Source organism: Besnoitia besnoiti, chromosome XI (assembly GCF_002563875.1).
Source record: "Besnoitia besnoiti strain Bb-Ger1 chromosome XI, whole genome shotgun sequence".
NCBI lineage: Eukaryota > Apicomplexa > Conoidasida > Eucoccidiorida > Sarcocystidae > Besnoitia > Besnoitia besnoiti.
In genome coordinates, this window is record NC_042366.1 from 789,216 (window position 1) to 901,854 (window position 112,639).

A 112,639-nucleotide genomic window follows, 5' to 3' on the forward strand; every position below is an offset into this window, starting at 1 on the left:
GCAACTGCTTCGCCGTCCACGGCACTGAGTTTTTCCGCTTTGAATCAGACTTTGTCAACCAAGACGAACAGAGAGGCTCTCCTGCACTGCATCACGCGTATTCCCTTTGGGTTCTTACGCTTCGTGAAGATCCTGTTTTGTGTGGCAGAGAGTAGATACGTGACCACGTAGACCGCCACCCGCCTCACTTCTGTTCCGTATATAAGCCGTTATTGGAGGAACGCTGCACAGCCGTCCTGTCTATCTGTTGTCTCGGCCATCGCAGTCAGTGGGGAGACCACAAGAAAAGAATGGAGAGGGAAGGCCAACACACTCGTGCTCAAATGCAGAGACAGAGGGAATAGTGAGTTTGCGGAAGTGGTGCGCGGCGAATCTTGGCAGGCATCCCCAGGGTCACTTCTCCGGTGACACCGCAAGGCGAACGCGTTGATGTTTGAGTATTACCTTGCAAAGCTCGACAGAAGCAATCGAGGAATGCGCTTTCTCCTTCAATAATTCGTGCCGACATCCCTCACACAGCTCGTGAAACCCGTAACATGGAGCGTGCGAGCGTCAGTCAGCAAGCACAGCTGAGGGCGCACATAACGGCTTCTGCAACTCAAGACGAGTGTTCACGTAGCCCGAATAGCCACAAGGGCTCCATGCGTGAGACAGCACGCAAGAGTCAGTTTCCCTGCTGAACAGGGAGGTTCTGTGCGAAGGGAAAGGTGAGAGAGCATGTGGGGGTCCGGTGTACCGCCGCCCTAGAGGATATTCTACAGACACGAGGAGGCAAGGGGCGAAAAATCAAGCGAAAACTGGGTTTTTTGACGCATGATGTCGCATGGCGGGTACTTTTCTTTTCCACCGAACGGACGCGCGTATGTGCAGTTCGAATAAGCGCTCGCACACACATATATAAATGCACAGTCCTAGAGCGTAGGCGACATGAGGCGCGCCGCAGGAGACTCGGATCTGGGGAAACGCGACTCTGCAGAGGAACTCGAAAAAGTATTGATGACAGTAGAGGCTATAACTGCCGCACGAGGAAGGCCCTGCGTCGGGGCAGAGCCCCAACAGCAGCCCCGGCAGATATTCTCAGGCACAGAAACGGGACCAGGAACGAAGGCAGATCGCCACACCTACGAAAAACCAGAGGAGCTGTAGCATTTCCGAAGCGCAGATAGAGCCGAATCGGCGCATGCGCAACCCAACTCTTTTTTAAAGCTGTGAACGCACAGAAGCTTTCGAAATCATTCTGGAAGCAGTAGAAGCCTCCATCCTTGCTGGCATTGACAGCTTCACTTCCAGCCGAAACTAACGTGCGAGGCGTACCACATTTTCCTCTGTGTGCATATGAAATCGGACGAGAAGAGCGACGAACGGGGCTTGACGCGGCAAGACGATGCATACAGCTGCCGGTCCAGCGCCACTGGCAGACTTCTGAGAGCAGTGCCGCGACTAGAACTCAATACGTTGCAGCGAGACAAAACACCTGAAGAGGGGAGGGACGAAGGAGGCTGGAAGTCGAAAGTAGACATCTACGTGCTGGACTCTAGCCGCTCAATAACGACATGTGTGTGATGGGTATTGGCTGATAACCTCGGAGCCCCAATGCTCGCCCTTGCGATACAATCACAGGAGTAGGGATTTCCGCTCGCTCTTTTCGACATAAAGCGCCTGCTCCTTTCGCGGCTATCTCATTCTCTGTGCTTTTTACCGACACCCTTGCTTTTCGAAAACAATTAGATGAGCAAGTCGGCGCTAGGCGTCGTGTCTCAACCTTAGTCGTGTGAGCAGACGAATGTGAGATGCTTGCTCCTCTGCTACTGAAATCCGCGTTGCCTCATTTTGCATCTATTCCAGAGGAGAAACAGAACTCAAACACCGACTATCTACAGCATCGGCCTTCTCTTTGCTGGCTGTGGAAAACCTGACGACTGGCGGTCTGTACTCACACGCATGCGTCTGCTCTTGGCTTCTTCGCACGTGAGGGTTTCGTTTAAAACGCCGGAAGCGTTCTCTCCGTGTGTCTCAAACTCTCCGGCTGCAGATGTGTGAATGTGTCCGGCAGGAAACACAGCAGCCACGTAGTTCTTAGCATGCATGTTCGACCACAGCATGCATGTATCAGGCGTGTGACTGATCGATTGGATGCAGAGCTCACGAATACACCGTGGGTTTCGCTTGCACATCTGCGTAGCGGTCGCGCCCGTCGATGCGCTCGGAGATAGAGAGGCTGTGCATCAAAAAACCTCATTTCCGACCTCTTGCGAGTGCTTTCTGTCTTCCTCCGCGTGCCGAAACTTGTCGTTCGCGCTCCAGCCGCACTGCTGTCTCATTGGCGGGTCCGTCCGATGGCCTCGGTTCGTTAAGACCCCCTACGGCCTTCGCTCGATTCCGCCCCGCCTCAAGTAGCGATTCTTGCTTCCCTTTCTTCACCTCGTTTTTCACTTTACGCGCTTTTTACCGAGCAATTTCACTCTCCTCTGGTCTCCTTGGGAGCGCTCCGTTTTCTCTCTCCTGCCGGTCCCAGTTCCCCCGCCTCTCTGCGTAGTCTCTCTCCGCTGTCCTCCGGACTCTTTTTTCATTCGCCTTCGTTTCCGCTGCCCTTCCCCTTCCTTTCAAGCATGCATCGTCCTCTTCCTCGTCGCTCTTTACAGGCTCTCGGCTGCAATTTTCCCGCTTTTTCTTGCCCATTTGTCGCCGACATCCTCCACGATGCAGCGCCCGCCCAGCCAAGGCACGCCCGCGCCTCCTCCCGACAAGAAGCCCGCTGCAGGCCATGAAAACGCTGCAGCCGCACCTTCCTCCGCGCCCGCGACGGCTTCTGCGCCCTCAACGTCTGCGGCGCCCTCCTCAGCAGCTGCGGCGGCAGCCTCATCGTCAGCTGGTGCTGCGGCGTCTCCCGCACCGGCCGCGGAGGCATCGAGCTCTAGACTGTTTCCGGTTCGCCTCGACGCGGCGGACGGACACTTGGATTTGCAGGTGGACGCTGAGAGCGGGCTCTCAGCCTCGTGTCTGCACACGAACGGCTTTCAGTACACTTGGAAGGGGATTCGGACGACCATCGGCGTGCGAGGGGCGGGCAAGTTCTACTTCGAGACGAAAGTCACCGGGACGCCAGAGGTCGTGATGCCCGAGACGCCCCCCAACACGCGAAACGTCTGCCGCATCGGAGTCAGCCTGCCGCTTAGCAGCCTCTACCTAGGTGAGAAAGACGATGAGCTGTCGCTCGCAGAAAACGCGGCAGCGGGACTGTTCCACTCCTTTTTTAATGTAGATTTTCATACTTCAAAGTTTTCTCAAAACGAGAGCGCCGAACGGAGACCTCAAGGGATGGATGCCGCAGAGAGCAGAAGCCCCGGGCGGTTGGTAGCACACAGGAATACGGCGTAGAGAGAGAGAGGAGATTAGTGGCATGAAGCGAGTCAGGAGGTGGACGATGAGAGGAAAAATGCCCACGAAGGGTGACGCGCAGAGAGAAGCTGGCCGCGTGACATACGTCAAATAGCTAGAGAGAGACCTTTAACGTGGTTTGAGACGAGCAGGAATATGATGTGTAGAAAAGAAGACAAAAGAGGGGGAGAGAGAAAAACTGTGAACAACTGAGTCGAGGCGGCTGGCGTTTTTGGCTCGAGAGTGGCGCGTCCCTGGTCTCTCCCTCGTCCTCGCCTGCCCCCCGCCCGCCCCGCCCTCTTAAGCTTCCCTGGACACTAATCCCTCCGGTGTGCGCGAGCGTCTCTTGCGGCGGTCGAGCTTCGGCAGGACTACAGCCAGGCCTTCTTGCGCCTCTCCCTGCGGGCCCCGGGCGAGACTCTCAGTTTCTGTTCAAGCGCTTCCTGTGTCATTCTGCTTTGCTCCCGTGTGCGTGCTGCAGGCGAGACGGCGGACTCTTGGGGCTACGGCGGTACTGCGAAGAAGTCCTTTTCTCGCAGGTTCGAGACCTACGGAGAGGCATACGGCCTCGGCGACGTCGTCGGCACGCTCATCGACCTCGACAACCTGCGCCTGGCCTTGACGAAGAACGGCAAAGCGCTGGGCACCGCTTACGAGTTGCCGGCGCGCGTGCGCGACACCGGGCTCTTTCCGCACTTATACCTCAAGAACGTCGACGTCCAACTCAACGTCACGGCCGCGACGCAGTGGTTCGCCCCGCCAGACGCGCAGGCGCGCTTCATCGGCGACGTCCCTGAGGAGGTAAGGCGCGGCGAAACGGCGCAGAGGCGCAGCCTCTCAGAACGGAATTGACACGCTCGGCGCGAAGGCGGCGAGTCTTTAGAGGCGCGCGGGAAAAGAGCCAACGGAACGGCAAGGAGAGACACGGGGGGGAACGATTTCGCGGAAATGGCGGGTGCTGAAGGCAGACGCCCGTCTCGTCCCCCTGCTCTCAGCCGCCCCGCTTCACGTGTAGCGTTCTCACCGTCGGCGCGCACGAACGGTCGACGGCGGGTCGGGGCGCTGCGGCTAGTTAAAAAATCTAATTCGAATAACTGGCGTCGTAGCTAACGCCTTTCTGAATTTCGGATCACTCGACTTGGTTTAAGTAGCTCGTGTATGTGGAAGAGAATCTCTGGAGATGCGAGTGCAGACATGCAACTCCTACGTCTCATGCAGACTAGAATCACGTTTTGCATCCCGGTACTCTGTGTCGTGAGTACTTTGGCCTAGACGCGTTTGCGACGCTTCCTTGGCGGTTGCGGGCGGGGTCGCGCGCCGCGGCCGTCTCGGTCTGTGCGTGAGCGGCTGTTGGGCTGGCGTCGCGTTGTGTCACGCAGGAGTTGCTGCCCAATCCGGTGGAGCATCCCGAAAGCGCGAAGGAGTGCGAGTTTTTGATGATGACCGGACTGCCTGCCTGCGGGAAGACGGTCTGGGTGGAGCGCCACTGCGCCGCGCATCCGCGCAAGAGCTACGTGGTGCTGGGCACAAATGCGATCATAGACCAGATGCGCGTCATGGGCGTCAAGCGCCAACAAAACTACGCTAGCAGGTGGGACGAACTCATGAGCACTGCGACCTCCGTCTTCAACGCCCTCGTCGGCATCGCCAGCTCCGGCCGAGTCCCGCGAAACGTCATCATCGACCAGACCAACGTCTTCCGAAACGCTAGGCGCAGAAAAGTGCAGCCCTTTTACGGTGAGCCAGATAGATCAATGTAGGGGACGATGCATAGCTTGTCTGTGCGTTGTGGCCAACTGGATGCTTGCCCTGTAGTCAGACATCGCGTGTGAAGCTCGTGCTGCAGGATGTTGTCCGCTCTGCTACGCCTCCGCCGTGAACGTGTGCATGTGCGAATATGCGTACGCTCGCGCTGAGTTTCACATGGGCACCGCGCATGCGTAGTTGCGTGCGTCTAGTGGAGGACAACGTTATGTTTGTCGAGTCATGGCAAAGGGCCGCTGAGCGTCCGGCGCGGGTCTTGAACTTCAATTGGGTCCTCTGTGGGCTTCCGCTTGAGTGCAGCGTGGGGTATTCGCCGAGCCGTCACCATCGTCACTGATGAGGCGACACTGCAGCAGCGGACGGCGAAGCGCGAGCAGGAAGAAGGGAAAATGGTTCCGGTCGCCGCGGTGATGGATATGAAGGTGAGAAAGCTCGAAGCAAGAGATCTGGGTGACAGTCAACTCCAGACGCATCGCTGTTTACTCTACCTTCGCAAGAGCTCACTACGGACCTTCCTACCGACCCCGGGCATCGCGGTGGCGTGCGGACGTATACGTTCGGTTTTTCCCATGTCATATCGCACAGGTGTGCACAGACACGCCATGTGCGTATTTGTGCATATGCGCGGCGGCGTTTTCTGCGTCACCGTCTTTTTCAGGCAGCGTTCGTTCTGCCCTCGTATGAGGATGGCTTCACCGTGATTGAATACCCCGAATTGCCCGAACAAGAGAGTCGCATCGAACTCCGCCGAATCAATGATGAGGGCAGGCGCTTCAAAAGAGAAAACCAGAACGCCGTGAGACCAGCCAGCCAGCATCCGGCGGTGACCAGCCACCTATGCATTCACATCTCTTTGCATCTTTCCATAGATATACGTGAATGTATATTAGATTCAGGGTATGAAGACGGGTGCATAGATGCGGTTCCAGGTCACTGCGCATGTGACGCTGTTTTCTGTGCCTAGGGAACCACGCTTTTGTTCTCCATTTGGCTCAATCGTGGCTCGGCATTCGCCGGTGCTACATCGCGCTGGCACTCCTTGGGCTCTCTAGACTTTGCTAGCTGCGTTCTGTGGCAGGCCACACCGCAGACCCCGTATCTGATTGCATGTGCTTGGGCGCATCCCCCATGCATGAGGACATCTGCTGACACGGCTGTGCTCGCCTTTGTCTTTTCAACTGCCTGCGTTTCTCTCACTCAGTGTAGCAACCAGCCTAAGCCGCATATTGAGACACGCCAGGCGGACGAGATCGGAACGAACTCCACGGACTCTCGCAAGCGCGCGCGTGGCGACATGCCAGACGAAGGGCGTTGGGGTGGAGGCTACTATTATCCTCCGTTCTTCAATCAAGGTCCTGGAGCCCCGCGCGAATCCGGACCACCCGGAGTCTGGGCTGGCAATCGAGAAGGATGTTATCCGCCTCCTCAGCCCCCAGCCCAAGGAGGGGATCGAGCTGGGCACGGCTCGGACGCGCGTGCGCCGGGCTTCTACGGCGAAGGAGACAAGAGACAGAGACTAGGCAGCGAGGCGTGGTCGTACCCTCCGCCAGGACGGTACAGAGCAGGGGACAAAGCGGCGGGGGCGCACGTGCGTCCTGGCTGGGCCTCTGCGAATTCGCAAAACTACCGGCCGCCCCATCCGAACCCGTCGTACGCGGCTTCGTGTCCGTACGGAGGCTCCCGAGGCGCGCCTGATGCACGAGGCAGCCTTGCTTCTAGCCCCGGGCAGGGTCCAGAGTCTGGGGACCGCGCCGGAGGGCCAGGGGCCAACGGGTACGGCTACGGGCCTCCCGGCAGTGCAGGGTACAGGGACGGGTACGGCCGCGAGCCTGCGGACCACACCGGAGGGACTGGGGCCAACGGGTACGGCTACGGGCCTCCAGGGAGTGGAGGGCCAGGGGCCAACGGGTACGGCTACGGGCCTCCAGGGAGTGCAGGGTACGGGAACGGGTACGGCCGCGAGCCTGCGGACCACACCGGAGGGCCTGGGGCCAACGGGTACGGCTACGGGCCTCCCGGCAGTGCAGGGTACAGGGACGGGTACGGCCGCGAGCCTCCAGGGAGTGCAGGGTACGGGAACGGGTACGGCCGCGAGCCTGCGGACCACACCGGAGGGCCTGGGGCCAACGGGTACGGCTACGGGCCTCCCGGCAGTGCAGGGTACGGGGACGGGTACGGCCGCGAGCCTGCGGACCACACCGGAGGGACTGGGGCCAACGGGTACGGCTACGGGCCTCCAGGGAGTGGAGGGCCAGGGGCCAACGGGTACGGCTACGGGCCTCCAGGGAGTGGAGGGCCAGGGGCCAACGGGTACGGCTACGGGCCTCCAGGGAGTGCAGGGTACGGGGACGGGTACGGCCGCGAGCCTGCGGACCACACCGGAGGGCCTGGGGCCAACGGGTACGGCTACGGGCCTCCCGGCAGTGCAGGGTACGGGGACGGGTACGGCCGCGAGCCTGCGGACCACACCGGAGGGACTGGGGCCAACGGGTACGGCTACGGGCCTCCAGGGAGTGGAGGGCCAGGGGCCAACGGGTACGGCTACGGGCCTCCAGGGAGTGCAGGGTACGGGGACGGGTACGGCCGCGAGCCTGCGGACCACACCGGAGGGCCTGGGGCCAACGGGTACGGCTACGGGCCTCCAGGGAGTGGAGGGCCAGGGGCCAACGGGTACGGCTACGGGCCTCCAGGGAGTGCGCCTACGTGCAAGGGCAACCAGCCCGGACCGGGTTCCGGCTTCTGCGGATATCAGCAACCCAGGACCCAGGGCGGCGCAGCGCCGGGGTACGGAGGATGGGGCGGGCAAGGTGGAGGGTGTACACCCCCGGGATACTAACTGCAGACAGCAGGGTGAAGGAGGCCGTGTGACTTTTGTCAAGGGAAAGTTAGCATTACTGGAGAAACGCTGTCGGGTTATGTGTTCGCTGAATCGCCTCTGAGTGGGCTACCAGAGGACTTGAGTGAGAGAGAAAGCGCGGCTTTCGTGGACCAAGAGTCCTTGTTTTTACGCTCCTGAATTTGAAGTTCTTAAATGAGTATTAGACAAGCGTAGCCGTTCGTGGCTGAGTGCACGCTCCGGTGGCGGTGATCTTTCTGAGCTCCGTGCGCGCGTCTCCTCAGCGGTTTTCTCCGCCGTGGATTGACGAAGCCCGCAGCAGGGGAAAGGCACGAAAGAGACACTGGACATCTTTCCAAACAGTTGCTTGTCCATGTCTTCTCCCAACCTTCATGTTACTGTGTCGGCCACACACGCACTTCGCATAATAAGAAAGAAGCCGTACGGCAAGAATGCCGAAAAGGAACGCGAAGCCCACGTGATGTTTACCGGCAGTTAGGCGTCTTTCTCTCATGTGTCTAGAAAAATCAGTCCTCGCGAGGTGTAACGCCAATGCGACCACATTCTGTGTAGAAGGCATCTAGAGACTTACGTCTAGTTAAGTGCATGCCGGCTCACGCATGTGCACATGCACATGTCGTGCTCACGTTCACACTCCGGCAGCGCCATTGACTACACACACGCATATACTAGCCGGTTGGTGGATAAGCATGTGCACGCTAGTTACGCTTTTATGCATGCGCTGTTGCGTGGCAGCACCTGTGAATAAACAAATCTCTAATAATGTGTATATGATCGTTGTTCAATGATCCAACATGCCCGCATGGCGGACGTTCGGGCCCCTGGCAACGGAAACATGGAGGGAGGAAACTGTAATGTTCCTGTCCGAAGACGTGCCTGCTGAACTATGTGTCGCGGTGGTGTGTGTACGCTTGCGTTACTCATTGTAAAGCGAGGTATGTGAGAGAAGATCCAGAGGGTGACGCGAATTGAGAGGCATGCGTTCTGGTGGTTTCGATCGATAACGGACGCCTAGCATGGAAATCGGAGAGGACTACGCAAATCCGACAAGTAGACACAAGGATAACCACTGTAGCCCCTCCTACAGAAGGATAACCTCTGAGGTGAGTGGATTGATAGTTGCACATATACAGGATGCCCAGGCGTATGAGTGGGCGCCGTCGGTCTGGACACCCGCAAAGCCCGCGCAGAAACACAAACTTACAAACAGGCTACCTTCAACTATAGACATGTAATAGTGCCCGGGAGGATAGAACGAACTATGGACAGACAAGCAGGCAGGCGCACACGTTGAAGCGTTTCCAGGAGGCAACCGAGAACTCTACAGACCGACACAAATACAGTACAACGTACACCCAGCTCACAATACACGAGTCGGTGACGTATCAAGTTTGGTATACATATATTTATGCACATATATACAAGTACGTACAAACTGATGATTTCGCACGGTTCTGGAGTCGTGAAAGCGTGGATGAGATGTCACGCGCTCCACTCATAGGAACGGTATCGCGGGTAACCCAACCGAAACTTGGCATTGACGCTGAGAGGGCCGCCAGTTTCACAACCATATGGGGAGTTCGCTTTCTACTTTTGCCCAACTGCTGGATCCGTCAAGCGCTCGAGCCCAGTCTGTTCTCTCAGACAGAATGCAGGCACGCTGTATCCTCAACCCATTTCAGTGTCGCACATACGCGGGGAGAGTGAAACTAAGCGCCTTTCCCTTGGGCCGATCAGCGCAGCGCTTCGCTTTGGCACCGATGCAAAGTTCCAAGGGACCGCAGATACGGGCTACAGGTGTCTGTACTCAGTTGCCTTCCTCCATCGCGGTTGTCTGGTGTCCTTGTTCTGTACCGACCTCGTGGTCTGCGGGATTTGCGCGCGCCTCGTACACCTGCAAACACGGAAGATGCGAAACGCCCCTGAAGCGGCGTATTTCAATACACTCTCACATGTCTGCACATGGGCGTAAGAGAAAAAGGACAAATACTGCCACCTAGCAAGGCACGGGAACGACGGATGCCTCGGCGTCGCGTCTCGACTGGCCCTGATGCACCAGTCCCCCCGCATGCCCATACACGCGCATATATATATATATATATATATATATATATATATATATATATATATATATATATATATATATATTTGTCGAAACGTGTATAGGCGACACATTCAGCAACGGACACCGAATGAGAGCACGAAAAACATGGAGGACGGCAGTATCTGCATTCGCGGAACTCGCCTCCGTCACCCGGCTTACCGTGACTACCGCTCTCCGTTGGTAGTTGGAGCCTTCACCTCGGAGGCCTGCATGCAGCGACTACCCACCACAGTGACGACTCGGATAACCAGAGACAAAACTCGGAACGTGGAAGAATGAAAATATTGAAATTATTCTATTTGTTTTAGTTTTATTATCCCAAATCCAAAAATAGGAAATGGAATTTTTAAATGAAATTTAAAATTTTAAATTTTTCCTATTATAAGTATTATTGATATAAGTAACGAAAATATGTTAAAACATATTTCAATTGAAATATTTTTTCGGAGAGGCATGCATGTCGGTGAAGATCTCCAAACACACTGGCAATCGGTAGAGCGGCACAACAGAGGAACCACGCGTCAATCTTGAAGTCTTTCTGCGCATGAGCGCAACACGAAAGCGAAGCGAAACAAGGCTGTCCGGCACAGAGAAGAAGCACCCTAACCCCGAGAGCGAATAATGAGGAGCGCACAGTCTCAGGTGTTGCACCGGGATGGTGCACACAGCAACAGCCAATATATGTATATGTCTATAGTTACATACACATGCCTTACCGATATAGAAGAGCTCGAGGCAATCGCCTCCCATGTTTTGGGGGAAGTAAAGGGTGAGACACGACACGTTCTGCAGTTTCGTCACCTGCAAGTTGATGCCAGGACAGGAATAACAGCAGCACTTCGATGAGTTCAATTTCGCACAGAGGACAAGTCCGCGGAGCAAGAGTTGCGCATCTCTGTTCACGGACCCCGATGAAGAGACATGAGAGGTTTCCCCGCGGCTCGTGCCCCTTGCCTGCCACTGGCTGTATTCATGAAACGCAACCAGTTCACCAAGTCAGCGCAGTCCGTTTATTTGCGAATAACCTCTCTATATATAAGGTTCGCTTTGCATAAACATCGTCATCAGGGTATGCCTATCGGTGTCCATGACCCGGCCATATATATGTATCTAAATATATTCGAGAGCTTGGATGGAATTTCGGGCTAATCTTAAACAGAATGCGCTGAAAGACCTCCGTGGGGTGATTGTCTCTCATACCACCCCTCTCTTACGTGCCTAGTACAGCAAACAGCAAACCGAGGGGACGGCACCCGATGACGCTAGCTACGAAAGACGACTACTTACCTTTAGAGGGTATTCAACGGAGCCGTGGAAGTCGGGGACCAGCTCCACTTCTTGAACACACGGGCAGTCATGGATGCTGAACAGAAATAGAGACGGCATACAGAAGCAAGGCTACACGAGCCTAAGATGACGAAAGGAGGATGCGGAGTGATAGGAAACAGAAGACATTATGTGCATCCGATGCTGATACATATTTCCGGGTGCCTGGTGTATAAAAGGAAGTGGAGTACGGAAAAGGCAGACATAGCACAGGCGAGAATAACTTCCCAACGGTGAGGAACATCACCTTCTCCTTATGAAAAGACTGCCTGCATTGTTCGCAAAATGCCTACGTGCTGAAATCGAGGTCTTCTTTATCCGCATAGATTTTAGCAGAGGCTGGAGAACGGCCGTTGTCACCACCAATGAGGTGGAGACTGGCAATCTGCGGTACAAGACACAGACACATTGAGAAAATGACGGGACATGGTCACAATATCTGAGGCTCTGAGATCCCTTAACGAAGCAGCGCTGCCCCCTCACCATTCGGCGATAACAGGTGCCAGACTCGAATAAGGGCCTTTGCATACACCTGAGCAAATGATCCTATAACCAGGGGGTATCACCCATACGCATGCGTTGCTACAATCTTCCGCTCACCTTGCACGGCGATTTGAATGGAATATGGATGATCTGAATATCACAGAGGCAGAAGCAACCAGTGGCTGGGGTACCCCATGAGTCAACGATTGTTGTCAGGTCGCAGAACTCTACGGCCTGACAATAGGTGGCACACTAAACAACGTACGCAAACGTCAGCCTGCGTTTTTATCCTACAGGATCTTTTCGGTCTTACCAGTTCTGGGTCGTCCTCTTCGCTGCGGCAAAACTTCGTTTCATCTAGCCTGTTGCCGTACGACTTGAGAATAGTTCTTGCCGAACCTGAAATCTGACAAACGAGCGCATCAGACGAACAGTCAGTCCGGTTAGGTCGTGGTGCGGTTACAGCATGGCAGGAAGCACGCAGCGTGGGCTGCACCCCGAGCACTAGTCTGTCGAACCCCCTGGTCATTGCTGGTTCAGTTGCCGACGGTTACAGCTGCTGCAGACAGGGGGATCAGAGGCCGCCGCTTCCTTTCAAGGGGATACTCAGCTGACGCTTAAAGACGGAAGCATATTTCCGTGATACGAAAAGGATGGCCTGCGACCTTCCACTCTCACTGTGGCTCGTTTTATCACACTTGACGTACCTGTTCGTTCAGTCCCCGGACACCGTCCAGATTTATGTAAGGCAGAAGAAACTCCCCTCCTTTCAACTCTGTCTCATGCTTGCAGCCGCACTGCGGCCCATGAGCTCCCGGCATTTTTGCGTTGGTTATGTGATACAGTGATTGGCTTTCACGGCAAGCCCTCCGGTGTCACCGCACACAAACGCGACCACGACACATCCGGCAGCGACTCCACAGAGTAGGGAGCTTGCAGGACATGAAGTAGGAGTTCCTGCGGTACTACAAGTAATGGAAGAACAAAAGACACTGGCGTTGGTTTCGAAAACGGGCTGGGCTCCTTCGGATCATATCATAGAGCGTCGAAGAGTAAGTTCGCGTTTGCTCGACCTGCCAGCCTCATGCATGCCGCCGTATCTGCGCATTCAGGGACGTCTCGTTCGGCGGGAAAAGTCGAACCTCCCTTGCGCAGAAACCTTCGAACGAGAAAAAGCCATCAAGGCTTCCACACAATGATGCACACCGGTTTTTTGATTGCCTCATTAGGTGTATTTGTCCTGGCATCAGCCACAGACGCTTTGCAGGCCAAGCTCGACTTTGACACTAGGCGTCACTCACTCGAGAATGCAGCGCTCAAGAAAGCTAGTACGCAGAGTGCATCATGCTCACACAGTACCGTGCGTTCGGAACAACAAACCGAGTGCGTTGACTTGAGTTATTCAGCAAGTTGGCAGCCTGATGCTGACGAACTCGCGAAATCGGCGGTATGGTGCTGCAGCACAGTGCTGCGGCCTCTGGAGACAACGTCGAACGCGTGGCGGCTCCGATCCAGTGTACATACGGCTGACCAAGCCATCTTCACACCAGACTGAGGTGGCCCGTCTGATGTCCCTCTCTTACAACGAAACGGCTATAATGAGTCGTCGCGCTATGGCCTCTCTTTACTGACACGGAAAAACTTTTACAGTTTCCGTTCCGGAACCACAATGAAAATTATTGGTCTCGCGTTGGTGGCTGCTCTGTCCGGGGGATTTGCCACAGTAGCCACTGCACTGATGTGTACGCCCGAGGTTCGCCTATGGTATGATGGCTACCTTACACGGCGGGCTTTCACTTCGTGTTTAGGTGTGTCAAAGGTGCTGTGCGCCTGTAGCAACAGGTACATCCTTCTAACAACCTCCACGTATGATACTCTCCCACTCCCCATTCGTTACCCTGTGGCAAGTACAGGCTGTGCTCCTGGTAAGAAACCATGTCATTCTCCACGAGAAATACACGGTAGTCACATGTCGTCTCAGCCTTCCTCCAGACTGACCAGGGTTTCCTCGTCACCGGTAAGTACTGATGGCGCACAAAGGTAGCTGTAACTTAACGGCTAATCGCCAATACTTTGTGTCAGACTATACGTTTTGTCAGGAATGTCAGTGCGATGACCCAAGCGGTGGTATGCTAGGAACGACGTGCTATTGAAAGGGCTTCGCAACACATGAGAGTTCTCCAGGTTGCGGTTGGTAGGCTACCGTCCAAAAACACTGAAGATCTCAGTCGTGGTCTACCCCTCGCCAGGCTAGCGTACGGCGTAGGACGTATCCAGTGCAGCTCCTGTGAATTTCTCCGGCCTGTCGCGCGTGAGTTCATGACTGTTAGAAGCTGATGCACCATATGATGACAAAGGAAATTGCAGAGAGGTAGCGGACGCTATCAAAGAGCTTTAGACCACAACCCGAAATCCTCGCTCATTGTTGTAGGCTTCCTGGAGCAGAGGTATCAGGCTGTGGCACAATCGCTCTTAACGGGCAAGTCGTGTACAACGACATGCCGGGTAAGCAATGCTTTTGATCAACGTAGTCTTTATTGCACATTGAAAAGTAACGTCTCACAGACACAACTCAAGCACGTAAGTGGAACACGTGCGGCTAAGGAAAAATCTAAGTGTCACTACTGAACACCCAGGACAAGGATTTACCGTCTAGTGAACGTATCGGAACTACTCATTTTATGATGCTGTACTGCGGTCGAGAATGTCGTACGACAACTGACTTCACTTTTTAAAAAGACACCTGCTTCCCGAACGCCACTAGGTTCGTTCCCCATGCGACGAAGCCGCCAGGCTAACGACCCGTCAGATGCGGTTGCTCCCCGCCATGGGAATTCTCTTGACTCCGTGGCACAGAAAGGACTCGAGAACTCCCTTTTACCAAGATGCGGCCCACGAAGCAGCTGAGACTTCGCATTACCTCCCATGTCGCAGTAGTCAGATCACAGAGAACGGAGAAAACTGACCTTGCCACATCGACCACATGCCGAGGCTCGGCTCTAAGACCTGTAGTTACACCACAAATTACAAGGGAATCTTCGCACGTTGAAGGCGCCTGTCCCTGTGGAACGTTTCGCTGTCACTGGGCCACAGCCGCATTCTCGCATTTCTCTGTTCTAGAGCGCACATCGTTTCTTCTGCATTTGCCGTGGTATGTACGCGCAACTCGGTTCTTGAAATGTGAATTAGCTTGTACCGCGGAAGATGCCACAAGCAGCGCCGACCCAATTGGTCTTACCGGTACGGTCGAGCTCCGTCCAGGGCAGCAACGTCTCAAAAAACACTATAATTGGACTGGAATTCATAGAGACATATTGTACGCGTCTGTTGCGATTCCGCGCAGCACCGTCCCTCGCAACTTCATACGCATCCAGCAAGAATCCCGGAAGTGTTGGGACTCTATCAAACTCCGAGACTTTGACGTCGTTGTAGCGATTCGCATCGAAAAGGAAAGAGGACTGCGACCAGCGTTGGGCAAATTCCTTGATTTCTGAGGGCAAACCGGCAGGAAAGCGGCAGTGTGAAATGGGCTATAGAGCGGGACCCGTCCCTGTGATCGGATGAGCACCGTCGTAACTGGGCTTACCTGGACACGAGCTGTACAGATGTCGTAGGTGAGCTGTGCACCCATGCAGCCAACGGATCACAACGTCCGCCCGCCACAAGTCGTGAGTCTTTTGAACGTAGCACGAGACGAGGACTGTCAGGACATCGGAATACCTAAGCAACGATGAGCGCATACAGGCACAGTTTCACAAGGTATCAGCTGTGCACACTCTGACACCCGTGGCTTGCAATGTTCTTCTGAGCCTTGTGTTCAAGAGACAGCTTGCCATCCGCACTGACGAACTCCTCGCGAAACAGGTGGGTGGCGCATGCATGTCAGGAGGACTTCCGCTTTCGCAGCTCCAGTCCGCCTGATGTTTTGAAGGAAGTGTGCGTTCGCTAGCTGTGGAATCCGCGCGCTGATCTCTGCCGACGAACCTGTGATGCGCGAACTTGGCACTATCCCAGAGCGGGGAAGTAAAGAGGAGATCCTCCCAGCTTAAGGACGCGTATGGAGAACCTGAGCAACACGCACGCAGTGGAGCGTTGTTGATATTCCTTCGGTCCAGGCGTTGCTTGATAGCGTAGGCTGCGTGACTGACGATCAACCGTTGCTCACCTGCAACCTTCTGAGCACCGTTCACAGAAAGCTTTTGTAGAAGCTTCCGGACGAACGAGGGAAAGAGCAAAATAGCGCGCATCAGCAGCAGGTGGTGAATGTGGCCTTCGTTAATAACATGTCCCCGTTTGCGCGACGACACGCAGATCGCAAGGAGGTCGTCGGCGGTAGTGCTCTTGATGCTTCCCGAGCTTGTTCCTGCAGTTTGCATCCCCACACCCAGAAAAATTCAAATTTCCACCGGCGCTTCGCTGACGCCGTGCTCGGGGGGGAGGGGGGGGGGGCGTTTGCCTTTCTGTAGCTGACGCAGCTTACCGCTTTCGCCATGCAGAAAAATGGCGAGGGCAGTGGAAAAGGCAAAGTTGGGCAGCATGAGAGCAAGGTCTGTGAGCTGTAGGCCTTCCACCTGTCCCAAGACCTTGGCTTCACCCTTCGCCTGGGAGCTACTCTCTCCCGGCGCTTCAAGGGGGATCACGTAGGTCAAATGTTGCTCCACAAAGCTCCGCGAGAAGTGCAGGAGAAACTGCCACTGCCGGGAGCGAAGTGCGAGGTAGTCGAGGTGGAGCATGATATGGAAGGCGTCCCTAGGCAGGTCCATGGCGAGAAGAAGCTTGGCGACTTCAAGCGCAGTTCTGTAGCATCCCTGGTCGGCCAGTGCCTCCGCATACAAGCCGATGCTCTTGACGAGGTTCTTGTTGAAAGGATTTAGCGAATCCACAGCCACCTGCGAGCAAGCATCGCAGTTCAGAGACGAGGCATAGTGTGAAGAAAGGGAGGCGCTCAATCGCTTCTTTTCTTCGAGGCCGGCGAGACTGTGAAAAAGAAACGAGAGCGACAGCTGCCCCCGGCGTTGCCGCGCCTCTGGACTTGCCTGCGGCAGCCCTTCGGCGGTGCATGTGAATGGCGAAAACGCGGGATGGAACGCCTTTTGAATCACGCCGAGCGCCTTCTTCAAAAGCTCCGTCGCAGTCTCGTTGTTACCGCGCAGGCGGAAGACCTCGGACATTTGCAGCAGGGCGTCGACATGCCGCGGGTGTCGAAGCAGAAACTCTTGGAGATTCTGCGGGTCGTATGAGTGAACGATGGCGTTGAATGTTTGCTGAAGCTGCTCGTAGTAAGGCGTGTACTGTAAAGCAAACTCAGGCGTGCCGGAGGCCTCGTCGTCCTCCCGCACCATCCTCAGATACTCCTGAGTTCCGGCGGCGTCCGCTGCATCGGGCAAGAGCCAACACCTCCGTCGGCTCACTGGGTCCGGCCGCCGACTGCCTGAAGTTGCCCACGGCGCCGCACGAACAGCCACACACACACGCAATGACACTCTCCCTCAAGGGTCAGCGGGTGTCCCTTCGCAGCAACGACTGAAGGCTGGACAAGCTCAAAAGGCAGGTCGCGACGTATAGAGAGATATGGTCACCTGACGGAGGCGCACACACAGGGCATTCACACTCTAGACTGCGCTCACGCGCGGATGCACGCATGTGGAGGTCTTTGCGGCTAAGAAAGGATACCATTCTTTCTGAACGCGCCGCAGAAACCGAGGGGCGGGCACACGCAGCGTCTGCAGACGCCGCCAGAGCAAGAGACGCACCCGATCTAGTGGTGTTGTTGATGTTTCGGGTAACTTCTCTCCCAAAGATACGCCGCAATTCGTTCTCGGTGTCGAACATTGTCCGCTCCATAGCCAAGCAATAGCGGGTTCCAGCGACGGACTCGTGCGGGCGCGCGCCGTCTTCTTCGAGGTAATTTCGGCCCGAAGAAGCAAACATCGCGTCGTCTTCATATTCGTGGACGCTCCGTTGCTCGGTCGCTGAGAGTTTCCCGCTGGCCGCCGGCGCGGCACTGGGTGAAGAGCCCTGAGTCTTTTTCTTCCGCTTCTTCTTCTTCCCTGAGGCGCTCGTCGTCAGCTGTCCCTCGGGTCGCGACACGCTCGCCTCGCGCACATCCTCTCCACTCTGTACAAGTGCCGCACCCTCAGCCGCCTCGGCTGAATCTGCTTCTTCTCTTTCGCCTTCTTCTGGAGCTTTTGGCTCTCCCAGCCGTTCCTCCTCCCCCGCTACGCTGCTGCTGTCGGACTCTTCTGCTGGACTGTCATCTTCGCTGCTGCTTCCTCGGGCGAGCAAAAACGCGGACTTCTTTGCAGGGCGCGCGAAGGAGACCACGCCGCTCAGCGATTCATCGCTGGAAGCGAACTCCGAGGCAGACCATGGAGAACTGTCCTTCCCTTCTGACAAAGGGTCGAGGCGGGTGCCGCGCAGCTTGCGGACTTGCCGCAGAGACATTGTCTTGCACCAGAGTGCAGCGTGCGAGGAGGAGGATAAGGGAAGAAGAAAAACGGAAAGCGAGGTGAAGGAAGAGGCCAAGAAGCTTCTTCTGTCCGAGCGTCTCTCTGCGACGACGTTGGCGCGGCCGCTGTTTTTGATGGCTTGTTTTCGAAGGGAGGAAAGAGAAGACACAGAGCAAAGGACTACGGAGACAACCTCGCGGAGGGACAGAAAACCGTTTTCAAACAGGTGACAAAGGAGGGGAAACATGGAGATTCAGTGTTGCATACGTGGTGATCAGTTGTAACTTTTTTTTATCGGATTTCGCGCTGCTTTCCTGTCGACCCATGAGCGTTTTCGCATGCACGCGCAACTGTCAGCGAACTCTTGCGCTGCATTATCGTTCTTTAACGCGGGAGACTGGTTTGCTTTTCTCGAGCCCAACGGAGGGAAAACCGAAGCATTGCCCATGTGGCATCCATTTTTTGTTGTTCACGTTTTTCTGCATCGTCCACCTGTTCCGAAGCAAATGTGTCTGGCTGTAGGAGGCGAGCAATACCGGGATTCGCAGAATTCTGTCGCAGCGCAAAGTTGTCTTTGCAACCTTTGCACATTGTTTGCCCCTATTCTGGGGGGCCCAATTCGGCTCTCCATCTCGATGCTGTTGTCTCTATCTTTTCTCGTGTTCTCCTTCTTCCTCTCTCTGCGCAGTGCGAGTGATGTCGCTCTTCCTGTATCCTTTTCCTCTCTCTCTCCGTCGCTGGGCTGTCCGTCGGTCGATTGAACCCCCTCCGCGTTCCCAGTTGCTTTCCTGGCTCACCCGTCTCCTTTCGTCTCTTTGCATTTCCGCCTTCTCCTCGCTTCGTCTCTCTTCTTCTGCTTCCTTGTTCCGCCTCCAGTCGCCGCTCTTCCTGTCGCTGCGCCTAGCGCGCCTCCGCTGGACAACATCGAAACGCGCGCGTTTCTCCGTCGGCCGCCGCGGCTCGATTTTGACGCTGCAACCCTCCGTCTGCGGCTCCTCTTGCTTCCTCGTTCAGCCTTTCCTCGATCTGCCTCCCTGCAGAAGTGTCACACTCTGCTTCGAGGAGTAATAGAGTGACACCGAGAAGGGCGGGACGACAGCGAGCACAGCGGAGCCTGACAGCAGGCGGTCGTCGCGGGTGAACGCTCTGAAGTAGTCTTCTTGGATGCAGCGTCGCAGAAGCATGCGAGAGTCTCGAGGCTCGTGCCTTGCAACTTCCGGTCATTTGCTGCCACAGCGTCATGGGAAACAAACCCGTCTCTCCTTCGATATACGGTGAGGTGGAACGGCCCTACACAACTCGCCCGCGCAGTGTGTCTGGCGAATGATCTCCACTCTGGCGTCCCACCTGCTTGTCTGCCGTTGTTCTTCAATCAACGATACGCTCGCAGGTTATCTGGCAGCATTCGTTTTGTGTTCCTCTCGCTGCCTTGCCTGTCTTCCGTTCCCTCTTGACAGTCTTTCTCGTGAACGGCGCCTTCCCCGCGTCGCGACTCTCCCCGCTGGAGGCATCCCTTTTTTTCGGCGGACCTCTCTGTTTCGTCGCAGTTGCGGTTTTCGCGCGCGCCGCGCCGCTCCTGTCGCTCTTTCAGCTGCGCCTAGCTGATCTTCTCTTTCTCTTTTTCGAATCTCCTTGCCGCCATTGAGACTCGTCTCTTGTGTTGTCGTGGGTGATTGCCGCAGACCTGGACGTGCCTGTGGGATATGCACTGCTGGAGAGCGGAGATTTTTACAAGGGGTAAGTTCTCGGCGCCTCTACACCCGCATTTGGGAGACCAAGACCAGGCGGAACGAAACACAGAACAGCGGATACCTGGCATACGCGCCCTCCTCCGTGTCTCGGCGTCGTCATCTCGCTCGGCTGTGCTAACGCGCGGGATCGCACGTCCTCTTCGGAGTCTGTCCAGTTCTTCTTGTGTTGCGGGGCCTGCTGACTCGCCTTCTCTGAGCGGTCTCTCTCACCCACGTCGCACTCCAGTGTTTTCGCTTGACATTTGGTTTTTTCTCGTATTTTTCGATTTTTCACGTGGCCCCCCTGGTGCGGACTCAGTTCCTCTGCGCTCTCGCCTGCGCCTCGCGCGTCGAGGCAGTTTCCGTCGAAGCCCGCGGACTCGTTCGCGAATGAACCTGGAGAGCCAAACCTGATTTTCGACTGCTTGAGCTAGAGGGCGCGACCATCACCTCCGCCGTCCCCCTGTGTCGCGTGCTGCTGTCCGACGGCCTTTTTTCCTCGAGTCGATCACATGAATGAGCGGGTCCGTTTAGTGTCGAGGACACGCAAGACCCCAGGAACATCTGTTCGGGCACCGGCGAGTTTCTTGTGTTTTCTCGACGCGCCCTATCCTGTGGCTGGCAGTGTTTTTTCGCATTTTTTGTCGATCTTCTCCTTAGGAAGCTCAATGAGGCACGCAGACCGTGCGGCCGCGGCATTCTTCTCCTCCGGTGAGTTGTCGTCGGCATCGCTCCAGGGTAACAACGCAGGCGGTGGCGCGCCTCTGCGTTGAGGACTTTTTTTGCTTCGCTTCTCTGTCTAGGTTGTGTGGAAAATCATACTGCGGCTTCACTTCTCTGTACACTGCCATCCGAGGAAATGCCTCAGCTTTGCTAAGGGTAAACCAACTTTTGCTCCGGTTTCGTTTTTCGTCTTTGCGCGTTGCTTTGCGCCCTCGCTGGGTGTCTTCCGCCCTTCTCTATGCCGCCTTTCAGAGTGCGCATTTAGGTTCCTGCTTCGCCCCTCTTTTGTTTCTTCGTCTTGCGTATGACATTCCTCCTTCTTGCTTGACTCCGACGCGTCCCTCACCCCCCCTGGGGCCTCCGTGTGCGCCGTGTGCTTTGTGAGATTGGATCAGGAGCCTCGTCGCGTTCTTCAGCGTTCCATCTCGTTTCTCTCCCCAAGCGCCCTCTGTGTGAAGTTTGCGACTCTGTCGGCTTTCTGCTTTCCCATTGGGAGGCCCCTTTTCCCAAGTGTCTCTTCATTCTCTCTGGCCGTTGTTTCTCTTTTTCCAGGGAGGGGCACTGCCACGTGGGAGCATTTCGAGACGGACGCCGCCACGGCAGCGGCGCCTTCGTAGAGATGCGTGAGGGCGGATGCGTCGCAGTTCACTCAGGTGCGTCTCTCTCGAGAGCTGCTTCTGCCCTTGTCGCCTCACGGTTTCTTCTTCTGTTTCAGTAGCGCGCCTCTCTCCCTGGCTCACCCCACCGGCGATATTCGCTGTCGACCTTCCGCGGCGCTGCTTTCTCGTATTAGCCTCGTGCGGCGGTCGCTCCTCTCTGCTCTGCTTCGGCTGTCCTGCGGGGTGTCGTTCCTCTCTCTGCTTTCTAATTTGACCTTTTCGGCCCCCGCGATCGATGTATACCGCCTCTTGGTGAGGCTCCGAGTCTCTCTTTCCTCCTCGGGAAGCCCGCCTCTGGGCCGCTTCTTCTAGTCTGTTTGCGGAGTGCGGGATAGGCTGAGACAGCTCACTCTGCCGTCGCTGAGCGTTTTTTCCACCGTGTGCACCTCGTTGGCGAATGTCTGCGGCGCACTTTGCAGGTACCTGGGCGGAGGATGCCGCCTGCGGCTGCTTCCGCTCCTTCTTCTTTCCGCAACAAGTCTCCGTTGTCTCGGAGTGGGACGATGGGCGCGTGTGTCGGGTCTCGCCTCCGCGCGCGAGCGCCGGAGTCTACGATCCTCGTGCGCCGCTTTTTCTTCGCGACGAAACGCTCAGAAGAGAAGAAGGTGCGCGCCGCCGCGGCCCCCCGGTGCCCCCTCTCGCAGCGGGACTCCCGCCACGAAATACATACATACATGGATAGATTCGTACACACATACATGCATTCGCACATGTATACACATATTCATATATACATACATATATATACATTCGTATATACATATATATATATTCATACATACTTATATACATGCATACATACATACATACATGCACTCGTACATATATATACATATATATTCATATATATACATATCTATATATACAAACATTCGTACATACATACATACATACATACATACATACATATCTACATACATACATGCATACATATGTACATTCGTACATACATACATATATACATATTCACGTATACATATATGCATACATAGATGAATGCCTACATACGTACATGCATAAATGCCTATATATGCACATGCATACATACTTCCATATACACATACATCCATAGGTGCTTACATACATACGTACATACATACATAGATCCTTATATATAAATCTACGTGCGTACAGACATACTTCCATATATGCATGCATACGTATATATTTACATGTACCTGGCCTGTCAGAACGTCCGTGTTTTTGCATTCTTGCCTGTGTGTGCGTGCGGCGAGAAGCGGGGGAAAGCCGCGGAGATGTGACGCCTCTCTAAGCTGCGGCATGGTTCACGGATACTTGCACAAACTATAAGAAGCCAGACCGCAAATCCTGCGTCGCGGTTCGAGCAGTTGGTCGTGGAATCGGCTGGGCGCTGCACGCAGTTGCAAGACGAGGTGTTCCCGAGTAGATTCATGGATATTTGGTCTTCGCTGAACACTAGCAAATGCACAAGATGCTCCACAATTATATCAGCGCGCTAAAGTGATGCCTGTGACTATTTGGAGTACAAAGTACTTGCCACTATGAAACCAGAGTTGAGCGTTATTTCGCTTCAGAGAACGTCTCGCCGCCCCCCTCGTTCTCGCACGTCCTCTCTTCGCATGCAGAATCAGCGCGCGGCTTCTACTCTGAGTCGGCTTCAGTGAAGGCGCGCGACGAGGGCGAAGAGAAGAGAAATGCGCCTTCGCCGCAGCGAGATGTGCAGGAGACGTGCAAGAGTCTTCGCGTTGAGGCTGAAACCCCGCACGCCCCTCCGGCAGGTACCTCCTGCGTCAAGAGCCGTTTTTTCCCTTCCCTGCCTACCCACGCGGGCGGGGGGAGGGGGGGGGGGAGAGCTGAGGAGCTATCTATCACAGACGAACGAGGATATGAGGGTTTGTATGGTCAGGTTGGAGCCCAGACTCAGCATGCATCCGTAACTCCACGCGAAGATGCGTACGGCCAGCGCGGTTTCCGTACTGCAGAATCGAGCTTCGAATGAGGACTGTCTGTGTTGCTACACTTCTCTACACTTCTACGTAGCCAGAGTCCGTCGACTCTTGCGTCTGTCTCTTCAGGCCACCTCAGTGTCGACCTTCTGGCGCCATCGCAGAACGATCAAAGCCCGAGGAGCGACGCGTTCGTGGACCGTAAGCGACCCTAAACCCTACTTGGAAGAAAAACGTCAACAAGCTCGTTGTCGCGAATTTCGGCGTCCTGCCGCGAACTGTTCGCGAGGGCGCGTGACCCAGACGCTGCGGCCTTGTGCTCGTCGGGATTGCGTTAATCCGAAAAGTTGCGATTCTTCTCACGCGCGTGTGCCTACCTGAGACGGGGCATCTATATATAGATACATATATAGATATATAGATGTAGACACGCATGCAGGCGGGTGGGCGCCTCTCGAGCGTCTTCTACGCGGAGCCTTACAAGGCCGCTTCCGCGTGGATTTCGCCGCGAAGTTGCACCCGCAGAGCGTGCTGACTCTGTGCGGGATAAGACGCGATACCCAAAATCGTATAAGCACGAATGTATGTCGCTCGTTTCGCACATCACTTCCCTGGAGAGATGCATCAACTCGGTGAAAGGATCTTGGGCTGACGGTGCACGCGCGTAGCGGGTTCGCGCGAGGCTCGGCTGCAGCAACGCACGATCTCGAGATGATTCCGGCAGTTGATTTGTATCCTCCATGTTTTTCGGCGCTCGCTTCCCTTTCTCATCAGCCTACGCATGGTCGACGGAGGAGCTCTGCTTGCGCCTGCGCAGCTTCGAGGAGAAAGGCGGGAAGCTGCCGCCGCAGTTCGTTGAGCGCTGCCACGCCAAGTCTCTCACGGGTGAGGACAAAGGCGTGCGTATCGAGGAAGCATATTCCGTGTAGCCGTTTGAGACCGTTGAGCCTGCATGCATCCCTGTGGAAGGCGCGCAACCCCATCGAAGACGCACTCGGAATTCGCAGCAGGCAGGGCGATTCGTTGCGGTTTCTGCTCGCGCGTTGTCTGGTTTTGCCCCTTCTTACGTCTCGACTCGGCTGTTTGATTCGTTCGGCCTCTTTCGCGCGGTTTCGCCGTCGAGTGGCGGCGGGTTTGTTGCCGCATGTCCACACGATCGAGTTGCGTCTCTCAGTTCGGCGTGGGCGGGCGTCTTCTCTGCAGTCTCTCTCTTCCCTCTCTCTCTCGCCTTCTTTCTCTCGTTCTCTGGCTCGTTCCCTGGCTCGCTCGTTCTCTGTGGTGGGTCGGCCTCTTCTCGGCGGCCGCTGCAGGGTGTGGGTGATTCCGCCTCGCGTGTCTCGGCGCACTCGTTAGGCGTCCTGCGGCCGCGCGACTGTCTCCGTTCGCCCTCAGGAGTCGGTTTCATGGCTCTCACGCACGAGAGGCTCCGCCGTGACATGGGTCTCGCCACATTTGGCCAGCGGAGCCGCGTGCTGCTTCTCGTTAAATCGCTCAAGTGAGAAACGCGAGAGAAACGCAGACCACGCTAACCATGCGCAAGCGTGGGCGCGGTCAGCCGAGCCGCAATTCCCGTCTCGTGGTCGCCTCTGCGGCGGCCTCGCTGGCGCAGCTTGGGGCGCAGGTCTCTCCGGCGTGTTCGCTTCCAAACTCACTGCTTCCTCGCCCGCGGCTCGCCTCCGGAAGAGCTCTCTGCACGATCTTCCTCATCACGGAACGCCGCTTGAGAAAGACGGTTTAACGCTGCACCGCCACGCTCTCCGCACCGAGCGTGTCGCGGCGGGGCGTGTGTCTCGCTGAAATGCTCGTCTCTCGCTCTCGTTTCGTGCGCGTTCCCGCGGCTGATGCGTCTCCGCTGTGGCTGTCCTCAAGGCCCCAGGCGACCTCGTATTGAGGCTGTGGCGCGTGCCAGCTGGCTCGCCGCGCTCAGCTTATGGGCCTGCAGCAGGGGGGGTTTGGGATTCCAGGCGCAGAGGCTTAACCTCGGGGGGCTGTGTCGCTTCAGTTTTGAGCATTTGTGAACCCGCGGGAGTCCTTATTCGCGTGTCTCCTTCTCAGGATGAACTACAACAAGCATTCACGGTACGGTCTCGGTTGCAACGGCCGCGCGTCGCCTTCGCTGCTTCCCCGCTCGGCGTCCTTCTCCCCCGGGGCGTCCGCGGGGTCCTTCGCCTCGCTGTCGCCCTGCGCGTGCGCGCCGGTCGCGGCTGGAGCGGCACATCTCCGTCAAGCGCCTCCCTCTTCTTTCGGGCGCATCGCGTCTGCGTGGCCTTTCTCTTCGTCTCCGTCGCGGAGGACAGACGATGAGCAGCCAGCTCCTCTCGCGGCCTCCGCGTCGGGTTTTTCGCCTTCACACGCGTCTGCCTCGGCGAACGCGGCAAAGGAGGCGGGGGAGGCGCCGCGGCTGCAGGTCGAACCAGCCTTATCTGGTGCGCGCCCGCCCTCGTTCCCGCCGAGTCTGGCGCCGCAGGCAGGGGGGGGGCTGGAGGCCCTCCGCGCGCTCGCCGCCGCCCGACGGAGCCTCAGCAGCAGCCCGAGCCGCGGGACGACTTCCAGCAGCGAATACGAAGGAACCGCACCGAACCGCGACCCCGCCCTCGGCGATGCGTGCGCAGGCAACGACAGACGCGGCAGCCAAGACGCAAGTGAGGCGTCCACGCACTCGCCAGCCTCTGCGAAGTCCCCTCATGTGGGCGCAGGCGCGCGGCAGCCGAGAGGGAGAAGGAGGGTCAGGGTGCGCCAGAAAGGAGAGGGAGGTGCGGATTCCGCGTCGCCGTGCTTTTTGCAGCTGTCGCCATCGCCTCCATTCCTGTCAGGCGAGCCGGCGGAGGTCGCCGCGCCGCCAAGAGACGCGCCTTCCTCGCGTCTGTCCGCGTGCGCCTCTGCCGGGCTCGCCCCGGCGTCGCCGCCCTGGGGCGGGCACTCGACTCGGGGCGAGGGCGGCGCGCGGAGGAAGGAGCCGGTGGGGCGGGAAGCTGCGGCTCGCTCGAGTCTGTCCTCCGGTTCGGCGCCGCAGTCTCGACGTGCGACTCCCAAGGGCAAATGTCCGCTATGCCGGCGGCCGCTGCGGCCGCCGGCCCCCGTGTCCTCTGCGGCCCCGCTGTCTGGGCTTGACAGGCGCGACGACCACGAAGACAGTCTGCTGAGCCTCGCCTACCGCGGCCTCATCTCGTTCTCATTCCTCATCCCCTTTCACCAGCTGATCTTCGCCGAGCCGCTGCACGCGCCAGCCGCCGCGGCCTCCGCGCAGGGCGTCTCCGCGCGGTGGCGAGGCTCCTGGCTGGGCAAGCCGGTGTCTCTGAAGCTGCTGCCGTCCTTTGACTCGCCTCTCGGCGACGCCCTCGAGGCGCGCGGGCGCGGCGAGCGCAGCGCTTCCTCCTCCTTTGCGTCGTCTGCCTGCTGGCCGCGCTCGCGTTTTCGGCAGAGCCATGAACCCGAGGCAGGGCGCGCCGCGAGGGGAGCGGCTGTGGATGGAGGCGGCAGGGAGGAAACGAGGGAAGACGCGGGCAGCCAGGAGCGCCAGGCGGCGGTCGACACCGCGCACGCAAGTGCGCGGCGATGCAAGGAGAAAAAGACGCGGAAGCAAAAGGAGAGGAACGGGGCAAGCGACGCGCAGACGGAGGTGCCGCTGCGGACAGAGGGGGAAGACGCGAAGCAAGAAGCGGAGATGAGCGACGGCGCCGCCAAAATAGGGAACGAAGGCGAGGAGTCAGACGCGGCCAGCACGCCCAGGCGTTCGCTGTCGCCTTTCGCACTTCCTCAGTCCGACACTCTTCCCGCCGCCTGCCGCGCCACTATAGACGCCCTGCCTCTCTCTTTGTCGTCTTTTTTTCCGGGTTCCGCTCCTTCTTCGTCTTCGCTCGTCGCTCCGGCGTCGGGCGCGGCGATTCCAGATTTTCTGTCGCCGCGCGAGTTGGCGGTGCTGCTGCTGTATCGCCTCTCGCTGCTGCGGCATCCGCATCTCGTCCTGGTGCTCGGCGTCTCCGAGGGCTCCTGCGTGGTGTGCGGGCAGGGGCCCGTTGTCTGGGCAGTCACGGAGTTTCTGCCGTGGCGGTCGCTCGCCTTCTTCTTCGGCACGCCGCTTACTCGTCCCCGCCAGCCCGCGGGCGCGCGCGAAGCCGCGCACGTAGGGCGGCGCCAGCGGGAAAGCAAACGCGAGGAGGAGGCAACGATCGGGGGAGACGAGCGTGCCAGGGATGGAGCCGACGCGCGCCGACGCAGAGCCGCGGAGGAGACTCGGCGGCCTCTGAGGCGCGGGGGCAGCGCGGAGGACGCGGGGGAGCGAGAAGAAGCGAGCCTCGCCAGCAGTGGCTTCACCAGCATCCGAGAACTCTTGGAGACCGTGGAAGACGAGAGGCGGCGTCCGATGAAAGGGAAGCGTCAGCTGTCGTGCGAAGCGGTGCACGCGCAGTCGACAGGCGCGGAGCCGCCAGACACAGGCGCGCGTCACAAGCAAGGCTTTTCTCCTCATTTGCAGCCTGCACATTCTCACGCATTGTCGTCGCCTTCTTCGGGGGCAGGGGGCGAGGCGGACGCGCGGTTGTCGTCCGCGTCTTCCGCGTCGCTTGCGTCTCTCTCGGGGTCGGCTTTTCCAGCGCTGTCGCCTCTCTGCGCCCGGCCGCTGGCGCTGCGGGGATCCAGTGGCCGTGTGGCCTCTTCGCCGTCGGGCGCGCCGCCTCTTGTCTCCTCCGCCGCGCAGGAGCGGCTCGCCAGGCCCGTACCCGAAGTCTTCGTGTTGAGCGACGACGAGGCGGAGAGCGCGAACGCGCATCACGAGGAAGGCAGAACTGAGGACTTCCTTTTCCGGCATCTGTCTGTGCCGCGCGTGAGCGACGCAGCGAGCGAGGCAGGCGACGGCGAGAGTTGCACAGGGTCTCACAGCGCCCTGCGGACTCACCGAGAGGCAACCACCGCGGAGGGCGAAGATCCGTGGCGCCGAGAGGGCGACAGCTGCGAGCCGCTCCTCTTCTCCCTCCCCCGACCTCCACCGAAGATTACCCGCGAGGAAACGCAGGCGGAGCCGCCAGACCGAACGAGGCTGAGAGCGAAATCCAGAGATTTCGAGCGAAGAAGACTCCGGGAGGACTGGAAGAAACGCGCCGACGCGGCAGCCGCATTCAGAATGGATATACACTCCGCACTCCGCTTGGCTCGGTGAGAAGAGAGAGCCGAAGAGGAGGATCTGTGAAATCCAGACACACAAAACACTCTCAAACGCTTTAGTAAACGTGCACTGCATCCATGTCTATACATATCCCACTGTACTAGTGGAGTTTCTCACAGCGCAACCGAATAACAGATTCGAGTGAGGCACGTCTTGCGCCTCCGTATTTTATTTGAATAGTTAAGCAGGTGTCTTATCCGCCTTTCGTCTGACCGCCCTGCATCCTTCGAATCATGGAAACGAGTTTTCTTGCGATCATAGAGCAAGGCGAGTGAGTGTGTTTCCAGGTCCGTGCAAACTCCTTGGCGCGAACCTACAGAGCATAATCGTCACGAACCTACAGATCGTGATTGTTGCGAACCTACAGATCCTAACTGTTCTATGTGGCGTTACTTGCACTATATATATACTGTATATGTATCTTGTGTATGGATACTGTGCCCACTGATTTGCCTTTCGTGGGTCGCGGCGAGGACGCGTGAGGCAGCGACAACGCAGGGTTTCAGTGTCGTCGAGTCTCCAGCTCTGTTCGTACCAAACCTGGGCCTGTGGATCGTGTATCGCCTCCAGCATTGCCGTGGTCCCCTTCTGCTTCTTTCGGGGTCTTTGCGCGGCCTCATGTCGCGCTGCATCTGTCTTCCAGTCTTCTGGTGTGCGCACCTTTCCTATGTGAAACGGCCGAATCCTGCGTCGCTTTTTCCGCGCTGTTCTGTGGAGATCTACGTTTCTCGCGTGCCTCTCTGTGCGTGGCGGCGTAGCTTTCGTGTTTTTTTCGCTTTTCTCTTTGCGCTCAGCGGCATCGCCCTAGGCTGTGCGTATCTCCAGAGGAAAGGCGTAAGTGAGACCTAGTTTTCGGGGACGGGCCTCGTGGTGCTGTGCGCCAGGTGCCTTATAGACGAATACGCCCTCAAATTCTTGCATGCGAGCATGGAGCCATGTTCTTATGAAGCTGCGAGGAACCTTGCAGGCGTATAGACGGCTGCGCATGACAGTCCAGACCTGCGTCTGCGTTTTCATCTGCGCATTCATTTCTGTACGTTTGTATATATATATATATGTAGACGTGTATTCGCGTTTACATATTATTATGTATTTGTGTGTAGATATATTAACGTAAATGTGTGTATTTTTCCATTTTGAGGCGCGTTTTCGTGTCTCTCTGCACGGCTTGTCACTGCGTGCGTCCTCACATCATCGAGTCTTCCTTTCAAGGGCGCGGTCCACCCGTTCCCCGTTATTGATTTTTTCCTGCTTGTCAGCTCTACCACCATCGACTCCATCCTGGAAAAATTCTCGTCGATGAAGCCCTGAACGCGAAGCTGATTGGCTCAGGTAAGCCGGGAAGGCCACAAAAATGAACCGCATACAAGCCCTCCGTGCGCCACACCGCATCTGTAACTCCATTCCGATGCGTGGAAACCAGCAGAAGCGTAAATTTTCCCATAGAACTCTGCACATTCTCCGCATGCGTAGGCCGGGTTCTTATGGGCTCTCGCTCTTTCCCCAGACCGACGCGACCCAAAGCCCGCGTTTTCTTCTCTGTGGACCTGTACCCTTTGCACACGTGTTTGCGTGAGAGGTGCCGTAGATCGCTCTGTGATCATTCGTCGGTTTTCCTTTCTTTCCTTTCCGGGCGCAATTCTTCAATCGAGGGCGCCTGTGTGTGCGTCTTTTCTCAGATTCTGAAACCCTTCGCCAGTGGTGCGTCGCCTTCGCGGCCGCGAGTCTGCGCGGGCCTCCTCCGGCCTGCGCCTCGGGAGGGGATCCTGTGACCGCGGCCGCCGTCGGCTCTTACGGCGGCTGTCCTCCGCTGCCGCTCTCGTCGTCGCCTCTGCCGCTGGTCGCCCGCCCGACCGCGCTCTCCGCGCCGCTGCCCTGGGCGTCGTCGCCGCAGTCTCTCGCGCGCCTCCCTGGCCCCATCCCTGCGCCTCTCCTCTCCCCGGCGCTGCCGTGCCCGCCCGCCCTCTCGCCGCGGTCGCCCTCGCTGCAGCTCTGTCTGGCTTCCGAGCCCGTCAGCAGACACTCCTCGGGCGCGCCGACGCCCTCCAGTCGCCGCAGCCGCCGCAGGGCAACCGCCGCAGCACAGACGCGAGGCGCGGGCGACCCACAGCGCGAGTCGTGCGTGGCGCCTCTGTCGCGGCTGTCGCGTCTGTCGTCTTTCGAAGAGCGGCCGCTGCGGAGTGGGAGCGAGGTCGCGCTGGACGTGGCGGAAGAAACCCTGGAGCTGCGCGACGGGGGCGGAAAAGAAGAGTTCGTCGCCTGGCTGCAGCGCCTCAACTGGGCATCGCCGGAGGTGCGTGGAAGGAAAACGCAAAAATCGCAAATTTGCGACAGCGCGATAGACACCATGTTTTTGCAGCGGGGCGGCGGGCGCTTCCGTAGCCACACTCAGTGCCCAGGCACACGCGACCAATCGCGATCGGCCTCACGGGCTGTAACCTGAACCCTGAACGTTCAGCAGAGGTGTGCTGATGAACTGACCGATATTGCACTCGTATGTCTCCTTGTTGCGGCGTCTAAAACTGCGGCCTTCTACCTATCGGCAAGGCGTACCTTTTTTTGTCATCTGTTTCGTGCATGCGCGCAGGAGCTGCTGGGGTACTTTCCGCCCCATGCGCGAGGCGCCTGCGACATCCACGCTTTCGGAGTCATTCTTTGGCAAATGGTCAGTTCTCAGCTTGTTCGCTCGACCGCGTGGCAGGACCCCACGCGGACTCCCCGCGCAGAGATGTCATAAAATAGATGGATGTGTCTTTTGGGAACCACAACGCATGAAATATCATCTTGAATTGCTTTCGAGTGGCAACGTGACTCTCCCGAGGCAGCGAAAGCCCCCTTAATTCGGGGAAGATAGGTCTAAAAGAAGATTCGAGACTCGAACATCGCACGTCTCGTGTGAGGCACACATTTGTACACGGCGGTCGACTCGCTTGTACATTTATATATATATATATATATATTCATGTATGTGTACATACTTGTTTGCGTGCCGTGTTATATTTCCTTGCTTGGCGCGCATGATCGATAGGGAAGCATATAAATAAGTAGCTGTGGGTTGTCTATGCACCGAGAAGATTTTGTTTTTCGATTTCCTTTCAGCTGAGCGGCCTCGTCCCTTTCCAATTCATGAGTCCTGCGCAAATCATCGTAGGTGGAAATCCTCGCAGGGCGTTTTTGCTGCGCCTCTGCCGGAACTGTTTTTTGCATCTGTCGCTCGAAGACGCAGAAGACGCGCCGAGGAGAGAGGACGTGTTGAGGTGCAGAGCTCGGCAGAGAGGACTTCACGCAGAGGACGGAAGAACGCGTGCGACTTCTTCACTCAGAGATCGGGCCGCTGACGGCGGCTCTACGGCGGCAAACGTCGTGTCTCTGCGCCGGCACGTCAGGGCCTGGGCGTGTCCTATGTGCGCGTGCATGTGCACGTGCACTCTGGCTTGGTATCTGTGTGAATTCACATCCGAGTGTCGCGGCAAACGCCAGTTCACCCTGCTCTTTGCGTTGTTGTCCGTTCGCGTCTTTCTTTGCAGGGCGCCGTCGGCCTCGGGCGCGACTCGCTTCCCGACCTCGGCCCGCAGGTGCCCTTGTCGCTCCGAGTAAGTTTCCAGGGTGTTGAACTCGGGATTTCCTTCTGGTCTCCTGGCCTGTGGAGGCGCGCACTCGCACTTGCGGCCGCACGTATTTTGCACGTCTGCGAGCCGTGCGCGACGCCTTTCTGCGCGTAGACCGGTGCGCATGTCTCTGCGCTCTCACCCGTGAGGCTGGCGCGACTCGTTCGCCCCTCTGCGGCTGTGCAGGGAGCTCCTCACGCAAGCCAAGAGTCTGCTTCTGTGTGCGTGTGCCTGGCTCGCCGCGCGCCGCAGGTCCTCATCCGCTGCTGCACGCATCCCGACCCCCGGCGGCGGCCTTCGTTTCACCACATCGTGTCGCACTTGGTCAGCGCGCAGGAAGAGGTAAGAAAGACGAGCGCATCGAGGGAAAACTGGACAACTCGGGGCTGAGTGGAGAGCACAACAGGCGCACGCTCGCGTGTGATCAAAGCGCGCAGGCGCACGCGGGCACATGTGCATGTCTTCGGGGCGGAGTGTGTGTATATGCCGGCAGAGGGGGTAGCCTTAATGCCACGCATGCGCGCAGACGTGATACGCATATGTGCGTAGAAACAGACAGTTAACTTTTTGACTTGCCTAGACCGCTGCACGCCTACCTTCCCTCCCCTTGTGGAGATACCTAATTTTTATTGAATAGGAATTTGACTAACTGTAGATTAGAATGTAAAAAAGTCGAAAAAAAGCAAAACAACAACTTCCTTCCAAATTAGAGGCAGGTGTTTTTCGGGTGCCTGTGCGCATGCGCCAGCATGTACTACGGGCGAATCGCAGGCCTCGGTTTCTTCAAGCAGCATTGTACTAGCAAGGAGTGCTGCAGAGGGGACCAAGATTCAGACGGTCAAATTGTCTCTTTTTGCAAGTTCCGAGTGTCCGAATTACCTTGTGATGTTCTGTTATCTCCTCAGGCCAACACACCAGCGGAGGAGGCGCTCATCGATTTCATGAACGGCACCTGAGCTCTGCAGCTTGGGCATTTTTCCTTTCGTAGACTTTTTAGATCCTCGATGGCGGGGGGTTTTAAGTTTGATTTTTTTTTCACGGCCGAACAATGAATGAACCGCCACACATGAGTCTCGTATATATATATATATATATATATGGGGGAGGACGTTCAAGGCCGGCGCACATACTACGAGGCGTTTGTAGTCTGTATACAAATTTATACATGTGTGCATGTTCGTTGCACGCATATAGATGTGCATAGTTGATTAGGTAGAAGTCTGCGGTCGCGCATGCGTGTGTGCGCAGATTCACTAATGATCAGTATCAAAAAGGCCCGGAACTATGCCCTTGTGTGTAGCTCTCAAAGAGATACGCAAGATGTGGGTGTTGGTGGATCTCGTGCCAGCGCCCTCGTCGTGCGCGTGCATTTGCGCACTTGTGTATTTGTCAAAGCTGGCTTGCGTGGATCTGATTATGCAAAAGAATTCTAGACATATGAGAAACGTAGAGATATGTGCGTTTGCCGCTTTACTGCGTTTTTTCTCGTCCCCGCTAAGGGAGGTGTGTTGGTGTGGCCTTTGCCTGATTTTGACGCGATGGGACGCAGCACCAGACGCCCGCGCAGGACTTTGCTCGTTCGAGTTCGCTCTAATCCTGCGGGGATTCGCTGGATTTGCTACGAACTTGAGTCAGCCGCGACGCAACCGCTGGATGGACGCCTCGCTCTGCGTCGCCCTCCGACGCGCTGATACAGGCGTTTCGTCGCGTGTTCTGTGTATGCCCATCACGTGTGTCTGTGCATGCGTGGAACGCAAGCTCGACAGTGTGGAACTCGCGACTGTGGCGGGCGCGTCCGCAGACAGAGAGGCCGATGGGAAGGTGTTCGCTGTATTGTAGATAGATCTGTTGTTTTCCTGCGTGTGTAGCTACCGCTCCGTGGAGGAGCTTTTCAAGAGGCTCGACGGCTTTAGAGGCAGCTCGAGAGGGGTGGCGTTCAAAGCCGACTAGGCAAGAAACCCTCGCACGGGAAAAATGTGTTTCTCAGCGGACAAATTGGAACAGCACGACTTTCGGCTGCACGCCGGTTAGCAGGCGTTTCTGTGTGAGCCTTGGGGCCCGAGAAAGATTTTTTCCGCTCTTTGTTGAGAAACGTGACGCAGAGTGGGGCCGGCTTTTAACAAGCATAGGGCGCGGCGGGGGGAGTGCCCCCCGCACGTCGACGACGACTACCGGGTTCGTGTGCATTTGTGTGCGTGTACTTGTGCACATGCGCATTTAACGGTTTGTTTCGTTGGTCTTGGCAAGTGATACGAGCTTTCCACCATGCCAACACAGACTTTCCCGCCTTCCGAGTTTGCGGCGGCGCTTTTTGAATTTGAAGGGATTCCCGCGTTCAGCGAGACGACCATGTCAGTGGTCACGCATATCGTACCACAGGGCACAACACCCGTAGAAGCACTCCAGAAGAAACAGAAACGCGTTTTTCGCTGGCCATGCAGCTTTCGAAGTCCCCTGGGATGCTGTACACCGCATTCCGTGCGACAGATCGCACGCAGAATTCGCCTGACCACGAAAGTCCAGCATGAGTCTTACCGTAGTGAGTGATGAGGGCTGCGCTCTACCCGGACATGCCTCACCTTCGCTTTTGCTTTTAAAATTGTATATATACATATAGACGCGTGATACGGCAGTGCAGCCACCCCGAACAGAGGGCGCCGCTGGTGCTTAGCTAGTGTGTCACTCGCTGCGGCGCATCCAGCGGTCGTCGACGGATTTACTCTCTGCTGACGCGATCGCTGTTTTTCCACTCAACTGGCGTCTTGTTGAGGAAGCAGCATTGCAGATCGGAGGAAAATAGTCGCGATGAGCGACCCTAGAGGCTACAACGCGGCCATCCAAGTATGGTTTCCGTGTGGGTGAGTACTTGGAACTCCTCTTCTGGCTGATTACAGGGGTCACCCCCGTTATATCAGTGCTGCACCGTCTCTGTGTTTCTACGTGACCGGGAAAGCTCGCATTCAAGGGTACACATGATGCCATAGATAGGATAGCTTATAAAGCCCAGCTACTTCTGAAGGACCGCCGCCGTCGGTCACGATCTTTTCCGAGCTTAAATTTGTCATATACGGTGACGGTGCTCTCCGAACCACTTCGCGACAAGAAAGCTGCCAAGTTTCACAGGAACTCAAAGCCTTACACGGCGTGCTTTGCACAGGTACTGTGTGTGCTCTGTTTTCCGCTTCACTGGTATAGAGAGGCTCGCGCACTCCGCAGTGCAGCATCTACAGTGCTCCCCTTCGTGTCGTTACGACTACGTGGCAAAAACACGTGTATGCCGTAGATCAGTGCATACATACTGAGGATAGGATCTCGACACCGGTTCGGATGGCTGCATGTTTTCTTGCCCTCAAAACGAATTCGGAAGTGTCAGGTACTCGTCCCGTCCACCTTCAGTGCGTGCTGAGCGACATAGACTACGGCTGCCGACTAGAGCCGCTCTATTGCTGCACGCTTCCTCCGCACGACCCACGGGGGCGAGTTCTTCCAAGCGGCGTCGACCTCTCTCTGCCGGACTTGTGTGCTTCCTCGTTTGCACACAGCAGGTTTCGACTTGCACTCTCGCGGCGTATCACTGCTTCACAGATTTATGCAGGGTTGCTGTGCCTCTCTTTTCGCTCCACCGGCGGCGTCGGTGTTTCCGCCACACCTCCGCGCAGCGCTGCATGACCCTTCTGACTGCCGTCCCGCATGATCTCAGATACTAACTGCGAGGTCGCTCAGTTTTCCGCTCCGCCACGGTCGTTGTCTTGTATGTAAGCGTGTACCACGCCTCGCGTCTTGGCATGGTGTCATCTCCAACAGTAGACGCTTTGCGGCACAGAGTCTTTTGTACCCGTGCCATTCGTGTATGCTGTCAGCTCTCGTCTGTCTGTAGGAGCGTTTGTTCCGAAATTTGGAACGGGCGGTGGAAACCCGTGAGTGTAAGTTCGCCCTCCGTTTTTTGCTCAGCTGTCCACCTGGGAAAACAGTCTCATGCAGCGGCGTCGTGGCAAGTGCTTGTACGGAATAAATTACGCGCGTGTGTACTCGTGAACGCGTAGCGGCACGCAGAGGAAAAGTTCGTATCAGTGCCTGCGACGGAGGCCAGCGCCAGCGATAAGGGGAGGCGGCAAATGTAGATTCGACAGGCAGACGCTGTCGTCGTGATGTGTGAGCATTCCCCACAAGGGCCTCGTTCGTGCAAGTCTTTGTTCGGCGTTCTCCACATCTCGCCGTTATTTGTTTCGCGGGCGAATGTGTCGTCGTGTTTCTTGTCTCGTCGGCTGTTGGTCCCCTCTACCGATCTAGTTGGTTTCGCATCTTCCACGCCCCCCGCCTTCTAGAGTGGTGTGTGTGGTGTTTCTCAATGAATTCTATTTTTGTCTGGTCACCGTTCCCTCCGGATTCCCCTCGATCTTCACGCGAGAGTTGGGTCGTCCGTGCCCTTGTTCACCGTCGCGGGTCCGTGCGGGATGGTTGTTGTCTCCACCTCTTTCCGGTGGCGCGCTTGCGGAGGAGCTCTTTCCAGAGCGGGAGCCCACTTGTTTGTGTTTCAGTGTTTCGGCCGATTGTAGTGTTTCCCGTCTTCGGCGGAAGCGTCTCTCGCCTCCGGTGCCGGGCTTCGCGCGCAGGTTTCCGCAGCGCTGAGTGGCTACATCATCCGCTGCGGTCTTACACGTGCGCCATCACGCGCCGCTCGGCAGAGAGGAAGTCCGCTTGTCTCTGCTGCACCGGCGCTTCTTCGTCGCGGAGGGAGGAGGGCAGTTCGTGGCGGCGTGGGCGCGCTTAGACTGGTTCATTTGGTTTTTTCGCCCTCGCACCTGCCTAAGGCGCCGTTTTCGCACCTGTTTCTGCTTTTTCGCGCTAGTCTCTCTTCGCGGCGGTCCACTACTGCCGTGTCCCGCTCCTTTTCGAATTTGACACCATGGGCGCTCCTTCCGGCACCACCGCTCCGCCCGCCGCGGCGCCTCTTCTAACAGTCTGCATCTGTGGAGGCGGAAACGCAGCGCACGCATCAGCCACCTGGATGGGACAGAAGCACAAGAACATCCGAGTCAACGTCTTGACTCGGCAACCTGAAAAGTAGGGAGCATCTCTTGCTCGGGAACCCGCTTCCCGACCAAAGCACGCGCTGCGCGAGAAGAAGTGTACGTACACGCGTGTGACAGCACGGCTCGCGACGGAACGCTTACACACGCTCAGTCTCTGCGTTTGGCAGGGCTTGTGCCGAGATTCTACGTCTCAATTAAGACGCCGCGGCGGTCAAGGCAGGATCTGTGACGTGCGACGAGTCCGCGGGAACATCACCCTCAAGACTTCGCCGCTGGCTCAGACGCCCCCCCAGAGGGCCCCAAGCCGACATCTGCTGCGACATCTGGGTCGACTGAGTCTGAGTGTTTTCGGGCGCGCATTCGGCGCACAAGAGAGTTTCGCATATTTTGACGGCGTAGGACGGGTTAGGGGTCGACAGAGGCGGCGCGTTGGCGTCGCAATGTGTTCGTCTCGCGACATCCTGGCTGTCTCCAGACTGGCGTGCTCCAATGCAGGTCCGCGTATGTCTTGCTCTGCCTAAAGTCAGTGTAAATTCTTTTGCAGAGAAGGAGTGGAGGGATGCGTCTGTGGGTTCTCTTTAGGTGGCAGAAGGAGCTCCGCATGGAGACAGAAGGCAGCCGCTGGGAGCAGCTCGGAGATGTCTTCGGCACAGTCAACGCGTGAGTGGGGCGCATCACTTTGCACCTCCACAGAAGACGACCACCAGGCTTCTGAAAGCGCGCTGGAACTCCTACCACGGGGGGAAGGGGGGGGGCACCTCTGGGCGAAGAGCGGAATGTCTCAGCGAGGGAGAAGATCTTCGGCGTGGCGCGTTGCGAGACAGCAGCTCGAAGAGCGAACGAGATGGCCGTGGCGCTGCAGGGGTCACATTGGGGGGACTGGCGCACACACAAAGCCACCAACTTCTGCCGGGCTACACAGCTCCCCCCCGACCGCTTGGTCGGAGCCGCCACACGCGTATCCGCATGACCCTGCGCCGCTGTCTGCGCCTCGCTTCTACGCCCTTACCGGGTTCCTTTGGCAGGCACAAGAATCTCCTGTTTGTCGTGCTCGCCGTGCTTCAAGCCCGCGGGAGACGAATCTATCTGTCAGGCACAGTGCTTTGTGTTTTCTCCTTTCGCAGGGTCTCGTCCGACCCCGCCGACGTCGTGCCCGAGGCTGACGTGTGCATCGTCTGCGCCCCCGCCCACGCGCACTTGCCCATCCTGCAGAAAATCCAGCCTCACTTGAAGGTCGGAGGCATCGTCGGGGCTGTCTACGGCCAAGGTGCGTCTGAGTTATCACCATAGTTTTGCCACTCTTCGTCTTTACGCGCCGTGTTTGATAGGCGCGCGCGCGTCGTTCACGCCCGGTGTCGGGTGTCCACGCCGCAGGTTGCCGGCTTCCCAAGCCTCTGGGGGCGGACATGAATCTTCCAGTCTCCGTTTTGCGGCGTCCGCGGCACACGTTTCATGGTGGCGTGCGGTCGATGCCTCAGAAAAGGTCTCAAACGTGTCGGTCCTTCAGGCGGCTTCGATTGGGCGATGCTTCGCGCCTTCGAGTCTGAAGACGCGCGCAAGAGACTTGGCGGCTACTTCGCGCTCCAGAACCTCCCGTGGCTCTGCCGCACGCTCCACTACGGCTCCGTGGTGCAGCTCTACGGCCCCAAGGACTATCTCAACGTAAGCGCGATGGGGATGGCCTGTCTGGCGCGGCACTGCCTTCTGCTTGCCTTGTTCAGTCTCTGTGAGAAGGCGGCGAGCCGCCTACGGAGGAAGCCATGACTCGGGCGCCGCTGTGCGCGGGTGCCACAATACCCTCTATGGTTCCAAGTGGACAAGCAGAGATGTAATGTGGAACGTAGGGGGGGGGCTCCAGCGCGAGGTGACCCGCCGTCTCTGTCGATGCCCTGCGTAGACTTGCGACCCGTATCGCTTGTGACCTTGGGCACAGCGAGAGGTTCTCAGGCCTGTCAGCGGAGGTCTGGCCTCTCACACCCTGTGGTGAAGGATTCGATGCATGCGGTGCAGGCTGTGCATGCGTTCCGTTTCTTTCTAGACTGCGGTTGCCCCGAGATCCGTGGCGGAGCCCGTCCGCCTCATCATCAGCATGCTCTTCGACATGCCTTGCAACTTGCTGCCGAATTTCATGTGCATCACGCTCAGCCCGAGCAACCAGATCATCCACCCTGCCCGGTAAGCGAACAGAGCAGAATGGCCAGCGGCGCCAGTTGTGGCGAAACGGCTAGAGGGGCGCGCCAGCCGAAGACGCAGGGGGCAGGTGGGCTGTTGCGTTGACGGTGCGATGTCGGGCGGGGGTACGTTCGCGGATCTCGCAAAGTCCGCCGACGCAGAGAGCGTGGCTCTCGACCGCCGTCTACGCCCTCCAAACGCTTATCTGTATTTGTTGGCCTGCTGGCTTCAGGTACTACTCGATTTTCCACAAGTTCGACGGCAAGACGCCGCTGAAAGAGGAGGAAATCCAGTGGGGACTGTACAACGAGTTTGACGACATGGCCGCGGAGTGGCTCGAGAAGCTGAGCGTTGAGCTGCAGGCGATCAAGAAGGCCCTGACCAACAGATTCCCCCATCTCGACCTCTCCAGCGTGATGCCCATCAAGGAGCGCGTCATCAAGCACTACGGTAAGAGAGGGGCCTGCGCAGACTCGCGTTCACATGTGCATGTCGCTGTGCGAAGTGTCGAGAGACATGTCAGAGTAGCCTCTGAGGAGTTTTACCTTGTTCTGATGCGGCTAGATTGCCAGCGAATAGCCGCGAGGGACGCATGCTCCAGTCGGGAAAAAGTAGTTTCGCAGGATCACAGCCTCACGTGGAGGCAATTGCAATTTGGATGGCGACTGCGCGCGTCACCTACCAGAGCCGTGAGATGAGATCAAATCCTCCCGAATTCTTCTCTGGAATGCTGCAGGCAAAGACGTCAAAGACACCTCGACCTTGCAGCGCGTGTTTGCGTCCAACCGAGGCTACGCAGGCTGCCGCACCCCGGCGACCCCTGTTGACGGTGAGGTTGCTCATATCTACATGCGTGTGTGCATGCATAAGAATATGTGTGTTTGAAGTTTTCCCTGTGTGCGTGTTCTACTCGCATGACGACGCCAAGGTGTCTAGGGTCTGCCGATTTTCGCTGTAACCGCAAGCGTGGAGTTTGCAGAAGGCAAGCGGGCGATACCGCTGGCAAACGAGCTGTTCAGGCGAGCCGCCTGATTTCACTTTTAGCTTGATGAGCGCGTCGTGTTAGGGTCTTCCTCGCGCACGTCCAGTCCTCCTCTTTGCGGCGTTTTTTTACAGGAGGCTACGTTCCCGCGGTCACCGGCCGTCTGTTTACGGAGGACGTGCCGTTTGGCCTTTGCGTGCTGAAGGATCTCGCGGAGCAGCTGAACGTTGCGACGCCGACGATTGACTTCATGATTGTGTGGCACCAGAACCTTATGGGCAAGGAGTACCTGAAGGACGGCAAACTGAATCCGGCACTGATTCCCGAGACCTCTTGCGCGCGCGCGTACGGCTTCACCACCCCGGAGGAGGTGGTGGCCCCGTCGCTCCTGGCGCAGGAAGTGGAGCTCCCCTTCACGCGGATGGACATGCTTGGCAGAGCGGCCCAGTAAACACAAACGCTGATTTAGACGCGCACCAAGTCGCCGGCGGGGATCTGCCGACAGACGGAGTTTGTGTACGTTCTGCATGCACCACAGCTGCATTCGTAGCGCTTCGCAGTGCCTAGAGAGATCTGCGCAAGTAGAGCCAAGCACGCAGGATTGCGTGCTCGGGGCCGCGCAGACAGCCTCTGCTGCACACACACAAGAAGCCAAAAAAACGCGAGGAAACGCTCGCGCCTGTGGCCTGGCACCCTGGGCATCAAAATCCAGCCGGTGTGCGCCGCGAGAGCTCGGCAGTCTTCCTGTGCGACGTGCACGCGGCGCGCCCGACGCGACGTGCGCTTTTCTCTTGTGGGAACAAAGCCGTCCAGAGCTCGGCTGCTGGCTCCGCGGTTTGCTTGCCCAACCGGGGCTTGTCGGCAAAGCGTCGCCTCTTGAGTTGCACCGCCCTTCTATGGACAAAGCGGAAGGACCATAAGGCCCGGCGCTGCAGAGTGTCCGCGCGCGTGCAGATGGTGACCTGCTTCGCGCTGAGTCCGGGAAGTGCGTCGTCTCTAGAGGCCCTGTGCACTCCGTTTCTGCTTCAGGCCCCCTGGCTGAGGGGTTTCTGGCTGGGGTAGTCTGCGGCGCGCCGCAAGGTCTTTTCATCTGCGTGGACTTCCAGGCAGTCGTGGCCTCTGTGCCTTGTCGGATGTTGCGCGGTCAGCTACTTTTCTGTTTTCGTCCCATGTCATTGTCCGTGTGCGTGTTCACGGACTTCCCCGTGTCATTCGCCCTCCTGTGTTGTTCGTGCGGCCTCGCAGCAGCCAGTCATGTCTCTGGACGCTGTCAAGTGGTGGTTCCACGCGAGAAACGTTGTTGTTTTTGACAACCAACCCTCAGATTTTTGTGACCACGAGTGAAAAACACTGTCGTCACGACGCGGAGTTGCAAGCGCTGGGCCGACCGGTGCTTCGAGATGCGGAGGCGGAGAACGGGCGGCAGCCTTTACCTCCTCTCATTGTCCTTTCTAGTGAGACCCGCTAGGCAAAGGAGGCGAGCTGCGTGCTGCAACCCCTCGCTGGAGCACTGTGCACACGGGCAGGTCGCAGTTCGGCCTTTTGGTGCAGTTTCACGGATTGCAGCACTGGAGCATGCAAGTCGCGAGTGCAGATCCGTAGGCTCAGCATAGTGTGCGACAAGAACGTAAGACGCTGAACGGGATGCCTAGTGTGCTTCGAGGTGCCAAAGAGACGCCCCACCGGAAACACGTCACGCTCGACCTCATCAAGCGGCTTCTCGTTTTCAGCTCAACCTCCGATGGCATAGATTTTAAATGAGACGTTGCAGAGGACTGATCTGACAAAGCCGTGAACCTGTACGTAAGTTGCCAAGTAAGGGACGACGCGCCCGCGTGCCAGAGACGGGACACGCGTGTATCTGCATCCAAGAATATGTATACAGACGTCTGTTTGTGCTGAGGGTAATGTACGAAACAGGGCGCGGTTGTGCGGCAAAAGGTTGGGCCTTGCGGTGCAAGCAAAAGAGACAAGCATTATTCAAAGTGGGCGATTCTTGGCCTTTCTGTCATTGGCCGCGGGCACCTCCTCGTTGACCGTCCGTCCGTCCTCCCCACTGATGTGTATCTGTCTGGACGGTCACCTAGCGCGGCTGCACTTTCGCTCAGGCGCGTCTTTCCTTAGTCTATTTTGACTAACGCTCGCCTGTGCAGAAAGCGACCAGCTGAGAAATCTTCGGCGGAGACGGGGGCCCCCGGTCGCTTCAGCTGAGCGTCGACGTCTCTGCAGAGTCCTCCTCGCCACGGCATGCGTATGCATGTAGTCGATCAAGACAACGGACTCATAAGTTTTCTGTGGCAGCCACCGGAGAGACCGTGACTTCCGGATCGTAATTAAGAAGCTATCCTTGCTTTTCTGCTTGCTTTTGGTGATGCTTTTCGTTCCTTTTCGTCGGAAGCTAACTCAAAAACGCGTTTTGCGGCAGTTTTCACCTGTGCACGCACAGCCGCAGCAGCCGCAAGAGCAACGAGATTTTGCGTGCCCGGTTCGTGTGCGCTGGCGCTCTGCTGTCTCACTCTTTGTGCCTTCCCTCGTTGCCTCACTCTGTCCACGTTTTATGCCTTTTCTGTGGCTTTCGTGCTTGCTTTTGGCCTCCACGAATGCAGATCAACGCCACGTGTCAGCCCCTGCTTGGGTTCAGCTGTGATACACCGTCCGTGCTTCGCGACTTTACCCGTGCAATTGCCCCTGGAGGTGGGTTAGACACAGTCGAGAGGGGCGACAAAGAAGTCGCCTTCCCTATCAGAGAAGTAATCCATGCATTTTCATGTCAATCTCTTCTGCCTCTCGCCGTCTTGGCTGCGTGGCTGGACAGAGAGCTTAGGCATAGGCCCCATGTACGTCCTCCAACCACTAAAAAAGCAGGAGACCAGCGCGACGCCAAAGAAAGGATGGGAGGGAGAGTTCGTCAACCTGCTGCGTTATCCCTTTCTCTAACAGGGACGCTCCCCTCCTCTGTTTCTCGTCATCTGCGTCGCGGTTTTTGCCTACTGTCTTTTTCCCAGCTGGCATGCGTACACCGTGCTACAGCGTGACAGCAGTGGATTGTCGGCGAGGACAGTCTAAATGTCGCTCGTAGTCATTTAAGGACTGTTGTAGGAAGCATTGGCTTCTTTTTCCACGCCTCGAATTGCCTGTTGCTCTGTCACAAACGTGAAGAGCTACGATTTTCCACGTGTCGCGTCATATGGCTTAGCAGCGCATCAGAGCGTACATACATCCGGTTTCCGCTCCCTCTGCGCTGCATTCGCGGCCGTCTTCTCGTGTCGAGTTGGCAAGATGGATCGGCTCGACGAACTGTTGGTGCCTGATCCGAATTTTCTTTCCGGAAGGCCGACGTCAGCTCTGGAGGCGCGGCTGAAGACAAGCGATGACGCACTCGTTCCGCGTCGTCCGCCGGCGGGGGAGGTGAGAACAGCGGTGCCAGCGGCGCAGATGCGACCTGCTGCTCCAGCGGAGGAGAGGAGACACACACAGACAGTGGAAAAGGAGGTTTTGGACAAGTGGCGCGCCGATCGGAAGAGAGAACTGGTTGCGTTTCTGAGGAAGGCGAATCGAGAGTTGAAAGCGGGGCCCGAAGTCAGCAAAGCCCTCGCCGAATTTGCGGCTTTGAAGGAGAATGCAACCAAGGTTCGGCCTCCAGATGACATTTTTCAAGCCCTCCTGTGGGAGCGTCTTGAAGGGAAGGATCGAGGCGACAAGAGGACACCGCCATCCGGCGCGCCTTCGCAGGGACCGCGACTCCACGCAGAGACCCCGGAGGGAGGCGTGAGCGCACAGCCCTCTTCCCCCGCAGCTCCTCTTTCGGCGAGTGAGCAGCTGTCGCTCCAGCTGCGCGAGCGCGGCGCCCAACTCGCCCGCATGCGCGAGCGCGAACAGGAGATTCGGAGACAGGAGGAACAGGAGCGTCTCTTGCGGGAGAAGGCGCGGAGACAAGACAAGGGCGTAAGAGCTGCCAGCAGGAGGCCAGGGGCAGAGAGCCGTGGCGGGGACCTTCGGGCAGTCGCGTCTCCCCTGCGCAAACTCTGCAGGACGAAAAAACCCACTGCAGAAGGCAGCCGGGCAGGCCCCGCCACGATGAGCTTCGAGGAGACCCGACGGAAAGCGGAGAGGCACGGCGTCGTAGTCAGGCACGGGCCTCTGTCTAGCGCGGCGCGCGGCAGGGCGGGGGGTGGGGAGCCCACGGGGGCCTCCTGGCTCGCCGGCCGCGGAGGAGAGGAGGACTCGACGAAAAATGAGTCCGTGGCGACAGGCGTCAACGGAATCAGCAAGCCGGTGAAGCGCTGGGTAAACGGGAAGGTCATTGTCGAGAAGTGGAGGGGCATCTCGTCTCTGGTGTACATACCGAAGAAAAACACGCCGCAGTCCCCGTCCAGCACGGACGCGCCTGTCTCTGGCGCCGATGCCTCGCCGCTCCGCGCCGCGGGCTCCCCAGTGGCAGCTGCCCCCGAGGTCGCTCACCAGATTCGGCAAGAAACGACTGATGCCTTGACTGCGGACAGAGGCAGGGAAACATCTGCTGACTCATCCCGTGTCTCGTCGCTTTCCTCGCTCTCGCCTTCTCCGCCCCGCCAAGTTTCACTGAACAGCGCGACAAACTGGAGTGCTGAAGCGGCCGCTGCAGACCGCGCAGCCGCTTGCGCGGCGGAGCGACAGCCCCTCACCCGCGGCGGCGCGCTCAGCGCAAGGACTTCCCCATCTCAAAGCTCGCCTCCCTCTGCTGCACACCAGGGTATTAGCCCGGGGCACGTGCGGGGACCGCAGCTCTCTCGATCCCCCCTGCCTGAATCTGGGCCTGCAGCCTCGTCGCGGGAAACGCCACCCGCCACGCCGGCCGACCCCGGTCGCCGCCGGGCCGCCCTCAGCAGCGCTTCGCCTTGCGCGTCTCCTTCTGCGTCGAGTGCCCGCCAGAGCGCCAGCGCCACAGCGCCAGGGTCGCACGCCCGCGCGTCCGCCCCTACCTCGCAGAGGGGCTCTGCCGGCTCTTCGGAGGGAAGGAGTGCACACAGCGCCGGGCAAGAGAAAAATCTGCAGCGGCGACACGGGTCCGCTTCGTCTCCGTGCCCACAGGCTGCCGCCGCGCGCGCCCGTCGCTTCCCGCCTGCTGCGTCTCTGGCGTCTTCGGCGACCTCTGCCGCGGCACCTGTCGCGTCTGCTCGGCCGTCGAAAGCCTTTTGGGCTCCTTCGCTGTCTCCTTCGGGCGCAGCGGGGGCAGCGGGGTGTCCCGCGAGGCGGCGGCCGCAGTTTGTCGTGCCCGACCTGCAGGGGAGGGCGCAGGCCTGTCAGCCGCCGAAGAAGTACATCTGCGGCGTTCCGCAGCCGGACCGACGCGTCTACAACCGGCCTCTGGGGGGCGCGGCAGCAGGGGGCGTTCGCAGTTTCATCCCTGCGGTCGCGGCGTGCGCGGTCTCTCCAGTCAAGCCCAGCGACCCGGCGGAGCGGCACCGAGCTCTGCGCGCCCAGCGCACCAGCGTCCTTCCCCGTGGCAGCGTGGCTGCGCCATTCCGCTGCGCGGCGACCGCGACGAGTCGAGGCCAGGCAGGCCGAAGACCGGCAGCGCGCCGCGCGTCGGGACGCGAAGCGGACGATGGAGTGGAAGTTGAGGAAGCAGAGAGCCAGTTCGATAGCGGCGGAGAGTGTGAGGAGCCCATTCGAATCAGAAGGTCTGGGTCAGCGGCGGGGCGGAGGCCGAGCCTGCCGCTGTGGCGGCGGCGGGGGATCTCCGTAGACCTCGAGGAGGAGGAGGACGACATGACAGACTTCATCGTGGACGACGAAGTCGCCGAGGCAGAAGAGCAAGGCGGAGGCTGGCGTGCGGAAATGAGGCGAGTGACCGGTTACGATCCGGGGAACTACGCTGGGCATCTCGAAGGCGAGTGCGACGAGAGCGGATTCCACCAGCAGCTGCGTGAAGAGCACTACAGCAGCCGCATTGCCACCCAGGAAGATGCGGAAGAGTATCAGAAGCTCCTCGAAGAAGAAAGGGAAGAACGACGACTCAGGAAGCTGAGCAGGAGACAGGAACGCCGGTAAGACCAAACGCTAATATACAGGCATTAGTGTAGTCCTTCATGCGTCGTGCGTCGGGGCGAGCTCCTGCTTTCACCCCGAAACATGCACGAGTGTTTCTTGGCGCGTGAGCGGCGACGTGCTGGTATCTCAACGTCCGGTATTTGTTTTGTGCCTTCTCGATGTTACGGTCGGAAAGACCGTCTGCGCATCACCCGGTACAGCTTCTGCCGCTGTCGTGCAACTGGCATTGCTTGCCTGTGAAGTGTTTTTTTCTTCGCTGATCAATCCAGACTCAGCGTGGCTGTATTGCACCCTACAGCAATGCTGCTTGAACGCAGACGGTGTCTGCGTGAACCCACATCGAGGCAAACACAAAGGTCTTGAGGATCTGACCAGCCGCGCAACGCACAGTAGATAGTCCTGAGACAGGCAGTTTGAAAAGGCCTAGCAATCAGATTGTCCGCGCCGGGCCGCCGGCTTGGTGCCCTGTTGACTAGCACGCGTGAGAAAAGTGTGAGCAGTCTGTGCATTTAACAGCGACAGCACCTGATGCCGCCTGTTCTCTCAACACCGCTGCTGTAGTTTTCAAACCGGCGCCTTCCAAGCCCCGCGTGTGGTGGCGTGTTTTGGATGGGCAGTCCGTAAAGCGAGAACTCAGGGATCGGCGTCCTCACACGCGTTACCTTGCCCGGTCAGCATGCGTGACGTCCTACATTCACCGTTGATTCTTTGCTCGGCCTGGCAACAGCGGAGGCCAGCTGCTAAGCAAAGGCTACACTACCGTTGCCGAGTGTCAATCGGCCCTAAACCCGTTTCTTTGCTTTCGAGTGAGTCAAACGTGTTACATTCGGGTGTCATCATCATACGCGCAGGCCTGATCCCGAGGTTGCTCGTAGAGTCACCGAATCGAAAACGACCAGAAGCTAGCAATGCAGGCAACGCTTCATGCGGTTCTGGTAATCTTGGCTGGGGCGTCTGTCTGCGGCGATATCTTCACGTCATGCCTATGCCCAGGCAGTTTCCATCACACTCCGCCACTTCACTTACCTTTTTCATGCACGACTGCAACACCCTAGAGACACTGCAAGCCTCCGCGGACCTCTCATTGTAAGCAGACGGATGAGTCTGCAGGCTGTCCGGCTTCCGTAATTTTTCGCTGCCGCCGATGCCCTCGCCGGTCGTTCGACAGCCGGTACACCGCAGCAACCCTACCGCCCTTCGATTCGCTCGTCAAGGTGAAGTTGTCGGCCTCACGCATCCTGCCGTACTGTGGCCCCTGCGGCTGCGCGCCGTTTCACGTGCAGGAGGAGCATTCGTGCGCGCAGAACGCGGAGACATTACCAGGCTGCGATCAGCATGCGCCGCGCAGTAGAGACGTGCGCGTCACGAAGGATGTGCTACTGCATGCAGCCATCTCTCAGGTTTTACTCGAAGCACGGACTAGAAGTCCGGACTTTCTCACCGTCCCGGACGAAGGACTGTGCTCACGATACGTTTTTCGCCACTTCCTGCTGAGTCGCTGTGGGGCTGGTGGCGTGCGTGTGGCAACCGCGTGCGGCGTGCACTCCGCATGGTCTTTCGCGACTGTTTCTTCGTCTCGGCGGTGCGGATACTATAATGTTTCAGACATCGCGCTGCATTCTCAGACTTTGAGGTATCGCATCGTATGCACCCCAGTCGAGGGCGTAGCGCGGCACTGCTGTGACGTCTGGTTTTCCACGTCGCTTCGGGTAAACGCGTGCTCTGCGCCTACTCAGCAGAACGAACCTGCGGTCGCTGGCAGCTCGGTCGTTTACCTGATTCCCGATCAGCGATGTTTTTTCGCGCGTCTATTGCTGCTGCCCCCAGTAATCTTCACTCACTGGCGTGTTCCTCATATGGAGCGAACACGTGTTTTCCTCCGCAGTGCGGCCGGCACGCCCCTGCTTTCGATTTTCACGCCAGGGGGGCTGAGGCATTGTTTGCGCAGCGCTCGCTTTTGCCTGCCTTTGATGGACGAAGCTCAGCTGCAACCTCGCGCGTTCCTTTTCACAGACGATTTCACCCTGCAAGACTGCCACGAGCGGAGTCGGAATGCGCGCAGTCCGTAGACACGTCCGGGGTCTCGCGTTTGTCGCTGCCGGCAGCGAGCATTTCTCCTCAAAAACAATTTGGCGATGCTTGCAGTCACGTCCCACGCCAAACAGCCTGCCTAACTGTCGTTTCGTCTGACCTACCCGCAACATCTCGTTCCATGCGCTTCACGCTCGACAGCGAACGTCACACACTGCGGCGGGGAGCTGCGCGTACGTGTCGCACTGCCGACACAGCGCACATCGACGCCACACCACAAATGTTTCTTGTGAGAGCATCTCTGCTGCCGGTTCCAGCGAGTGTATTTGGACATGTGCGGACGGGGAAGGCAGGGGCGCCGAGCTCCACCGCGTCAATTCTCTCCAGGGAAGCGCTGCTACGCGGTGCGGCGTCTCCCTGGGTAACCCTGACAGGCGTGCGCATGTTTGGTGGTCGCGCGGGAGGTTTGAAGCGGCGGAAGCCGCGGCGAGATCCAGGACGAGTGATCCAGTCGGGGCTGGGCCGCAGACAGGAGTTTTTTTGGCCAGAAAAAGCGCGGCGGACGCGCGTGCCACTGTACCAGAATTCTCGGCCGAACCTGATTTACGATCAGCGGTTTCGAAGATTCATGTGCATGTGGTACGCCAGCGGCGTCCAAGTGTTTCGGCCGTTCTCCTGTCGCGGCAGAAAAGGCGGACGCGGAAAGGAAGGACTACCTGACGGGCTGGGTATCGGCCGAGGAGCAGGCACGTGGGAGCGCGCGCGCGCGAAGGCGGTTGTGCTCCTCAAGCAACTGAAGCGGCAAGGACATTTGGACAAACTCGCGAAACCTGACATCACGCGCAGCGGTGTGCGAGGCGTCTACTTCGATACTGAGGAGAAACTCTGGGTGGCGACTTGGAATGAACACGGGCTGAGGAGATTCAAGGCGTTCCCGACCATGGAAATGGGTTTCGACGCCGCGTACGCAGCGGCCGTCGCGGTCCGCAGGCAAAAGCTGCGAGAAAACTACATCTTCTGCATGCAGCGGAACAGAAAGAAATCCGGAAGACCGCCTTTCAAATGAGGGAGCTGTCGCCCTGCGACAGAAACGCGCATCTGGTGTGTCTGCGTGCGGAGGACAGTTGCTGCACTCTCTCTGTTGATACATTGCATACATTCCTTTTGCAGCTCGAATCACGTCCCCCTGAACAGAACGATGCGTCTGGCACGTGCAAACGAACCTCTGTCTGTTCATCGGAGGCCGCCCCTCTGCGCGAGGCGGGATTGCGATGGCTGCCCGCAGGCACTTGTTTTCCAAATCATGTTTTGCCCTTCTCCGTAAGAGCACGCTCTTCTCTGAAAGGACGCCGAAGTTCGGAGTACACCACTGCAGAGCGACTGTCATCATATCCCGAAATCAAACCGCCTCGTATTCCAGAAGAGAAGCGCCAGCTGAGAGATGCGTGGTTATCCTGCGATGACTAAAACGGCCCAGCGTTTTGCAGTATTTTTTCAGGAGCCTGCGTTATTAGGAGCTAGTCAACTGCTGTCTCGTTTAGTTTCGGCAGCCACTGCGGAGCCCGTGCCGATGTTAGTACGTAGGACAGCATTCGTCAAATCGATTTCGCGGTCTCTAGGCGTTACGCTGAGGCATGGTAGCAATATCATGATATTGCTACCAGACACTGGCATTCTTTGGAGACGTAGAACGACTTTGCAAACCGATAGGCTTGAGTGTGCAATTTCGGCAAGACAGACCCGGTATCTGTCCGCGGTGATCTCATGCCCCCTCGAGTCACGCGGCAGCGCTTGCGAGGCGTCCAAACCCCTCCGTATACGCGATTAACGTTTGGCTGTCCTTTTTTCAGCGCATGCCCTTCTCCTCGCGGGTAACTGACCACACCCAAGCGACGACTGTGTTTTGAGACTATCGTCAAGGGCGCTGACAGCTGTGACGACTCAACGCGAACGCTGCGACGCTACCGCAGCTGTACCGGAGTAACCGCTCGGCGAGGTTCGACGAAAAGCTCAAACTGCACACGTGGTCTGTCGCTGGATGCAAGAAAATAGTTTATAGTGCTTTTAGCTGAAAACAACTGACGTTTCTCGCGCAACATATACCTGTCACGGAGCTCCACGTGTAAAACACACAGGTGTGCGCTCCGAACGAGACTCGAGCTTGACTACGTTCGTTCTCTGTTTTCGAAACTCCAGAGGCGTTTCCAGACGGGCGGCTTGCTGGATTAAGGGCACTCGCAGCCGCAAAGAGGCAATTTGGGCGCGAAATCAACGTGACTGTTGCTTCGATGGCAGTTCCGGGGATCTGCACCTTGGCCGCAGAGCTCGCAGTCGCTATCAAAGGGCGCGAGGAGTGGAAAACGCGATGCTCGTCTCGTACACACTTCTGTAGGATACATGTAGAGCCTTTGGCAAGAGAGAAAGACAGTGCCGGCTGAGTCTTCTTTGGACTTCGCAGCGCCATTGCCGGGTGCCTACTTCTCTCAAACTCTTGCAAAGGCAGGAAAAGACAGAAGAGGGGGATGGGGGTGGTTGTCGAAAAAGTGCGAAAAGAGGTCTCTCTCGGTCTCGTGTGTTGTGTGTTGTCGCGAGACCTCGTCTTTTCTCTAGGAAGTAGGCTCTCTTTTTCTTCTTTCACCGCCTTTTGTGGTCGGTTCCTTCTCCTCCTTCAGCGGAGCAGCTGCCGCCGTCTCCGTCGTCATGTGTTCCTCTCGCTGCCTTGACCGGTCCAAAGTCTTTCCGGCCCCATCTTCTTCCACGCGCTCGCCGTCCTACAGAGCGCTGACTCTCCACCGAACTGAGGAGCTCTCTGGGCTTGCTTCGTCGTTTCGAAGGTCGTCTGACGCGAACTGATGCCGCTTTGCTGAAGTGTAGTTCTTTTGTCGAGCTCGTTTGTGGCAACGAAGCGCTCTGCGTGCACTCCGACTCGCAAAAAATGTAGAAAAGTCTGCACAATGTGATCCGACCAACTGTGGCGGGCTTCGTCGCAAGCTAAACCTAATTTCCTTCAACGAAAAAGTCCCTGTTTTCCAACCGTCCACAAAAAAGCTCTCTCACGCATTTTCCAATGTGACTTTTTCCCTTTGAAGCGAAGAACCGAGAAGCGTGCCTTGCGCGCTTCCAGCAAAAGAACCGCTTTCTGACAACCGACTGCTGCTTCTCCTCTTTTCCCGGCGCTTCTTCGTTTCTTAACTTTCCGCTGGAGTAGTTTTCTCTCCTTCGAAACGCAACACACGGTCACTCGGAGAAGTCTGTTCACGACGTTGCATCTCCGGGGCCTCCCTCTTGTTTGTTCTTCCACAAAGTCTGAAGTGCGCCTCACGTTATCCCGCCTGAAGCCTCAGCGAGACCCTCTCTTTCAATTGATACCAATTTTTCCTCTTTTCTCTCGTCCGCCCCTTCAGCTTTCTTCGCCTCAAACGTCTCCGTCTGCGGCGTTAGTTGCAGCGTCTGCGGCTCGCTCACGATTTGTCCTGTCGAGCCTCCGATTTAATTCTTTCCGCGAGAAGTCGGCGTTCTGTCAGCAGTTGTCGTAATTTCCGCACTCAGCAGGGGTAACGACAGGCCCGAAAGAGGCTTGGTCAGCAACAGGTTCTTCTCAGCAGTTGGTTTTTTTTTTTGTCTTTGTGGTCTTCTCAAGCGTCTGGGCTCCCGTTTGACAACATTGCGTCCCTTGGTGTTTTTGCCCCCTTCGCGTGCTTCCGAGTGAAATTCCGTCGCCTCGCTTCCTCAGCTTTCCGAGCGCCTCTGGCGTGCGCATTGGATATCCAGGGCATGTCAGCGTCTCCATACTGCCTCTTCGTTTAGCGGCGTTGGTCTTCTCTCTGTCCGTGCGCGTTTCTCTTTCTTGCTTCGGGTGGGTTAGCGAGGACGGCCCTCCAGCAGACTGAAGAGAGACGCGACTGGAGGGTGTGATTTTCTGGGCGCCCCTTCCTTCTGGCGTCTCGACTTCGCAGTGTGAGGTGTACGTACACCGCACCTGGATCCCTGAGGAGGAGGGCGAAGGAAGGCGATCGCCGAACCGTGTTCGTTTCTCTCCTTTGACTTTCGTCTTCCTCTTCCCACTAGTTCTCTCACTCGTACAGGGACGACCGCGGTCGCGGCGCGTCGTCGTGTGGGGCGTTTTTCCTTTTCTGTCTATCGGGGAGAGGGGCGGCCTTTTTTATCTTTTTTCTTCTGGCGTCTGCTTCCTGATCCACCCCCCTCCCCTCCAACCCGCACGCTCCCGCCTCTCCGCGTCCCCGCCCCTCCCTCCTCGCGTCGTCTACTGCCCTGATCTTCCTCTGCGCCGCGCATTTTTCGGGTTGGGCTCGCAGCGCGTCTCGCCGTCGCGCGTGTCTTTGGCCTTTGTCTCCGCGGGTGCCCGCCGCGCCTCTCCCGCCCTCTCCCCCTGCCCCCGCCTTTACGCCCAATCTCTTTTTTGTCCGCGTCTTCTTCGCGTCCGCTCGACTGCCCAGCATGAGCCAGCCTCAGGAGAATGGGTCTTCTGCGTCGCTTGCGTCTCCCTCTTCCGCCGCGGTTGGCGGCGGTGCGAGCTCTCCGTCGCCCGCAGGGGGGGCTGCCTCCGCGGGCGCCGCCTCCGCGAAGACTGGGGAATTTCTAGGCTTGCCGAAGTCGATTCAACAAAGCGGCGACATCCCTCCACCGCGGTTCGGGCACACCTGCACCGGCGTAGGGAACCACAAAGTCGTGGTTTTTGGGGGTGCCGTCGGCGGTAAGCAGGGAAACGCTCGCGCGCGATTCGCGGCACTCTCCCACCCCGCGCGAGATCCGAAGGGCGACATGCTTCTGGAAGCTTCTCGCGGAGGCAGGCACAGAGCTCCGAACAGAGAGGGAGAGAGTCTGCGCCACTTGGCTCCCCATTGCAATCAATGCAGTATATTTGTATATATATGCATGTGTCATATATATGCGTGTAGATGTGTGGGTAGTGGTAGAGCTGTGAGCTTGCCTTCTCTGTCGTTTTCGATTCGCCGCTTGTCGAGCACCGCCGCGGGCCGCTGTCTGCGAGAAGGCCTCGCTGCGGGTATCACGCCAGTCAGCGGCTGCGCACATGCTTAAGCGGCCTATACCTATATGCACATGTATATATGCATAAATATGTATTTATTAACATATACGTAGTGCCCATTGTTGTTTCTGTTTGAGCGGAGGGGAGGCGGACGCTCAAGGAGAGGTTCGCGTTGCAGGAGAGCGGGACCGAGTTCACTCCTTTCTTTTCTGTTGGTCTCCGGGTTCCTTTCAGCTGCGGGAGGCTACTCGATTACGAACGAGAGCTATTTGTACGACAATGCCGGGAGTCGGTGGCATCACCTCTTCGCGGAGAATCCTCCGCCGCCTCGGGCGGCGCATGCAGCCTGCTGTGTAGATACCCTCCAGCTCGTTGTCTTTGGCGGCGCTACGGGAGGAGGGAGTTTGAGCGCAGAAGAGGTACGACTCAGCCACGTATCTACATGCGTACAAACGTCTGCGTCTCGCGCGTTGCGTGCGCATCCGCAGATCCTCCTTTGATCTGCTAAGTGGTACGGTTCAGGGGTAAAGACGCTGCTTCGCCCTGGCTTCCTGCCTCCGCGCGTGAACGGGCTTTCTTCTGTCCTTCTCGCCGAAACCGAAACCGGTGGGCGTCTGTCCTGGGCGTCTGCTTTGTTCATCAGCTCGTTTTTTTCGACTGCATGCGTGCAGCTGTACCTCTTGGACCTGCGCAAGGATCCGCAGCTGCAGTGGATGCCCGTACCGCTTCAGGGCGTCACGCCCGGGCGGCGCTACGGCCACTCAATGGTTTACAACAAGCCAAACATCATCGTCTTTGGTGGCAACGACGGGTGAGAGTGATTCTCCAAGTCGTGAACAGGGTGTGCACACGCACAGGATGTTTTTGCGTTCCGTTTCAACGCAGCGGCGCCTGAGGGAACGTCCCCTGTGGGCTCGCCTGGCTGGGAGGGCGCGGGTGTGAGTCGACGTAGAGCCCGAGGGCTGCATGCGCGCGGTGAACCTTTTTTTCTGTTCTCCATTTGGCACGACGTCTGTGCGCGTCTCGTGCGTTTTTTTACACTTAGGGAACGCCCACTCGCTGACGTGTGGTTCATGGACGTTGAAAAGTCGCCATTCCGGTGGGAGGAAGTCATTTTCGAGGCTCACGCGCGCCGCCCTCCGCCGAGAGTCTACCACGCCACGGAGGTACGAAAGGGCGTCAACTTCTCCAGTTTTTTCTCGCGTCTTCGGTCTTTTTCACGCGTTCTTTGCGCGTCGTCTCTCGCCTGCGCACCCTGCGGCGTGGAGAATCCGCGGAGTTTTTCGTTTTTTCCCGAAGGCGGTGTCACCCTGCGAAGCGCCCGAGCAATACTGCAGCATGCGCATGTGTGTCGATTCACCGACCTGGAAGTCGCTGCTTCTTCTGGTAGTGATTCCCCTTCGAGGGGCTGCGCAGGCAGAGACTGAGCTTCGGGTGTGTGCGTGGAGTGCAGCGAGCTCGCGTGACTGGACTGCGCACAGGGGTATGTGGTCCCCGTCTGCATCTTCTTTTTTCTCCCCAGGTCTGCAGAGAAGGGCCCGCTAGCGGGATGATGGTGGTTTTTGGTGGGCGGAGCGCGAGCAGCCGCAGCCTGAACGACACGTGGGGTCTCCGCCAGCACCGCGACGGCCGCTGGGACTGGATCGCCGCACCCTCGAAGAAACAACAGGCCCCTGAGGCGCGATTTCAACACTGTAAGCTGGCGTCCGTTAGCCCAGTGTGTACGCAGAGGAGAGAATACAAGAGGAGCGAAGAGATGAGAAGAGAGGAGGGGGAACGCAGCCGCGCACTCGAGTCTAGAGACCTGTATGTGCCTAGCGGAGTTGCAGTCGCGAGGCGGGCAGACTCGGGCGCGTCGAGAAGAGCGTGCGCGCTTGAACTTGGGTCACAGATTTCGAGGGAAACAGTGCTTCGTTTCGGCGTTGCCTTTTTTTCTTGTCAAGTCGCTCGAGGTGCTTTTCCGGTCGAGAGTCCGTCGGCAAAAAACATCTGTATCTGGCGGTTTCATCTCTTCCTATTATGTTTTCGTGTTTTGCAGCGATGGTGTTCATCGGCTCCAAGATGCTCATCGTTGGCGGCCGCACAGACACCGACTGCACCAAGTAAGCTTCGGGTCTGCTTCGCGTCTTCTCTCCTTCCTGTCTCTGTCGCTTGCTTCTCGCCTTCTTCCAGAATTGCTTAGCGCTCGAATGCTGTCGATCTCCACCCGTCTTTCGTCTCGCGGCGCTTTCTCCGCGCATGCGTGTGCATATTTATTTCTCTGCGTCCTTCGTCTTTCGATGTCTCCGCGGGCCCACCCTTCGCGGTTTCGGGCGTCGCTGCGTGTGAATCGTCTGTCCACGCAGTCTTCTCGTTCCCTTCGAAGAGAGAGTGTGTGCTTGGAACCCTCACTCTCGAGGCATGCCTCATGACACGACGCCGCGCGCTTTTTCCGCTGTTCTGTGCTTCGACGCAGGCCCCTATCGACCGCAGTCTACGACACCGAGACCGTGGAGTGGCGGTTCATGGCGTCCATGGGCAGGGTAGGGAGACTTTTCTTCTTCTTGCATACCTTCTAGTGTCTGCTTCGCTGCCTTCTGTATCGGATCGGTATTGACGCCTGTCCCTTTGGACGCGTCGGGCTCGTCTCCGCCGCCGCGCCTCGCGCTCTGCCACAATCCTCGTCTCTCGCTTCTCTGGGCGACAGTCTTGTCGAAGGGGCCTTTTCCAGTCCTCTGTCGCTGGACCTCTTTGTCGCGTGCGCGCACTCCCGCGAGTCTTTCCGTTTCCTCAGTTTTTTTTTTTCTCTTTTTTCTTCTTGTCCAGTTCCGACACAGCTCCTGGACGGTCCGCTCGACGGTCTACACCTTTGGCGGTTTCTCCCACCTGACGCAGCAGCACCCCACAGCTGACTTGACTCTGATGGACTGCTCACGTAAGGCACCGAAAAAAGGGAGAAAAAAGAAAAGTCTTCCATGGAGGTGCAATGGAGCTTCGGGGAGAGGAAAGCGCTGGGCTGTCCGCTTGGTTGGGGTGACACGAGAGAGGCGCGAGCGACCGCGTTTCGACCCCAGTAGTGGCGTCTCCTTCGCAACTCGTCTAGCAGTGGAAGCAGGTCTCTTGCGTGACGCATTCTTCGGAGTCGCATCGGGCCTTTTCTCCTCCTTTTCGGCTCTCTCTGCTCGGACCCCGTCGCGTCCCTTTGCTCCCCTCCCCAACGGCGCTCTGCCTCGCCGTCCCTGCTTCGTTCTGCAGTGATTCCGAATTTCTACAGCGAGCGCGAGCGCGAAGACATTCGGCGGAAGCAGGCCCTCCAGCAGGAGCAGCAGGTCGCGCTGGCGAATGCCGTCGCGGCCTCGCAGGCCCAGACTCAGCCTGCGCTGCCTCCGCCTGCCCCCGCCCCCTCCGCAGCTCCCGCGGCGTCTCGCGCGCCGAACGCATTCGTCGCGCAGACGGGCGCAGCCGCCGCCAAGGCCCGCGCAGCCCCCGCGGGGCCCGCGGGCCCCGCGGGCCAGCAGGACCCGCAAGCTGCGCAAGCCGCGCCCCCGCCCGGTGCCCCCCAGCACCAGGGCACGGCGAACTTCGCCTCCGGCTCACTCAGGCAGTCCTGGAGCATGTCTCAGCGAAGCCAGCCGCGGCAACTCGCCGATGTAAGTGCAGTGAGGGCGCGAAAAACTCGAAGAAAACAAAAAGGGTGGCGGAGACCGCCCGAAGCGCGCCAGCTTCGCGAGGCGACGGCGATGGGCGAGCGTGGACAAAGAAAAGTTCAGAAGTGGGAATGATAAAGAGAGACAGATAGGTCGGATGCGGGCGTGCGAAAACGGAGAGGCGTATCAGAGGCTCGACAGCTGCACTCCGTTTCAGGGAAACTGAGTGATACCCGAGGAGAGGCCGTGAGTTCTGTGAATCTTTTGAGGCAGTCGGGAGGGCAGCTAGACCGAAGGAAAGAAAGGAAGGACTGGGGCGGAAAGCAGGGCGTGATGGAAGGAAGTCGTCTGTGGAGTCAGTTGTGAGAGCGCGACGGCATTTGCGAGAGTTCTGTTTTTCGAATTTTCCAGATAAAGCTCGCCTCGCACGTCTCCGTCGTCCACGAGACCGGCGAGGATTTCTCTTCTCTCGTTCGGCGGGTAGGTTTGGAGAAAAAACAACGGTTGCCGCTGTGTTTAGAGATGTCAACCGTCTGCTCGAGAGAAGGACGTCGTGAGAAAAGAGGTCTGTCTCACCCCCGCTACGACCCACTGTTGGAAGGCGCGTGCGAGGGAGAAACCGACTCGGATTTGCTCTCCGCTGTCTGTACACTGCTGTCGGTTGGCCAAGTCTCGGCCTGTGGGGGCGCCGGAAAATGCTTTTTCTCGGAGTTCGTGGTTTGTTCTTTCGACAGATATCGATCGATCGGCTGGAGGAGGAGGGCAAGAAGATCAACAAGGAAGCGTCGCGGCAGGAGCCGCTACCGACGGCGACAGAGTCAAGACGGGAGCTCCTCGCAGAGCGAATCCTCAAGCTCCTGTTGAGACCCCTCATCACACAGCAGGAAGTCTATTCCACGTTCAACACGGACGCACCCTTTGCGATCTCATGGAGCGACGTCACATACCTCTGCGACGTCGTAAGCGACGCATGCGCATGTCTTCATCAATGCCCACGCACATTTTTCTTTTTGCATGGCGCGCAGCCTCGGCGTCGCTCAGTGGGCTTTTACCTGCATCGACTCCTGAAGCAAATGCATCTCTTTCTCAAATAGACCAGCAGCTGGAACGCTGCGCGGGCAAGTTACAGATCAGAGAGCTAGGTTAATGGGGCTTGTGCGATGATCATAAAAGAACGCAGTACCGATTAAGGCGTCTAGAAAGGAGCAGCGCGCTCCTCGCTGTCTGGGGAGCGTCACACCGCGCGACTGCTCTGAGATGTGACTGCATTTCGGGGGCGACAACGCGGATGCCCGTGGGCTCGATATCTGGTTTTTTTGCAGGTTTTGGATATCGTGAAAAACGACGACATGGTGCTTCATCTGCGGGCGCCGATCAAAGGCAAGTTCACCATGCGGAGCGGAGGTGCTTCCGCGTCTCTCTTTCGCATCCCTCACGCCATTTCTGCACAGAATCGCAGGCGGCTCTGTCTCAGCGCCGGCACGGAGATGCCGAGAAGAGTGGAAGAACCGTCTGTTTTTGCTTTCCTTTCACACGTCTCGAGTCTCTGCACGACTACCGTGATATTGAAATCCAACACTTTTAGCTGTCTTAGGCAGGCAAGTGGGGTGGTGGTGTACTGCAATCATAAAGAACTTCGTTGTCGGTATCTCATAACCGGAGTCATCTTCAGTATCCTGGGAACTATAATGTCTCGTTTCGGCGTGGTTGTCTGCTCGCAAAAGGTTCGCGGCGGGGCGCAGCACATCCCGTTTTCTCTTTTTTTCGCGGTGCGTGGCCTCTCCAGTGTATGGTGACATCCACGGTCAGTACTACGACCTGATGCGGCTCTTCCATCTGTACAAGATGCCGGTGGAAGAAGAGCGAAGCGACGAATTCCTCAGCGGGCCGTCTTCAGTCCTCGGCGGCAGCGGGCAAGGCGCGGGCGCCGGCAACTCGGGCGTCGTGGGCGATATTGACACGAACGACTACTTGTTCCTTGGCGACTACGTCGACCGCGGCCTGAACAGCTTGGAAACCATCTGTCTCCTCTTTGCTCTAAAGGTACACAAAAACACACATGTATGCACATACGGAGAGACAGACAGCCATACAACCATGCATAGATATATGTATATATACATATAAGTGCGTATATATATATATATATATATATATATATGAGTATACAAATACATACAGGTGTATATATGGATATGCGTACAGTTGCATGCGCCGCCTAAGCGTCCGTTTGATGGGCGCAGGCGCGTCGACGCGCAGAGGTACCGCTAGCCCCGCTGGCGTCCTTTCGCTTCGTTGGATGCCTTATCCTGCATATCGCGCTGCAGCCGTGAACTGCGCCGCGGCCTGCGCTTGCATCGCCGGCGTGTCGCATGTTGCGTGTGTGTAGGTCAAGTATCCACGTCAGATTCACCTTCTGCGAGGGAATCACGAAGATCCCGCGATCAATTCGCTGTACGGCTTCCAAGACGAGTGCAAGCGCCGCTTGCGCGAGGACCCGTTCGATCCCAACAGCTGCTGGCGGAAGTTCAACCTCGTCTTCGAGTACCTCCCAGTCGCCGCCATCATCGACGACGCGATCCTCTGCATCCACGGCGGCATCGGCGGCACCATCTCCTCCGTGGAAGACCTCGCGGCGCTCCAGCGCCCGCTCAAAGTCGCCCAAATTCCGCAAAACGTCTACGTAAGCCTCAACATGCAGAGAAAGAGATTCCTTACGAAGAAAACTACGACACGACGGAGGCGCAACATGCTTCTGAGAGTGCCGTGCCGATCTCCGCGTGAGGTGAATCGTTTCGAGCTCTCCTGCTGCAGGTTCAGGTCGTTTTCCTCCTGGGATTCTTCTCGCAGCGGGCTTTGGAAAGCAGCTGTCACGCGGGAGACCTCCAAAACGCGCTGGGGCGTGTGAGCTTTTTTCGTTTGTTTTGTTTCCAGGAGCAGCGCGTCACAGACTTGCTGTGGTCTGATCCCACGGACAACGACAGCATGCTGGGAGTCGTGCGGAACGACGTGAGAGATCCTGATGGGTCGGGTCGCATCTACAAGTTCGGCCCTGACCGCGTTCACCGCTTTTTAGCCGAAAACGACCTCCAACTCATCATCAGGTAAAGCGCCGCTACAATGCCGCCCAGTCAAGAAGAATGTGAGACTCACATGCCGCGTGCATGCGCTCGTACGCAGATATACGTGTATGTGTATGTGTGTATTTATGTATATATTTGTGTATATGCATGTGAGCGTACAGATGCCTATTTGTATGCATGCGTCGGCTAGAGAGCCCTCTCCGAAGGGCGTGCATCTACCTACTTCTGCGTATGAATCGCGAGGAGAGAGAGGGGCTTGGCTCTTCTTCTTTCGCATGGGGTTTTTGCTGCTTAGAGATTTTCCAGTGTCCTCCAGAGAGAAAGGCTCCCCTCTGTCGGGTAATTCCCTTTTCTTCTCCCGTTCGCGTCCCGAAGTCGTGTGTCTTGTGGTACTTTTTTTTTCTCAGGGCGCACGAGTGCGTCATGGACGGCTTCGAGAGATTCGCAGGCGGCAAGCTCATCACGCTTTTTTCGGGTATGGCGTTTTTTCTCTTGCTTGTCGAGATGCTAATCCAGCGCGGAAGAGCGGCGCCCTCTTCGTCTTTCTCGCGTCCTGTTTTGCGGTTTTTGTTCCGCGATGGCGTCCTACTTTGCCTCGGTGCTTCAGCGCAGCTCAGTCTGCCGGCGCTGGGTCGCGTCGTTTTCCCGCGCGTCGTCTTTCTTTCTTGGGGTAAAAAACGAGTCGCCTTTCGCTGCCGGGTGCGTCTTTGTTAGGCGCTGAGTTGTTCTGGCGACGACGCGTGCGGCGCGCGCAATTTTTTTTTTTTGCATGCGCGCAGCGACTAACTACTGCAATCACCACCAAAACGCAGGCGCGCTGCTCTTCATTCGACGGGACATGACAATCATCCCCAAGTTGATCTACCCTGCCAACGCGCCGTGTCAATACAATACCTGGTAAGTCCCTTGGAACAGGCACAGAAGGGAAAATGCCCAGTTGCAGAAGCGGGGGGGCGTGGGGGGGGGGCAGGGGCTGGAAGTTGGGGGGAGAACGGATCTGTCCTGGCGAGTTTCGTGGCGCAAGCTCTCGCTGCTTTTTCCGCCGAGGGACTTGGGTCAGAGGACAGCAGACGATCTGGTGACTCGTTACGCGTGCGTTTCACGCGAATATGCATGTCCTGCCTTCTTCGCGCGCTTTGTGGGAGCAGCGCACAAATTTTCTAATATTCATATAGACGTATGTACTTTTGGTGTATTTTTGTGGGGGAGGAGGTGTTAAAAGCACTGTAGCAGGCACTTAAAAGCTCGGAGTGATTCTGACACAGAACTAAACTGGACTACGCATGCCGTCAACGCAGGTGTTTTTTTTTTTTTTAGGGATTCACGGATGGCCGAGTTGCGCCCTCCCACACCTCCGCGCGCCGCTCCGCGTATGCGAGAGAAGGAATTCGCAGGCGGTGGCTAACAACGTCTTTTTTGTCCTTGTAAAAAGAAGTTTTCCTTGTTGCTTTCTCTCCACCTCTCTTAGCGACTCTCAGTCTTGCATTATTTTCTGGTTTCTCTTTTTTTCCTTTCCTGTTTGTCTCGGTCAGCCTCTATCGAAACTCTTCTGCACTCAGATTCTTTTTTTATAAAGCTATTCTGTCGTTCCTGTACTCCGGTACTTTCTGCCGTTTTTTCCGCCTCAAGTTCATTTCACGTCTGTCACGCGCCCGTTGGCTGCGGGCGAACACCAGCCGCCAGAGGAGAATATTCGAGAGAAGAGGGAGACTGGGCAGTGTAAGGCAGGGAGGTGACGAGTTGTAGAATATTGAAGAAGCGACTGACAGCGGAGGAGGACGCCCTTGAAAAACTCGAAGGGCTTCAAATCAGGCTTTTGTTGCATGGCCACCAGAGTTTCTCGCCGTGACGTATGCTCGAATGTGTGCATCTATGCTTTTAGGCGAATATGCGGAGAGCGGCGAGTGGGTTTCAGAAAGAGTTGCACGCTTGCCGTATGAAAGGCATGCATCTCTCTGCGCAACGTATTCGCAAGCCTCATGCGTGTGTGTTCATGTGGGAGCACGTGCATAAAGGGGGTCTCGTTAGTAGCGCGCATCGCAAAAGAGAAACAGAGGGCACTTTCGCATGCAGTCTGGAAACTCGCAGGGATGAGATCAAACGGTTTATCAAGCGAGGTGGCGTTTCTCCGTCGCTCTCATGTTCCTTTTCTTCTCCCTTTGGCCCTGCCATCACCGTCGCAAACAAGCGCGCAGACGTGTCCGTCTCTCTGGTCGTCTTTCTACCTGGAAAGCCTGCAAAAAAATCGTAAACAGGGGTTGTTCGTGTGCGGAGTCTCCGCTGTCCGCTGGAGTGTCTGTACATTGCACGCTGAGAGAAGTTCTTCGCTGTGTTTCTAGATCGCTACTTCCGCGCGTTGTCTGTGGCGCGCTACTTCTTGTGTGGATGTTCACCTGGAAAAGCTGGAAAGCGCCGTCGCACTTCATCTTGGCTAAGACAATCTTCACCATGAATTGTAATCCAGTTCGTGCGGATCGCCCTGCGGCGCGCGGGCGTGGCAGACGCGCGGGCCGCTGAGAAACGACGCTCGCTGCTTACATGCCTACATCTTTCCACATTAGGCACACGAAGAAGTTACGGAAAAGCGGTGTCCTCTAAACCGTATTCTGCTTCGCGCGGAACGGCCAATAGCTAGAGTGCGACGGGTGCTCGTAGACACTCCGCAGCTGCTGCGTTCTCTTCGGGTCACACGTGGCTGCAGATGGGGCATGGAGCGAGAACGAGCAAATACCTCAAGATCCATTTCTATTGCAGCCTAACAGAGGAATCCTGATCTACCGCCCTCACAGTTCTGGCGCTCGCCCGGCCCTCGGGCAGACGGATCTCCTCTTTTCGTACGTGTATATATATATATATATATATTATATAGGTGTATGCATAGGAGTACCGTGTACCTACGATTGTCAGCTCATAAACAAATATATAATTTTTTTTAAACGTATGCGGAAAAGTGTGGTTCGCCTTCTTAGAAGAATACAGGGGCCGGAAATTCTACCTCCGCACGCGGTGGCGAGGGGGCTCCGTGCGTACAGACGGGCGCTGCATGCGGACACGAGATTCCGTTTCTGTGAAGAATACGCCCTCAACACCGCCTGACACCTTACTAGAGTCTCAGCGGCTCTATCACCTCCGTTCCGAGGCTCGGAAAAGCGAGGAATACGCGAAACGAAAACCTGCGCAGACTAGGAATCGAACCTGGGTTTACAAGGCCTTAACGTGTTGTCCTATCCTCGAGACGCTTCGTACAAGCGCTCAATTCTTGCCCACTCGCGTCGCTTCCGACATGCACAGGAGTCTTTTCTGATCAAACAAGTGGCCTCAAAGTATCTGTAAATGAATCTACTTGAGTCACGCTCCCATACGGCGGTCGAAAGCTCTATGCCGCTGCCCCAGACTGGCTCGCGCCTTCAGCAAAAGTGAAGTCAGGTGCTCGCGTGCGCCTGAGACAAGAGCTGTGGCAGAATAAATGCGCAACTGCGAACAGAGCGGCGCGAAATCACCAGCAAAAAGAACTCTTAGCACCTTCCACTAGGATAAAAGTGTACCCACGAGCCCGTGGCGGGCTGTCTCGGCTCATTACTGAGGAACCCGGCCCTCGCGCTTCTGATGTGAAGCGAGACAGAACAGAGAAACCCCGCAGAGGCGGTAGGGTCATAGCGAAACGGAGAGCTGGTAGAGAGTCAAGCGAACAGAGTCAGGGCTGATAGGCGGCAGGAGGCATCGCCGCCTCCGCGTCGCTCTCTCGCTCAACCGTGTCTCGCTGTCATCGTCCCCGTCGTGACGAGAGACTACTTTGCCGACTTGGAGGCGTGCGTCGATTACGAAGGCAAAGATAACTACCGCAGGACATAAGACCTGAGGGGGGCAGTGAGGCCGTTACGTGCACCCGAAGCCTAGAGGGGGCTACGCGCGTTATGCGGGGCCCTGAGCTCGGGCTTTTTTTGTGCGTTAGCTCTATGCTAGGATCGAGTGAAACTCCCTCGCGGACGATTGAGTGGCGTCGCGCTCTGCCGCCAACCAGCAGCCTCAGAAACCCTCCTGAGGTGTTTACTTGTGTTCCTCGCTCACGAGGGGGCAGGGCGCGGCGTACGGGATGCCCGGGGCACGCGGTGTCTCGCATCCCGTGTACCCTCCCGCAACAGAGCTTTGAGTTGTGCACACCGGGAGAAAACGCGAGAGGGCGAGAGGCAAGAGACGCTGCGGAGAAACGCACTCGTGTCCGCTTCAGGGCTACGCGCTGCTCCAGGGATCATGCGGAGCAGACTGAGGCCGCTGCCCCCTGCGACGACGGCGCGCTACCCCGCCATCCGCAAGAAGTGGAGTTCGACGGCAAAGGGAAAACGACTTCCGAACCACCAATATATATCGGTACAAAGAAGTTTCCATATCCGCCCTACAAAGCAGGCATTAAGAACGTATTAGCAGTATATAGTGTTCATGTACAACACACGCTCTCCTCGTTCCATTACCAAGCCATAATCTGTTGTTCCAGCTTTAAGGAACGTACGCTTCATATAACTACACAATGTTATGCCAAGAAGGATACCAGATTCTCGAGATATACGAATTTTTCTTCGGATTCCTCCCCTCGCGCGCGCGAGATATTCTCGCAAAGAGCGCAAGAAAAGGGAAACGTGAAGAGGCGAGAGGGGCCGACTCAGATTTAGTCCGAACGGCGGCCGATCTGCCCCTACAGAATGCACAGAGAGGAGACTGCGACGCCCATCTCTTTCGTAGCGAATCCTCTGTGAAGCGGTTGGAAACCCGACACTCTGCTGTTCAGCTACAGCTGAGCAAGCGAAATCTCTCGCGCGCCTCAGGGGCTTCAGCACCGCCCTGTGAAAGGAGGTACGCTTCTCGGGGCTGCGTCGCACAGGGACGTCGCCGCTCTACACAAAGGCTTAACTGTATACAGTCCGTCCACATATACGCAAGAAGTCCTCGCATCTGTGGTCTACATTCGAGAAAAAGGCAGAAGTGCTGTCCACGCGGTCAAGCGTGTAAGCCTTTGTCTTTTCGGCGGCGTTCAGTGAGCTGGAGATGCATTTTCGTCTTCGACGCTTATCGTGTCCAGCCCCCCTCTGGCGACCCGTGGTGTGGAGCGTTGGCCGTTTCGCGAGAGCGTGAGGCACGGGAGGTTTTCGAGCGTCGACGCTTGGAAGGTGTTTTTTTGTTGGGTTTTTGGTCTCTTTGGCGACTTGAGGACAGTCGACGCTTTCCAGCAGTTCTGCGTCGTCGCCGTCGCGAGGCACGTGTCGGAATTCCTCCATCGAGACCGATTCGGCAGTGCGCTTTTCGCTGATTGGGCTGTGTATACACGCGCCTCCTCTCTCTCTGGCGCGCGGGAGGCGTGTTGTCTTTGTCCCCTAGCTTTTTTCTCGCGGCTTCTGCCGATTTCGCGCTTTTCTCGGGGCTAAACACTCTCCTGTTTTCGCGCTTTTTCTGGCTGAGAGGAAGGCGACTCTCGTCTTTTCCTTTTTCCCAGTGCATTTCACGCAGCCGCTTCGTTTCTATCCGCGCGCGGCGACGCATCCAACCGCCTCTACTACCCCTCTTCTCTCCTGTGCTGTCGCTGTCTTCGTTTCTTCGCTGGGAGGTCGAGCTGCGTGCCCGTCGCCGCGAAAAACCGTTTTTCACTTTTTTGCAGGAGGAACCTCTCTCGTTTCTTAGCCTTCAGGGTCACGAAGACGCCGCCGTCCCCAAGCAGCGCTCTTCGTTCTCCGCGGCCTCGCCTCCGCTCTCCCTCCTCCCTCCTTGTCTCGCTGCGTCGTCGCACAAGGAGCGTGTGCTCCAGGTAGAAGCGAAAGTGTTTCCCTCTGTGGTCTACGCTGCCTTGCGGGTTTTTCCTTTTTCTCACGAGTACGCAGCCACATGCGCGACAGAGGAACGCGTTTCCTCGCCATCTTTTTCCTGAAACACAGAAGACAAATGGTCGCAGCACCCGCCCTGTAACCTCGTCTTCTGGGGCTTCCCGCAAAGGCTGCTTCCTTCTTCCCCCTCGTCTCACGTAGCTTCGTCTGTTCACTGCGTTGCTGGCCTTTCAACAGCGTTTTCTGTTCTAATTTGATTGTCGCTACACAATTCACGCGCTCGCGTCGTCCGCTCCGGTGACGCGCCATTCGCGATTGTTTCCTCATGCTGACAAACTTTTTCACCGTACGCCATCAAAAGTGAAGTCGAGCTTGTCGATTTACACGTACAATTGCCGATTTGCGGCTTTTTGCACTACTGGATATTAATTGTCTTGCTCAGTGTAAAGGCGTGGAACATATACGGCTGGTAGAGACGACTGCACTGCGAAGCTTGTCTCTGTCGTCGTAGCTGACTTCTCCTCATAAAGAGGCTTCAGGAGAAAGCGCAAGCTACGGACGCAGCAGCGGGAAAGACGTTCAACTTGTCTTTCCAGAGCCCTCCGAATTTCTCCGGTGTATGTACACCCACGGAGCACCGTACGGCAGGTCTGGACGTCGACATCTGTCTTTTCTTCGTTTTTCAGTGAAACGTCTATCCCTTCTGGTGTCGAGTCGACGTTTGCCGTTGTCTCCTCTAACCACAGCTGTGGTGCCTATTCGCACGAATCGCGCCTTCTCGCGCTGCTTCTCGAGTGTTGTCCTCGCGTGTGACGCGGTGTATATACACCTCGCACCATGGCGCCTTTTTCCTCTCGACGCCGGGCGGCGTCGGCCAGCGCGCTTTTTCCCTTGCTTGCGGGCTTCGCCGCTGTTGTCTCTCTGTTTCTCTTCTCTGGATTTCCGCATCGTGGAGAGGAATCTCGCTTCCGGGCAGCCCAGACCCTCGTGGGGGCCGCTGCATCTGTCGCTAATAAAAAGGGTAGGTTTTTCTTCGCTTCTCAGAGAGAGGGGGGCGTCTGCGAATGGGGGGCGGCAGGAAATAGCTGATATCTATTCTCACTAGAAAAATGTCAAAGTGAGTTCTGGAGTCTGCGATACTGTTTCCTCCTAGCGACTGAATCGTTCTTTCCCTGTCGCGTGCACACTGAAATCCTTCTCTTGCCCTGCATCGTGTCGCCTTTGTGTTCAACGGGTCGTTACTCTCGCTCAGGTCCGGTTGTGCCCGTTTTTTGTTCTTGCGCTACCGTGGCTCCTCTGCGTCGCCCAAGGGCCCCCGTTTTCTCCGTCCCCTTCTCTATTACCTCTAACGCCAATACTTTTTCAAATGTATATTTATATGTATATATGTGTATATTTGGTGATGTGGCAGTGTCTGCATGCGGAGCTTTTTTGCGGCCTTTCTTTTTTTGCGCGTTTTCCCAGTGTCGGTCTCGGAGGTTTCGTTTGACAGCCACATCGAGGACATGCAGTGGTGCGGAGAAGACCATCGAACGATTTTGCTCAAGTCGCGTCGCGGGCGTCTGTATCGTTCGAAGGACGGCGGCAAGACGTGGACGGAGATCACGGACGTGCTGAAGCCGTCGGAGTCCAGCAAGGAGCCGGTGGCGGTCGAGTCGATCATGATTTCGCCGGTGGACAAGAATATCGTACTGATTGTGGGCTCGAAGCGGAACCACTTCATCTCCGAGGACAGCGCAACGACATTCCGCCGCCTCAAGTACAAGAGCACAATTCACAACTTCCACTTCCACCCGACGCGGCCAAAGCTCGCGATCTTCTCGGCTTGGACCGACGCCTGCTACTCGGGGCGCAGCGGCGACTCCGGCGGCTCCCAGGACTGCAATCACCAACTCTTCTACACGCGCGATCTGGGCCGAACCTTCAAACTCGTCGCCGACTACGTCGTCCAGTTCTCCTGGGGCGACAAGAAACTCGGCAACACGGACCACATCTTCTTCACGCAACACCGCGGCCGCTCCGGTGACCAGCCGCGATATGGAGGATGGGTAAGAGGCCGCAGTCCGTGCCTTTCGCCTCCGCCTTCTTGTAGTAGGGCGCGTGTAGCCTGAAAGAAGGCCACGCACACCAAAGCGCCAGAGCGACGGGGGGGGGGGGGGGGGGGTAATGGGGGTAGCGGGGGTTGGCAGACGAGGAGGGCGAGAATGGGCTGCAGACTCCGCGTTGAGACTGGGAGGGGGGCTGTGGGGGGCTGCGGCTGTCGGGTGGGTCGCGTCTGGAGTGCAGTCGCGGCGGTTTCCTTTTGAGTTTTGAGAGGCGTTTCGGCTCTCTGCGCTGTCTGCAGTCGAAGAACGTCGACTTGATGTACACGCCTGACTTCGGCACAACGGTCACGCGGCTGGTCTACCGCGGGAACAAGTTCCTTCTCTCGAACGGCTACTTCTTCGTCGCCAAGGTCAAAGACGCGGCCCGGCAGACCGTCTCGCTCCTCGTCTCGACAGACGGAGGCAAATCCTTCCAGGTGCGCCCCCGGCCGTTCTCTCTGCTGCGGTTTGTCTCTTCTCTTCAGCACCATTTGCGTATCTCTTTCAGCGGCTGACTGCCTCCTGCAGCGTCTGCTCCGCCCTGCAGCGTGCCAGTCTTGAAGCGGGCTCGGAAGGAGAGAAAGCGCGTAAACTGTCGTCGTAGACGGAGTGGGCGCGAGGTGTGCTGTCGCTTGTGTGTTCAGATGGCGAAGTTGCCTGTAGAAATCGAGGAGAGAAGCTACACGGTGCTGGACACGTCGGAGGACGCGATCATGTTGCACGTTAACCACGGCCACGACCATGTGAGTTTTTCGAAAAGTTGATCAGAATGTCGACGAGAATATCCATCTCCGCAGAGGAAGACACGAGAGGCGAGGCTAAGAAAGATGCCAAAAAGACCGCGACAAAAAGAACCGGCTTTCGCGCACAGTCTCCCCAGTTTGTGGGCACTGGTACCGGCGGCGACTCTCGGCTGTGAAGCGGAGGCGAGAGGCGAGGAAGGTTTCTGTGAGGCCCTTTTCTTCCGCGTTTCGCGCCAGCTCGGTTGAATTGTTTCGTCTCATCTTCTGAGCGCTGTCTGCGGCTGCGGGGTGTGTTTTTAGAGCAAAAACACGGGGAACGTCTACATTTCGGACGCGAAGGGCTTGCGCTACTCTTTGTCGCTGCCGAACAACATCCGCACCAGCACAGGCGAGTGCGAGTTCGACAAAGTCCTGTCGCTCGAGGGCGTGTATCTGGCGAACTTCAAAGACACGATTGAGGACTCTGTGCCGGGCCTCGGGGGCCGCGCGACGGGCGCCGCAGCGGACTTAAGTCAGCCCGACCGCACCGGCGAGCGGCTGACGGAGGAGGAGATCGAGGAAGAAGCTGAGGGTTTCCAAGTCGACCTCGAAAAGAAGCACCGCAGTGTGACCACGCGCAGCAGACAGGAGGAAGTCGTCAGAACCGTGATCTCCTTCGACAAGGGCGGCGTCTGGTCCTACCTGAAGGCGCCGAAAGTCGACAGCCGCGGCCAAAAGATCGACTGTCACCCCGACCACTGCTGGCTCCATCTCAACGGCATCACGCGCTTCAACGAATTCGCCCCCTTCTACTCGGTCGAAAACGCAGTCGGCATCATCATGGGTACCGGAAACATCGGCAGCTACCTGCGCACCGAAAAAGAAGAGGTATGCCGTCTCTATTTCTCGATGCATTTACATATAGATGTATCTATGTATGTGTGTAAGTATGTATGTAAAGATGTGGGTCTATGAGCATGTGCTAGGTGGTGTGGATAGCTGTGTATCGGTTTGTGGAGGCCTCGATTTTTGAGACGGAGACTCCCAGTGACAGAGAAACGCACTCAAGGCAGGGCAGAGAGGGCGCCGAAAGTCGCGGCGACGGGCCTTATTGGAGGGTCTTCGCCGACTCTGCTCCGCCGCGCGCGGAGGAGGCCGGCGAACGAGCGGTCGTGAAGGTCTGGACGTCGAGCCGCACCCACTGTGGAGGGGTGTTTCGTCTTGTTCTGCACGCATCGTGTGGTGGGGGGTCGACTGTACCACAGAGGCACGTCCTTCCGTCTGCGGTAGAAGGTGCGCGCACGCCGCGAGTTTCGAGGGTGCGTGTGCGCGTCTTCTGCCGCCTCCATGTTGTTTGAGGGTGTCGCGGGCGTCTTCCTTGTCAGGCGAACACGTATCTCTCGCGCGACGGAGGCGTGACTTGGATCGAGGCACACAAGGGCGCGTTCATCTACGAGATGGGCGACCACGGCGGCCTGCTCGTCATGGCTGACGACACCAAGAAGACGAACCAGGCGAGCGACGACTTGCTCTGTCTCTCGAGCCTCTGCTGCGAGCTGGCGAGCTCGAGGGGGCTCGAGGATAGGGTGGGGGGGGGGCGGGGGGGGAGGTGGGCACCGTGCCGGCGTGCGGCCTGCCTTGTCTCCTCTCGTGGCGCTTTTTTCTCGCGGTGCCTCCTCCTGCTCTCCTGCCTCCCCTTTGTTCCGCGTGGGTCGCTGCGGGAGTCTCCTGCGCGTTGCGGCCTTTCTGCGTGCTTCATTTGCTTTGCGTTTCTGTCTTTCTCCTCTCCTGGCGCTCAGGTGGTTTTCAGCTGGAACGAAGGCCAGAGCTGGTACGATTTCGAGCTGGGGTCTGCGCCGCTCTTCGTGGACAACATCGTCATCGAGCCAAACGCCTCGAGCGTCGAGTTCCTTCTCTACGGCAAGCGGGAAGGCGACACAGCCGGTGAGGCCGCGACGCAGCGCCTGAACAGAGTGAACAGATTCCAAATAAGCGCTCACAGAGAAGACGAATGAGGCGGCGGGGGAGGGGAGGGGAGAAGAAAGGGGGGAGGGGAGGGGGGGAGAGGAGGAGGAGCCTGCAGGCATCCCCTCCTGCGTCCACCTGTCGAACTGCGCACTGTCCGTCCGTGCCTCGAAGGCGAGGCTATTGGCTATAGAGTTTAGACGCTAACTTCCTCTGCCGGTGTTTCCATGCAGAAGTGCACCGTGCATCTCCGACCTGGACGAAAAGAGATTCGCAAGCGCTTTTCCTCTGTGTTTTTCTCCTTTCGCAGGCGTTCTGTTCCATCTCGACTTTGGCGCGCTCAACCAGCAGCAGTGCAAGGGCATCTGGGCAGCCGACTCGGTCAGCAGCGACTACGAGACGTGGAGCCCCTCAGGTAAGGGGGGAAGAATTGAGTCATTGTCGCTGCTCACTCGAGAAGTCTACGCGTCTTTCTGCCTCGAGGCCTCTCGCTTCCTTCCGGTTCGGCTGCTTTCGCGGCCGCGGCGGCGGCGCCGCGTCCGTCCTCCGTCGGTCTCTCGCGCAAAAAACGTTGCCTCTCCTGCTTTTGTCTGCAGACGGCCGCAGCGGAGGAGAGCGCTGCATTTTGGGCAAGCACGTCACGTACACGCGCAGAAAGCAGACGAGCGAGTGTTTCAACGGCCGCGATTTCGACCGCCCCAAGGTCTCGAAGGTGAAGTCCCCACCCACTGGCAGTCGCTCGCGACCGCTTCTTCGCTCTCGATTTGGACTCTTCCCCATCTATGGAGTCAATCACAGAGTCGACTCGCTGCAGAACTTGCACTCTAAGCAGTATACATATGTGTGCCTATACAAGTTCATATATATCTATGTATATTTATATAGGTGGATTTGCGCGATTGCAGAGGCGGAGAGCCTGGGGCTTCGTTTCACGGTTTCCAGAACTTGTTCGCTGGCGCAACGATCCCGGTCTGCTCGCTTAGCGTCTGGATTCCCACAGCGCTTTCCCCTCCGCGTGTGTGCTGTCGCCTGTTTCTCGGTCTCCGGCTGCTCCACGGGAGCAACGTGATACGCGGAACCCGCCTCTGTCTCTCTCTTCTTGTGGACATGCGTCGCTGTTTATTGCGTCGTTTTCACGCGGCTCTCTGAACGCTTGCATTGCGCAGGTCTGCGCGTGCACGATGGAGGACTACGAGTGCGAGTTTGGCTTCACCCGCGCGATCGGGTCCTCGCAGTGCGTCCCCACGGACGCGGCTGCAGCTGCCGCTGTGACGGCCGCTGGCCTCTCGCAGTTCGCCGACGACGCGGACGCCGCCGCGGCTGCCGCGTGCACTTCCTCCTCTTTCTTCTACACCTCGGCCTACAGAAAGGTGCGTCGGAACGCAACGTATTTCCCTCTACATCCATATACATATATATATATATATATATAAATGTCCGCCTACTTGAAGAGCAAAGGAGGCGGTGGGAGAGATTGCGCTGAAGAAGATCGAGGTAGCATCCCATTGACGGGTTCTGCGTGTGGGATGGCGTCGATTTACACGCGTAGAAGTCTGTTCATCACAGCGCGCGTGTGTCGGAGGGATTGGGGTGGAGTGAGGGGCTGTTTTTGAAATTTTTCTTTTTCAGGTTCCTGGCGACGTGTGCGAAGGCGGCTGGGTTCCGGAAAAGGTCGCCGTCCCGTGCCCCGCGCACTCTCCAGTGAGCAAGGGAGGGAAGACGGTCCTGCTGCTGCTTTTCGCGATCGTGGTTGTCATGGTGCTGATCAACTACTTGGCTAAGACTGGAAAGCTGAAGAAGTTTTTCCGCAACGCAGGTGCGTGGGCGCTCGCTCCTCGTCCGCGAGGCTCTTGTAAATGCAGATGGAGCAGTAAGCAACCATTTCTATCTCAAAGCATCTCTGGCCTTCTTCTCGGCCGGCACTGCCGCATCGGCGGCCTCACTGTCTTCTCGCGGGGGGGGGGGGGCGGAGGAGGAGGGGGCAAAGGCAGGAGACTGAGGAGGCTGTTAGGCGGCGCAGGGTGCGATGCCTTTTTTCGTCTGCGGCGTTCCGTCTCGCGTGCAGATTTCTTTTTTTTGTTTTTCCGGCTTTTCAGGCTTTGACACCTTCGCGAACGTCTCGTACGGCCTCGTGGGTGGGGGCGTGGGGGGCGGCCCCGGTGGCTGGCTTGACCAGGAGGCGGGCGAAGGCCGCAGAGGGGGCGAGGAGCTCGGCGACCGCTCCAAATACGAACCGGAGTTGGGGTTCATCGACGCAGAACAGGTGAGTGTGTCTCTGGGTTTCGCGGCTCCCCTCTCTCTCCCAATTGGCGCACATGCCACGTCCTGTGCCCGCCTCCCACCGGTTAGGATTCGGGTGGGGGTGGGGAGGGGGGGGCGCTGGCGGATCTCAGCGTGGCCCGATCTGCTAAGTCGGACCGCGCCTCTGTCTCTTTCAGAGCGGCTGGGGCGCCGCAGGCGAGGCCTGAACCTTGCAGGCGCGCGTGCGCTTCTCTCTGTCTGCCTGCAGGATGAGAACGAAGAAGACGCGCCGACCCTGATGACTTACAGCAGCGGCTCGGGAGGCGCGGGCGCGTCTTCGCGGTCTCCGTCGGCGCCGCAGCCGCGCGCGCCGAGATCGGCCCGTGACGAGAGCGACTTCGACTTCGAAGACTCGGGGCGCCCGCTGTTCCCTTCCCACGTCAGCTCTCGGGAGACTGGCAGCTCGCTGCACTCGCGCGGCGCAGGCGACAACGAGCCGGTAAGCCCCGCGACTGCAGCTGTTTGCGCGGTTTTGAATATCTTTTACAGCAGAGAGAGTGACAAGCTTCTGTGGCAGACGTGCACGGGGTTTGATCCGGCAGAGGACGCGCGGTATGCGTCTTTGTTGTCTGTTGAGAACGAACTTGAGAGTCGCGAAGCGCGTTCAGGATGTCTTGGGCGTGTCGCTGCGGTGGATGTCCCTTCAGATTCCTCGTCTCGCGCCTCCACGCTTCGACGAGGATAACGTCGAACTTCTTTAAGCTGCTTTCTTCGCGCGGCTCGCTTCCTTCCTCTCTCGTTCCTGGCGTCGCGCGATCTCTCGTCTTGTGAGGTTCGGCGGCGCAGTCTTCTGCGGCTCCTCCGTTCGGGCGAGTCCTGCGGTGTCGAAAGGTCATCATCTTCGATGGGTTTTTCTCTGGCGGCTTCGGCTTATATTCGGGGCAGCGAGGCAGTGGAAAGACCAAAGAAGCAGCGATGCACGCGAGGCCAAGTGCGTGAAGAGAAGAGAGAACCAGCGGAGGAGGGACAGGCGAAGGCGAGGGAGAGAAGGGATGTTGCCAGTTCCTCGGTGGGCGAAGCGACGGCGAGAGAGGCAAGAGAGAATTCATAGTCTGCGAAGATAACGGGGTGTTTCTGGCAAGCCAAGAAGCGCGAAGGCGCGTCCATGGCGGGTTTCTAAACAGTGGGAGTGGGTTTTCGTTCCGTGGGTGGGCAGCTGTCGACAGGAATGATGTTTCTGTTGGCGTGACATAGGCCCACGGGAGGGTGACGACGTGGTTTCAAGGCGCACATGGCGACGGAAGAGAGGGAACGAGTCGAGTCTTTGTTTTCATAGAGCATCGCGTGTATGAACCCCGAAATGCATCTCTCTAGGCAGAGAAATCCTCAAGCTCAAATGGCGTGACTCCTGTGCAGGGCGTCTGCGTGCCCTTCTGTTGTTGACGCGCTGAGACGCTCGCTGTTTCGCCGGGCGTAACGCGAGTATCTGAGAAGATAAAGAAGATGTTTCGGTCGTTTTTTCGTAGGAGAAATTGCATATTGTCGTCGTCGCAGAGAACGCATCTGCTGGTGCCTCTTTTTCTGTTTGTGTTCGTAAATTTGGGTCCTTTGTTTCCGTCCCTCTTGAGTGTACCTACACCGCGTTTTCGTCAGGGAGGTGAACGCACCCGCCAGGTCCACTCGTGTCATCGCCAGCTTTTTCTTTGAATCCCGTTGCCTCTGTGTGTGTGGTTTTGCGTTCCAGTGTGTGTTTTTTTGTGCTTTTTCTGGCTTTTTCCGGTTTCGCTCTCGAAACTCAGCGCGGCCGCGTGTCGTCCTCGACCACGCGGTGTGTCTCCGGCTCCTACCTCCACTTCTTTAACGAAAGACTTTCTGCTTTCCAGTCTTCGTTTTCCTTCTGGCTTCGCCTCATCCTCATCTCGATGTCGAGTCACATCGGTTGTGTGTGGTTGGAGGCCACGCGGGTTCGTTTTCTCACCGACGTATTCTAGCCTGCTCACGCACACACTTACGCATGTGCGAACAAAGGGGACGCCTCTCTTCTTGGGTCGGCTCTTTTTTAAACTGAGCGTCCAGAAGAAGAGTCGCCCGCGCGGGCGGTGTCGAACCATGCCTTGGCTCTCAGCTCAAAAACGGGTTTTGTCCCTCTCGCAACGCGGATATACGTTCCAGCTCTACCATCGGTGCCTCCTAGTCTATACGCCTGCTCTGCGCTTAGAAAGCTGCTCTCTATTTGAAAACTTGAGATGCGAAGTAGAGGCCACGCGTGGCCCTACACCCCTACTGCGCGGCCTAGATTTTCGCAGATTTTGGAGTGCGAACTTGGTCGCCCTGTCTTCACACCAGCCTGTGAACTCCGAGCCTCACAGGAAGTGTATCGTGTTTTAAGACTCCCGTGGGGCCGCGCTGTACACTCTGCCAGGGCCTTCCTCGTTCTCTCGTTCTCCCTGCTGGCCTCCAGATCTCACTACGGAACCAACGCCGTCGTTTGCTTGCCTATTCTTGCTCTGAGGTGTCTGTGAGACCCCTTCCACCTGACGTCTTGAGTGTGATGCGTGCCCCGGATGGCTGTTCCGTTTAGACCGGAAGTTCACCCGCATGGCTGTATATCTTCCGCTCTCTGGAGAGTCGATTCGCAAGGTTATTTCCACAATGCGGGCGAGACTAGGTGGGGGGTGGGGGGGGGTGGTCACACCCACGAAACAAAATTGCAGACGCTCGAGAAGCAGGAACGCGCGGCAACACACACATGGTCGAATCTCGCATCCGCCGTCCCGCGATGATCTCTTTTCAGTCAGACGCTTAGCCGAAGGTGCGCTCGCCCATCGCCCACTCGGACGCGCTCTTGTTGGTGAACGTTGTGAAGCTGAAAACGCGCACATGCAGAGAAGAATGCCATATACATATCGCCTCAGCAAACAGACGAAGGAAAATCCTAAATGCCCATCCTGCTGCTAGCTCTCTAGCCAGATGTCGAACGCTAGCGTTAGCTCACTGCGTACTTGGGATCGGACCAAAAGAGTTCACTAATGGTGCTGAAAATAGGAGATCAAGTTAGATCTTAGGAAACGACTTCCGCACAGTCTACTGGAATTTATCATACTGGGTTGAGGACTGGCACTCCCAATATTATCTGTCCCGTTATCCCCCGCGTCCGCGATCCAGAAATGCGTAACTCGAAAGCAACCGTAACTACTGCGCATGCAGAGGGACGTATGCGTGGAAGCCTGTTTCAAAACCGACGGAAGTTCTGCCGCTGTACGCCGCAGGCGTCGCGGGGGTCACGACGGGTAGATCTTCTGTCCACGCCTCAGCCTGGGCCCGGGCGGGGGTGGGCGCCGCACCTCATTGTGCTGTGCTTTCAATTTTGTTTTCGCTGCCAGTCAGCTTACATGCGGTTCTTGGAGACGCCAAGGTGGCGCTCGCAAGCAGAGGAAAGGGCAGCGGAGATTTTGTTGTTAACTGAGCCGCTGAGGCCGCCGATGGAGGCGACTTGAATGAACGCGCAGGGCTCAGTGCTGCCGCCGAAGCGCATGTGGCCCGCCTGCACATAGCCGACCATGACGTAGCTAATGGGCTTGCCGATCGCGTCCGCCAGCGCTGAAAAAAAACAGCAGGCTCACCAGCTAGAGACATAGTAGTCCTCACAAGCCACGCCCAGCCAGGGCTTCGGAAGTCGCAGAAATCGACGCCAAAGAGTGAAGACTGCAGGGGCGGAGGAAGAGGGGAGATCAGGCCTCTCAAGCGAAGCACAGAGCACGGAACTCGCACGACGGAGCAAACGACAAAGATAGAAGGTCGGCGGAGCCAGGAGAGACCGCAAGACGTAAGCAAAAGAATGTGTGCTGAAGGAAATACACACGCACTAGACGCACGCGACTGAAAGAGGAGTCGGGAGAGACAAGAGAGGAAACAGCCAGATCGAGGCTGAGAACGATCCGACAAGATCTTTACAGAATCCATCACTTGAAGCGTGACTTCCTCTGCGAAAGACGGCACGCGCACAGTCTCTTTTCCTCGCTTCGTCTCCGTCGCCTCATCTGGCTTCGGCTTCTTGAATCCAGCGTGAATTCGTTTTGAACATTTCTCTGCTGTCTCGCTCCCGTGTATATACACGGGAGCGAGACACGTTGTTCGTTTTGTCCTGTTCCTCGCGCTATTTCTGTCGATTCGAGGTCAACACAGCGCGTGGCACTCCCTTTCAGCCGATTGTATAGACAGCAGAGACACCTGTCCCCTGAGTGTGTTTCGTCGGAACAGCGAATTTCCTTTCAGCCTCTAACCTTTCTCGGCGTCCTTCAGCAAGGCGTCCTTCTGGGCCTCGGAGGCCGCAACGGGGCAGTAGATCATGCAGTTCGGCATTTTGAAGAGGAAGAAACGACAGAAAGGCAGAAACGCTTGGCGAACGCGCAAATGAAACGTGGCACAAATGTAAATCAGCATATATGCGGTGTAAGTACACCGCCTCCGGCTGTGCATCCGTTTTTGCTCACCCCCGTCGCGCGCCCTGCAGTCTCTTTCCGTTCTGCTGCGCTTCTGTGCGCTTTTTCGTCAGTCGCGAGGCTGCAGGCGTCCGCCTCTGCACACACGCGCGCGGCCTTTCCCCCCTTATCGCAGGCGGCATCGCAGGTCTACTTTTCTCACGCTCGCCTCGCATCCTGCAGAGGTCGGAAGGCTCCTTCCACCAGCGGCCTCTCCGCTAAACAGAAACTGGAAAAGGCGTTTTGAGTGCCTTTCTTCCAGGCTGCTCATCTACATCGGGCTCCTAGGCCCTTGGATTGCTTTGCGCGCCATCGATGAAGGTGCTGTCGGCGAAGTCTTTGGCGCCCTGTATGTGCTAGCGAGCCCTGCGGTGTACGCGTCGTGAGGCGACGAGGAAAGTGAGAATCCGACCTAGAGAGAGCGAGAGACGGGCCTTCGCCCCTCAGCCGCTTACGGGAGAGACGATTCCGGAAGAGAGACGGCCCGAAACCGAAGTGAAGGCCCGAGACAGCCCTGCTGCATGAGCGGCGGCGCGAGCTTGAGTGAAGCCCCGACCGCTTGAGGCGAAAGCGGGATGTCGAGACACCGCGGACACCCACGTCTCGCAAGCAACGCGGAAAAATCTCGTTCTGAGGGAGATGATCCGGGTGCATGCAATGTTTCTGGCGCCCAATGCAACTCGCTAGAGAAGAAAAGTTCTATTTGAAAGCGGCGCCGTCGTTCTTCTTGCTGTGCGCGGCGTTGACGTGAGGGCGAGAGGCGCGCGCAGGCCGGTGGCGTGGTGTGTATGTACACCTGAGAAAAGGCGAAAAAGCAAGGGCATGCAATCTTCGTCGCCGTGACCCTACCTTTCTCCCTTTCTCTCTCTTCCGCTGCACATTTGCTTTTCTTTCGGCAACAGAAGGGAAGCACGGTGGAAAGGTCGTACTTTTTCACCTCGATTTTTCCTCGCTCGCCTGAGAAGGCCTCGCTTTTCTTCGTTCGCGCTGGAGCGAAGAAGGCACCCGATTGTCCTCTCCGTGCATTCGTTGTTGTTCCCCGTCCCTCTTCATTCTTTCCGTCCTCTCTGGCTCTCTCTCGCTCTCAAAGTCTCTCTCACTTCCGTTTTCGCTCGGGTCGGCTTCTCCGCTTTCCCGCCTCTGTCTCTCCCCTATTCCCGCCTTGCTTTGTCGTCTTCCAGAACCCCCCCCCCTCGCGCGGCGCGCGTTCGCCTCCTACTTTCCATCCTCGCTTGTCCACCACCATGGCGGCGGCGCTCGCGACCGCCGCTCAGCGGGCGGCAGGCCCTCTGTCTCCTGCCGTTTCTTCTCGCCTTTTCTCTTTTTTTCGCCTCTCGCGACCCGCGCGTGCCCCCTCCACAGGCCCTGCCTTGTCGACGGATCCGCTTGAGCGCAACGTCCCGATGAAAGAGATCCTGCAGCCCCTGTGGGTCTTGGAGCCGCCTAACTTCCTCAGGCGCCCGGTCTGGAGACAGTTCTGGGAGGCGCAGTTCGCGAACCGCAGCTTCTTCTTCTTCGGCAACGCGTGGACGTCCGCCGCGGCCTTCGCCCTCTTCATCTGGTGGAGCCGAGTCTTCGGTACGCAAAAACACTCGCATGCTCAGCGCTCGCCTCTGAGAAAGGCTGGCGGCCTGCATAGAGAGAGAGAGAAAGACGCGACACTGCGAACCATAGGCGCAGCGACGCCGCATTCTCGTTGCATCCTGGGTTCTGGGATGTGGATGCCAGACTGCGAGCGTCGGAAGGGGCGTGCAGCGAACAGACACGCATTTTCGTTTGCACACGGTCCTTTACAGTGAAACCCGCATCGGTGCGGTGTCGGGATGGTCACCCACCTCTGTGTACAGACACACTCGCAGAAGTGCTCAAGCGTGCAGACGGGCGGAGAGAGGCAGTGGGGACGGACGAGCTGCTTGAGGATAAGTTGCTGGACGTGGGTACCGATCCGATGACAGGGATGCAGAGGATTTAAGTCGCTTTCCGGCTGTTTTGTGGATCTGAAGAGGTCTTCTCGATCAAGTAATGGAGAGAAAATGGCGATGTGCATATGTTCTTTCATGCTGCAACGGCAGACTTCCATTCAGCGTCGTGTGTCTCTTTTTCTGCGCTGCAGACCCGCCCCCCAAGGAGCGTCTCGATCGCTACTGGCTCAACTCACGTAAGCTTCTAGTTGTTTGTTTGTTGCTTTTCTCTACCTTTTTTGCCTGCGCCGTGTGTCTGACTCCCCAATTTCAACCCCTCGCTTCCGCGACAGAGAGCGCCTGCAGTGCGGCGTGCGAAAGAGACGAATAGGCAGATACGCCTGCACAGATGCCCACGTATATGTCTCGACATGTGTGCAATGACGTGCTGGCTTCCACATGTATAACTGTATATATTTATACATATATATATATATATATACTTGTGGGAAGTGAATGGAGTGGAGAGATTTGCGCGTCGATCTTTCTGTCGCGAGGCCCGCGCCCCGAGTCAAGACGCTGTATTTGTTTTCTCTTCAGCTAAGTTCCGCATTCTTTCGGCGTTTCACAACCCGGGGAAGCGCCCAGGCCTGAAGATCTCGCTGATGACCTACGAGGCGCGCTACTGCTTCCGCGGCCTCGATCATCCTTTCACCTTGAACGAAATGAAGGACTTCCTCTACAAACTCCGCGAGCAGTACCTGGTTCATAAGTATACCGGCATTCAGTTCCCGTTTGTCTTCCGTCAGTACAACCGCGTCTCCACTCCCGGCACGCTCGAGGTGAGGACTCGAGAAAAAAAGGCGACCTGAAACTGCGCGATGGCGCCGCTACGGCGCTGACAGAGAGCCGACAAACTTGTAAATCGAAAAGGGCGTCACCTCCCCCGAGGCAGATTCGATCAAGAAAAAAACATGGCATCACGGCTTGTGGAGATGTGTGCAGAAGTGTGCAGAGGGGTACGTGCATGTATGTCGTCTCAAGGTTTGGCGAGTGTGTGTGTTTTCAGCCACGTCCCTTCCTTTTTCTTTGTTCCTTCAGGTCCACACCGCCCCCGCGCTTCAGCAGGCGCCGCACTTCCACGAGCACGCTGAGGGCGCTGAGGGTTACCACTAAGCGCCCGCGCGCCGTCTGCGGAATTTTCTTTTGTGTGTTTTCGGTCTTCTCGTTTCGCGGCCGCTCCCTCCGTGGCACTCTGCATTTCCGTGTCCTCTGAAGAACCCGTGGAGCCGCGTGCATTGGAGGAAAAAACTCGAGCGCAGACAGAAAGCGGAAATACGAAACGCATCTTTTTTGCGAGGAAGGGGTACGTGCAGAGAGACAGGCACAATATCGACAAGGAAGGAAAAACACCTTTCTTGGTCTCGTGTACAGAAGGAAACTTGCGGGCGTCTGCAACGCCTGTGTTCGTTCGCTCTGCTAGACACTACAGTCATCGCTCGCGGCGAAGAAAGAAGGAAACACGGAGGATTCTCTTCGACCTCTGGGGAGGCGAGGGCGAATTCATTTTAGCATGCTGTCTGTGCGGCCATGCCTGGGTAGAATTAGAGACTGCCCTGCTCTAGCCAAGAGGCACCCTGAACCAGAGAAGAGCTATCAAAGTCTGTGACGTCCTCAAGCCTCCGCAGCCTCAGGGCTGTCCCGCTGACGCCCGCGTAGAAAAGGCACTGAAAATCAAAACCTTGATCAGCAGCCCGAGTCCTTTGAGTCCAGCTCGTCTCCCCTACAGTTTCAGTTCACAGTGTGTGCTGGAGGCCCGCTGGGCCGCGGATTTCTCCTGTTTTAGATACTTTTGTCAATGGAACCGTGTTTCCCCACCCGCAGAACCCAGGAAACACGTGAGGCGACGCTGGGGAGAAGCTTCCAATAAACTTCTGATGGACCATGAGAGCTTTCGCACCGGAAAACAAGCTTCCTTCGAGCTCGCAATGCCTAGCAATGTGGGGGTTTAATGCTTCGTCTGCCGTTTGAATTCGTGTGGGAGCTGCGATAGAGGCCTTTGCTCGCCGCCTTCCCGCTGCCACGGGCTCGGCTAATCTGCACTTTCATTCGGTGTTTCCAAGGAGATTTGTGAGGCTCGCCCGGGTTGCTTTGGCTCTTGTGAACACCCCGACATAAAAAAACTTACCAAAACAGCTACAGCGCTGCAATCGCCAACGCTTCGGTTGCCTGCAATACTCCTCCGCACGCCACTACACGGGCGGACAGGGTGAGACAAGAAAAACTCCTACAGAGGAGAAGATTCACACTAGAGGCTCTGTTTGCGTGGAAGCTGATCATAACTGTTGATTCGGTATAAGCATAGAACCAATCCAATCTTCCCCTCTACCCTTTTCTTCCGCCTATGCTACGCAGCGAAGGAACTCAGGGCAACGTGTCTGTCTCCGAAAGTCCCGTGCCCTCAAAGGTGGCGCGCGCTGGCTGCTGGCGAGAGAGATCTGTCAAGAATCAGTGACTTCCCTCCCAGACCTCCCCTTTCCTTGCAGTACACGGTCCAGCGCGGTCGTTCATGTGACCAGAAATGGCGAAAAGCTAGTCACGGGAAGCGCCGGCGGTGGAATGGACCGGCGTTTTTTGCATATCGCGAAGGGGACACGGTGTATACACACCTGGCGAAGGCTGTTTGGTCGCCTTAGGCTCTGCGAAAAACGGCGCACAGAGAACTTATCTCCTCCGGCGGTTCCCCGAATGACTTCCGCACTCTGCCAATCGAAACAAAACCACTGTAAGGCAGCAGAAACAAGGAAAAAGTTGCCATGTGCCTCGCATTCGAAAATGATTGGATTCCGCGTGCACATTCGTAGTGGACCCTCCACGGGTGTCCGCTGGTGACCCAAGGCAGACGGCGTTTCCCGTCCTTTCGCTTCGTCCTTCTTGTCTTCGTATCGACAGATAGAATGACTATCTTTGGTCGGTCACTTTCCAGCAGTACGGGATTGGTTTGAATTCTCGTATCGTGGCATTGCATTTCTGGCTTGGAGGCCACATGCACTAGTCAGCAAAAAGGATGACGGTACTACATGCATGTGCATCGACGAGTAGCTCTTCTTATTTTGTCTTTATCCTCTCCTCCCTTTGCCTGTACCTCTTTTTAGTTTCGCTCTCCTCTGGACCGCATCAATAAATCGCGGTCTCTGTCCTCATGGCGTTTGCTGCTTGTCTATCTTTGCTTTTGTCCTGGCGCTAGTTTGCTCTTCCGTCTTACCGTTGCTGCGTGTTCTATGCGTCTCGCGGGCCCTCTCCTCTATCGGCTCTCTGTCTCCCGTCTCTCTCCTCCCAATTCGTCTTCGTGTGGCTCGATATCTCCCTCTGCTTCCAGATTCCCGTAGTGAGATGTTTAAGCGCCACATGGAAACGAGAGAAGCACAGAGTCGCGTTTCATCGCTCGGAGGCAACCGGGAGCATCTCCAAGGGGGTTTCAGCTCCTCGCTTTCGTCTTCCAGATCTTTTCCTGCCTTGAGTTCTTTATCGTCTTCGCCAGCAGCCGGCTGCGCCCGGTCTGCGTTGAAGAGGCAGGAGTCCGACAGAGAGTTCCTGTCTGGAGGCGCGGAGACACTGTTTTTTTCGCTACCTCTTGCGTCCTCCTCAGACCCCAGCTGCGACCTGGATATCGCCGAGTTCAATCCTGAAGGAAGTGCGCCTTCTGGCGGCTCTTTGGACGCTTCTTCCTCGGCCTCTTCTGCAAACGCGTCACTGTTTACGTCCATTCTCTCCTTCCCCTCCGGGCTCCTCTCCGCCGTCTCTCCGCACTGGTATGGGCGGCCGAGCCTCGCGCCCGCGCCGCCCGGTGGTCCAGCGGCTGGTGGCGCAGCAGGCGAGGCTCTCCGGGCGGCAGCCGCCTCGTCTCTGTCTGCGTCCCCGCCAGCAGCGCGCGAAGGGCGCGATGGAGGCTCTGCGGAGGTGAAGGTGTCGGCCGCCGCGCAGCCGCCTCAGCCTTTCTTCGTCCTCAACGCGCCGTCGCTTCCCTTCTTCTCCTCGCCCTCTCCTGTGCCTCAAAGCCGCAGTGGCGAGGGGGGCCGGTCGCCGGCTTCGAGCGCGGGCGGGGCGCAGGCCGCCGCTGCGTCTGGGGCGGTACCTCGGGAAACGAGCGGCGCGCCCGCTCTCTCGTCTTCGCAGCGGCTCGCAGGCGGAGACAACGCTTCGTCGTCGTCTTGGGAAGTGGAAGAAAAGGACAGTCTTGGCGAAGAGATAACGGCGAACGAAGAGGCATCCGAGTGCATCGTCTTTCCTCACGCGCCGGCGACCCCCGCCCCCGAGCATTTGCTCCCGACTCCGACGCCGGCCGGCACGGCCTCTGCAGGCCCGGAAGGTGGGCCGGGCCCCGGGGGACTGCCGGTCTGCGAGCCGGTGGCGCCCCCGTCGTCCTCTGCGCCGCTTCCTCTCTCACACCTTTCCTCCTCGCCGCGGATGCTTGCTGCGGAGGCCGCGACCGCTCAGCCGGACGAGGGAGACTGCCAGGAGTCGCGGGGCCTTTCGTGCGCGTCGCCCTGTCCCTTCACGTTTTCTCCCTCGCTGCGTCTCTCGGGCAGGTGCGGCCGGTGCTCGAGCGCAGGAGCCCAGTGGGGTCGGAAGGAGACGGGGGACGCGATCGACGTCTCCTGCGTGGACACGAGCTTGTGTCTGTCCTGCGCGCTGACCTTCCTCACTTCGCTCTCCATCGAAGAAAGGGCGGTTGGGGCCAACGCGGAGACGGTGTACGGTCCCCGGGACCCGCTGCAGGGTGTTGCCGCGCCCGGGGGGCCCGCCGCCGCGACTCCGACCGCGGTCGGACCGGGCGCGGGGACCCTCGGTCTCGCGGCACCCCTGCAGGCCGTCCCTGGGGGCGGTCCGGCTGCCCCCGCGGCGCCCGCGGGGTCTCCCTTGCGGAGCTCCTTGCCGCGGCACGTCGTTTGTCTCTCTGGACCGGAGACGCAGTTGCTGCTGGAGGAGGCGTGCGGGGGTCGTAGAGAGAGGCAGTTGTGGGGTGGCGCCCAACGCGGTGGGGGGCGAGGCGACGCGGCGCGAGCGATTGAGAATTTTTTGTTTCTGCTGCGCGCGCTCGAGGTCTCCGCGCCGTCTGAGAGGAGCGAAGAGCAGAAGCAGTTTCTGCGGCTCCTGCGAGACGGCCAGGCGAGTCTGTCTTCGTTTCGCATGGAGCCGCGGATGGAAGGGAAACACGCGGACGCAGGCGCTCTCTCGGAGAGCCACGACGAGGCGATGGCGCTGCACGAGCTTCTTCCCCCTTCTTCTGCGCTGTCTCCTGCTCTGTCTGGCTACAAGCAACAGGCGGAGGATGCCGGGGAGAGGTGGCGCTTCATCGTGGGCTACGAAGACGCCTGCGTGCTCTGCTTCTCGCAAGTCGCGGACAAGCGAGTGCCCCCCGGCGCAACCACTGCACTGCAGGCCCTCGGCCTCGAAGGGGCAAGGGGGGTCGCGGCGAAGGACGGAGCGGCCGGGGAATGCCGAGCAGGCAACTCGCGCATGCGCGAGACCGCGCTGGTCGCAATGCTGCACCGCGTGTTTCCCTTTCTCTTCCCGGGGGCCGCTGCGCGCGACCGCGAGCGCAGGCGTCGCCTGGACGAAGGACGCAGCGCGAGAGACGGCAGCGAGGCGCTGGCGAGCGAGGCGCTGGCGAGCAAGGCGCTGCGGGACGGCGAGAGCCTCGGCGCGGACGTCCGCGTTTTGGGGCGGATGCCGCCCCGCGGAGCCGAGGCCGGGGAGCGCGCCGTGGGGGCTCTGGCGGCGCGGAGCGAGGCGGCAGGCAGGAAGTCGCGGCGCGTGTTCTTCCGGCGGGCGGCAGGGGGCGGGGCGGGCGCAGCGAGGCGAGAGGACGAGGCGGCAGGGCGCGCGGGGAGAGCTGGCCGCGGCGCGGAGGGGGGCCTTAGCGCCGACCCGGGGGAGGGGGGGATGCGGAGATTTCGGGGTCCCTTCGCGGCGAACGGGGCGAGCGGGGCGAACGAGAAGTCCGCGCGGCGGGCCAGGCGTCTCCTGGGCGCGGGCGGCGCGGCGGGCGGGCTGCGGAAAGCCATGGGGCGAGGCGCTGGCGCAGCCAAGAAACGAAAACGGCGAGGCGTCTCCTACGCGCAGTTCCTGTTCCCTTCTCACATCATGTGGGTCTCCACGACAGCGCACTCCAAGCTCGAGAGAAGGGAGTAGACACTAACATGCAGGGCTGGCAACGAGGGGGTCTCGACCATCTGCATGTGCAGGCAGGAGTGGATCTGGCGTGCCGCTCGTCTCCTTAGCCTGCCTCTGGCGCCGCTGTGCCTCCTTTCTCGTTCGTCTCTCCCCGCGCGGATTTTTTCGCTCTGCGGCGCTTCCGCGCGTGAGAGCTGAGTCGCTGGCGGTTTTTTCTTTGCGCGCCTCTGTCACGTTTCCTTTCCATGGAGCCCTTTTGCGGCGCGTCGTAGAGGGCGCCTCTCCGCTGCCCGTGCATCGTTTTCTCTCGGGGTTTTTTCCGCTTTTTCTCTCTCTGCAGGTACGATCCGTACGCACTCGACAACATGCGGTTTCAACAGGGCAGGCACCAGACAGTGATGCGGATGGCGGGCTCCAGCGTCTCGGTGATTCCGTACTTCCCTCCGCAGCAGCTCAAGGAAGAACTCAATCAGCAGTTCCACAAGGTACGCCTCTCCGGGTCGCGCGGGAAATCAGGCAGAAAGGGGCGCGCAGCCTTTCGTAAGGTGTCTCTTGTCCTCGCTTCTTCACGATGGGACCTTCAAGCCGCCCTTTCTTGCTCAACACGCAGCCCACCACGAGGCTGGCGGGGGGTCACCGATCCGCGAAGAAGTTCCGCCTGGCGGGTCTCCTCCGCCGTTTCCCTTCTGCCTCGGCGGCGAGGGGCGTTCGTGCTGGCTCCGCCCCCGCGTCTGCGGCGGCTAGAGGGCGCTTGTTTCTCCTCTTTCTCTTGTTTCCTTTGCGGTGATGCCGACTGCGGAGACTTGGGGTGCATTTCTTGCATCTGTGGAACAGTGCGCGTCAGCCACTCTCTTCTTTCTTCCGCTGCTTCGGCTCGCGCTCACGCGCTCGGGGTACGCGCTGGACACTTGCCGCTGTCTCTCTTCAAGGCCTTGTCGTCTTTTATCTCTGGTTGTCTCTGTCCGCTTGTTCAGATGCATCCGTCAGTTCATCCTTCGATGACTCTCTCAAAACTGAGGTAAGCGCATGGCGTCTCCTTTTTCTGTTCGCCAAGTGTCTACCCTCTGTATCCTGGGTCTGTTTTCCTTCTTCTCCTCGCTGCATCCCGGCTCACGTGTCGGTCTTCGCCTCGTCGCGTCGCTGAGTCCCTCGCAGTTCGCGTCCGCAATGCAGCTGACTTCCTTCTCTCCGCGCAGCTTCTTCTTTTTATTCGCTTTCGTGAGGCCTCGGCAAGCATGCGAGACTCTGCGTGGGTTACGTCGCGGAATCTTGGTTTCGTCGCAGAGTCGCTTCGCGATCAGATCCGAAGCCTCGGATAGACGGAGAGGAAGTTTGAGTGATTTCTTTCGACTCCCCGCTTTTGTCAGGAGCCTCAAGCAGGACATGTTTTCCTTAATCGAGCAGGAGGAGCAGCTCGACGTATCCACCGTCGCTTCGGCCTGGGTTTACTTCGAGCGGTATGTCTCGCGCGCGCCTGCGATTCCGCATTTTCTTTCTCTCACAATTTCTTCTCCAGTCTGCAGGCGAGCGTCTCCCTCTTTCTCAGAGTGTGTTTCGGTGTTGCTCTCTCCTGAGTTCGAGTCAGCCACGAGGTGTCGTGCGTCTGCTGTCTTTGTCGTGTTTTTGTTTTCTTTCAGCCTCGTTCAGATGGGCGCCGTGGACAAGTCAATGCGGAAGCTCTACGCAGGCGCCTGTTTGATTCTCGCGTTCAAGTTCAATCAAAACGGAGAGCCCAACGTCGTTCAGCGCCTCTGCGGCCTCCTCACCCATGGCGACAGGCAGCGCGGCCTTGCCTCGCAGTCTCTCTCGCAGGCGGAGTTCACGGTGAGACTGACCGGCCAGCTTCAGTGACGGCGAGAAAAAGGAAAACAATAGAGAAAGAAGCGAGCTCGAAGGGCCAAAAGAGAGAGAGAGGCAGGCGCACAGGCAGAGGCAGAAGCGTCACTAGAGGTGTCTGATCCACAGGGCCGGACGGCAACGCAGGGCAGCGCAAACGTCGAGAATGGAGGCGTCTCGCTACTATGAAATGGAGTGAGCGACAACAGGCACGCGCTTTGAGTGAAGCGTAGATGCGCCGTTCTTTTCAGATTTGTGTGTCTGGTGTGGCTGCTTTTTTTCGTCAGGTCTTTGGTCTTCTTGGATTCTCGCTTCAGCTGTCCATCGAGCACGTGCTGCCTCACATCCTTCACTATCTTGAATCGAAGGTGAGTTCACGGTGCCGCGGTGTCCTCTGTCTCACTCGCTGTGGCTGTCCCTGTGTGTCCGTGGGTCGAGTGGTGCGGCCTCCCTTCTCGTTTTGCCTGTTTTCGTTAATTTCTACTCGTTTCTCTCGCTTTTTTTCCTTCGCTAGTTGCTCTCTCGAGGTGTAGAGTGATGAATTTTCTATTCGGGGCGTAGTTGCGCCTCACTCGCATGCGCGCTATCTAGGCAGCGTTACCCGACAGGAGGCTGCGCGGCTCCTGTAGACTAAAAGACAGGAGAAAAGTTTGTGGTGAAAGCCTTTTCGCAGCAACACCGGATCTGCGCGTGGCTGCGCGAAGGTGATGAGGACAGACGCATGGGGATCCCGCGCCAGACGATTGCGACTATCGGTTGGCGCGCGAGGGAGACGGAGAGGAAGAGAGGGGGCGGACTCGAAGTCAGTCAAGGCAAAGCCCTGTGTGGGTCGCTCTGTGGTGTCTGCAGGACACGACTTTTGAAGAGGTCTACGGGTCACCAGAGACTGCGTTCTTTAGTGCGTAGCGGCGAGCAAGGCGTGGAATGCAGACACGGAACTGAAAGAACTGCAGCGAGAAGCAGGGCGATGACAAATCGGGACATCCACACAAGAGATTAATTCGCGGGAAGGGGCGTTTACATCTGCCTTGAAACGGGAGCAGACGACGTGACGCAGGTGGGAGGCACACCAGACGAATCGAGGTGGAAACGCGAACGAAACAGGAGGATAGAGAGAGTGAGGGAGATGTACGCGGAAGGGGAAGGCCCGCTCCGGCGAATATGATGCCAGTAGACGCACGAGAGTGTCTCGGGCGATGGGGAGAAGCTTCGGAGCAGCAGAACGTGCGCGTGGAGGGGTTGCTGAGTCTTTTTGCTTCATTCGCTGTGTTTGGCGTGCTTCGCGTACCTTTTTTCATTCGTTCGCTAATGCCTGGCGGCTTGTCCGGTGCCTAGCGACTACAATGAAGCAAAAGCGAGGCGAAAACTGCAGTTTATTTCTTTGAGTGGACGATCCAAAGTGTCAGGGCGGCTTACAGCAGGCACCTTCGTGTGCAAAGTGTGATGCCGCCTGCCGCAGTGTATGTACATTGCACTCGCAGCAGGTCTTCAGATGTCTCTGTGTCTCACTTAGCGTCCAAAACAGCGAGCGCGCGGGAATCTACGTCGGTTCGTTTTGAAAAGGACATATGCAGTATTCAGAATAGAGCGAGCGCGCACGCTATGGAAAGCAAATGTGTGCGGTATACAGTTTCAAGGAATTCTCTAGCCAGAACGCCGCAGGTCGCTTCCGCGTTTCACATGGAAGAATGCGGGCTCTCCCAATCATCGCAAGTTCACCGATACTCAAGGCTGTCGCGCTGCTCAAACTAGGAAACGAAGGCTCGCTGTGCCCTTACACAGCGAACTCAGTGAAATCTCGCTGTTCTATTCTCGTCATTCTGTCGCTATCAAAGTATTCCTTATGGAGAAGTCCCTGAGAGGCATCTGTGCAACGGCATACTCCTGTCTCTCTCCCTGCGGATGAACCCGCATGTGTTTCGCGAGCACTCCGTCGAGTGCTCGCAGGCAAAGCTACATACGTTTGCAGATGTGTACCTACTATTTATATGGATATATGCATTGGCAACGCTGTCTGAGATCTTCTGCATGTATATGTATAAATTAGCAAGTACATGCGTAGTGACTTAACCAGGTGTGGCCTTCTCTAGTGGGCGCGTCACCCGTCACTCCGGTAGGTATTGTTCACGGGTTCATGTGACGCTTCAGTTGTGCGTAGGAGCTGCGCAGAGTTCAGTCTTTTCTTTCTTCGCCTCCAGTTGGCATGTGCGGCTGCGAGGAAGCAGCGGGTCAGGCGCAGAGCGGCAGAATTCGACCGGGTCCGGCGGCAGCGTCGTTTCTTTCGAGAGTATTCTGCCTCAGCACAGCTTTCAGGCCGCGTGATGTAGGCGCCCAGTGGCCTCTGCGCGGCAACCGAATCATCTCGCAAAGCCGGATCGAGAAAGAGATCCTGTTTAGCAGTTTCGTGGGGTACTCGCTCTGCCTTTTTGAGCCTTTCTGTCCTTATGCGTGATGCAAAGAATCGGACACGCGTGTCAGGTGCGCGGCGGTCGTTCGAGCGCCACGCGCGTGCGTAGCTTGAGCGGCGGCGGTCGCGGACGCAGGAGACCCACTCTCGGCGGATTTATCCACACGAAAAACGCGAAAAACAAAAAAAAATCGAATAAAAAACGTTTTCCTGGCAGCCGACACACCTAGCCGATTCGCGCACTCTGCCTGTACCCCCAGTTTTCGCGCAGCAGCGCATGCAAGGCGCGAAGCAAGAAGGCGAGCACACACCTGGGAAGACACGCGGCGTCTCTGCAAGAAAACCCGAGCCGCGAAGAGAAAGATTCGTTCAGACTCACTCTCTATGCCTCCATTCCGTCGTCGATTCAAAGAACTTGCTTGTGCTTTCCCTCTCCGGCGCGCAGAGCGAGGACCAACGTCGTTATCTCCTTTCTACTCAGCCAGACACACGCGCTCGCGCGTGCGCGTCTTCTTTCTGCTTCTCAAGTCTACTCTCTCGAGGTTTCCGTGTTTCCTTCTTTCTCATCTCTTGCTCAGCACCCAAGGAGCTGAGCTGCGAACCGCTTCATCTTTCTTCAGGTACGGACGGGAAGGAGCTCGGAAAACCGACCGGAAAGCGGTGCCCAGCCGGAACGCATGCGAAATTCAACTTTTGGATGAATCGCCGCCCATTTCTCCCTCTCTCTCCGGTGTATGTGTATATACACGTCCAAGACCCGGCTGCGTAACTGTTTCAGGGGCGACGATTCGACAAAGTAAAAGGGAAACCTTGTCGGCGAGAGCTCTTCCGGCACTGCCGTGCGATGTGTTGTCGCTCTCGCCTCCTCCTGCCTGAAGTCGCAGTGAGCGATTCAGCACTCGCAGGTTCCTGATAGACCTTACAAAGGCTCTTAGTCTGTGGGATAACAAGTGTATCTCCGTGCACAGCGTTCTGTTTTTGTTGCTCTTCACACATGAGCTGGACAGGTCTAGGGTAAACGGAGCTCTCGGCAGGGCTCTTGGCCGCTCACCGGGCACGGAGGAGAGCGAAAAGAAACGCCCATGAGCCCAGTCGTCGCTGTGTCGGTGCGGTGCCCAGTCGTTTCAACGAGCGCTCCGTCGCCATGCGTGTCTACTTATATGGAGAGTATGTGTGTGTCTCTCTTCTGCGGCAGTGTAGCCGAGGGAGACTCACAGCCGTTTCGAGTTCCTTTTTACGCACGTGTTCACGCGTTCCACAGGTCTCGCTGCTACTGCGTTGCCTCCTCTACTTTCGTCTCTCTGCGGCTGCGTGCGATTCGTTTCTCACGGCGCGCCTTTCCATTGCGTTTACGCCCCCGTATGTAAAGGAGGCGCACAGTATTCTCACACGCGAACTTAAGCTCTAGAGAGGCCTGGTTTTCTTCCGCGTGGAATGCCGCATATTCTTCCGTTGTCCTCGACCCACTTCCATCCTTACTTTCGTTCGCATCTATTTGCCGCTCCTTTTGCTTCCCGCTTGGCGTGTGTCCGTCCTCATCTCGTGCCTGTGGGTTCCTTTAATGTGTGTGTGTCTCTCTCTCTCTGATGTCCTCCTCTTCACTTATGTGAACGTTATCTTCTTGCGTAGTATGATCTGTGAAATCTGGCTTCTCAGGTCAGTGTCGCCTGGTTTTTCAACGTTGCATTCTGAAGTGGTTCCTCCGTCTCCCTGTACGTCGTGTTTTCCTGTCTTATCTCTGTCGTGCACCTGCGTGGCGGCCTCCCACTTCCTTCTCTCTCCTGTCGTCCGTTAGTTCGTCTGGTCTTATGCTCGCGCTCCATTTTGTCTGTTTCTCTCTCACATCCGTGTCTTGTCTCTCGTCTCCAGCTGTCGCGTCCGCACTGCCCCCCCGCCCTCCAGCTTGCTTCGCTGCTTCTGTTGGCCTGTCAATACCTCTGTTTTCCTGCCTTCTTTCGTCTTTCTTAGATTCAAGATGCTGGGCGCCTGCACCGCCTTCGCGCCGGCCCGCGGCATGCACTACGGTGACGAGCCTGAGCATGATAGCGCCGCGCCGGTCGCTCTCGCTGCGCCCGTGGAGCGGCGCTTCAGTCCCTACGTGAACAACGGCGGGTGAGCTAGGCGGAGCAAGACAGAAAGAGGAGAGGGCGAGTCTCGCTCGCTTCTCGCGTGGAGAGCTAGCTAGTCTTCGGCGTCCGCGCCGTCTCTCCCCTCGACGCCCCTCTTGAGGAGGGTCGGCTCGCGCCGTCGTCGGCGTAATTTGAGAACGGAAAAACCGCGAGATTTGATTTCCTTTTCTCTCTGTGAAGCGTCCTGGATTCCACCACCACCGTCTCCTCTTGGATACGCGGGAATCCGTCACGTTCTTCTTGCGCATCGCAGACACTTTCCGCGGCGTGCGTGTTTTCTCCACGTTTGCGGGCCCTCACGAGCGGCTTCTTCTTCTGCGCGAGGCCTCTCTCGCGCACGCATCTACGCGCTCGGTTTCTGTGCCTGTCTTTTTCCAGCACGGTCGTGTGCGTCGCCGGCGAGGACTTCGCCGTCGCTGTGGGCGACACCCGTCTCTCCACTGGCTTTTCCATTTACTCGCGCTTCCAGTCAAAGATCACCAAGCTGTAAGACGCGGCCGAAGGCACCGAGTTTCCGCTGGCGTTCTGAGACAGCCCGCAGGGCAGCTGAAACGTGCGAAATCGCCAGAGAGAACGCCCCAGTCGTCACGCCGCGGTGGGGGGGGAGGGGGGGAGGCTTCGCGGGCGCGAGGGTTGTTTGCGAGAGGAAACGCGTCCACGAAGCGCGCGTTGTTCTGTCGGCTGTTGTGTCACGCAGGACTGACAAAGTCGTTCTCGCTACCTCGGGCATGCAAGCAGACAAAGCCACGCTGCACAACCTCCTCTTGGTAAGAGACGCAGCAAGAGAGAAAAAGGGGGAAGGAGAAGAAACGCGAAGTGGAGACGAGCGGGCTGCGAGGCCTCCCTTATGGGAGCTGCGGGAGGTGTTTAGTGGAGAGGAGAGGCGCAGGCGATTGGAAGAACTTTCCGCAGCCGTTGCACGCGCATGCAGAAGGGCCAGTATTTTTTTGTCGCGGGTGTGGAGTGTGGCAGTGTCGGCGATGCGCTCTCCGTCTCTCGAATTTTTCGGATTTTCTCTGCAGATTCGCATCGAGCAGTACACACACCAGCACCGCCGCCCACCGTCTCTGAACGCCATCGCGCAGCTCCTCTCCACGATGCTCTACTCGCGCCGCTTCTTCCCCTTCTACACGTTCAACGTGCTCTGCGGAATTGATGAAGACGGTAAACCCCCACGTGGTCGCCCTGGCAGCTGAAACGGCGATGCCTTGCATGCACGAAGCGCATCGAGGCAAACAAGTCAAGTCACATTTCGAGAAGTGCACACGCAGAGCTGCAGCAGAGGGCGGGAGAAGCTGTGGTTTTTCATTTTATTTTTCGACTTTTAAAGTTCGGTTTTTTCCGTGAGCCGCTTGGCACGCCAGCGGTCGCTCTCGCGTCTGTGGATGGTGTTCTCCTCTCCCTCTAAAGAAGCGAGGCCTCCGTGTTTGCGGCCGCGTTCGTTTCCACCTCTTCTTCGCGTCCCTCGAGTTGCAGCGCGCGGCTGAGCTCGGGGCGATTGCCTATCGTGCGCGTGGGCGCGCGGAGTGTCTCAAACCCGGCGCCGCCGTTATACATGTCTGAGGCATTTTGTGTGAGAGTGAGGCACGCCCGTCGTTTTCTCGTTTCGGTTTGCAGGCAAAGGCAAGGTGTACGGCTACGATGCGATCGGTTCCTTCGAGGCCGCCAAGTACAACTGTGCAGGCACGGGCGCGCATCTCATTATGCCGGTCTTAGACAACCAGGTGAGTCGAGAGCTCTCTTTTCTTAAAAAGAAACGAAAAAGTGTCAATCACCCTTTAGACGGAGGAGAAGAGCAGCTCCTGTGTGGGCTGAGGGGGATTATCATCTCGAAAAGCGGAAGAAAGACAAGTCTGGGCCTGCGAAGGCTCCGTTGAGTTCCGGCCGGAGACGGGCGGCAGGGGCGGCTGTCTCTGCGAACAGGAAATTGCAACAGTCACTCACGCATTCTCAGCGCCTCATGCATACATGTATCTATATGTGTATATATATGTGTGGGAGTGCGGGACAGGTGTTGTAGGCTATAAATGCGAATCTGTGGGGGGGGTTTTTTCCAGATTTCCCGCAACAACCAGCAGGGCGAGAAGCCTCCTCTGACTAAGGAGCAGATCATCGACATCGTCAAGAGCGCAGTGGCGTCAGCAGGCGAGCGCGATATCTTCACAGGTGAGAGACGCGATGGAAGAAATCCAGGCGGATGCGTCAGTGTGTGTCCGCGCGGCCCTGCCACTCACTGAATAGGTGCTTACATACAGAGATAGTCGGCATCAATCTATACATGCAGATAGGTCGCGCGTAGTTCGTGCTTCATTTTGTCGTCTCTCGCCGGAGCTTCGCAAGTTCTGCGTCCCGCGAGCGAGAGGGAAGGAGAGAGAGATGACGGTTGTTGCTGCGCGGAGCCGCGGCGCGGCCGCGTTAACAACGACAGGTCGAGCTGGCTCGTATTCGGAAAGTCGCGCGCTCTTCGGATTCTTGTCTTTCGCAGACGGAGTGAGAACAGGGAGGGGGGTGGACGGGCGGTATGAAGATTGGCTTTCGGCGCGTGCATTCTTCGCTGCGCGGGGGTCTTTTGTGTCTGGCTTCAGGCGACCAGGCCGAAGTGGTGATTATCAGCCCCAGCGGCATCGAGACGACTCTCATGGAGCTCCGTGCAGACTAAAGGGTGCGAAGCTCGCGCGTGTTTCCTCTGTGCGTTTCCTTCTCTCTTCGGTGAACAGCGCAGCTGATACGTGTTGAGCGACGCAGATGCTTCGCTTTTCTAGGCAAGCGGAAGTCGGGGGCGTGCGCCGAGCAAGTCGAGGGGAGAGAGAAGGGAAGTACGCAGTTGTGACCTTGTAATATTTTTCCGTGTGTCCTATCAGTGGCCGCGTTGACTGGACGAAAGACCAGGACGGAAAACCCTGACGCATTTTCAAAAAAAAATGAGACAGAAGCGGGTGTCCAACGGCCTGCGGCCCGCTCGGATAAACAGCGTCAGAGGCTGGGCAGCCATACCAGACGAGAAGAGTGAGACGGACTTATTTGCTGAACACCAACTGCATACTCCGTGCGGTGCCTTCTATCCGGCTCAAGTGAAGCGCCGCTATGAGGCCAGCAGCAAAGGTGCAGCGCTCTTGCTTCAGTTCTAGCGGTGGGGGGGGAGGGGGGGGGTCAGGGGTTGGGAATGTCAAGCGACCTCTGTGTGAAGGCGCTTGCGGCGGGCAACAGCGAAACACAGAACGCAGACATTCAGGGTTCAGGAAAGAAGGCCGAGGCATCTGGCCAACTCTTAGTTTGAGTTGCATGCGAGACATTAGTTTGAAGAATAGCAGAAGGCGGCACTGTTACACTTACTTGTCCCGTGCCCGCACAGGGACCCCGAGGTTTTATCACACGGTTGAGTGCTGAGAGCCCACATAGACTGGACTGCGATCCGGGTCATGGTCGGAAGACAAGAAAAAACGCGTCTTCAGGCCAAGGAGAAGGACGGGTAGTCGACACCGCAGCGCGATTGGACTGCGGTGGCACGCCTTCCAGACGGCAGTGGATTGCGCTACCATGCCCGTGTTTATGATCCTTCTAACGGGGGCGTGAGCGGCAATATGCAGTGCAAAAGGTTTTTAGACTCTGTCGCGTGGAAGCAGGATGAGAGTGCGGTTGGCTCTCAAAATACGCCGGACTCAGAGCTGGATGGCGACTTGCAACAAGCCAGTCTGTGTTTAGGCCCCGAGGCCTGGGAGACAGCCGTCCCAGCAGGTGGGGGTTGTGCGGTCATTTGCCATTGACAGATGGGTAAAACCGCCTTCATCGACCTCGAACGACGCTGTAGCAGGGGCTCGGATGCTCCCGGAGAGACGTGAGAAGGCCATGTAAGCGTGAAGACGCCCCTGAAAAGAGGGAGTTGTCCGCTCGCCTTCTCGGCTCTGAGGTGCGGCGGGTGAATCGCGCGGTGTTTGTTTGCCGTAACGCTTCCCGGAGTGTGTGTCGCGGGCATGCACGCGGAATATCCTTTCTCCCGACTCCGAAGCAGCGGCCGCGCTTGAGGAGGAGGCCGAAAGGATCCTTTACGTGTTGCCGGCGAGCCTGTACGCAGGGAAACTGTTGCTGGCGGCTACAGAGCGGCCCTCCTATCTGAAGCACACACGATAGGCGTGTCGTTCGTTTCTGTATCTCGGGTGCGCTAGAACAACACCCGGCCGGTGCCATGAAGCGTAAAAACAGAGACCTTCGAGCCAGCGCCGCTGCCACAACGACAGAGAGGTGTCTCGAACTTCTACAGGTGTGGCGAAAGAGGTGTCTAGTGTCGGCATGTGTGCGTGTGACACGCTACGTCTTGCGGCAGCGGGAACCCTTGAAAAAAAAAGAATTCGGGCGCCAGCCGGAGACGAGCGCCGCTGCCGACAGGCGCCTCCTCAACGAATCCGCGCCGCTCTGATCCTGTGCCGGGGTCGTCTGCCTCTGTAGAGGCTGCAAGGGTCCTTTCTGCGCGTCACTCTGCGCATGTTTCTAGCTTTCTGTGACGTTTTCCACTGTGTGCAGCAGGTTTCCCAGCTCAACGGGGAGCGCCTAGGTTGCGCTGCAGCGCACCGGCACGGACTTCGCCCCCGTGTCTGGTTTTTGTCTCATCTCGGTCTCGAGACGCTGCATACCTCTCTTTGTTGTTCTGTCCTTTCTTTCGGGCTCCGCATGGCTCTTTTTCGTTCTCTGAAAGTACGAATAGGCCGCGCGAGGCGCACATGACACTGCGTCTTCGCTAGGCAGAGAGAGAGGGTACGCCCCCGAGTCGCGGCGCGAGCCTCCCGCGCCCGGGAGCGGAGGCGATCGTTCCCGCACCGGATGAAATCGAGGGGATTTCTCGGTTCTCAATCGCAAAAAAGGCATCCCACAACGAGGAACGTCAAGATCATCCCCCGAACTAGATCGTTCCATCTTTTCCTGCTGTCTTGTCTTCCCAGCGGAGCTCGAACGGCCGCTCCGAGCAAGGCGCGGCGGCTAGCTAGGCACAAATGCCTTCCGCGGGCCGTCGAGATGACTCGAGTTCGTGCACACCGGTGGGAAGAGGCCGCGCCGGCGACGGCTCCGCGGAGACCCCTGGGCGACAGGGGCAGGCTCCACCGCGAAATCGCGTCGGCAGGGCACACTACAGCACTTAGAAGAGTCTCACAAAAGTAGCAGCGCTGAAACAGCGTCTCTTTCTCCCTTGCTGACGCCCTGAGCAGAGGCCGCTGTGCCGATGTTGTCTCCCCTTCGCTCCCTTTCGTCCCCTCTTCTCCGCAGTCCCTCCCTTCCAGTCTTCAAGCGACAGAGTCTCGAATTCTCAGTCTGTGGGCCGACGTGCCAAGTTTTCTCCCCGGAGTTGGCGCTTCGCATTGTTTTTATCACGCGCTCACTTCCCTCACGCCGGGCTCACTTCACGAGTCTTCCTCGGCACCCAGCGACCCTTTGCTAGGCCAAAGCCTGCGGTTCATTGGAAAGAAGCACGCGACGTCAAAGAGCTCACTTTTTTACTGTCCCCGCGTCTCAGGCCATCTTACGCGAGCTGCAGGACTTCGTTTCAGTCGATCTTCGTAGGGGTGTGTGTCTGTTGAGGGCGAAAGCCGTCAGATGCTCACAAGGTCTCGACGTGAGAACTGGTCAGCGTCGTTCCCTGTTGGTCGGGTGCAGCGGTGTGGATTCACGTGGAAGCTCGGCCTCGATTCTTTCCCCTAGCTCACGCCCAGTGAGCTCCAGTTTAGGGTTTGGCACATCCGTTTCCGATGCCTCTGCGGCCTTCGCCTGCCCTCAATTTTCTGCTGTTCAATCAGCAGTTCTCGTTTTCGTGACCCCCAGACGCGACTCAAGCGGGTGCTAGACCCCCTCCGGTACCCACGCTTACACGCAAACGCGCCGTGTCCGTCGCATTCTCTTCGTGGCCTGTCTACGGTTCGGCGCCTCCCGTGTCGGTAGTCGGCGTAAGAGCTCCCCGCTTGCCCCGGCTTCGTCCCGTCGCCCCGCTATCCCTATCATTATCTCGAGCTCAACCCACTCTTTCACCATGGCGGCATTCCGCGGCGCTCTCTGTGGCATTGTGCTCCTTCTTTCCGTTTCTTCGGCCCTGGTGCAGGGTCAGCCGGCCCCCGAAGAGACGACAAACAGCCCCTCCGCAACGGCTCCCCCGGCTCCGCCGCCGCTCGCCAAGTGCGCTGTGCCTGCGCACCGGCAAGCCTGCACGTTGGATTTGTCTTCCGGTCAGACGGGGTCGTTTGAATGTCAGTATATGCTCCCGAGCCCGACGATGCAGAAGGTATACACCACAGAGGGCGACTCGGCGGCGATCACTGAGCTGGTGCCTGAAGTCCACGTGGAGCGGAAAAACGCGGCGACGTCCATCACGATCCCCGCAGATTTCAAGAAGAGCGTGTGCTTCGCCATGACCTGCTCCCAAATCAACTCCGTGGCTACGCAAGCCGCGGTGGGCACCCCCTCGAGAGAAGACGCCATGAAGCTCGTAAGATACACCGTGCTGGTGCGCGTGAACGGCGGAGTCCCAGAGTGCGAGGACGAGCCGGCGCTGAAGCGGAACACCTCCCCCAATCCCAGCGATTCGGCTTGAGCGATGAGCAATTTGGAGGGCCGAGTCGAAAAGGCAGACTCAGGCCGTGGAGCAAGAGCCTATCTATCAGGGAGCACAGGAGGCCACCACACCAAGTACACCACCTCGCGTCGAGTGCGGATGAACGAAAAAGCACCCTACCCTCACAGGGGTAAAGCACCAGCGGATGTTTTCTCGTTCCTGAGGCGTGCACCGGAAAACGTTAAGCAGCGACAACACGAGGGAGTCCTGAGACGCACCACAATCGGGGTGAAAACCGTCCTTTGGAGCTACTCGCATTCTTCTCCAACAGGTCGCTCGGTGCGCCGCTGTTGGCCGTCGAGCCCGTCTGCCGATATCTTACCAGCTGAACAGCCGTTTTCTTTAATTTTAGAGTGACCCGTCCTTCTCTCCTAGAGGGAAGCTGAGACGAGGGTGTCACGGCACCCGCCTGGTGGCGTCCCTTCGCGGCGACTAAACCCGATCTTCAGGACCGGTGTCTCAGGAGAGTGTCTGTACCATGCGGGGGGATTGTCCCTGCCTGTCGTCTGTTACAACAACTGGTCATGCGCATGAGTCATTCAGTGGGTCATGAGTGCAACGCTGCCCCCATCTAGTAGCTTCTTTGTTTTTTCTCCGTGACGATGAAAACGTGAACTTTTGGCAGCTTCTTCAGACCGCGCGCGGTGGACGAACGGTTCACCCAGGACTATGTGCCACGGACTCGCCATTCTCAGCATGGCAACAGATTCAGCCTCAATGCACACAAGCCAACAGACCGTCGTCATAGAACTTAGAAAACAGCAGCCGTACCAAACAGACAGGAGGCGTCGCAGCGCACACGTCTCGTCACGAGACACGAACCGAACCACATTCATCGAATGACTCTCCTTTAATTTCTGGAGTCACGCTGTTGTGAACACCCGGTGTTCAATAGAGTGGGGCCTACAGCAGCTATTGTTTACTCACTAAAACAGCAGCCGATACCCTGTGTCATCTGCTACGCTTGGGTTCAGACTCTACACTGGAGAATGGCATTCACTTCGGTAGCTGCCACTTCCATGTTTCCCGAGGTACTGTAGTATGGTCTTCATTCCATGCATGACTCGAAATATGCATCGGTTGTTTTGGACGATTCAAGACTGAACCTGCGCTCAATGTCTTGGGTAACTGCCAGTAGGAGTCGCAGTCGTCGGTGCCGTCATACCAGTGCCTGAGTAGTATTCTTGTCACGCGCGTAGCTAATTGACTCCGCAGGCTGTGATCAAGTTCTGCCTGTTGTGTGACCCCGGCAGAACGGGCTGTGCCGACTCTTTAGGGGTGAATTCATTTTGGTGCATTACTGTTTCTAACGTGACTCGAGAGAAAAAGTGCTGAAAGTATGCTGGAGTGTGGAGGTATACGGGAGAACGCCGATGCATTGCGGACGCTCATGCATAACGAGGCCCACGATCGCGCTCGGAACAAAAAAGTCACATGGCTTCTTTTACTTTGGGATGCTGCCAACGGTCATGTAGGAAGTGTGTTAAAAAAAATATGTTAAGCCGGAATGTGTCATCCGAGGCACCTGTCTGTCCCTCTCATGGTTGTAAGTCATGTTTGCTTGGAAGCTGTAGTCATTATAACTGTTGGTTTAGTGTAAGCATAGAATTAATGCGGTAGTGGGAAGACATACGGTAATAGCTAATTTACCGTAGAGGATATAAGTATCTTGTGGAACGTCATGTTTGTTTCCATGCCAAGTCACGTATTTATGGTTGCGTACCCCAATAGGACACGTGATTCGGGGTGAACACGCACATGCAAATTGAATCTGTATTTGCGCGGTGAGCCATACACAAGCCTTGAATATGCAGCAATCTGTCAGCAGTGCTGTGGTGTTGGATCTTGGGGACGGAGTTGTCTGACACGTATCTTGAAAACCCTTACAAAGAGTACCTCTTTGTTTGCCGCTGCTATGTTGTCCGCTCGCTGCTTGCGAGGGAATGAGGCAACGTTCCGCTAGAAAAGGTGTGCCAAAAGGGCTAGAGCTTCTTCCATGGGATGCAGAACCGCTAGCGAAAGCCTATTCCGCCTGCGGTGATCGAGGTGTCGGGTTGTGTCAGATCGCGCCAGTGGCAGACGGAGCTTCAACCTTTCCTCAGACTGGCGTTTTCGTTGTCTACCGCTCTCGTCTGGGGTATTTGAGGGCGCACGCAGCCACCAAAGACCGCCTGGCTTCTTTATCAGAATAAATGAATGGGGCTGTAGTGCCGTTGCGCTGCGGTGGATAACGAGCGTCTCTAATTTCCATCTATGATCGATTTTCTCGGCCAACACGCGACGGCTGCATAGAAGAGGACCTTTCAGATAGATGGCATGAACCAGATCGAGCAAAACGGACGCGCGTTTGACTTTGGCTCACGGTAGCCCAACAGCGGCACGCGAGGAAAACGGGTGTTTGTGGCGCGCCTCTGATGAAAAAGCAGGCGCAGGATCTGCGTCCCTGTCGAAACGCGAGGTGGTGCGTATCGATGGATGCCTTCTGGGGAAAAAATGCCTGTGCAACCAAGCGGTGGTCTAGCTTGACGATTTCGATCTGAGAACAGGGAAGGACTGTTGCGTTTCAGCGAATCAGACATGCGTTGTATTGGGATCAGCTTTTTGAGGGAGGACAGGCACTCGGTTGCCAGGTGGGACGCTCAAGTCTTGTGGGTTTCACTGCCTGCCTCACATGTTGTTTCAGGGACTGGGGTTTGATCAATGCTTTGTCAAGAGTCAGCTGTCTTACACAGGGACGACATGCAACGACTCTGCTGCGGAGGCGGGCTGCCGGTCAGCGGTGCGCGCGCTGGTAGCTGAGGCAGAGAGTGTCTAGCGCACGTCTGGAACAATTTCGACCACTAGGCGTCGCTTTTCTTCTGGATAGAGGAAAATTGAGACGATCCAATCGATTATTTCCATTGTCACGTGGGTGTCTGTCGACTGGTGTCGTGTTCAGTGACTCTTTACAAAAGTCCCGCTACTACGAGGCGCGCGTCAGGTGTGTCTTCTACCCGCCCTCTCACTCGAGTCTCGTCCTACCACTAGTGTTTGACGCACTGTTGAGAAACGCGTGGAGTTTTCCTCTATTGTTTGCCCGGTAAGCCACATTTCACCCAGGGCAGTAGCTTTTCCAAAGTTGTTTTCAACGTTTCGCATCGCCGCGTGGTAAGGTACTCGGACATCGGTTTCATCGGCAACCCGCCGACGGGGGTGGCTATTACTCGATGGCAAGCGAGGGGGTTTGCACGAGGCAGCGTCCGCCCTCAAGCTTCTGAAGCTTCCGTTTTGAAACTTGCGCAGTTTCCGTGGATCTTGATTTTCCTGTAAGTCTCCACTGCAGGGACTGCCACGACGGCGTCTCGGTGGAGGGAGGCCCCGGTCTGCCCTCGAAGTTTCTAGCTCTGAGTACCTCTGCGCCATTGCATCGTGTCTCTGTGGAGGTCGCGAGGCAACAAGGCCTTACTCAAAGATAAAGGAGGACGGAAACGACTAGGGAATAGACGCGCAACTGCGACACCTGATTCGATTTCCCGTTTGGGAGTTTTAGGTCGCCGCGTACTCTATTTTCGTCCTCAACCCTGTGAACTCCGCTATGATGTTTCGCCGCCTGTCCATGCCTTCGCGGTCGCAGTTTTCTTTTTCGACGTTCTCCTACGCTTTCGCACTGACTCGCCTTCTCTGCAGTGGGGTCGTCTGAGGACTGAGGAGGGCGGCTGCTCGCTGTATCTCAGTCTAGTCCTCTAGAAGAGCCCGTCTAGGCGCCAGCCGCGCGTCCGATAGGCGTGTCTCCGCCTCCTCCTCGTGCCCTTTTTTCTGGTTTCCTTCCGCCTTCTGCGCGTGCCCCATTTCTGTTTTTCTACTCGGTTTTTTGCCTTTTCGCTCAAAACTCCAGTTTTTCCTCCATGGAGGAGGCGGCGCCCGTCCCGCTGCCGGGCCTCGCCCGGGGGGGGGTACCGCTGGCGGCTGCGAAGGGGCGCGAGACGCCGGGGCCGTCGCTGCTGCTGTCGACGGCGAGCAGATCTGCGAGCCACGGCCGGTCGCAGTGCGGCGCGACGGAGATGCATCCCGGGAGAATCTACAACGTGAAGACGCTGCGTGAGCATGCGTTCGACATGGCAGGCCCGGCGGACTCCACGGGGAAGCTGGGGAAGAAGGCGGAGTACCAGGCGGCGTTCGCGCCGCTCTCTGAAGAGGTCCTCCAAGAGCGACGCGCGTGGATGGATTCCGGCCTCTACAAACACTGCCGAAACGAGCAGAGACCTTCCCACCGCGAGAGGTCTTCTGTGTCGTCGAACGCCTCGCGCCTGTCGCACCTGACGACTTGGGGTTCGCGCCCCCGGCGGAGCTCGGAGGCGGAGGAGAGCGGGCCAGAAGACGACGAAGACCTGGTCATTCGCTACTTCGGGCCTGGAGACGCAGACGCCTTCCGCCAGTGCCGCCTCGGCCGCCGCGTCGGCGAACCCACGCAGTGGAGAGACGCCTGCAGCCGCGCAGCGAACTGGTTCCTCTATCCGCCCAGAGACACCGCCCTCCATCCGCCACCTGGGGCGAGGCCGAGGTGGGAGGATCTCGACGCTGCAGAGGCGAAGCTCAATGGCCCGAAGAACCGGAACTACCATCTCTACGCGCGCAAGGACAAGGGTGTCGCCGGACCTGGCCCTGGAGTCGACGACGAGGACGAGTCGCTGAGCCAAAACAGCCTCCTCTTGGGGCTGGGCTCCACGACATCGACGCTGGTTCTGAACACGCAGACTCACCGCCTCGAGAGGGAATTCCGCAGGAAGACTTCCAGCAGGCGCGCCCGCGAACGACTAGGAGTTCAGTGGGCTGCAGACCTTGAGGCTGCAGACGACGCCCACGCGCCCAGAGACCGGGAGGATGAAGACATTGGCGAGCTCCTGTCCGACGAGAGAGCGCTGAAACGCATCGCCCAACTCATGGAGGCCTTCGAGCGAAGCGGCCCGAATTCCGCTGGCTGGCTTTTCACCGAGGACTTCCGCTGGGCACTTCGGCGGGACGTGCGGATTCAAGAAATTTTTGGCTTGGAGAGAAAGACAAGCGACGAAAAGAGAAAGGGGAGACGCAGCAAAGGCAATCAAGCAGAGGATGGGGCTGCACAGGGGCCTCTCGATGCCATCGTCTCCTGGCTCGCTGACACGGTCTTCCGGAATCGCGACGAATGTGTGACACTTGTAAGTAAAGAAGCAAAACCAAGAAGCGCACAGAGGCAGCATCTCAACAGCCAGACGCAGGCACGGGGCAAGGGAAACACGACTGGCGGCCGGGTGAAACGGGCAGCGGCACCCTGCCCCAGTGACATCGCCGGTGGAGTTGCATTGTGGATACACACTGCTGGTTTTTGAAAAGAAAGGCAGTGAGAGAGGATGCAATGGGGGTTGAGGCCAGGTCTTCAAGTAGGCTGCTGTGTGTGCGCGGCGTGTCGGCTGGCAGTGTTTCCCTCGCAAACTGAGTCACAGAGAGAAAGATACGTGAATCCCGTTTCGCGACCTGCTGCCTCTTCTTCGGCGGCCGTATTCGAGGTGTATATGTTGGAGGAATGAGGGAGTGCTGTGTCGAGAAAATCTGAGGCCGGATAGCTGAAGGAGCCAGCACAAGCCCAGAGGGGCGACATACGACGAGACTATACGCAAGAGAAAGGACGGTGGAGAGCGGAATGACGCAGTGCGATCTTTGTTGCCTGTCTGTGCGCAGACGAAAAAGTCGCGAATCAAGCTGGCGGCGATGCTGGACGAACTACGCAAAGTCGAGTCGGATCTTATCACGAATGAGCGAGAGACGTCAGCCCCCAAAATGTCGTAAGTGGGGAGAGGCCAGGCTATTCTCTCTCCCGTGGTGCACTGTATCGGCGTGTGAAGTCTTCCTCTCTAGACTATCACTTGGTCTTTCTCCTCTGACTCCGTCTGATTCTCTCGTCCTTCATCATGCAAATCATTCTTGCTCCCGTGGCGCGCTCGATTCTCCCTGCGGCGTCTTCAAGTCTTTGCTGTCCTCAACTTCTTTTCTGTCGACCTTTCTTTGCTCCTTCTCGATGCTACCTGTATTTTCCTCCGTTCTCTCGTTTTTTCTTGCATCTCCCCAGATCAAGCCTTGGGTTTGGCTGTGTTTCCCTTTGCGTGTGTGGCGGTCGCAGGTTTGATATTTTTTCAGAAGCCTTCTGGGCCTTCGTGGGCAAGTCTCTCGACCCCCGCGTATGGAAGCGCGACGTCGGAGGCATTCTTCGCTCCGTGGCAGCGTAAGTCGCGTCTGGGATTCATCCTCAGTTCATCCGTTTCCCTCGTATCCCAACACAAATTCGAGTCATTCACCTCGCTCGAATATCGGAGCCTTCAAATGCGTGTGAGTCTTCATACGGTGGTACAGAGACTTGATCAGTTCTGCTCTGAATTGCGAAAGAAGCGTCGTCAAAGCGCGGCCTCACGGTATTTGTGCTGTTAGTATAACCTGGCCACACCTATATATATGCATATATACCTAAATATGTACCTATACATATATGTTTTTATTCAAAATGTGCGCAGCAGCGTTTTCTTCATGCCGCCTCCTGGGCCCTCCGTGGCTTGTTTAATTTTCTCGTTTTCCCTTCTCATCGAAACTTCGTGTCTGTGTGTCTGTAAATCGCAGGCAAAAAGACTCGCCTTACGCGCTTACAGCTACGGAGATGCTGGTGCGCGATTCGATTCTTGGCGTAAACATAACCAGCAACGGTAAGTGGGGAGGCGGAACTCCAAAGAGCGAGCGACGCTTCGCTAAGAAGCCATGTCTCGGCTCTTAATCAGCTGCGTGCGCGCTGGCAGGGCAGGCCGCGGCACCTCCCACGCTGGCTTGGCTGTCTTCTGCGGCTGAAGTGGCACGAGTTTAATTTCTCTGCAGGCGAGAGAAGCGTGCTTCAGTATCGAGCGAGGCGCACATATAGAGACAGAGGTGCTCACTTCCATGCACGCATGCAGATGAGGTAATATATCGAGTATTGTGCGAATAAGTGTACGGGCCCTCTGTGAGCACGCCTGCAGGGGCGAGGTCTCCACCTGCCCCGCCGCTTCGGCCGCCGCGTGTTCGATTTGTTTTTCAAGAGCTCGACGGCGTCTTCTTGACGGCTGTGAGATATATTCGCGTGTTCTTTCTTCCTTCAGAGCTGCGGCTGCCTGATTACGTCGAGTTGGGCCGCCTCGGCATGATGGAAAAACCGGATCTGTCTCTCGCTCACGAGGCGGGCGTGCGCCGCTGCTTGGAGGAGAAGACGCAGAGACTTGCGAAGCTCCGCCTCCAAGAAGCAGCGTCGCCGTTCGAAGAGTCTTTCGCTGGAGCGGTAAGGGGAAAACACCTGAGAAACGACACGGGTTGTATGCACTTTTTATTGGCAAGAAGCTCTTCTGGGCTCGTATGCGAAAAAGACGAGGAGGGTAGGAGTTTAGGGCGGACGATCTTTTTTTGGGCTGGGGGGTGGCGTCCGTCGTCTGCTTCGGGACGCGTCTGCTCTACACAAGAAGGGCAGTGAGGCTTCAAGTCCCTCCTTCGGTGTCTTGTGAGGCTCCGTGACTCCGGTCTTCTTTGGGCTCTTCCTTGGTCATTGGGCTCCTCTTCTCGCTGGCGCCTCCTTGGTTCTCTCTCTGGCGCGCCTCCCCCCCCTCCTCCCCTCTCCCCCCCCCCCCCCCTACCTTCCTGTAGGTCTCAAGGATGAGTGCTTGTTTTTTGATGCTTTCAGGTTCGCTTGGAGAAGGACTTGGCGGAGTACCAGGTGCTAAAGCAGCAGCTCGATACTGTGTCGCGGGAGGCGTTTTTGTCTGCGTCGGCTGAGTCCCTCGGGCGGTTTTTCTCTGTGCTTCGCGAGAAGACGAACCGGCTGCAGGGCGTCGACGCAGCGGCCAGAGAGGCGGGGCTGCTTCGCTCCATTCCTAGCTTCCAGCTGCCCCCCGCAGAGTACGCGGCCCTCGAGGCGCACCACCGCAGACTCCGAGATCTGCAGGGCGAGGAGAGCAGCTCGACGCGGCCCGAGAGCAGCGTGCTGCCCACTGCGCTTGTGTCAGACATCGACGACGATGACGACGCGGCATGCCTCAAGGCCGCCAAGAAGAAGGCCGCGAAAGCGCCCGCGGTGCGCAGAGTGCCCTCAAATGTCGATGTCGAGTCCAGCGTGTTGCAGGCGTCGATCCTGTCCAACGGGTCACTCCCGTCAAAGGCGGCAAAAACTGCGGGGGCAAAAGCCACAGGGGCCAACGCGGTGCAGGCGCTGTTTGCGGCGCAGCGAGCAAAGTTCGAGGAGGGCGCGCGTGGCAGCGAAGAAGAGCTGTCCGGTGGAGCAGTAGACACCGCGACCGATGACGACATTGCGAGTCTCGCCGCATCCGACCGCGAGGAAGCGTGAAGGAAGCATGAGACATTTGACGCAAAGCCAGAGAAAAGGGCCTAGTTGGAAGCGGAGAGGAGGGATGAGCAAGCAGGAAAGGGCGAAGAAAAAGAGGAAGAGTAGGCGAAAGCAGGCCAGTGTGGCGGCGATCTGCCGCGCGGCGCGTAAGGGGAAGTTCCCACTGTGTTATTTGAGCTTCTCGTGTGGTTTATCGTAATCGAAGAGTTGATTGGTGCCCCGGCTTGAGTGTGAACTTATTAGACTGCAGTTTTTTCCTTCGAGGCCTGTTTGGGCTTTGCTGCCGCCCGCCCTGATGAGGATTTTTTTCCACGAAAGGAGAGCGAAGAACTGCGAGGCCTGAAGCGGGACCGGCATACCTCGCACCGGCGAATTATATCACGACATCATAGCGGGAACACAGTTATGTGGCGCCGAGTTTGCTCAGGACGCGCCGAGACGTATTAGCCACACGCATACAGGAAGACGTAGCTCTGGGCATTCTTGAGACGTCGCCCAGGTTGCACAGGTAAGACGTCGAGGTACAAACTGGGCGAGGATGTGTTACATTCATCCGTATATTTAAGCAGAGGCTGTACTCTATATAGCGTAGAAGATAGCTTGCCCGCTCACACAGCTTTTCCTTTGACAAGACAGGACTTCTGAGTTGGGATCTGCAGGAATGTGGCCGCAAGAGTGGATGCGATGAGCAGGCACAGAAGTCAAATCGGGAGTAATTCACAGCCCTAAGAACGAGGCCTCCTGCTTTGCCTGCTTCGAGTAACTCCTCAGGTACTGCGAGGAGCTCGAAATTCTCTCTATGTGAAGAATCATAAAAATGAAAAATTGGTGGGCGGAGGGACTCCATCTGGACTATGTGTATACACGTGGCATGCAAGCTTGGTTACTTCGAGGGGGGAGGAGGGGCTCAGTATGTCTCGACGTGGGTCAAGGGACACGGTCCTGAATGCTGCTTTTTAGCATACTATGCGGTTTAAAAGTATTCCCACCTGTCATACAAGAGATACTCTAGATGTAGTAGGATACTCAAGATGACTTGGGTTGTGAGATGTGTAGCCAAGAACTCATTCCGACTCTGGCTCGAGGCACAGCCACTCCGAGAAACCAGATGACTTCTGCTAGACCAGAGAGGCAGGTCAACCAACGACAATTTGCACAAGAAATCAAGGCGCCTCGCTCGTGTAGTAAATATGAAGTATGGAGTGTGATCTTCAGTACTCTAGAAACTACAATGTCTTGCTTATTCGATTAGAGTTGTGCAGCTCTGGATCCGGATCATCTGTACAAAGACAATAGCTATTTACAATGCAGCCTGCTAGATTTCACGGAAACCTAGAATTCGCATCTTTGAGGAGCTGTGTGAACACAGCTCCTCTGCATGTCAGACATAGGATACACGTGTCGCCGGTTCGAGAAACTCGTTTCGTTATTAGGAAACAAGTGCAATACACGTCGTTGATGGGATCTTTCAAACAAAGAGAGGAGGCCTATCTGCGTGAACTCCGAGCGTTAAGCCGCGCAGGAGAGCACGTGTCCGTAAGTCTCAGAAGCAGACTGACAGACTCAGCCTTGCATTATCAGGTAGTAAATGTGAGTGGAAGAAACCAGAAAGGTATGTGTCGGGTGACGATGAAACAACAGCAGTACTAATAGTGTGATGCCGCTTCGTCCGCAGAGAAAGTAGCGGCCGCAGTTCTTAGACTTCAGCTCAAAGGCAGCACAATTGAAGATTGACAAATGCTGAAAATACAAATCACGAAAAAGCACCAGGCGCACGCGCGGTCCTTTGTGCCATGCAAAGAGGAGCTGTATCGCGTGGTGAGTTCCTTGGCAGGGGAAAACAGCGAAAAATGAGAGGCCGGGCTCTCAAGATCCTCGGCATCGGGTACACTTCTCTCTCGCGACTCTGTTCGTTGCAGTCTAACTCTCTTCCCTTACGGGGCCTTCCCAAAAATCAACATCAGGAAAGGAAACTGCGCTCTGACGCGTGACCCTCTGCAGATGCATCGGGCCTCGTGTTGCTGCCTTCTCCGTCGCCGAGCCATTGTGCGTTCCTCTCCCCGCTGCTCCGCCCCCCCCCCCCCCCCCCACCCTTCTCTCAGGTCCATATGCATGTAAATGAGTAAATTTTTAAATGCGCACGCATGTATGTATACGTACATATGTGAGAGCGACGCGTTCGAGAGAGTTGAGTGAAGTGCATACGGGTGTTGTGATAAATAACTCGCCTCCGGGCAAGGCCCCATGCGTGGAATCTCGCGATCTGCCCACTCTAGCTTCGTTATTTGCTGCTCCTTGACAGCCCGCTTCTCTCCGTCGTTCACGGAAGGCCAGAGTTCCCTGCCATCGGCACTCTCTGCAGACAACGAACGGGAGCAAACGGTGCGGTAACTGAGCAGGAAAAAGGCAGGGTACACCAGGAGGTCTTGCGTGCCTTTTTTTCCTTTGCTCCCCGATCTCGAGTTGACACTGCGTTACCCCTTTGCTCGCAGCGGTTTTCTCAGCTTCCCCTTTCCATGCACAACGACGCGTAGAGGTGGCACGTCCACTAGCAGCAGAGGAAGGGGGAGGGGGGGGGCAGGGCGGTATCCGTCTGGGAAAAAACAGGCTACAGGCCAGAGCTCCTTCCTCTCTTCTCACGAGTCACCGGTCCCGCGAACCCCCCCTCGCCCCCATTCACGCGCTGTCTCCGTTCTGCCGCGTGGCGGCTTCTTCGCCAGTTGCTTCGTTCTCGTTTTTCAGAGCCTGAAGGACTCCAATGTGCGGGATCACAAAGGTCGGCGCAGCCGCGTGGGTCGGCGGCATGGCGGCGAGATCCTCGACAGTGGTGCATCCTGTGAAAACGACGCAGGTGTCCGCGCCCGCGTTCTTGCCGAATGCGATGTCTGTGTCGAGGCGGTCTCCGCATACGAGCGTCCGCCGCGGCTCCAGCCGGTACTTGGAGAGGAGGAACTGCGCGAGCCAGACGCTTGGTTTGCCGACGCAGAAGGCCTGACGCGAAGAGCAAAGCTCCAGGGCGACAACGCCTGCGCCGTTCGCCGGCATCTTCGCGCCGCGAATCACGTCGAAGGCGTCCCGGTTCGCTGCGATGAAGGGCAGCGCGCCGTCGTCGCGCTGAAGATAAAGCGACGCGAGGCAGAGCTTCGCAAACGTCAGGTCGCGATCCCAGCCGATCGCCACCGCCCCGACGGCCGGGTCCAAGGTCTCCGCCAGCGCGGCAAAGTCCGCCTCGGAGCGAATCGACAGCGGCGACGAATCCGCCGCCGCGCCTGGAGGCTGCTGCGCGTGTGTCTCGGCTCTCACGATTTCGATGCCAGCCTCGCGGAACTCGAGTTCCAACCCCTTCTCCCCAATAATCATCACTTTCTTCACGTCCGGATGCGTCGTCCGCACGTACTGCGCCGCCGCGTAACTCGAGCAAATCACCTGCGCAGCCAGAGACACACAGGAAACACCAAACCGCACACGTGCCCCCTCCGGGTGCGGCACCCCCATCAAGACTTCAAATCTTCCACGAGCAGTTATACGGACTGTGCCGGGGGAGTCAGAAAAGAACACATCTCGATGTGCGAGACGTCCTCAAAGGTTGCCTCGCCATTCCATCGCGCAGTTTCCTTCGAATGAAGCTTGTGCAGTCACGTCCACGCAGGAATGCAACCCCGCGCCGTCTACGCATCGTTGCAGTCTCTGTCGCCGCCGACAGATGCTTTTTGCTTCGTTTTTGTCCTACCTCTTCTGGATAGGCCTCGATTCCAACTTTCGTCAAAAGGTCTACGCAGATTTGCCGGCTCTTGCTCGCGCTGTTTGTGACAAACATAAGGCGCTTCCCTCTCTGGCGAAGCGCCTGGAGGGCATCGGCGACGCCTGCGAGGCGCTGAGTGCCCATGAGGAGGACGCCGTCGACGTCGAAGACGAAGCTGTCATACCGCGAGACAAAGTCCTCCAGCGCCTCGCGCGCGTGCTCGCCGACGACGCGGTAGCCGAGGCCCTTCAGCGCCTCGAGAATGTCTTTCTGGTCTTCCGTGAAGGTTACCGGCGAGATGGAAGGCAGCGCTGCGACGAGGCGCCGCTGCTGCTCAAGAAAACGCTCTCTTTTCTGCAGCCACCAAGACGGAAACGTCCCCAAGTCTCTGACGAGCGAACGGGATGCATCTAACGGCGACTGTGGCGTGCCCCCCTGAGGCGACGCGCCCCCCGTGGGCAGCGCGGAGCCGCTCGCAGCGCCCACCGAAGTCGCTGCGCTTCGCATGTTCTGCTCCGGGGAGGAAAGTGGAGACCCCGAGGCACGCGAGAGCCCAGAGGAACCGCCTCCGCCTGCCGCAGCAGAAGACGCACAGCTGGCGGCCTGATCGGTCTCCCTCTGGCGTTTTTGCGCGTTTGCGACTGGAACGGAGGCGACGGAGGACTCCGAGGGCGCGCTGCAGCGAGAGGCGCACGTGGAGGAGGTCGACGGCGACTGCGAGCCGCAAGCGCGTCCACAGCATGCGCAGAATCCGTCAGCCACAAGCGCGATGCACTCGCTGCAGATGGAGCAGCTAACAGCCTCTTCACTGGAGTCGCGTGCGGGAGAGGCGTCGCGGCAGGGGACCGCGCCTGAGCAGGCTGCGACGCGCGCCACCTTGAACGAATTACACAGTGAACCGGTAGGCACAGTGCCCGCCGCGTTCGCACTGCCGTGGAACTCCTCACTCGGCATCTTGACTGAAAGACGAGACTGAGGCATACACTCGTTTCTCCACAGGAGGACCGGTACGGACGTGCTCGGGGCTGATAAAGCCTCCCGACGACAAGCACACGACGCCCACCCTCGTCAAAAAGGGCGTTTTTCAACTCTCTGCGGCCACCGTTTCCACCACCGACGCCTGGAAGTCAACCGGAGGCGCGACTCTGCGGACGCCCTCCGGGCTCGAGAAAGCACGCAAGCGCGGTATGGCATGCGGCTCGTTGCGGCGGCTGAGCCCCTTCAGACTTGGAGTCTACAGCAAGAATCCACGTGCGCGAACGCGGAACTTCTGTTTATCCCGGTGGACTAGTGAAAAAATAGAGGATTTGAGACAGGCAGACCGCCTACGACCCCCACGCAAATCCAACGCGTTTTCTGAATCGAAGGACCTCGGGATATGTCTTGAGTCCTCTGCTGTTCACGGAGCGGAAGAATGAACGCGGGCTGGAAAAGGTGAAACCTCGTTCATGTTTCGCATCTTGAGACACATGCCGTCAGTATGTAGCTCTGGGGGTGACCAGAGGAGAAGAATGAAACGAAATAGATGAGTGTCTGGCTGACGCCAGCGCCTCGAAAACCCCGCCTCTGAAGAAGTTACAGGAACAGCTGAAGCCTAGTACTCGGAGACCACCTCCAGGATCGCTATGCGTTAGCTAGTACGTGCAAAGACTCTTCACGCAGATACAAAGCGGAGCACACTTGTAATGCGTTACTTCGTCATTGAGTACTCTGGTTTATTCCCACGTGTGCTTGTTCACGCAGAGCACGAGAACCTAACCAGCCTAGAATCGTTCACAGTGCGCAGTGACGACTGGCAGGGCCAGCCTGCTACCGCGACGATTTGATAATTCAAGAAAAACAAGAGAAAACACCGTCTGCGGAGCGACATGCCTCCGGAGAAAAGCCGGCTTCGAGCGTCACCAAGCGGAGACCCACAGAACCGAGCAAACGACGCGTTTTGAGCAGACGATGGTGAACGAAGCGTCGCACATGCCATGTCAGAAAAACGAGGGCGTTGGGAAAGTTGAATTAATTAAAGTATCAAAGCGTAGAGGCATTCGAAAT

The 112,639-nt window shown here is 57.5% G+C and overlaps 19 protein-coding genes across 19 annotated transcripts; 14 read left to right on the forward strand and 5 right to left on the reverse strand.

Moving 5' to 3' along the window:
* Positions 1 to 2,700: 2,700 nt before the first annotated feature.
* On the forward strand, positions 2,701 to 7,978 carry BESB_019930 (SPRY domain-containing protein; the record flags this gene model as incomplete). Its single annotated transcript, XM_029360702.1, has 6 exons — positions 2,701 to 3,190; positions 3,860 to 4,179; positions 4,758 to 5,115; positions 5,443 to 5,564; positions 5,801 to 5,938; positions 6,344 to 7,978. The coding sequence occupies 6 exons, from the start codon at positions 2,701 to 2,703 to the stop codon at positions 7,976 to 7,978; spliced, it is 3,063 nt and encodes a 1,020-aa protein (XP_029216061.1).
* Positions 7,979 to 9,806: 1,828 nt separating this feature from the next.
* Positions 9,807 to 12,733, reverse strand: BESB_019940 (thioredoxin family Trp26 protein; the record flags this gene model as incomplete). The annotated part of the gene is made up of 8 exons (XM_029360703.1): positions 9,807 to 9,893; positions 10,263 to 10,309; positions 10,820 to 10,904; positions 11,391 to 11,466; positions 11,723 to 11,814; positions 12,030 to 12,062; positions 12,226 to 12,318; positions 12,620 to 12,733. 8 exons carry the CDS (start codon positions 12,731 to 12,733, stop codon positions 9,807 to 9,809), a joined length of 627 nt encoding a protein of 208 aa, XP_029216062.1.
* An 848-nt stretch (positions 12,734 to 13,581) lies between these two features.
* Positions 13,582 to 14,515, forward strand: BESB_019950 (uncharacterized protein; the record flags this gene model as incomplete). Its single annotated transcript, XM_029360704.1, has 9 exons — positions 13,582 to 13,635; positions 13,721 to 13,754; positions 13,826 to 13,837; positions 13,894 to 13,929; positions 13,995 to 14,039; positions 14,097 to 14,106; positions 14,162 to 14,227; positions 14,344 to 14,417; positions 14,478 to 14,515. 9 exons carry the CDS (start codon positions 13,582 to 13,584, stop codon positions 14,513 to 14,515), a joined length of 369 nt encoding a protein of 122 aa, XP_029216063.1.
* A 191-nt stretch (positions 14,516 to 14,706) lies between these two features.
* Positions 14,707 to 18,356, reverse strand: BESB_019960 (uncharacterized protein; the record flags this gene model as incomplete). The annotated part of the gene is made up of 8 exons (XM_029360705.1): positions 14,707 to 14,918; positions 15,151 to 15,402; positions 15,499 to 15,632; positions 15,897 to 15,978; positions 16,078 to 16,275; positions 16,393 to 16,801; positions 16,949 to 17,343; positions 17,666 to 18,356. 8 exons carry the CDS (start codon positions 18,354 to 18,356, stop codon positions 14,707 to 14,709), a joined length of 2,373 nt encoding a protein of 790 aa, XP_029216064.1.
* Positions 18,357 to 19,601: 1,245 nt separating this feature from the next.
* BESB_019970 (uncharacterized protein) lies at positions 19,602 to 24,330 on the forward strand (the record flags this gene model as incomplete). The annotated part of the gene is made up of 8 exons (XM_029360706.1): positions 19,602 to 19,635; positions 20,044 to 20,098; positions 20,752 to 20,802; positions 21,367 to 21,467; positions 21,893 to 22,078; positions 23,030 to 23,233; positions 23,531 to 23,602; positions 24,176 to 24,330. 8 exons carry the CDS (start codon positions 19,602 to 19,604, stop codon positions 24,328 to 24,330), a joined length of 858 nt encoding a protein of 285 aa, XP_029216065.1.
* Positions 24,331 to 24,464: 134 nt separating this feature from the next.
* Positions 24,465 to 24,806, reverse strand: BESB_019980 (histone lysine methyltransferase SET2; the record flags this gene model as incomplete). Its single annotated transcript, XM_029360707.1, has 1 exon — positions 24,465 to 24,806. One exon carries the CDS (start codon positions 24,804 to 24,806, stop codon positions 24,465 to 24,467), a length of 342 nt encoding a protein of 113 aa, XP_029216066.1.
* A 651-nt stretch (positions 24,807 to 25,457) lies between these two features.
* On the forward strand, positions 25,458 to 33,126 carry BESB_019990 (uncharacterized protein; the record flags this gene model as incomplete). The annotated part of the gene is made up of 9 exons (XM_029360708.1): positions 25,458 to 28,552; positions 29,357 to 29,396; positions 29,822 to 29,894; positions 30,242 to 30,855; positions 31,150 to 31,227; positions 31,662 to 31,709; positions 32,090 to 32,155; positions 32,423 to 32,512; positions 33,076 to 33,126. The coding sequence occupies 9 exons, from the start codon at positions 25,458 to 25,460 to the stop codon at positions 33,124 to 33,126; spliced, it is 4,155 nt and encodes a 1,384-aa protein (XP_029216067.1).
* A 3,950-nt stretch (positions 33,127 to 37,076) lies between these two features.
* BESB_020000 (NAD/NADP octopine/nopaline dehydrogenase, alpha-helical domain-containing protein) lies at positions 37,077 to 40,808 on the forward strand (the record flags this gene model as incomplete). Its single annotated transcript, XM_029360709.1, has 8 exons — positions 37,077 to 37,234; positions 37,786 to 37,863; positions 38,328 to 38,470; positions 38,711 to 38,865; positions 39,242 to 39,378; positions 39,608 to 39,825; positions 40,112 to 40,204; positions 40,492 to 40,808. The coding sequence occupies 8 exons, from the start codon at positions 37,077 to 37,079 to the stop codon at positions 40,806 to 40,808; spliced, it is 1,299 nt and encodes a 432-aa protein (XP_029216068.1).
* Positions 40,809 to 43,636: 2,828 nt separating this feature from the next.
* BESB_020010 (uncharacterized protein) lies at positions 43,637 to 46,390 on the forward strand (the record flags this gene model as incomplete). Its single annotated transcript, XM_029360710.1, has 1 exon — positions 43,637 to 46,390. The coding sequence occupies one exon, from the start codon at positions 43,637 to 43,639 to the stop codon at positions 46,388 to 46,390; it is 2,754 nt and encodes a 917-aa protein (XP_029216069.1).
* A 2,311-nt stretch (positions 46,391 to 48,701) lies between these two features.
* BESB_020020 (AP2 domain transcription factor AP2IX-6) lies at positions 48,702 to 49,487 on the forward strand (the record flags this gene model as incomplete). The annotated part of the gene is made up of 1 exon (XM_029360711.1): positions 48,702 to 49,487. The coding sequence occupies one exon, from the start codon at positions 48,702 to 48,704 to the stop codon at positions 49,485 to 49,487; it is 786 nt and encodes a 261-aa protein (XP_029216070.1).
* Positions 49,488 to 52,879: 3,392 nt separating this feature from the next.
* BESB_020030 (kelch repeat domain containing/Serine/threonine protein phosphatase protein) lies at positions 52,880 to 61,546 on the forward strand (the record flags this gene model as incomplete). The annotated part of the gene is made up of 18 exons (XM_029360712.1): positions 52,880 to 53,135; positions 53,667 to 53,851; positions 54,104 to 54,243; positions 54,478 to 54,598; positions 54,955 to 55,126; positions 55,471 to 55,534; positions 55,888 to 55,954; positions 56,238 to 56,346; positions 56,667 to 57,061; positions 57,470 to 57,538; positions 57,793 to 58,017; positions 58,381 to 58,438; positions 58,845 to 59,101; positions 59,448 to 59,741; positions 59,993 to 60,162; positions 60,549 to 60,616; positions 60,921 to 61,038; positions 61,459 to 61,546. 18 exons carry the CDS (start codon positions 52,880 to 52,882, stop codon positions 61,544 to 61,546), a joined length of 2,856 nt encoding a protein of 951 aa, XP_029216071.1.
* A 5,910-nt stretch (positions 61,547 to 67,456) lies between these two features.
* BESB_020040 (putative sortilin) lies at positions 67,457 to 73,724 on the forward strand (the record flags this gene model as incomplete). The annotated part of the gene is made up of 13 exons (XM_029360713.1): positions 67,457 to 67,999; positions 68,296 to 68,472; positions 68,680 to 68,778; positions 69,079 to 69,645; positions 70,143 to 70,271; positions 70,557 to 70,701; positions 71,033 to 71,137; positions 71,319 to 71,434; positions 71,889 to 72,092; positions 72,352 to 72,538; positions 72,819 to 72,985; positions 73,232 to 73,462; positions 73,671 to 73,724. 13 exons carry the CDS (start codon positions 67,457 to 67,459, stop codon positions 73,722 to 73,724), a joined length of 2,724 nt encoding a protein of 907 aa, XP_029216072.1.
* A 2,041-nt stretch (positions 73,725 to 75,765) lies between these two features.
* Positions 75,766 to 77,325, reverse strand: BESB_020050 (putative macrophage migration inhibitory factor; the record flags this gene model as incomplete). Its single annotated transcript, XM_029360714.1, has 3 exons — positions 75,766 to 75,829; positions 76,356 to 76,563; positions 77,247 to 77,325. 3 exons carry the CDS (start codon positions 77,323 to 77,325, stop codon positions 75,766 to 75,768), a joined length of 351 nt encoding a protein of 116 aa, XP_029216073.1.
* Positions 77,326 to 78,688: 1,363 nt separating this feature from the next.
* On the forward strand, positions 78,689 to 80,521 carry BESB_020060 (uncharacterized protein; the record flags this gene model as incomplete). Its single annotated transcript, XM_029360715.1, has 4 exons — positions 78,689 to 79,022; positions 79,558 to 79,602; positions 79,946 to 80,187; positions 80,447 to 80,521. The coding sequence occupies 4 exons, from the start codon at positions 78,689 to 78,691 to the stop codon at positions 80,519 to 80,521; spliced, it is 696 nt and encodes a 231-aa protein (XP_029216074.1).
* Positions 80,522 to 82,753: 2,232 nt separating this feature from the next.
* Positions 82,754 to 88,264, forward strand: BESB_020070 (uncharacterized protein; the record flags this gene model as incomplete). Its single annotated transcript, XM_029360716.1, has 7 exons — positions 82,754 to 85,494; positions 85,863 to 86,007; positions 86,497 to 86,540; positions 86,890 to 86,979; positions 87,160 to 87,346; positions 87,646 to 87,726; positions 88,208 to 88,264. The coding sequence occupies 7 exons, from the start codon at positions 82,754 to 82,756 to the stop codon at positions 88,262 to 88,264; spliced, it is 3,345 nt and encodes a 1,114-aa protein (XP_029216075.1).
* A 3,476-nt stretch (positions 88,265 to 91,740) lies between these two features.
* BESB_020080 (putative proteasome subunit beta type 1) lies at positions 91,741 to 94,553 on the forward strand (the record flags this gene model as incomplete). The annotated part of the gene is made up of 7 exons (XM_029360717.1): positions 91,741 to 91,877; positions 92,273 to 92,380; positions 92,592 to 92,661; positions 92,917 to 93,058; positions 93,512 to 93,618; positions 93,952 to 94,060; positions 94,480 to 94,553. 7 exons carry the CDS (start codon positions 91,741 to 91,743, stop codon positions 94,551 to 94,553), a joined length of 747 nt encoding a protein of 248 aa, XP_029216076.1.
* A 3,354-nt stretch (positions 94,554 to 97,907) lies between these two features.
* Positions 97,908 to 98,465, forward strand: BESB_020090 (uncharacterized protein; the record flags this gene model as incomplete). The annotated part of the gene is made up of 1 exon (XM_029360718.1): positions 97,908 to 98,465. One exon carries the CDS (start codon positions 97,908 to 97,910, stop codon positions 98,463 to 98,465), a length of 558 nt encoding a protein of 185 aa, XP_029216077.1.
* A 3,905-nt stretch (positions 98,466 to 102,370) lies between these two features.
* Positions 102,371 to 106,851, forward strand: BESB_020100 (uncharacterized protein; the record flags this gene model as incomplete). The annotated part of the gene is made up of 6 exons (XM_029360719.1): positions 102,371 to 103,660; positions 104,181 to 104,284; positions 104,620 to 104,721; positions 105,111 to 105,193; positions 105,620 to 105,795; positions 106,192 to 106,851. 6 exons carry the CDS (start codon positions 102,371 to 102,373, stop codon positions 106,849 to 106,851), a joined length of 2,415 nt encoding a protein of 804 aa, XP_029216078.1.
* A 2,676-nt stretch (positions 106,852 to 109,527) lies between these two features.
* Positions 109,528 to 111,547, reverse strand: BESB_020110 (HAD hydrolase, family IIA protein; the record flags this gene model as incomplete). Its single annotated transcript, XM_029360720.1, has 2 exons — positions 109,528 to 110,277; positions 110,582 to 111,547. 2 exons carry the CDS (start codon positions 111,545 to 111,547, stop codon positions 109,528 to 109,530), a joined length of 1,716 nt encoding a protein of 571 aa, XP_029216079.1.
* Positions 111,548 to 112,639: the final 1,092 nt, after the last annotated feature.